The sequence below is a fragment of the Mangifera indica genome, chromosome 15, assembly GCF_011075055.1.
Source record: "Mangifera indica cultivar Alphonso chromosome 15, CATAS_Mindica_2.1, whole genome shotgun sequence".
NCBI lineage: Eukaryota > Viridiplantae > Streptophyta > Magnoliopsida > Sapindales > Anacardiaceae > Mangifera > Mangifera indica.
In genome coordinates, this window is record NC_058151.1 from 10,562,056 (window position 1) to 10,706,234 (window position 144,179).

General features: G+C 32.7%; 9 protein-coding genes and 1 pseudogene across 21 annotated transcripts; 3 read left to right on the plus strand and 7 right to left on the minus strand.

Moving 5' to 3' along the window:
• Nucleotides 1–5,142: 5,142 nt before the first annotated feature.
• On the plus strand, nucleotides 5,143–6,840 carry LOC123197568 (HMG-Y-related protein A-like). 3 transcript variants are annotated; one of them, XR_006497884.1, is made up of 3 exons: nucleotides 5,143–5,359; nucleotides 6,144–6,711; nucleotides 6,765–6,840. XR_006497884.1 is itself a non-coding variant. In XM_044611887.1 (2 exons), exons 1-2 carry the CDS (start codon nucleotides 5,309–5,311, stop codon nucleotides 6,630–6,632), a joined length of 540 nt encoding a protein of 179 aa, XP_044467822.1. In that variant the 5' UTR covers nucleotides 5,143–5,308; the 3' UTR covers nucleotides 6,633–6,840. The 3 variants fall into 3 exon arrangements, 2 of the variants coding, with proteins under 2 accessions (XP_044467822.1, XP_044467823.1); XM_044611887.1 differs by having other exon boundaries at nucleotides 6,144–6,840; XM_044611888.1 differs by lacking the exon at nucleotides 5,143–5,359 and adding an exon at nucleotides 5,466–5,816 and having other exon boundaries at nucleotides 6,144–6,840.
• A 10,996-nt stretch (nucleotides 6,841–17,836) lies between these two features.
• On the minus strand, nucleotides 17,837–19,367 carry LOC123197624 (annotated as a pseudogene).
• A 285-nt stretch (nucleotides 19,368–19,652) lies between these two features.
• Nucleotides 19,653–20,147, minus strand: LOC123197625. The gene has a single exon (XM_044611950.1). It carries the CDS (start codon nucleotides 20,145–20,147, stop codon nucleotides 19,653–19,655), a length of 495 nt encoding a protein of 164 aa, XP_044467885.1.
• A 1,604-nt stretch (nucleotides 20,148–21,751) lies between these two features.
• On the minus strand, nucleotides 21,752–28,164 carry LOC123198121 (senescence-associated protein AAF, chlorolplastic). Of its 5 annotated transcripts, none has more exons than XM_044612739.1 (14): nucleotides 27,988–28,161; nucleotides 27,164–27,283; nucleotides 26,568–26,955; nucleotides 26,104–26,253; nucleotides 25,606–25,679; nucleotides 25,084–25,160; nucleotides 24,907–24,978; nucleotides 23,881–23,949; nucleotides 23,614–23,660; nucleotides 23,372–23,501; nucleotides 23,215–23,283; nucleotides 23,033–23,136; nucleotides 22,396–22,471; nucleotides 21,752–22,298 (listed from the first exon to the last, which is right to left on the minus strand). In XM_044612739.1, exons 3-14 carry the CDS (start codon nucleotides 26,903–26,905, stop codon nucleotides 22,125–22,127), a joined length of 1,380 nt encoding a protein of 459 aa, XP_044468674.1. In that variant the 5' UTR covers nucleotides 26,906–26,955; nucleotides 27,164–27,283; nucleotides 27,988–28,161; the 3' UTR covers nucleotides 21,752–22,124. The 5 variants fall into 5 exon arrangements, with proteins under 5 accessions (XP_044468674.1, XP_044468672.1, XP_044468670.1 ...); XM_044612737.1 differs by lacking the exon at nucleotides 27,164–27,283 and adding an exon at nucleotides 27,846–27,874; XM_044612735.1 differs by lacking the exon at nucleotides 27,164–27,283 and having other exon boundaries at nucleotides 27,988–28,158.
• A 14,446-nt stretch (nucleotides 28,165–42,610) lies between these two features.
• LOC123197752 (protein RSI-1-like) lies at nucleotides 42,611–43,420 on the minus strand. The gene is made up of 3 exons (XM_044612125.1): nucleotides 43,262–43,420; nucleotides 43,138–43,177; nucleotides 42,611–43,041 (listed from the first exon to the last, which is right to left on the minus strand). The coding sequence occupies exons 1-3, from the start codon at nucleotides 43,334–43,336 to the stop codon at nucleotides 42,860–42,862; spliced, it is 297 nt and encodes a 98-aa protein (XP_044468060.1). The 5' UTR covers nucleotides 43,337–43,420; the 3' UTR covers nucleotides 42,611–42,859.
• Nucleotides 43,421–46,049: 2,629 nt separating this feature from the next.
• On the minus strand, nucleotides 46,050–54,714 carry LOC123197751 (transmembrane protein 214-like). 2 transcript variants are annotated; one of them, XM_044612124.1, is made up of 11 exons: nucleotides 54,162–54,714; nucleotides 53,905–54,042; nucleotides 53,351–53,539; nucleotides 48,109–48,246; nucleotides 47,895–48,016; nucleotides 47,623–47,755; nucleotides 47,407–47,536; nucleotides 47,215–47,294; nucleotides 46,962–47,096; nucleotides 46,295–46,534; nucleotides 46,050–46,174 (listed from the first exon to the last, which is right to left on the minus strand). In XM_044612124.1, exons 1-10 carry the CDS (start codon nucleotides 54,603–54,605, stop codon nucleotides 46,307–46,309), a joined length of 1,737 nt encoding a protein of 578 aa, XP_044468059.1. In that variant the 5' UTR covers nucleotides 54,606–54,714; the 3' UTR covers nucleotides 46,050–46,174; nucleotides 46,295–46,306. The 2 variants fall into 2 exon arrangements, with proteins under 2 accessions (XP_044468059.1, XP_044468058.1); XM_044612123.1 differs by having other exon boundaries at nucleotides 46,050–46,534.
• Nucleotides 54,715–65,452: 10,738 nt separating this feature from the next.
• Nucleotides 65,453–67,695, plus strand: LOC123197610 (pentatricopeptide repeat-containing protein At1g66345, mitochondrial). Its single transcript, XM_044611936.1, has one exon. The coding sequence runs from the start codon at nucleotides 65,556–65,558 to the stop codon at nucleotides 67,194–67,196; it is 1,641 nt and encodes a 546-aa protein (XP_044467871.1). The 5' UTR covers nucleotides 65,453–65,555; the 3' UTR covers nucleotides 67,197–67,695.
• A 1,074-nt stretch (nucleotides 67,696–68,769) lies between these two features.
• On the minus strand, nucleotides 68,770–80,366 carry LOC123197901 (glutathione S-transferase DHAR3, chloroplastic). Of its 2 annotated transcripts, XM_044612407.1 has the most exons (6): nucleotides 80,081–80,363; nucleotides 78,758–78,848; nucleotides 78,414–78,557; nucleotides 77,786–77,903; nucleotides 70,991–71,131; nucleotides 68,770–69,097 (listed from the first exon to the last, which is right to left on the minus strand). In XM_044612407.1, exons 1-6 carry the CDS (start codon nucleotides 80,280–80,282, stop codon nucleotides 69,011–69,013), a joined length of 783 nt encoding a protein of 260 aa, XP_044468342.1. In that variant the 5' UTR covers nucleotides 80,283–80,363; the 3' UTR covers nucleotides 68,770–69,010. The 2 variants fall into 2 exon arrangements, with proteins under 2 accessions (XP_044468342.1, XP_044468343.1); XM_044612408.1 differs by lacking the exon at nucleotides 70,991–71,131 and having other exon boundaries at nucleotides 80,081–80,366.
• A 3,690-nt stretch (nucleotides 80,367–84,056) lies between these two features.
• LOC123197995 (probable calcium-binding protein CML23) lies at nucleotides 84,057–92,682 on the plus strand. 5 transcript variants are annotated; one of them, XM_044612561.1, is made up of 2 exons: nucleotides 84,057–84,607; nucleotides 92,392–92,682. In XM_044612561.1, exon 1 carries the CDS (start codon nucleotides 84,136–84,138, stop codon nucleotides 84,595–84,597), a length of 462 nt encoding a protein of 153 aa, XP_044468496.1. In that variant the 5' UTR covers nucleotides 84,057–84,135; the 3' UTR covers nucleotides 84,598–84,607; nucleotides 92,392–92,682. The 5 variants fall into 5 exon arrangements, with proteins under 5 accessions (XP_044468496.1, XP_044468494.1, XP_044468492.1 ...); XM_044612559.1 differs by lacking the exon at nucleotides 92,392–92,682 and adding an exon at nucleotides 90,851–91,309; XM_044612557.1 differs by lacking the exon at nucleotides 92,392–92,682 and adding an exon at nucleotides 85,584–85,722.
• On the minus strand, nucleotides 90,376–92,542 carry LOC123197996 (GDP-L-galactose phosphorylase 2-like). The gene is made up of 5 exons (XM_044612562.1): nucleotides 92,425–92,542; nucleotides 91,631–92,055; nucleotides 91,339–91,524; nucleotides 91,005–91,256; nucleotides 90,376–90,914 (listed from the first exon to the last, which is right to left on the minus strand). Exons 1-5 carry the CDS (start codon nucleotides 92,540–92,542, stop codon nucleotides 90,588–90,590), a joined length of 1,308 nt encoding a protein of 435 aa, XP_044468497.1. The 3' UTR covers nucleotides 90,376–90,587.
• Nucleotides 92,683–144,179: the final 51,497 nt, after the last annotated feature.

The window sequence follows — 144,179 nt, forward strand, 5'->3', positions numbered from 1 at the left end:
AGTAACAATAAAAACTATTTATACATATTTTTAAATATATAATTATATACACAAATAATATGTCATTATATAATTAAAAGATTTTTAAATTAAAAATAAAATAATATTTAAATATATAATAAAATATTATTTATATATATATATCATTATTCAAAATAATAATAATAACAATAATAACTACAGAAAATTGACAAGTAAACATGGATTTATCAGCTATTAACACCTGTGATGAAAGCACAAAAGCAAAAAGATGTTGACTAGGTGTTACTGCAAAAATGATAAAATTCAGCAGGAGTTGATCCTGTCCACGTCTACATAATGATTCTGCTGTCTTTGGTGATGGATCAAGACAAATTCTATGCTAGCATCATGTTAGGACAAAGACAAGAATAAAACAAAGGCATCATCTTTGCTGATTCAATACACAAACTAATCGTTTGAATTGGTCAATCATCGTCACACCCTAATAAAATTATGTGCAAATCTTTCGTAAACAGTAATTTTGTATATATATATATATTATTTATATAATTAGATATAATAATAATATATTATATAATTGAATATAAATTTATTTTTTAATTTAAAATTATTTAATCATATGACAACATGTTATTTATGTATCCTATCATGTATATAAATATAAATATAAATATATAAATATGTATATAGTTTTATTGCTTACCTATATCATACTATTCATGATACCTTCGCCATTTTATTTCTATACTTTTTGAAACATATATTCAGGATTATGCATTCATGGAAAGCTGAAGCTTGGTCCTTAATTTGGAGCTTCTGATAATCTTATGTTACCCCACAGATTCTACTTATCAAGAACAAGTAGTAAATAAATTTACGGAAAGCAAATAATAATAACAATTAGAGAATGAAGATCACTAATATGAGTATTGAGAGAATCACACCTTAAAAGTTCTCTTGAGATTGAAAAACCTAAGATTATATAAACTTCATACTAAAAGTTCATGCTTTCTAATATGAGATTTAAGTTACATACCTTAAATTTGAGACCTTAATGTACCACCACACTTTGTAGTCTTGACGTCCATATGGATTGGTTGTGTGTTAACTCTATGCTAGTCTCGAACGAATCCTATAATGCCAACGTCACCACCCATATTGTATGATTACAACTAAGAGACATGATGATGACTCTAATACCAAATGATATGAATCTTAAAGGAACTACACCTCAAAAACTAGTTATTGAGAATAAAGAGTTAAAAACTATATAAATCCTACGCTAAAAACACATGTTTTTTAATATGTGATCAAAGTTTTATGTGTTATATTTGGAATCCTAACAATCACTTTTTTAATTCTTTTAAGTAATTTCCTTTTTCCTTATGAGAGAAGGAAGAAATCAATCCTCTGGAATTCCAAAGATTAATCAAAATAAAAAGAATGATAAGAAAAACAAAGTGTTCAAAAAAGTAGCATAAAAGCAACTCAAAGCATTTTGCTTCAAGTTCACTAGAAGAATAAGAACATAAATTTTGATCAACAAAACAAAACAAAAAAAAAAAACTGAATTTGAAGGGAATCCACAATTGTACTTGGCAAGAATTGTAGTAAGTGAATAACGGTGGCGTGGCGTCATAATTGTTGAGTTGGGGTGATCTGTTTTGAGCTGCTGGCTCGTACATGGCCTCTGTAATATTCTCTTCTCTTGGATTAAGTAGAGTATAAGCTGAGAGCATGAACATGTTTTGGATAGGGTATGGATTTTTAAGATCTCCTTTTAAGTCGGATGCATAACAGCAAAGAGCAGTTACGTATTTTTTAATATATAAATAATATATTATTATATAATTTGATATTATTTTATTTTTGAATCAAAACTCTTCAATCAATTGATGATACGTATCAAATACATACTTAAAGAAGATAATTTTGATCTAAATTTAGGGTCTTCGATCCTCTTCAACTTTAATAGAGACCAAATTCTCCAATAGAAACAAATGAGAGGAAGACGAAAAATATCCTCGTAATTGGAGATAGGGATACATGTGTCTCGTCCGTGCCCCTGTCCTTGTCCCCGTCTCTATTCCCGCCCTTTGATATTAATGTTTTTGCTTAAAATAATAATATATCCTTATAGTTTTAGATTATATATATTTTTTCAAATTTATTTATATTTTTATTATACATAGAAGTGCCGGTGGGTTGGGTCAAGCTGGTTCTAGCACGATTGGGTCAAGCTTAAGGCCCGCACAATAACAAGCCTTTGGACTAGTCGATCTATAAAATTTATAAGATCTACAGTCTGGTTTAATATGTATAAGGTTAGACATAGGTTGACTCATTAATTTTAATAAAAAAATAAAATTTTATATTATAATTATTAATTAAAATTTTAATTTTTTTATTAATTATATAAAAAGTAATGAGTCACCCCACGAGTCTTATGTGTAGGCCAAAGGCTAGCCTTGGAAGTCCCATGAGCTAGATTTGACACCTATAGTACCAAATCAAACCTTATTGTGTTAGACTTCGGGTTGACCCTTCAACACTTGTAGTTATGTATATTAAAGTTATTATGTATGATATTTATGACATTTGAAATAATAGATTGATTTTAATTTTAGTTAATTTTGTTATTTAATATCTTTATATTGTGTTTAAAGGATAAATAAATGAGATTTTTTCTCATGGAAATGGGGACGAAGACGGAGACAGGATGGAGAGAGGATTTTTTTTTGTGAGAAGAGAATGAAGAATTTTTTTATTTCCATAATAGGGATGGATAAGAAATAGAGATTAAGATTCTCTCCTTGCCCTTCCTTATACATACTTATTTATATATTTAAAATAATTAATGAATAACAATATGTATCTAATCTTCCCAATTTCATGGGATTCATTACAAGTTCCTGCGAAAAAAAAAAAAAAAAATTAGCTTTTGATTTCTTACTTTACGTATAATCAACCTGTCAATCATCTATATAAAAGATTATAACATGAAGTCTAATCTATATTGTATTATTAAAACCCCTCTAAATCTTGATATTATTATTATTATTATTTAAAAATCTTAGGAAAGGTTGAGGAGTTCCCTCAAATTAAAAAAAAAAAAAAAGATTAAAGTTATTACCCTCAATTGAAAAAAAAAAAAATATTATTCTCATTTTCCCAAATTTTTAATTCACTACTCACCTCCAAAATTTTAATCCTGCTTGGTATAGCCTATTTTCAAAGTTGAAGTGTTGAACTCCTACTACTACTTTATTGTTTTATTTCACAAACATTATTTTCATTATAAAATTTATATAATAAATTCATAAATTGATGAGTAATTTATATCGTTTTAATGTCCTTATTCATTATTATTATTATTTAATTAAATGTAATACATATATGAATATATTGTTTATCCGGGATTTGCTTGCAATTGTGTCTCATCATCATTTATCATTTTTATTTATCTTTTCAAATTACCCAAGTTATATTCAAAATCATTTTTTCATGTGATAAAAAACACATGGGATTTGATTGTGAAACTTTTTAATAAGTTTGAGTTGTAACTTAATGACCATGTGAGACAGAATATATTAATTTTTGGATTAACTATTTGTGAAAATGTTTATGTGAATTAAAATATTTTGAAAGATAAATAATGTTTAAGGTAATTGTTGCCTTTTTGAGCTCAAGCGATGAGAATTTTTGTTATAAAAAATTAATAAATAAGAATAAAATAGTAATAAAATTAATATTATTTTTGTAATATTTAAATACTTAATACGAAAGTAATAATCATATTATTTTTTATATTACTTGTGATATCACTATTGATAAAAAAAAATACCAAAACATTTTTATTAACTAACAAAACAAACAAAAAATATTAATAATAAAAGATATATTACTAAAATAATTTTTATATATTCTAATTAAAATAATTTTAGAGTTGACATGTTTAGATGGATCTTCCATCAAGCATTACTAGTTACTCACTACATAATGTTTAGACTTTTTTTTAATATTAATTTTGTGTATTTTTCTAAGGAAAAGTCTAAATGCATAACACATTCAAAACTTATAAATTAAATTAAGTTTTAAATGTGACACATAAAATAGTTGTGTGTAATTGAATGATAAAGATTATTTGTAGTAGGTGAGATCCATAATTTGTAACGATAAAATTATGTGTATGTACTTTTGATCACAATATTAGATACTCATATGTGTATTACTATATGATTAGATAATTTTAAATTAAAGATAAAGTAATACCTAATTATATAATGACATATTATTTATATATCAAATTGTGTATTTAAAAAAATATATATATCAATAAAACTATGTGTATTTATTTTGGGTATATTTTTCATGTATCATCATGTGATTAATTGAGTTTGAATTAAATATAAAGTAATACCTAATCATGTGACGACACACATAAGTGTGTATGTATTTAAGTATCTAAAATAGATACATATAGTATTGCTCATATATATATATATATATATGAATAATGTTATGTATACTCATTTTTCGTACATAATTCTTATACACAAATGATGTGTTATTGTGTGATTGAGTATTGTTTTATTTTTAATTTATAATCATTCAATTAGATGATGATATATCATCTGTATATATAAATTGTATAGTAAAAATAGATCCACCTAATTTTATTGTGTATATATATATTCACCATGATAATGGATTAATTATTGTAAATAATTAAACCCATAACTCATCAATTAAATAGGATTCCTTTCATGTTGCCATAACCCTGTAAAAAGAAAAAGACCTCTCAGCAGCACATCTTTATTTAACTTCAAGATTCTCAAATTGGGGACCATTTTTTCACCTTTATATTTCTTAATTCCATTTTAATTTTTGTCACAATGAGGGGGACCATAGCAGATATACGTAGCACAAAATGTCAATTATTGAAAGTATTCCTCAAACGATGGATAATCTTGTAATTTTAAAAAATTTAAAAACTAATAAGCTAGCCACGTCATCAGTCCGTGTGAACTCACCATCAGAACCCCTATACCGTTGGATCATCATCCACTGAACCATTCCCAGCCGTCCATGTCTTTCAATGAAATTAAACATGTTTTTTATAAGTCCATCTCTCAAATCTTTCCCTTTTCTATTCAAAAGAAAGTCCACAGTTTTATTTTCAAGTTTTGTTTTCTGCGAATTTTTTTCAAATTTCGTTGAAGTTCTTCTGGACTCACTGAGTCAATGGGTCACTGAGTGAGTGAGGTTTTTTTTTTTTCCTTCTATTTATTTTTCATTTTTTTCTCTGTTCAAGTTTGAAGAATTAATGGCAACTGAAGAGGTCAATATGCCTCCAACACTACCTCCTTATCCTCAGGTACAGTAAAATCCTTCCTTTTTAAGGGAAAAAAATAACCCTTACAAATTTTTTCAACTTCAATTGATCTGTATTGTTTTCGTCTTTGATTCCTTTTCTTTCTTTCTTTCTTTTTTAATTGTCTTGGAAACCAAACGAGTTCCTGGGAAATTTAGCATGAATGTCTTATGTTGATTTGTTTGCACACTTCTTGATGCTTTTCACTCGCAATTTTTTTTTTTGTCTTGCAAAAATTGAGCTTTAATTCATTTAATTCTCTGGCCTTTTCTAATTATGTTCAATGTTCGATGTAAAGATTTGCTTTTTTTAAATTTGTTTTCCTCGTAAAAATTTGCGCTTGAATGCTTAACTTTCACTCTTTTTTATATTTAGTTTTTGTTTAATTCAACAGATTCGTAATTACTTGACGAAACGACAAAAAAGGGAAAAAAAAAAGAAGAAAAGCCTGCCAATCGATGTAAATTTTCAATGTACTACTGAAGCTCTTACTTCATAGATGTTTTGAGTGCTTCTGATAAAAGGATTTGTGTCAGCCATTTGAAGCATTGTTAAATTTTCCTTCATCTACTTATGATTTTTATCAATAATGGATACTTCAGAACAAATGGGGTTTCTTTGGCATATAAGAGCTAGTAGTCTTCATTTGACTGAATTTGCTATTGTTTTCCATGTTTTAGCTGTGTGTAATTATAGTATTGTTTTGCAGATTGTAGTGTTTACATTTGCTAATTACATTTCCTTTACTTTCGTTTTCTAATTCTATTACAAATTTGGTGTTTCATAGATGATTTTATCAGCCATTGAAGCTTTGAACGAGGCAAATGGCTCAAACAAGACATCAATATCCAAACACATTGAATCGAAATACGGACAGTTACCAGCAGAGCACACGACTCTGCTGTCTCACCACCTGAACAGAATGAAGGAAACGGGAGAGCTAGTTTTGTGGAAAAATAATTACATGAAACTTGACCCAAATGCACCTCCAAGGCGTGGTCGTGGTAGACCCCCAAAGCCAAAGAACCCACTGGCACAACTCCCAGTCCTGGCTCCGGCTAGGCCTAGGGGCCGCCCACCTAAGGATCCCAATGCTCCAAAGCGGGTGAAGCCTAAGGTAGCAACTGAAAGTGGGAAGCCTAGGGGACGACCACGGAAGATGGCTAGGCCTTCAGGTGGGATAAGTGGAAGCACTACAGCAACAGTGACAGGAAGAGGTAGAGGTCGGCCCCCAAAGGTGAAACCTCCATTGACTGAAGTGAGTGTTGAACAATAGTCCCATCCCCTTACTGTTACTGGTGCTTGTTGCTTACTGGTCTTTTAGTTTTTTCTGTCTGTAGAATTGGTGTTAGTCTGTTCATTGTGTTGTAAGTGCAAAGTAGAATTGGATGGTGTAGTTGTTGTCGAGGCTTTAACAGTCAGTTCCTTGTAGAGGATGATGATGCTAATGATGATTTGGGTTAAAATCTTCTTATTGTTTCAAATGTTTTGCACAAGTTTGCTCACGTTTTTTATTGGATGGCCGCAAAATCGTACAAGAAAGTTTCAGATTTTCATTTACCAAATCAATCATGTTGTGTGTATGAAACACATTGTGGCATCTTGAAAATGAAAATTTGAACCTATGGTCCAAGTTGAGAGCCTTAAATGCCAATTTTACATATTGGCTTGTATTTAAATTTGTGTCTATCAAAAGGTAAACTTGGGGCGAAAAAAGGCTATAGCTATTGCTTAATCCATTGGTTTATGATTGCTGATTTCAACCAAAATGGTAGTTTGAAAGATGGAAGTGTAGTTAAATAAAATGAGTGGAGTTATTAGGGATGGCCACGGGGAGGGGTGGGGTAGAGCCGAATACCCTATTCTCTCTTCTTGTCTTTGTCCTCGTAAAAGATATCAATGTTCGTTTCTAACCCGTCTTCATTATGAGAATGATAATAATTCTCCGTCTTTTACTTGTAAAATAAATCTCTTTCCCGTTCTCTCTTCACGAGAAAAAATTTCTTTCCAATCCTCATACTTATAGGGAAAAATTTATTTTTTATATTTTTTAAACACAATATAAATATATTAACAATAAAATTAACTAAAACTAAAATTAACCTATTATTTTAAATACTACAAATAATAATATGCACTACAAAAAACATAAATAAATTTGAAAAAAAATAAATAATTTAAAATTATAAGGATGTATTAGTATTTTAAGTAAAAATATTAATATAAAAAGAAGATGAAGGGACGGGGCGGGGAGAGGACACATATCTTCCTCTTCAATCCGTCCATGATTTTGGAGATATTTTGTGTCTTTATCCTCATTCCCTTTTCCCATTTTTATTGAAGAATTTTCTTTTTGTTAGGGTCAAAGATCTCAAATTTGAATTGAAATTGCTATTTTTAAGAGTTATGGACAAAAATGGGAACCTTGTACTGGTTTTGACTACACCAATTATCATGATAGATTGATAGTTGTGTCAATGAAATGTATGATTGACAATGATTTAGCTAAAGTGGGGCACACCCCTCAATCATTCAGTAAAAAGTCTATGATTGGATTTCATGTCTCCATCCTACTTAGATCTATTCATCCAATATTATATTCAATCCATGTGATTATATAAGTTAATATAATTAGATGATTTAAATATTTTTTAACCAAATTCACAAACTCATGAAATAACACTTAAAAGGTGACAAGTCATTATAATGTGACAAGTCACCTTGGAACCCAGGATTGAGGTGAGAATCAATATAAAAACCTATCTCAAGATTTTGAAGTTCACAAGAATGTAATGAAACACCCATATAAGGAAAGTTATTATGGTGATTAACATCATCAGCATACCAAAAGAGATACATAATAAGAGCAAATAAGATAACAAACAAACATGATCCACTTGTCAAAAGATATACCGAGGATTGAGGTGAGAATCAATATAGAAACCTATCTCAAGATTTTGAAGTTCACAAGAATGTGATGAAACACCCATATAAGGAAAGTTATTATGGTGATTAATATCATCAGCATACCAAGAGAGATACATAATAAGAGCAAATAAGATAACAAACAAACATGATCCACTTGTCAAAAGATATACCGAGGATTGAGGTGAGAATCAATATAAAAACCTAACTCAAGATTTTGAAGTTCACAAGAATGTGATGAAACACCCATATAAGGAAAGTTATTATGGTGATTAATATCATCAGCATACCAAGAGAGATACATAATAAGAGCAAATAAGATAACAAACAAACATGATCCACTTGTCAAAAGATATGAAAAATCATTATAAAGACCATTTTCTACATCTCTTTCTTCCATAGAAGCTTCAAACTCCAAAATTCCTTCTTCATTAAACTTAAAGGAAAATAGCTAAAGACAACTGATGAAACATTCAAAGGAGGAGAGAAAAACCTTATGGAAAATATGCACTCTAAGTTCATTCTCTTTGTAGTTAAAAAGAATTTGTCATTACCATTAAAAAAACTCATAGACACGTATTGACCATCCTATGATGCAAATAGTGTACGTTCAATCGTATCCCACAAAAAGATGAAACAATAAAATGGATACATTGATCAAACATACAAAAACATGATATTGCTAGTTTGAGTAATCTAATAAAATACTATGAGATTTTCACATGGTAGAAGATTCTCAAAGTTCTTAGAATCTTCTACGCACTCTAAGAACTAATTGTGCGATCAAATTGATTACTTCAATGTCAACTCTTAAAATGAAATTAGATGTGACAACCAGTAGACAACTACTAAATAACTATCCAACTTTAAACCCACAATGGATCCAAGACCCAAACATCATGATTGATAGTAGCGACTAATCGAAACCAAATCTACAATTCACGAATACAATTACAATTTTATCAATGGAAAGACTCGTCTAGATTCTATAACACAATACTTTTACAATGATCATCCAACAAGATATAAATTCCTCCATAAACAAAGATGTTGTTGATATAAAAATAGCTCTCTCTCATTTACATTCAAATTATGGATTAAGGTCCTAAATTAATTTTAAATTTACTTTTCCCTCAAAATAACTTGTATATAAGTGATAGGATGGGGAAGAGAAGAAAAGAGAGAGAGACAAAAGATAACATAATATCTTATATTATTCTTGTATAACACTTAGACTAAGTGAGAATATCATGGATATAGATATTCAAATCATCAAACTGAACGATGTAAAATATCCTATATCACATCTATTTATTTTACTTGTCTCAATGTATTATCTCACACATCTGTTATAAACTTAACTAAGTCTTTTAGATTCTAATTGTTGCATTATAGCTTATCTTGCATAAGATTTTAAATTATATACATCAATTAGTGATGGAAAATAACATCAATACAATGCTTTTCTTTTAATTGTTATATTTACAAGCTACTTCAAGAAAAACATGAAGGACAAATAAAAAAGACCTTAGAATAAACCTGTAACCAAGGTTTTCAAAACCGGACCGGGATAAAAACCGTTTTAAGTACCGGTTTTGGTCAGACCAGTTGAACCGTTTGGACCAGTCGATTGGACCGTTTGGACCGGTTTTATGTAAAAACCTAAAAAATTATATTTTATTACTAATTACATATGCTTTACACAATAAATTTTATATTGTGCATACTTTTCAATTTTCACAATTAACAAAATATATGCATTATTGAATATAAATATAATAAGTAATAACAATTAACTTTGCATCAAAACAAAACATATACATAAAACAAATCCAATTCTACAAACACGTGCACTATTAATTATTGAACACTAAAACAAATCAGAAATCTAATATATGTATTAAATAAAATATAAAATCAACCAATCAACATAACCATTATTAAACAAATAATATTCAATTCAACATTTAACAAAACATATCAAAAATATAATTTGTTTAACATAAAATTTAATAAATGAATAATTAGTCATTCTTCATTATCACTAATGATAAAAGATCCTGTCATCGCTTTTGTTGCACCCTCTATCAATTGTTCATCTTCTACACCATCTTCTTCAATAGTATTATCTGCAAAATATTAATTGCACATTTTATTTTCTTTCACTCTAAAAAATCAATTATTTATATAAATGTGTAAATATTTGTGTAAGTACTAAAAAAATGTTTTTACCTAGGAAATTATGTGACAAATCATAATTTGTTGAATCATTATTGATATGAATAGATCCCTCTCTATAAAGCATTTGATCCAATTTATCTGCATTAAGTTCACCAAACTCCTCTTCCTCGTCTACTATCCAGAAGTCTGTTTTATTGATACTTTCATAATCAATTGGATCAAAATTTGACTTCTTGTAACATAACCTAAATAGCCAAAATCATAAAAAGTAAAGATTAAAGAGCATTAAGTAAGTTACATGTAAAGTTGGAAATAATCATTAAAAATGATAAAATAGTTTAAATAAAAATATTTATAAACGTAATGATGAATAATTGATAATTGTGTTTACCTATTTTGCAACCGTAAGTTATAATGAATAAAAACAAGATCATTTACACGTTGATGCTCCAATCTATTTCTCTTCTTAGTATGTATGCGTTCAAAAACACTCCAATTACGCTCACAGCCTGAAGATGTTGAAGTTTGACTAAGAATTTTAATTACAAACTTCTGTAAATTGGGAGTACTATATCCATATGTTCTCCACCATTCATCTAATACAAAATAACATATAAATAATAATGTAATAGAATTTTATAAATTAGAAAAAGAATCGAGACATAAGAAACATATAAATTAAATTCATACCAGGTCGTGTGGTTTTGCATGTTTCAATAGCAAGCTGACGTGAAAAACTCCCCTCACAATTACGAAACATTCTACTCTCTTCTACTAGCTTCGCCTTACTAACATTACACATACATGTTTTACTCTCAACAACATCCAGAAAACCTTGTAATACCTCTGGTTTTGTGCAAAAAGATTCACGATCATATTAAAATGCAGGATTCAAGTAATATGCAGCTGCATGAATACCTCGACGCAATGTCCTATCCTACCTCAACTTGATTATTTGAGTATAAGGCTTGTAGAATTTCTTTTTATTCTTAAACAACTTCTTTATCCCCAACCTAGCTCTATATATTCCATCATAGACATATCCCAATGAAGGTCTTTCATCTGAATCTACAATACGAAACAAACGCATCAATGGTCCCACAACTTTTACAATTATACCTATTTCGTTCCAAAAAGCATTATTCAGAATTATGATCACAACCTCTTTGCCTTGATTACTCTTTGCATATCTAGAATCAATAAAAAACCTGTCAATAACCATTGCTTGTAAGTCATGCTTATGCTAAAAAAGACTTTGCAATGCGATAAAAGTCGTAGCAAATCGGGTTGCACCAGACCGTATAATTTCTCTCCATCCTTCTCTCTTCCTCAACCAAGCTATCAATAATGTATTATTATAAATGAACTTTGTCACAAGAGATGCACATTTGGAAATTCTAATAATGTGATCCATTTCACCAATATCTTTCAAAATTAAATTGATACTGTGTGCTGCATAAGGTGACCAAGTAATATTTTTATATTTTTTAGACAATAATCCTCCAGCTGCTTTATAATTAGCTCCATTATTAGTCACAAAATGGACAATACTCTTAGGCCCAACCCATAATACTATTTCCTTAAACAACCCAAATAATGTGTCCGCCCCCTTTATAACACCAGATACATCCACTGATTTGATAAAACAAATCCCTTTTGGACAATATACTAAAAAATTAATCAATGATCTACTAGAAATGTCTGTCCAACCATCAGCCATAAGTGTACAACAAACTTTTTCCCAATTTTTTCTGTAACTATCAATAAGTAATTGCACTTCCTTCTTTGAATCGTTCAACAAATTCACTTGTGCTTCATAATATGTTGGTTGCTTATATCCAGGCCCAATTGCAGTAATGGCATCTAACATAGGTTGTAAATAAATAGAATTTAATGCATTAAGAGGGATGCAAGCATCATATAAGAACCTCACAACAGCCATGTCAGCTCTCCATTTGGCTTTTTTTCCAGCCAAAACACTTTTTATTGAAGGTTGAGCCCCACTAGTAGTCCTTGGAGCAAAAAAATCCCCAACCCCAATCGGTCTTTTTCTTTTTGAATCATTTGTGAGTCTAATTTGTTTTTTAGAAGACCCAATACCAGTATTACCTTCAGTCATGTTCATAGGATGAGACAACCTTTCAAATTCTTCAACTGCAATATTACTCTCAAATGGAGGTATAATAGCACCAAAAGGAGTTGTATGCCTACGAAATTCTTGTTTTTCTTTATTTTTTGCTACAATCTCTTCTAATGCATTCGTCATTTGAAATCTAACATCATGAGGAACTTTAGTGCATGGACCAACATCCCCTTTTTTTCCAGTCAAATGTTGCTTCATTCTATATATATCACCTCCTCTAGTTGTCTTACCACAATATAAACACTTCAACATCTTCCTTCCATTATCATCTATACTCTCAGAAACATGTGCCCAAGTAATATCGTCTTTCACTCGACATGGTGTTGAAGAAACCTCAGATCCAGATGAAGACATACTTCCACTTTATTTATCTATTGCATATAAGAATAACAATAAAATCAGAATACCAATTAATTGTGGAAATTCAACATGCACAACTTCATACATTCATTATAAATAACAATATTCGTAATTTGGGCACAATACATAACTTCATACATTCATAATCCGAATTTCAATATTCGTTATAAATTGTCATATATTGAGTTATTATATGTAAATAGGGTATCACAAAAGATTGATATTCAACTTTCAAATTCTTAGAAACTAACCACGTTACGAATGAAATACATTCAATCCAAACATTCAATATAGATACATAATAAAATTACAAATTCGTAACATAAAATTACAAATTAATAATAAATCAATTAATATTTACTAATTTATATATTTTCAAATTAAGAATTGTTATTTTCCAGGCATTCCAAAACTTTCCAGGCATTCAAAAAATAGCAACGGCAAAAGCATAAGGACACTTTAATCAAGGCAGTCACACTAGCTTAATTTCAATATTAGTTTTTTCCAGGCATTCCAAACTTTCAATATATATTGTTTCAATCAAGCATGGTTTATATATGTAAATACTGTTTCAAAGCATTGGAAGGAAACACACCAGCTTCCTGTCGTTGTCTGAGAAGTCACCGGTCACAACAGCAACGAAACTCGTCGTCGTCGGTCGCCGTCTGAGACTGAGAAGTCGCCGTGAAAGGTTGCAATATAGCCGTGAAGCTGTTGCTGTCTTGTGAGCCTGCAAACCAACAGCCTTCGGCAGCTTCGTCGTCGTCGACAGGCGTCTTTAAACGGTCGTCGGCAACAGATGAATCGATGACCGTTTCAACTTGTGACGTCGGAGCAAGTCGTCGGCTGCAGCAAATCCCTTTGCGTCTGCGTGCACTGCCAGTAACAGGAGGAAACCTTGATATAAACTGTTTCTCATATGCAGCATTTGAACCAGTGGATCGCCTTGATCGGGTTGGACCGTGGTTCAAATGCGAACCGGCGGTTCGACTGTGGTCCAACCCGATTTTAATCCAAAAATGGTTCTGAGCTTAATAACAGCCGGCTACAGTGCCGGTTCACGGTCCGATCGGTCCAACCGTCCAGTCCGGTCTGGTTTTTAAATCCATGCCTGTAACTATAAACTTAGAGCAAAGCTACATGTACCCAAGCTTGGTGCACAAAATAATATCCACTGATGTGGCAGCCAACATGGCAGATGACATCTCATTTGCCACATTGGCAACTTGCCACGTCAGAGGACACATTTTCTTCAAAAAATTTAATGGATTGTGTCATATCTTTCTAAAACAAACCCACTTTCTTAAACAACAATCACGTAAACAACAACCAACCACCATCAACCCAAACTCGTGTTTAACCATTATCCACTACCATTCATTGGGGCCAACATCGACCATTGCTTTTTGGAACCACCATCGATCATCGTTCTTTGAAACCATCGTTGGACTTCATTTGCCAAAGATGTCAGAGGATTTAACTTCTTCTCCAAAGTTTGATTTGTTACAAAGTGAGACTTTACCAAAGCTTTCTTAAGAGCAATTAAGGGTAGGTGTTTTTTTTTCTTTTTTATAATTAGAGAAAGTTATCTTTGCTTCATTAATTAATTGAAAAGAGAAAGCTGTCTAGCAATGGGTATTATGAAGAGATAGAGTAGCTACCTGAAACAGAGAAAATTGTGAATGTCAAATCATTAAATGACTATTTGGAGTAAGACATTGGATTGGATTAATTTTTTAGTATAAGGTTAGATTTGTTTTTTTTTTCAGTTCAAGAATATAATGGATCGAATAGAATTGAATTGTTAAATTTAATATAAAATTTTCCTTTTACAGTTAATTACCTTTAGAATTTTCTTTTCTTAAGAAATTACCTTCAGGAAATTATCTTTGTTTAACCTTTAATTGAAAAGAGAAAGTTGAAGAAGGCAACACTTTGATGGGTGTAAACTCAGCTGATCTAATGTTGTGACTTTATGCTTTGATTTTTCAAGGCACTACATGTATCCAATTTAGGTTTTTTAAGTTAATTGGATGTGGGTTTCTACAAACCAAAACCAAACCTTTCAATGCAGTGCATGTATCCAATTTAGGCGGTGTGGGTTCCTTTTTTTTTGTCATCAAATTATTATTTTTTTGTTATTCTTTATATTCTTAAGTGGTTGATTGTTGACTATCATTGATGTTATTGTACTATAGTAAACTTGTCGACTGTCCCAAACACAGAGAAAATATTAAAGGTTATTTTAGCTAAAGAGAATTGGCAATGGATGTTGATTCAAAAGATGGATACTTTTGTAGTGATATAAAAGTTATTAATTAAGATTACCAGAAATGCTATGTATACCCAGACTTGGTACACAAAATGGGATGTGGGTTACTAGTATTTTATGTGGTGTTTCCAGGATGAGAATTTTTTAAATTAATTGAATGTGAGTGTTTTCAAACCAAAACTAAACTTTCCATTTCCTTGTATTGATATTGAGAAATATATTTTTTTGGGGGATTTTTTTTTAATTTTTGGCCCAATCTCTTACCATATAAAGATTCAATTTGGTACTTCAAAGTTGGGTCAAGGTAAGTTTTCCATTTTCGTTTAAGCTTCCTGAAGGCCTTTTAATTGTATATGGATTAGTCAGAATTTTTTTTAGTGATATATCACTAACAAAGTATTCATCTTCTTAATCAACATTCGTGGCCAATTCTCTTTAGCTAAAATAACTTTTAATATTTTCTCTGTGTTTGGGGCATTCGACAAGCTTATCATAATACAATAACATCAATGATAGTCAACAATCAACCACTTAAGAATATAAAGAACAACAAAAAAATAATATTTTGATGACCAAAAGAAAAAAACCCACACCGCCTAAATTGGATACATGCACGGCATTGAAAGGTTTGGTTTTGGTTTGAAGAAACCCACATCGAATTAACTTAAAAATCCTAAATTGGATACATGCACTGCCTTGAAAAATCAAAGCCTAAAGTCATAGCATTAGATTAGCTGATTTTACACCCAACAAAGTGCTGCCTTCTTCAACTTTCTCTTTTCAATTAAGGGTTAAACAGAGATAATTTCTTGAAGGTAATTTCTCAAGAAAAGAAATTTTAAAGGCAATTAACTGTAAAGGGAAAATTATATAATAAATCTAACAATCCAATTTAGTTCCATTCAGCCTATTCTTAAACTTAAAAAAAAAGAGTCTAATCTTGTGCTAAAAAATTAATCCAATCCAAGTCTTACTCCAAACGGCCATTTAATGGTTTGACATTCACAATTTTCTTTGTTTCAGATAGCTACTATATCTCTTCACAATACCCATTGCTAGACAATTTTTTCTTTTCAATTAATTAATCAATCAGAGATAACTTTCTCTAATTATAAAAAAGAAAAACAAAAAAACCCAACCTTAGTTGCTCTGATGAAAGCTCAAGTGAAGTCACACTTTGTAACAAATCCAATTTTTGGAGAAACAGTTTTCGAAGAACGATAATCGAGGTGGTTCCAACAAGCGACGACCAACGGTGGTCCCAACAAATGACAGTGGATTATGATTAAACTTGAGTTTGGTTTGATGGTGGTTGGTTGCTATTTGTGTGGTGGTTGGCTACTATTTGCGTAATTGTTGTTTAAGAAAGTGGGTTTGTTTTAGAAAGATAAGACATTCCATTAATTTTTGTTAAGAATATTTTTCCATTGACGTGGTAAATTGTCAACGTGGCAAAAGAAATGGCATCTGCCATATTGGCTGTCACATCAGTGGGTATCATTTTGTGTATTGATTTTGGGTACGTATAGAATTATGCATTAATTTAACAGCCAACCCAACAAGGCCCATGCTTTAGCATACGAGCGATCTAAAAATTATTCCTGAAGATCAAAATTCAATCCCAAGAGGTGAATTCATGCCTGTTTTGCTTGACTGTGGGGAAAAACAATCGGGCTTCAAACACACGGTCCAGGTAAAAGAGCCCTCTAGCTGTAGGGTGTTGAGCTTGTGGAAAGAAGCGACTGGAATGCAATTTTAAACTGTGAATTTTGTTGGAAAAGGTGATTTTGATTGGGAAAAACATTCAAAAATATGTTGTTTGGTTTTATTCATTTGTCCATTTTGTATTCTATTGCTTTTGCTGAAGTTAAATCAAGTGATAAGATTGTACAGTGACTATAGATTAGGGAATGATGCCATGAGGCATACTTCTGAATTGTCTGTTTTTAGTTGCTTTTATTTCATGGAAAAAAGATCAACTTTGAACTGAGTATTGTTTCATTGCAGTCATGTAGACCTATATATAATCAGACAATGAGACTTAGAAAACCAATGTGGTTTTCAAAAGAAACATAATTTGGTTCTTATCTTCTGTTTCAGTGAAAAGCTAGTTGCGCTGCATCTGGCAGTTTGGATCTTAATCATTTGATCAGTTGGACTGGCAACGTTAACATTGTATTAGGACTACATCATCTTTTGTCTTTTAACTTTGTAATGAGTGTTCAACTTTTCGATACACTATTTATATGACACTCCTAAATAAATCTCATATTAATAATACATGAGATAGATGTTGAATTTGTATGAGTATTCACGTTTTAAGATCAAAATGGACAATAAATTAAAATGCTCCACAACGCCACCTAAATTGAACAGACAGTTGAAATGCTACTAGACGCAATTCATTTGGCCTGTCCTTGGATTGATCTAGCCCAATGGCTAATATCCTTTCAAACTTGATCCGAACCAAGCCAGTCATCGATCTCCATTGAACTGGGCATCCGGGTTTTACAACATGGTGAAAACAGTTCAATGACACATATCCATGATGAATGAAGACACAAACTTACAGATGTTTAAGAATGAATTTTCCCCCAGATACTGGAAAGTGGAAACTCATGGTATTTAACAGGTCCAAGCCTAGGGGAAGAAAGAATAATCACTTCTTCCTCTTCCCTTTCAACCCTTCCCTCTCTGTTTACTCAAATGAGATACATATAAATATGTTTTCAGTCCCAATTCAAATAATGTAAACATACTCATAATCATCATTCACCTTTTCCAGGAAAAAAAGGAGCAGTGAGGAGGAGAAATTGCAAAATTTAGGCTTCACATGATTGAGTAGAAGCCAAAAAGACAACCTGGAGGTAAGGGCAAACCTTCGATTTGTGTATTCTGCGCAAAACTCTTTTACTCTGAGCATTTTAGCGATCGAACTTGATCATTGCGAACTCCACGTACTGTTTACGTGAGCAATGTTATCTATCTCACCAGAATCTTTGCTTGTTCTTCATATATCAACCCTTCTGTTTCGTCATCAGTTGCCTCCAGAAGAGGAAGCAGGCTCTTTGCCATGGAAGCCATGGTTTTTCTCTCAGGATAAAGCCTATCTTTACAAAAATCATTTGATTGCCCAATTTCTGCTGGACTGCTAAAATCAGGGTTCTCATCAAACTGATTGACACCGTAGTTTGAGAATTGGTTTATTGATTTCAAATCCTCGATGAATTCATCGTCACCTACTGTAAGTAGCTTCTCTTCAAGTAGCTTAAGCTGATCTAGAATGGACAACCTCTCTTCCTCAAATTCTGTCAATGATTCATCAAGAGCTGTCATATGCTCCACACAATCTAGCGCTATTTCCTCTAAATTTATAGCTTCATCTGGGTTGTTGTCGCTATTGCTTTCCTGACGGCCGGAGAAGCTGCTGTTCTTCATCCCTGGCTGCACGATTAAGGTCAATCGACAGCTCATCAATATCCTCTGAACTGCTGCAAGAAGTAGAAGATTTTTTGCTTCTTATACTTCCATCAATACTTCTCCTCATTATTCTGATCTTCTCTTTTGCCTCATAATTGACAACCTTCTGGCGATATATTTCCATTTCTTTCTCAAGTTCTTGCTTCTCCTTTTCTCTCTTGACCATGAGCTCATTCAGAGGTTGTAAGGCTTCCTGGTCATACTCAGACTGCTCCTCTGGTATTGCAATGCTTCCATTTGCATTGCTGCATTCTCCTCTTGAAGCCTGGTTATCATAGCCATTGTTTGGTTTGCAGCAATTGCGGAGGCACTTCTTTCTTCTTCAAGTTCTGCATACAAGGCATTCAGGGCTTTTCTTTCTGTTTTCAGAGCTAATATCAACCGCTCAGATCAATACGACAGGATCACTATTTTCCATCTCACTTAGCACACTTCCATCTAAAGACTCTTCTGTTCCTGATTCTTTTTTCTCCAACAGTAATAGTTTCTTTTGCAAGTAGTGAAATTTTTCAGCAAAAGTTAAGTGTGCCCGGAAATTTCTCTTCATATGCTTCATTAGACGTAGAACGAATGGACAAATTTAAGTTTATCCCTTCTTGATTCTTACAAACCAGACTTGCCTTCCCTCCATTGTCATTCATTCCAATTAATTGTTTCTCTACCAAGCCATTGGCTTGTGATTCACTCAGTAATGCAGAATGAAAAGTTTCATCTTCATCAACTTTTGTTCTTAGCACTCCCTTGTTTACATTGCAGGATACTTGATTAGCAGTAGTTGATGAATCAATCAACTCAATGGGAATTACACGATTGAAGCAAAATTCAGTAGTTTTCTCAGAACCCAGGTTGATAATTTCAAGTAAATCATCTTCACCAGAGCAGAATTGAATGATATTGTCGTCATCACGGGAAGAATGAACAGACGCCTTACCTGATTACTCTCCTTCATAACCTTCCTTTTCTTCATATTGCAGACTTGATTCAGACCTTGAGTAATTTTCTTCTGCAACTTCTGTGGGGCCAAAACTATCAATATCTGAAATAACATGAAACTCATCCACAGCTTCTTTACCATTATGACATTCTTCTCCATGGTTTCTCTCAAACTCCTTGTCATTTTCATCCAGACTTGCTTGGCTGTTGGCCTTCTTTTTTACTTCAAACTGAACTCCATTTTTTTCATCATCCATTGCTTCTGTAATGAACCCACTTGTCTGTGTATAATCCAAAGCACCCCAAGAAAACTTGAAAAGCAAGTAAGGAGGGTAAAGCTTGCTGCTTGAGCTCTCACTCCAGCAAGAACATCTGTCAACCTGATCACCATTTTCAAGTTTGTGTGGACTCACCAAAGAAATGAAAGCGATCCTCCATGCCATTCCAGTGGATTGATCTCTGTGTTGTGGACGAGAAACCAAGCATTCTATGCACATATTTTCTTTTCAGCCAATCTTTGATGACTTGAACAATAACTAAACATGGAAATCCCACCAGCATGAGGCTCACACACAAGATCTCTGCAGGAAATTGTGTTATTTTCACGCTGCAACGTATGATCGACTCTAGAACACTATAAGCAGGGTCGTTTAAGGCCGCAGTAGTCTGCAAACTTTGTGATCAAATAAGTGAACAGAGAGTTGAGGAGAAGGAGAATGATCAAGACCCATTCAAGGACTGCATTCACTAGAATCACAGTGATCTTGTGGGCGTTCTTGTGCAACATGGTTACTAATTTGTTTCCAGCCACGCATGTTTGCTAATGCTTTCTGTTTTATTTCCCACAGACAAACACAATAACAAGAAAATGCTTTCTGAAGTGCTGGGAAATAAGGAACAAGAGACAGAATGAAAATAGAAAACTTTATGAATGTTGTTGCAGGAGAAGCTGAGACACTTCTCTGAATGTTGTATTTTACCAGGCTCTTTAACAGTATTTTTGAAATTTCATAACTGCAATTTGGTCACTCTAATGATGCCATAATGCTGATTTTTTTATATAATACTAGAAGTTTCTAATACTTTGTAAACAAAGTATTTGAGTGTAATACTAAACGATCTCATTATTAAAGTTGATTAAGAAAAATTCTGCATTGGGGACAGTTAAAGGATTCTGGTGTTCATTATTTGAGCTTCATAATGATGATTATAATTTCCTGGCTTAAAATTCTTCAATATAATTTCCTGGTGTTCATTATTTGGAATTCTATTTTAACCAGAGTGAAAGGCAGGAATGATGAAACTAAGATGCCAAAAGTGATGGGCATTATGACGAGTCTTAGAAGAAAGAAAAAGTATAGTTGAAAAAGAGAGGGGAATGGATCAAATTAGGGAAATATGAAGGTGACATTAAACCTTTGCCTGAATAAATATTGAATTAATGTGCTGGGATCATGGTCCATCTCTCTGCTTTCGCTTTTAGTGGTCCTCACCCTAAGCTTTCTTTAGCTTTGGAAAGTCCATTCCTGGATTGAACAATCACTAAACAGATTTAATCCAGTATTCAACAGAAGGGTACTTGTTAAAAAAAAAAAATGATTTGAATGTGGCCTCCCTTCAAGTGGGTCCATTTCCATATGATCAAATTTTGACATAACTGTGAGCCAAAATGAGGGTTTTGTAAGCAGCTGGCATGTGGGGTATTTTAGTTAACATATTGATGCTTGAAAATTGGAATTTGGAGGTTCAGCATTCCAATTGGGAAAAGTTCAGGTTCATGAACAGCATTTCCATCCCATGGTCGACTTCATTCATTGGGTGGTCAGGTGCATTTTGAATTAGTATAATTTCATAATTTTTGCCTTTTTCTTACAATCAACTTTATCACAGCATGATTAATCTATTAAACATTCAAAATAGGTGTCAATTTTACTTTACTTTTTCGTTATTTAGAATTCAGCAACTCAAAAGGACCCACTCTTGGAGAAGAAGCAATAAATTAGGCAGGAATAGGATCTTTGTAAAGTCGATCTTTCATGTCCAGGCATCATAGTGTATTCTATAATACACAACAGCAGAAAAATTCTTGGAGAGCCTTTCATTACAGAAGGGGGTTTGCTTAGATTGCTGACAAGAATGAAATGTACATATAAAAACTGTCACTGTAATTTATATAAGATCTAAGGATGCTAAGACACACATCATGTTCTGATTTTGTCTATAATCTTCATTAATGTTGCAGCAAATGAATGATCCATTTGAACCCTTTCAGCCAAGGACGAAGAAGATAAATTTACAAAAATACTAAATTGGGAAAATATGGGGAGCCTTTTTTTAGATTATCGATTAATGCTGCTGACGATAAGTGGTTCATTTGCCAGTACTTTCCCAGCTCAAGGGAAGCCACTATTGTTTTTAGGGAATGAAGTGAGGCTACATATAGATCTTTACGGTATAACTCTTTTGATAGCTTCTCAGTTTGTATCTGCATCACTGCTGGATTCTTCACCATCTGCTTCCTCTGCAGGGCTTAGATTCATCATAAATCTCCAGCTATCACCTTCTTCTATTTCCCACTGTTTCTTCAGTTCATTGATTGCTTTGGATGCTGCAGCTGCGACTGTGGGGTTGCTGTCTTCTGCCAGTCTCTGCAAGGAGAACCAGAAAAGTAAATTGAGACCATTCAGGAAAGAATATAAAAGTATCATCATTCGTAGAACCATCATGTTAAGAGAGTGCAGGTACCTGTAATGCCCCCATTCCTGCATTCCCAAGCGTCCACATGGATGGAGCAGCTGCTAATGCATTTGCCAGCGCTTGTCTATAATTTAGTCAGACAAAGCACAAGTGAATGATTTGGGGAAGGGAACGATGGTTAGAAACATATGAAGAGATAAGCTGTTCCATGCAGGTTTCTTTTGTCATATTAGCAATGTTCACTGGGTATATACATTTCTGACTTTGACTTCTCTATGCATAGGGTTGTCATAAATTATTGACCAAAACCGAGGTACAAACAAAAGGCCCACATGCAACAAAGATGTCCATAGAAGAATATGCAATTTCAAGGCTCTGAAATATCATAAGAAATAATGCAGATAAATCTGACATTTCAATAGCTTGCAGTATACAAAATATGTCATAGTGATTCATTTATGGACCCTCAAACAAATTAACAGTCATTATACTCTCTGGAAAAATTAGGGAAATTTTTAAGCATCAAGGAACAAAATTGTTAGAAGAAAAATTGCAGTGATCTTACTTTCTCAGAAATGACTAGAGGCCAAAAAGTTATTGAGGGAATATAAACAGGACCTACATGGAAGTGAACAATTAAAAAATTTGCAATAGAGGATTAAATTTAAAAGCAAAAATAGCATACCTAGTGCTGACATCGGGAGAACTTGAACACTCGGCTAGTAGTGATACACTACTTTTACCATCCATTGCATCAAGACCAATAAGAGTCGTGATCAACAACTCAAGCTGTTCCAAAGTAGAGAGAGCAGTTAACTAACCAAACAAGGTAAATTCCTGACATATAAGAAAGCTTGAAATCTTAACCTCTTCAGGATCAGTATAGTCGATTCCATCAGCTTCAGAAAGTGCAGATGCCATACTCCAATACACTTCCTGGACATTGTAAATGAAAAGGTATAAAGTTTACTCTTCATGATGCAACTAAAGAAGGAAATAGCAATAAGATTGGCATAAACAAGACCTGAATAGCAGTAATGCGATCAGTCGACAATTCCCCAGGGAAGAATTCTAGGGTTTTCCCATTTTTCTCAAGTGTTATACATTCCATCATATCACTACCTGACAGAGAATTTTTATCGCAACACAAGGGGCTGAATTTAAAAAAAACATCAGAATTTCAGAGTTCCAACACTGCATAATTTACAACATTTCAGAAAAGAAGAAGAAACAGAAGGGAAACAGAATATCACCAAAGAAACTTACAATTTGTACATCTTGCTCACCATCATGTCAAGGATATTTTTGACAAACTGGGTAGCCACAAGGTGAAAAGAACATTAAATGGTGAACCATTGAAATAAAATAAAATTTACATATTTTTCTTCTTCTAAAGTCGGTAAACATATAAAAGTACAATGACAAATAGATTTAGGTCAGTTTCTAGACAAGCGTGACTACAATGATGAGATGACCACTTAAAACGATGATGTTGTGTGTAGATCCTGTTAAATAAATTGCATATTGGCTCACCTCCAAAGCCATTAGGGCATCTTCCATTGCACGTTGCTTGGCACGGAAGTCAGCAAGGCGCAGATCAGCCTAAAACATAGAAAATGGTTGCATCAGGATGTATTACAGCGGATCATGCTCTTTACAACAGTTACATTTACCAATTAATTTCAAGGGCATATAAGTTTCATATTTATGCATTTGTCAAATTTAAATTTAGTAGGATTTTATACAGAAAAATAGAAGTAACATAAACAAATATGTCTTTCTCACTATTAACTTCTAGTTTGGATATAGCCAATCTGGAGTTTTTTTCCTTTTATCTTTTCAACTTTTTAGTCCATCTCTATGGTCATTTTCTTTGATGCAAACTGAACCTTTCTCTCAATATAGGCAACTTGTTATCTTGTTCATCAAATAACTTCCGGTACTTCTATATATTCTAACTTGAAAACAATTATCCAACATTATTTACTCATTTGCTAGGTGATTATGTTTGATCCATCGATTAAATGAAGTTAACCAAACTAAGTGCTCATGTGGTGCATGCACTAACAAAGACACGCTTTATGTTACAATGTGATACTCTAGAAAGTTCTTTCAATCAATTTCAATTGACAACTTAAGATTCACAATAGAACAACGAAAACTGAAATTGTTAATACATCAATGCGTGTGAACATGAAAATATAGGGAAGGTGATAAGCTCACTCCAAAAAAATTCTTTTACTCTCAATAGTGAATGAACAGCCATATCTCAACTTAACATATCATTAACTGTCAAGATAAATAAACAGCAATAATATGAGGGCTTAAGAAATTTTGATCAATCCGGACACAAAAAAGTGAAAAAAGCACTCCTGGGAAGGCCTGTTTTAGAATGGATAAAGAAGTATTCAAATGTAGTGGACACCAACTGCACAAGAATATACATAACAGACAAACAAGTTCCAGATCTGAAGCTGAAATTACAGAATTTTTCATGATAGCACACACATTAAGTGAAGTTATAGGTGAAAAAATTGAAAACGAATGGCTAAATGGTACCTCTAAGGCTCCGTCACTCCAATGCTTATCAGCAGCTCTTTTCAATCTAGATTGTGCTTTATCTTTTAAGATCTGTCAGAAGATGAAAAATTGATTAAAACATTTAATCACATAGAGATCCGGCATGAACATCTTAATCTCCAGGAAAATCAAAGTTGAGTATCCAGATTGACATACAGTAGCTATATGATGGAGTCGTTCAGCTTTTTTCTTCACATTACGGTCAATTTTCTCTGTATCCTTTCTAGCCCGAGCTTCCAGCAGAATATCAACAACAAAGGGAAACTATCAGTTTTACATGTATCAAATCAACAAGATTAAAGCATATTAACACCACATTTGAAGAAAGAAAATAATACAAATGAAAAAGCAAAAAAAATGCAGTCCATTATGCTTTCCATCACATTTAACACCAGTATCTTATCCCCACTCCCCCAAAGTATCAGTAACAACTAAAAATAATTTGAATCCGTTACCAGTTTGAAATAAAATTATGCACTCTCTCAAAATTCCAAGTATGATTCTATGTATGCAAGAGAATAGGTTTATCTAAAAAAGTAAAAATTCGCACAAATTCCGCATGCCTTGAAAAAAAATTAATTGCAGTTTACAGATTCTCATGGAAACAGATGCACAGCATTAGGGGAGTCACATCTGAACAGCTAGAAAAATATTTAACCTTATGGTCAAAGAGTTTACCATCAAGCTTAAGAAATTCTGAACCAAGAATAGCAACATCTTGACGTGCACGGGCATCCAACCTCATTATGCTTCTGAAGAAAGTTAGAAAACAATTGGCAAAGATCTCCATGTATATGAAATTTGAAGGTGGAATGAGTTTAAGTGTTTAAAAAAAAAATTCATTAAACTTCCAATAACTAATTCTTTAAATCAAGAAAAACCTGTGTGAAAAACTTCTTTGATATTCCTATTAAAAGTGGAATTTACAAATAGATTTCCAAATCGAGCTTATAATGAATTCATCTGTTATGACTATATGATTTGCACATAATTTTCAGAGGTTGCAGATTTTGTAAGTAACTCATAAATTGTTCACAAAACTTCTCAACCTTTAAAGAAGATTCATATTCTTTTTTATGAACAAACACACTGGATACTAAAACTAAGGATTGATTACCACTACAGCAACCCCATTAGACCAAAATCAGAAGGAATGGATAGGATTTTGAATATTACCGAGAAAGCAAGACAATGTCACTACGGACCCTTTGATTTACGAACTTTGCGTCATTGTACACAAATTTACAAGCTTCAGCTAAGCCCTGACTTGAGTGAATAATTCTAGGTACAACTCGATGCTTGTCTTCCTCTTCTTCATTTTGGGCACTGATAATCAACAGTATAGTCTACATATAATATGCAAGTATAGGATAGACTAAACTTCACATAAATTATGTGCCAACATCCAGGGGAAAAATAATAAAACATCAGGCAAAGAAGTATTAGTGCCAGTTTAGGAAATAACCTAGGTGGTTACTAAAAGAAAATTTCATTATTTATGACGATCCAAGGTACACCATACAGGCAAGCTGATGGCAAAACAGAAAGGGTTTCTTCTTAAAAATATAATATTGCCTTTTTATACAAAGTGGCAAAGTAAATCTAAGAATTAGATAGAAAGAGTCGCTAAACTTCATTACCTACATACATTAGAGCAATCACTATGAGGTCTAATGCATTCTTTTGCTTCACCATTGCGTGTTCCCATTGACCAGCATAAAATGGAAGTTCTCCGAGGGACAATGAAACCAATTGGCTTTCCACATATGTTTGACAAACCCTCATCAAAGAAGCCTAATTTCGCTGCCAAAAAATGACCATTGCTTGCTTGCTGAAGTTCAACTCCTTGATTTGCAGGAAGTGATTTGTTGTACAGTGTTGACTTGCCAAAAAAATATACAGTTTGAAGTGATCTAGAGGAAGTTAACCCCTTTGGTACAACTGGATGACTAGAAATCTTGCTTGCGGTAAATGCCATGGGAAGGATCAAGATGAAAATGCAAAAATCCCAACCAGCATTTCCCTTAACTGCAGTAAAAAACAACAATCGGATAAGGATCCCAATATCTAGCTAAAGATCAACCAAAAAATGAATACTACATTACTAAAAGTTGTTCTGAAGGGATATTAAATGAATAAGAAAAAGCCAAGCTTCAAAAAGACATTATCCTATTGTATTTAAATGAATCAGAAGAAAATGAATTTGAAGCATTGGTGTAGAGTTGTAACATCACACCTAATGATCTTAAGTCATAAATTCATAAACAATTCGTATCCATCAAGCAACCAGATCTTGGTGCCAAATGACATGTGATTCTCATAGACAGGTCAGCAAATAGGAACTTGATTGCAGCACCTACACTAAATTTAACTCTTGGTATTAAAGTTTTATGAAATTTCAGGTGCCTAACAATATCTTAAAGTTTAAAAAATTTAAGATTTAAACTCATCTAATGGGATTTCTACGGCATTTCATAACATTTCAAATGACAACTTTTTTGTTAGAACTTTAAAAGGCAAGAATTGAAATAATAAAATTACTCAAAACCAGATGGATCAAACAATCCATATATTCAAACCAATGCATAAGAAGGTAGACTCTGAAGCATAAATCAAGAAATAATTCATTTAAATTTGTAGGGAAACAATGATAAAATTATATTAATCTGCATCATCGAAGGCAACTAATCTACTAGAAAAATACTTGAATTAAGTAATGTTAACAAGTTCAACCCCACAGAGTCGCTCAAAGCAATATGGAGATAGTTCAGCTGCCAATGGAGTAGCTTTTGAAGAGTTAGCAAAATCCCATCAGGAGATTTACGAAAAATTCAAGTTAAATTATAATCCTACAAAAGAAAGCTTGCCAACAAGTATCGGTACCATGCCACAAAAAGAAATATAAGAGAGAAACAAACCTTCACAGCTAAAGAGAAGAGTGATCACTCTAATAATCCAACGAAAGAGGAAAACAAAAGAAACCCAGTTGGGATATAAGCAAGAAGCAGTTAAAGATTGCGTCAATAAAACAAAATCCGAAGAAAGTTTAATTAAACTAACCTGCTGCAAAGCTCAAAGGCTTAATGGCCTACCAGACACAGAAGGAAATAGTTAAGCTTAGAAAGAAAGGAAAATAGTCCAACAAAACTGGCAAGAGAAACGTCAACCACAATCTATCCCTGTGGCCCAGTGAACGCCACAACATACCAAACTACTACTAGAATTTCATTTGTGGGAATTCACACCTATGCATGTCAATTGTCTACTGTCATTTGTCAAGTGCATTCTGTAAGTTTTAATCACAAATACATATCTGGTAATTGAGAAGCAATTAAATTGCATATCAATCAAACGAAAATAATGATGTTAGTAAAATGAATACTTTAGGGAAATTAATGAATTACCCAAAAGTTGTGGGTGGAAGGAAATTTGCCCAAACTTTCAAACTCTGAACGAGAATGCCCAATTATTCTCTAAAGATGAAATTACCCTTTTAGAAAGGCCTAAGGACTATGTCCCACCCAAGGTATGATGCATTCCTTAGTTTCCCTCTTTAACTTTGATAATCTCAAATACCCACTTATGAGCAGTTAAAATTAATAGAACTCTAACCTGTTGAAATTTTATCTTTTTTTGTCCCTCTAAACGTTAAAAACTAAAAGTTTCCCCTAGCATAAGTTTTAAAAAATGATATTTTCACCCTAGGGTTTCGTTTTGAAATATCTGACGTCATCTTCGGCTCCATTGTCGGTGACCTCTCCCTCCTGAAGTATCCTCTCCCTCCGACGATCTCTCTCCTCTCATTTGGACGCTCGATCTACATCGGAGAAGTGGTGGAAGACGAAGAGTTTCGTCGGGGAAGACGATCGTCTTCCCAGACAAAGACGACAACTTCATCTTCATTTAGGAGGGCGAACAACTTCGTCTTCTCCGACGAAGTTCTTCGTCTTGCACCACTCCTCTGATGCAGATCGAGAGTCCAAATGAGAGTAGAAAGACCGTCGAAGGGAGAGAATGCTTCGGGAGGGAGAGGTCACCGGCAATAGCGCTGAAGATGACGTCGGAGATTTCAAAACAAAACCCTAGGTGAAATTGTCATTTTTTAAAACTTAGACTGGGGAAAACTTTTAGTGTTTAAAGTTTAGAAGGCAACAAAAGATTATATTTTTGTTTATTTTTAATATTATAGAAAAAATAACGATTTTACCTTTACTACCGTTAATTTTAACTACTCATGGGTGAGTATTTGGGATTATCAAAGTTAAAGGGGGGAAACTTGAGAATGCAACGTACATTGGGTGGGAAATAATCCTTTGGCCTTTTGGAAGAAACAGGGAACACAATATTTTCCTTTCCTCAGCCACACAAATTGCATGTTCCTAGTCCACAAAATTGTAGATGCACCAGCTGACTTCCTCTAACAAATTTCGTGACTTTTTCTACAACCAAAATCTACAAAAAGGTTAGTAAAACAAACTTTATCATGTTTTTGTACATTTCAATCATTGATTTATGTGATTGGATGTGGTATTTGGGTGTTTAGACTTAGGATTTCGATTTGAAAGATTTAATAAAATTGTGTGATTTGTTGGCGATTTGGATAAATTTTTTTAGGGTTTTATGTTATATTATGTGTTGAGTTGATTATTGTTGAAATGAGATTTGAAAAATGAAGTTTGGAAAATCAAATCTCACCACGCGAATTTTTTTCTTGTATAATGATCTTCCTAGGACCGATGCCAAAAACTAGTGGGTATATCTGATTATGACCATCCAATGCAATAACGATAAATAATTGATTAGATATATATCCTTTAAAAAGGCAACTTTAATATAAATAACTAGACAAATATATTATTGGAATGCACAGATACTACAATCCAATATCATGTAAAAGTATTTAAATCATTTCTGCTAATTCGTTAGTGTATATGTCATAGTTCTCGAATTTTAATAAACTAAATTGTAATAATACTCTGACAACAATATAAATGACTCTTTTGATATACCCCTCAATGATTAAAGTGTCTAATTTCTTGTTCGCCATGTTTGTGTATATGATATATCAATTTTATACTGGTCGACGATGTCCACAATGATCTCCTTAGGTCGATACACATGATTAACCAATATAAATCTCGTCATCAAAATTTGCCCTAAAGCTTGGACCCTGTTTGTCTATGATGACATAATATCTGATCTCTAGGACATGTGTGTTGGCTATTTATATGACGTAGTTCGAAACTATTACTTTCTCCCACCCTGTTTATCATGCACGCTATTTACATTGCTAATTACGACATTTAACTAACCATTTGAGTGTGTCTGACTTGTACACTTTAAACTGATATCCCTTCTTAAGAGCATCTCGAGTTATTGCATCAATGATATATTATTTACTTGGAAATTATGTATCAATTTTTAGAAAATCACCATCTTTTTACACTCAGCTTTTGGATGTAGATGGCTGGTCATAAAAATTAGGTAACCAATGAAATGTATCAATATGAATATTCCCACCATCAAGATTTGTTTGCAGGAAAGTACTTATACCTCTAATATCTTCATTAATATATGTCTTTTCTTTGAATTTCAATTTCTTGATGGAAATATCATATATAATCTTCCCTTCAAATTCACTCAAATCTAGAAATTTTTCTTCATTACCACGAACGAATTCTTCTACACTATACAATGCATCAATATGAACATCATTTAAGTATGCAAAGTCTTGCTCCAAAAATTTTTGTTTCGGATTGATTTTGATATTTTGAGTATCTTTTAAATCAATCGCATGATCTTGTAAATAACTATTCGTCTCACCACTTTATAAACCTCCATCTGGTTGTTGAATTTCATAACCATTATCATTAAGTGTAGTTGTTACAAAAATGAAATACATTCTTTAAAGAGATCAGACAGACCATTAAGAACCTCAACATTTTCATTATTTGAAATTTTAACAAGGATGCTATCATTAAGATGCTTTGATTTCATATTTATTTGAATGTTAAATATCTTTTGATCTATGTTACATTTTTTGCTCACCGTTTAGATTAATCTTTCGAATGTCGTGTGTTCTAAAATTTTAATCAATTTCATGCTACCTCCAACATATTTTATTACGTTGTTATCCCTTTCTATTCGTTTTTCTCTGTATCTAATTGAAATATATCTCGCTATTTAGAGTAATCCTATAATGAAATATATAATCAACATAAATAACATAACTAAAAATATTATTTACAAGCATTATTTTATTATTAAGTTTAAATTTTGTGATTTTATTTTTATTTTACAATTACACTTATTCCATAAATTAATATATTTTGATTAACTTGATACTAATTATTGAAAATATCACTCTACCCTTATATTGTAAAATATTATTTTACTCACAAATATTATTTAATATCTCTAAAACTCTTTATTGTAAAATATCATTTCACCTTTTACTATACTAATTAAAAAATATCCTCTATAATTTTTACCAATTAATTTATACACACAACTCTAATTTATTATATAAAATACTACATATAATTACACTATCAATAAAATAATAACAAGTAAAGTTATAGTACGTATAAATATCTCGATATTACGAATTTTTTCCTTCTAACTCGAAAACCTAATCATGAACATTTTTCTCTTTTCAGAAACTTTTCTAAGATAATAGTAAAATTGTATATGCTAATAAATAAAAGAAGAGATATGATTTATATAGAATAAAGAAATAATAGTTTTAGTATTTTATAGGATATTTAGGATATTTTCGTTTAAACCGTAAAATTATAGATAATTTTTTATTACTCATAAAAAATAGATAATTTAATTAATTTCCCATTACTTTATGTAATATTTAACCACTATTTTCAAGTTAGAAGTTCTAAGAAATTGAGAAAGTAATAGTTATTCTTCTTCTTCTTAGTTTATGCTATACTTTTTTCTTTTTTTCTGTAATTCATTTCTATCAAACCAAATATTACGAAGTTTCTTGTATTTTAATTTTTATTATAAAAAATGGCCAAAGGACTTATTTCTACAAAAAAAAAAAATTAATTTTTTCTCAAGTTCTTATCCATTAACTTTAAAACCTAAACATTCATCAATTTATTAATTTTTTCAATTATTGTTGGACGTAAAATAATTATTTAGTAAAAATATTAAAAAAAACTAAAAAGTTATTACATTTTCCTTTTAGGTTTAAAAATCTAATAATTTCACCCTTAAAATTTGAAAAATGACCATTTCCCTGTAAGATTTTCTAGTCACCATTGTTAGTGACGACGATGTTCTTTATCCCTTCTGGCTTCTCTCTCCATTTTGGTAGACAATTTATCTTCGTTTCCAACCAAGAATTGAGCCAAAGTGAAGAAGACGAAGAATCGAAAAGTGTCGATATATCTCCATCGAACTTTAGCTTTGGTTCTCCTTCTCCGTTTGCAATCATCGTGGTTGTTGTGAGAAGAGTGTCGAACTTCAACAATGGTCTAAGTTCGACGCTCCGGTTCTTCATCTTCTTCACTTTGCTTCTACTTATTGAAAATGATAATGGTTGGGGACAACAGTAGATGGCCAAGAGAGAGAGAAAAGCTGATTGGAAGAGAGAATGCCGATGGTTGAAAAGTTGTTGTTCATTAAAGAGGAGGAAATCAAAACTTTAAGAAGAAATTTGTTACTTTTCAAATTTTTAGTGAAATAGAGAAAAATTGTTAAATTTTTAAATTGAAGAAAAAATATGATAAATTTTTTATTTTTAAAAATATTTTTACTAAATAGTCATTTTATTTCTGATTGTAACTAAAAAAATTAATAAATAAATAGATATTTAAATTTTTTAAAATTAATAAATAAAAACTTGAAAAAAAAGGCTACACTAAGTTTAAATAGATGTAAAAGGATAACATAACATGCACATGCACATGCTAGACTGCCAGATATGGGCCACGAGGTAGATAACGTCACATTAGCCAGTAGTTGTGGATATGACTGCCATGTCATGCCAAGATATTGTTTTTATATGCTGCTGAAAAACTCGTCCCAAACTTTGACGAAAGTACTTTATATATCCTTTAAATTTGAAATATCCATTTTTCAGCGGTTATTTGTTGGGGCCACAAGTAAGAAATTTAATTGTACCGGTAAATTAAATCAATCAATTACAAAAAAAAAAATATAAATTACGAGTAAAAATAAAACAAAGTAATCACAAACAAAAATATAGGATTTATGAGTTCAAATCCTAAAATTGTCCTTTCTTAATTTTTTTTACTTATAAAAAAAAATACAAGATTTGCATAGAAAATCTTCCAATATAAAAGAAAAAAATCATAGGCTAAATTTTGAATTATACCCATTATTAAAAAAAATCAAGTATAATCATTTTCAGGTTAATTATAAATTTGAGATTAATGACAAGATATATTTCAAATTATTTTCCTAACTAAAATCTAATAATACTCTTTGATTATAAATTAATACAAGAGAAATAACATTTTAAATAATTCTTAAAATAAATATTGATGATCTTGATAATAATTAATGATGAATCATAAACCAAGGAAAAATATGAACTTTTCTATTTTTGATATGCATAGGCAAACAAAAAAAATCTTTGATGTGCAATTCTTGTTTAATCTGATATATTTATATTTCTTTATAATAAAAGCGTCAATCTAAAAAAATTTTATATATCTAATTTTTAATTATTATTTAATAATGTATGTGGGCCTCCGAAAGCCATTAGTTTAACATTATCCAATTCAATTATTGTTATTTGGAGTAGAGATGTTATTTTATCTAAAATCCCTTTAATTATTAAGTGGCAATAATAAAAAAAAAAAAGGTTGAAAGACTTATTTCCACCTAAGGTTTGCTGAAATGGCAAAGTTTTATAAGTTAAGTTTACAAAGCTTAAATACTCATCTTTTTGTTAAAATTCACTGTTAAAATTAAAGGTAAAAATATCATTTAGCTAAAAATATTTAAAAAAACTAAAATCTTATCACATTTCTCTTTTTAATTTAAAATTTTAATAATTTTTTCTCACCCAAGGTTTGAGAAGTGACCATTCTCTTAGGGTTTTAAAACAATCGCCATTTTTTACGATAGTCATTGTCTTCGACCGCATTCTCTCTCCCTCCTAACTTCTCTCTCTCGATCTCTCTCCCTCCATCATTGGTTGACTTCACCGAAGATAAAGACCAAACATCTATGTTTGAGATAAAGACAATTTCATTTTCATCTCCTATAAAAACAATTTTGGAGGGAGGGAGAAAGATCAGTAAGTTTGTATGAGAAGGAGAGAGAGAGGTCAGGGACAAAGATGGTAAAGTTTGTCGTCTCTGGTGACAATTTCAAAAACTTAAAGGAGAAATAATTATTTTTTAAATTTTGAGTGACGAAAATTATTTGATTTTTAAATTAAGGGAGATAGGAGAAATGTGATAAGTTTTTAGTTTTTTTAATATTTTTAAAACAATGATTTTTTTACTCTTAATCTTAATAGTAAATTTTAACCAAAAAATAGATATTTAAGTTTTTTAAACTAATAAGTGAAACTTTGTCATTTAAACAAACCTTTGGTCAGAATAAGTCTTTTGGCAAAAAAAAAAAAAAAAAACACAGATACCGAAGAAGAGTAATGCTAGGGCTAGTGTGAAAGAGAAGGAGATGCGCCTTTATTGATTGGCACTATTACCAACATTGCAACTCATACAGGATGAAAATTTATCATGGTAACAGTATAAGTTGATAGTATAAATTTAATTAAAACTTTTGAAGATCTCATACAAATTATTTAATACTTAAAAAAAAGAAATTTAGGGTAAAAAGTTTGGAAAAAACATAATTTTATTTTAGCTTACAAATCGAATATAATTTAAATAAAATATTTATCTATCAATCAATGTATATAGATAAATTGTTAAAATGATTTAATACGGATCAAATTTATCCTTTGAATACCTCTATGGGTGTTTAACCTTTTGATTTTTTGAATATCTCAGTGATTATTAAGTCTCTTGATCCAAAAAAGAATCTATTTCGTCTTAAAAAAGATTAAAAATACTCGATATTGAAGTACTATATCTTAATATCATTGATCCATTATTATGTTTGGTCTAATGTATTAGACTAGATACATCCCTCGTAATGAATTTATTTGTCCGATTTAACTCTACACTAACTCGTTGACACTGAAATAAAATCAAACACATATTTTGTTACTTATCGTAATTTGGTTGAATATGTAGTTACTGATTATCTTTCTGACTTTCATAAAATCCACTTATAAACGAGATATATTTTTATTTATAATGATACAATAATATCATGACATTCTATTAAATAAACTTTGGTTATAATATTTTTAAATTATTGAGAGATTTTAGCTTTTTATGAAATAAGTTGAAAATATATATGATTATGATATGTTATCTATCACATTCAAAAGATATACCATCTTTATTCTACCATGAACACTTATTTTATATTATATGAAAATAATATTGTATGTATTATCTAACTTAAGGAGGGTACATTAATTTTAAATAGGAGTTCTCCACCATCTCTCCACCGATACAAAACAATTCCTTCACCCGAGGTTACTAAATGCACAACCCACGTTAAATGACTTACTTCGTTGGGTAGCTAAACGTCTTCATTAGTCAGGTAGACTTCTCTTCACAAGTGTGAAAATCTAAAGAGAAATGTTACATATTTGATTAACATTAAATGCTTGGGAGCACATGGGAATAGAAAATATGTGAGCCTTTAATGTTTGTGCAGCCATTTAAGATTTTAGAGAAAAAAACATTGACTGCTTGTGTGACTTATCCCTGTTGATGTTGGCCAATTGCAACAGGGTTATTAGAGCAGTGGGTTGAATATATGGGGCTTTGTGTCATTTGGAAGGGTATCTGTTGACATCAACATTACATCTATTCGAGGTATCTAAATCCTAGGGAAATATGCTTCTACTTTCTAATTTGTGAATAGATACTCTTATATATGTCTAATAGCTAAACATAGGTTTGGTGTTGTGAATATACACTAACAGACTTACTAAAAGTTAGGCCAAAAGAACTATTTCCACCCAAAGTATGGTGTAATTTTAAATTCTCATATGTCAGTTTTCAAAAATTTAAATACTTACTCATAAGTTAAAATTTTTTAAAATTTTTGGTTAGGATTAAAGATAAAATCGTTATTTAATAATAATATTTAAAAAAATAAAAATTTATATCATTTTATCTCATTATTTGAAAAACTAACAATTTTTCTTTAAAATTAAGTTTTGAAAAATGACATTTTTCCCTACTTAGGGTTTCAAATTTTGCCAGCGAATTTTTTATGAATGATGGTTGATCTCTCTCTCTCTTGGTGACGTCTATTTCTCTGGTGCTTTCCCTCTTATCGATAATATTTGGATTCGACAAAATCTAGATGAAGAGTTGAAACTTTTTGTCTAGACCTTTGTCATCCGAACGAATCGACTTTTTTTAAATGACGACGACGATTCAGATGAAGAGTCGTCCTCTTTTGGAGGAGATAACTCCTCAACTGGACCGTCATCATCATTTAGACAAAACCGACTTTATCTGGATGACAAAGATCTAGATGAAGAGTTTAGACTCTTCGTCTAGATTTCGTCTAGATTCTGTTGAATCTAAACGTCGTCGATCAGAGGAAAAGTGTCAGAGGGAGAGACGTCATCGAGAGGAACAAAGATCGATTGTTGTTCACCGACAAAATTTGAAACCCTAGATAGGGGGAAAATGTCACTTTGTAAAACTTAATTTTAGAGAAAAATTATTAGTTTTTCAAATTAAGGGGGTAATATGATATAAATTTTTATTTTTTAAATATTATTGTTAAATAAAAATTTTATTTTTAATTATAACTAAAAATTTTAACAAATTTTAACCCATAAATAAGTATTTAGATTTTTAAAAATTAAAAAATAAGAGTTTGAGATTTGACTGTACCTTGAGAGGGAAAAAGTCTTTTGCCCTAAAAATTATTATCAGAATGTGTTCACTCTTTGCTCTTTCTATCTATATCTATTGTCCTAAAAGTTATTATCAGAATGTGTTCACTCTTTGTATTTAGAATACTCACTCTTACAACAATTTCAGTTTTTCACTCTTACAACAAATAGTAAATACGAACTTATGCAAATAAATTAATTGTGTAGCCCTTTTAAGTTAGAATTATTTAATCATATAATAATATGTTAATTTGTTTGAATCAAATAATACTCGATAGTTTGTATATTAAGTAATATTGATATACAAATCTTCTCAAGCAAGATTATATATACATATTTTTTATACAATAAAATATAAATATGATATGTCATTATTTAATTTAAAAATATTTATTCAATCATATAATATCATATGATAGAGACGTCAATGGGCCGTGCCGGGCCGGGCCGGGCCGACTCCAGCACGGCCCGTTGGGCTAATGGGCCGGGCCGGGCTTGAGGCCCAAACAGTAATGGGCCTTCGGGCCGGGCCGGCCCTTTGAAATATAAAGGCCCAAAGCCCGGCCCATGTACTAACGGGCTTTAAACGGGCCGGGCCGGGCCTCAATAAACGGGCCGGGCCGGGCCTCAGTAAACGGGCCGGGCCGGGCCTTATTAAATATTTTTAAAAAAAGTTTTAATTAAAATTTTTAAACACAAATTATTTTTCAATTATTAAAATCGAGGACAGTACCCCGAATATTTTATTTATAATCCCTCACTTATGGCGGAGGAATACCGTGGTTACATGATAAAAAATATTATAAATTGTTAATAAAATACAAATAAATTAATTTACATATTGTATAAATTACAAAACATAAATAAAATTTATCTACTATATAATATTTATCTATTCATCTTCTACATCCAAATCTTTGAATTCTTCAAAGACATCTTCTGTCACACGATTCTGTAATTTAAAATCAGCTTTGATCCAATCTTTCATGCACATTATCGCTTCGACCATATTTGGATGTAAATTGAATCGTCTATCATCCAGCACACATCCCCCTGCACTAAAAGCGGATTCCGATGCTACAGTTGACACCGGAGGTGTTAGTAGATCTCGAGCCATGGCTGCAAGCACAGGAAAGGTTTCTGCCTTGTCTTTCCACCATGCCAAAACATCTAGTTTTTCAGCATTATATCTTTGAATAATTTCAGGATAATGGTCAATATTTATATAATTGTAAAATTGACTATAATTTGTACTTTGACTAACAGTTTGTTTACCTTTGCGCAATAAAGACCATATGCGTGACTTTTTTTTACCTGAACTACCAGAGCTTACCTCTGGTGCAGAACTTTGTCCAGTTTTTTCATATTTTTGTTCATAAATACTATACATATCAAATAAAAATTCTTGAACATATTCAACAGAATTTACATTGCTGTTAATTGACAAATTTTCATTAATAACATCAAATAAATTTTGTAATCCATTAGTTTTTGCCCTAGGATCTAAAATAGTAGCTGCAGAATAAAGTAAAGGAATTTCACTCCAATATTTTTTAAATTTTTGTTCCATTTGCATACATATATTTTGAAAAGCATTATGAGAGTGACGATACCTATGTTCTTTAAATATATCACTTATTTCTACCATATTATATATTATAGAACAAGTTGTCGGATAATACACACCTGAGCAATGATCTGTGGCTGTTTTCAATGGCTCTAACAAGTTCATTAAAGCCATAGCTATTTCCCAATCTTGATCTGTCAAAAAAATAGGATATTGCGAATCCATTGGTTGGGTATTGAAGTATCGTGTTATAGGAACTTCATACCCTTCGCATGCTTTCAACATGAGATATGTTGAATTCCACCTAGTGCTAATATCTATTTTTAATTTTTTCCTTCTTAACCCCATTGATTTACATAATTGATGATATGCTTGTACCCGTGATGGGGATGATGAAATATATGCAATGGCATGTCTAATTACTTCTAAATGTTTTTTTGCCAAACTCAAGCCATCTTGAGCGATTAAATTAATAATATGACATGCACACCTAACATGAAATAATTTTCCATTAAATGGAGGAGATAAATGATTATGCATATATTCAATAACTTTATTATTATTTTTAGCATTATCTAAAGTAATTGAAAAAATAGAATTATTAATTTTATATTCATCAAAAATATTTGCTAATGAACGATAAATTGCAAGACCATTATGTGGATATTCTAAATTTCTAAATGCAATAACTTTTTTGCATAATTGCCAATCAGAATTAATATAATGAGCAGTTGCACAAAGATACCCTATACGTTGATTTGTAGCAGTCCATAAATCAGAAGTTATTGAAATAACACCATTAAAATTACTTAATTCTCCAATAATTTTTATTTTCATTAGTTCATAATTTCTCAATATATCTGACCTAAGAGTTGACCTAGGAATTCTTCTAAATGCTGGTTGAATACTATTTTGCATCATCCATTCTAAAATTTCATCTTCTGCATAACTAAAAGGTTGATCAGAAGCAACGACATACCTGGCCATGTAATCTCGAACCTTCATTTGATCGTACGTAAAAGTTGACATTTCTCCCATATGTCCAGAACCGCTCGGACCTCCTGCTGAAGTGGCACCTGGACCAACAGATCGGGATCTGGTGAATGCAATTTGTTTTTGTCCTCTAAGTTCATGTGAAATTTTTTTACAGTAATCAGTAACATGTCGGCGAAGATGTCCCGTCCCACTTGTACTTGCACATGTTAAACAAGAACCGCAATGTTTGCATACTGCTCGACGAATTAATTTCCCCTCTATTGTTTCCTCTATTCTATCAAAGTGTTCCCATACCATTGACATTTGTTTTCTTTTTCTCTCTGTCGAACAATGCGAACCTGTACCCGTACCACTTTCACCTGTTGGTGCTCTACCTATCCCACCTTGTGCATCATCAATAATATCATCAGCGCCAGCATGATAATATTCAAATGGATTGAATTCATTTGACATTGGATCCATTTGTAATATATTGTAATGATAAAATTAAAATAAAATGAAATTAAAAATATAATAAATAGTTGAGATTGAGAGTTTGAGAGATTGGGAGTTTGAGAGATTGAGAGTTTGAGAAATTTGTAATTGTAATTGAAAATGAAAATGAAAAATTGAATAGGTTTTTATAGGAAAAAATCAATTAATTAAAAAAAAATTAAAACAAAGTTTGGCAACGGCTACTGGCGCCAGTAGCCGTTGCCATTTGGCAGAAGCAGCTTCTGCCACCAGGCAGAATTAGCTTCTGCCACCAGGCAGAAGCAGCTTCTGCCATTTGGCAGAAGAAAAAATTAAAAAAAATTATATATATATATGTGAACAGTGCCGGGCTGGGCCGGGCCAGCCCATGGGTTTAATATTAAGGCCCAAGGCCCGGCCCGATAAGCCCATGGGCCCGGCCCGGCACGCTACAGTACCGGGCCGGGCTTTGTCGTGCCCAGACTTTTTTTCGTGCTTCGGGCCGGGCCTCCATTCGACCCGGCCCAATTGACGTGTCTATCATATGATATGTATATTTAATTATATTTTAAAATATATATATATAATTTTATTATTATTAAAATCTTTTTTGGTCATGGCTCTCATCAAGGGCAGAACCAGACCCCCTTGAGGGTGGGCCTAGGCCTCCCTTTAAATTTTTCAAAAATTTTTGAAATTTTTTTATCATACCCACTCTTATTATAGGTTGAATAATTGTTATAATCTTGCTAGACCCACCATTGTTATAGGGTTAACAGTTGTTTTAGGTCTATTAGGTCTACTCTGATAATATACTTGAAAAATTTTTTTTTTCGGTAAGCAAGCATAAATAAAAACAAAAAGGACCTAGCCAGGGTTAGGGAAGCAACTTAAGCTCAAACTTCCTACACTCCAAAAGGCAACAAGCTAGTGCGAAACTATAGACTTGAATGCCTATGTGTATGTTTATTAGATACCAATAATATGCTTACTGAAATGCCTATATGTAACACATTTCTTCATTTTAATAGATTGACTCATAAACTAGAGACAAAATTTATTATTATTTGATTTCAGGGTATGAGTTTAATATATATTTTAGCATGGAGAGATAAAAGATTATAGTTTTGAAAAAAAAATTGAAATAATTTATATAACATTTCAGTACCAACAAAAAGATAATACTTAATGTTAATTTGCGTTCAAATATAAATTAATGTTTTATGTTAATTTTCAAGTGGCCAAAGGACTATTTCCGACCCAAAATATGCTGATTTCTCAAGTTTTTCTTTATTAATTTTGAAATTTTCACTTACCTACCTATTGACGGTTAAAATTAACGGTATTAATGGTAAAATCATTATTTTATCTGTAATATTATAAATAAACTTAAATTTGATTTTATTTTTCTTGCTAAACTCTAAAAATTAACAATTTTCCCTAACTCAAGTTTTCAAAAACAATATTTCCCCCCTAGGGTTTTCGAACTCTCAGATTGAATTTTTAGACGATGATTGACGATCTCCAGGCAGTGTCTCGTCCTTCTGGCTGTGCTCCTTCCCATTCTCCTCGGTGTTGTCATCGATGAAAACGTCGTCTGGAGATTGTCAGTCATCATCGAAAAATTCAATCTGAAAGTTTGGAAACCCTAGGGGGGAAATGTTGTTTTTGAAAACTTGGGTTGGGGGGAAATTGTTAGTTTTTAGGGTTTAAGGAGGGAAAATGATATAATTAACAGACTCAGTTAATTTTAACCGCCCATGAGTTGGTAAATAAGATTTTCAAAGTTAACGAGAGAAAACTTGAGAAATCAGCATACTTTGGGGGGAATAAGTCCTTTGGCCTTTTCAAGTATTATATAATAGTTCCAATTAGTTTTTTTTTTTTTAAGTTTATATAATATATATAATCATCTTCCATGTAATTTGTAATGTTACAAAGTTTATAATAAAATTAATTATTTATCAATACTGGGTGTTCATGGGAAAAGAAAATGTTGTAAACTCAAAAAAATTTATGAATAATTTTGTGGATGAAGTATGTCTTAGATGTATTTTAATATTTTAATTTTTATGATTTAAATCTTGACTAGAATTAAGAATTATAAATTTACAAATATATATTAGAAGTTAACTAGATTTGTTTAATGGTGTTTTGTGTTGTAATTATGGTTTGATTCAAGTCAATTTGAGTTTGGGTTCATTGAGCTCTCCTTAAAGTTGTTTGAACTTGGTTTTATACTGTAGTTGAGAAAAAAAAAACTAAAATAACACTATTTTTATACGTATTGGTTAAAACAGTGTTATTTTAATCTATATTTATTAATTTTTTTCATTGGCGAGTCGAACATGCCTCAACCTCAAATTCAAACATATTTGATTCTTAAACTTAAGTTCAAGCTTTGAGTTTGCTTGAGCTGAGCTTATTTTTCAATCGAACAAACTCGATTCAAATATAAACCTAATTGTAATTAGAAAATCATCATTTGTAGTATAAAATTTAGTATTTGATTAAGTGTTATGTTGATTGATGAATAATGATAGGGGGACAGAGACCCCTCCTTAGCAAAAATCTTGGTTCCGCCAGAGCTCTCATGATACTTCAAACAAATTTATAACTTAACTGAGTGATTAAGATCTAAGCTTTCACAAAGATTCAAAATGAAATAATGAATGTAATCGGAAAATACTTCAAGATTACTAGATTCAAGAAGATGGCCCTTCTCAAAGCAACTACGTTACATGAAAATGTAACCTGATGATTGTGGCTTAAGATCGATGGATCAACTCTAATTGATGCAAGCACTAGAGCCACAGATTCTCTGCACTAATTGCTGCCAATAATATAAATAATGGGGTTGGCTTATAATTTAATATCAAGACTTTGACAAATAATTAATTAATTAATTAAAGAGCTAACTAGCTTCAAGGGCATTTGGGTCCTCCTTCCTTGGTCTTCCAGTTGTTGTAGCAAGGGCAAACTTGCTTGTTGCCGTAAGTACCAGGAGGCACACACAGGCATTTCTTGCAGCACTTTTGGCAGAAGTACATGCATGGCTTCTTGTGCGATGTTGCTGAGCATCTATAGTTACACTTTGGGTTGCAATCTGAAAATAAATGTTTATCATAAACTTATTCATCAACCTTCTTCTAAATTAATAAACTTCATGTCAAAAAGAGAAGAAATAATTAACATTAATTACCTGACGGTTTAAGGTTATTATATTTACCACTACCATAAACCTGTTGATAGAAAAGATCCATTAGAAAACAATAATCAAAACTTAAAAGCTGGCTATAATGAAGTGCATATCTATAGTCAAGTACCTCAGCCACATTGGAGAGTGTAAGCAAGAGAACAAGGGACACCAGCAGCAAGAAGGAAGAGCGACAATGGGCCATTTTTTGTCACCGACAGGTGGGACTGTATTAGTTTGAAGAAAAGAGGAGAAATTGAGAGGATATAAATAGGGAGAAGGGGGAAATGGTAAAGCAATAATTGAAGCCAAAATGAAGGCGTGAATATAGGGTTAGGGAAAATTCATATGGAGAAAAGTGACCGATAAAAGCGGCGTGTTGGGTGTAATTTTGTTAAACGCTTTTGTCAACTTTAGCATGTTAGTTAGTGTCTTCATGAACACTGGTTATAATCATAAACATGTTTTTTTCTTTTAATCGGAATCTCGTCCAAATTGGTTGGACAGATAAATTTAGGATATAATAATCAGATCTATAACTACTATATCCGATAACTTAAAATTTTACAAATGTAACGAAGATTTTTTAAATCCAAACTTTTTTTCTAAAAATTTTAATATTTTATTAATTTATTTAAAAGTTTCTAAAAATTTAAATCCAAAATTTGTTTAACTACATTGAAATTAACTAATATTTATAAATGTGAGTGGAATTAAATTGAAGGAAAACATGTATTGACATTTTACAACCTTAAGCTAAAAATGCTCAAAAGTTAGAAAATCCAGTTTATAATGCATCAAACTATAAATCTTAATAAATTTATGAATTAGATTGAAATTAAGTGGTGAGGCCATTGATAAAAGATATTTATTCTTCCCCTTTAAGAAAATTTTCATAGGTTTTCTTCATTTAAAAACTCTTTATAAAAGATGAGATCCCACCAAAGTATTACATCAAATACTATATGAATGAAATTAGGTCAGATCTGGAATAATGTGAAAGATTTTATTTTTATATTTTTCTTCTCGACTGTGATCACAGATCACAGATCACGGATGATATAGTGGTGTCCTGGAACAGTACGATGGCACATGTGAAACAACTAAGGTGGCATTAATGATTGTTTTGTGGGAAAAATAACTATTTTTCACTCAAATTTTAGCCAATCTCAAAACCATACTCATGGGATATGAAAAACTCAAACTTTTATCTATAATCAAACTTCTGTTAATTTTTTCTGTTAAAAAAGGGGGTAAAATATTTATTTTACTGTTTATATTAAAAGTTATAAAGTTTATTACTCCCCCCTGCCCCCCAGGTTTTAGAAACTAATATTTCACTTTTACCTAAAGTTTTTAAACTTTGAAAAGTAACAGTTTTACCCCCAAACCTAGGGTTTCTATATTTTTCAAAACTTAGCTGCCTCCCACCTTCAAAAACAGCAGTTTCACCCACACTCTTCAACTTTATCCTCCGGCATCATCTCTGGCCTTCTCCTTCTCCTTCTCCTTCTCCTGGTGTGACGACAGTGGTGTGATGAAGAGAAGGAGACCTCCTCGTCGCACGGTGCAATGAAGAGACGAAGATCTCCTCGTTGCACGGTGCAATGAAGAGACGGAGATCTCTCTTCGTTACACAACTTAGATGACGAAGGATGACACTTCGTCGTCCTTTGTCACTTGTCGCATTGTCCTTCATTTGTTTTTCTAGATCTGGATGACGTTTCATCGTCCAGATCTGGATAACGAAGGTTCATCCTTCTTCGTCTTTTGTAGCCTGAGAAGGGAGATTGGTGAAAAACATCGGTCATTGGTAATGGCCAGAGAAGGGAACAAACCCTAAGGGTAAAATCTAAACTTTTCAAACTTTGAGAATGGGTTGAAGTGTTAGTTTTTAAAACCTGGAGGAGGAAATGAAATATTTTGAAATTTTAAAGTTTATAGATAAAATGATGATTTTACCCTTGTCTCTAACTAAAAATTTGGATAGTAATTTGGTCATGGGTAGAAGTTTGAGTTTTTCATCTCTCATGGGTATGACTTAAGATTAGCCAAAATTTGGGTGGGAAATAGTCCTTTTCCCTTGTTTTGTGATTAAACTTGTTTGGACTAGTCACCCCACTTGTATTGTATTCTCATTCTCTATACCTTTTTTATTAACAAGAATCCTGCCCATATTTAAAGCATAATGATTATATTCATAATTATTATATTAAATAAATTAAGATTTTATAAATGTGATAAAGATTCGAATTTAAGATTTTACCTTAAAAGTTTTAACATTTCACTAATTTTACTAATCTTTAAAGTCTTTTTTTCTCTAGACTTATTCGCCATTATTTCATTTTGGGTAAAATGATTGTCACCTCAAATTATATTTCATTTACATTTAATTCAACAATTCCATATAAATGAATTATAATGCCAATTTTCAGCACTAGATAACTCACATCATGTTGATAAAACTCTAAGTTCAATAATTAACCCCATAACCACTACACCCTCTGAAATAGGTAATCTATTATTACAGACTAATTATGGTGCTATTTCACATAATTTATTCTTATTTTTTATTTCTTTGATCGCGTTATAACCACAACAGTAAACTTAAATAATGCATTCAAGGCAATTTCAGTCTTTCTAATGTACCAATATTGCCTCATTGAATGTGTTCCAGAAAATTGAAAGCGACCAAATCTAATGGCTAACGGCTATCATCACTTATTCAAAGAATTACTTGATGTTGAAACATACCAGACCCTTTTACTGAAAACTGTAATTGCTGCTGATAACCAGCCAATAACACCACTTAAAATTGAGTTTAATAATTACATTATTATTATTTTGCTATCCTATTATTGTCATAAATATTATTATTATTATTATTATTATTATTATTATTAAATATGATCCCATTATTGATCCAAATTAGTGTCATTATGAAATGATAAGAAGTCACTAAACTTACACCAAACTCGAACGCTCAACACTCTTGTAATGACAGCCCACAAAGCTGGTACCTGGGATTCTATTTTGATTTCTCCTGAACATACAATTCAACAAACAAAATCAGCCTCTCCCATTTTTTAAAGGGTTACCTTGTGTAAGAAAATAGTTTATCCTATAGGTGTGATACTAGCCGCTGAACTTTCATTGATAGTACCTCATAGAGTTTTTAAGTTGGACTAAGCATTTCCAACAGTTTCTTCATGTCCCAGTTTTCCATATTTTGGGAGGATATTACAACTGCAATTGCAGCCAGTGCAACAGAGACAAAAACTAAGCCCTTGAGACATCCTTGGCCTTGCGACAATTGTCCCAAAATCACCTTGCAATACTTGTCTGCCTCCTTCAATGATGCAATGCGAGCATTATCGTTTGTCTCTGTTAAGGCTTTTTCATTCTGTATAAACACCAACCAGATCTTATAAGGAACCAAATATTGATTCCACTAATGGATTCTCACCATAATCAGCCATTTAGGCTGGAACTAAAAGTCATCAAATACTCTTATAAAGAGGGTAATTAGGAGGGTTTCAATTGTTTAAAATGTATCCACTTTCTCAAAATCAAGAGCAGTTGGAATTTTGTATCAATCAAAGAAATTATTAGAATGACACTTTCTTAAAAAGATTTTAGTATAAATTATAGAAATCATAACTGATTTTAAAAATTTAAATTAATAAGAAAAAAAAACAAAAAACCAGGTTGAAAATACTTATACATATTCCTATCCATAAAGTTTTGCAGTAAAACAAAGAAAATGTGTTCTTCATGAGTTTTAATGCCTTTAAATCAAATATCTATCCAGAATGTGTGAAATATATTACCTTCTGCCTGAAACTCTTCAGGGTTTCCCTCAAAGGCTCATAAGTAGGACATTTAACAGAGTGCTCCTTCCATTCATCAGACAGCTTTCTAAGAACAGCAACACTTGCTTCAAGATTATCTAGATAAGCCATATCCTGCAAACATTTTCCAAATACATTTAGAAGCATCGAAATTTTGATGGTGTGAACAAAGGGGAAAAAAATGTCAAATGAACATCAAAAAATAATTAAACAAGAAACAGAGAACGCTCACCCATTGCTTATAACATTCAGGGTTTTGAGTCAAACACCAGATAATAATGTTACTTGCTTCACTTGACAGGTCGGGAACACCTGAAAACGCCATCACACATCAACTTAGACCAAATCTATAAACCAAGTCTATTTCTACTTTCAGTAAAATGAGCAAGGGAAATCTCTCTGAAAAGAAGTCCGATATCACTACCTTCACCAGCAGCTTTGACTGCTAACTGCATTATCTGCTGTGCAACTTGTTTCATGGCTTTGCTACCAGGGGCACCAGCTAGGGAAACCTCTTTCAGGGTTGGATAAACAGCCTCAAACCTTTCAGTTGCCTAAGTAAAACATAAAAAATTGCACTAAATCCAAATTTCTACACATCTAATCACATATACGGTAACTACTCCACAGCAGAACCAACCTTAACACGAGCTGATGGTGCTGGAAAGGTGACTCTCATCAAGATCTCAAGAGCTGAGGGTGGCACTAGGCGCTCCCCTTTTCTGACAGCACTATTTAATAAAATAGGGCGGGCTTTGGGAGAGGATAATATTCTGAATTCACCCATGAGATTAAGAAGTTAGAGAAAACAGAATAAAGTTTAGAGTGCAATAAAAACAAAAGTCTTAGAAACAATACACAAGAGAATAAAACATAGCAAAAAATTTATGTTGCATCTCATTGGTGACCAACCTCTCCACCAGCTGTAAAATCAGGTCTCTAGACTGTGGATTACTACTTGGCTTGCCACTCAGCACAGGCAAGAGAGCTTGTGCCCATATGTACAGTCCTACAGCCAAATCTCCTTGGGTGACCTAGACAAACAGAAATCCCAATTTCCAGTTAAAAGCTCATATTTCAAAAAAAATGAAAGGAAATTCAAAATCTCAAATATTGCTGTAGTCACCTGCGCAATCATCCAGATGGTGATTGGAAGCTTATCTAGTCCTTGGAATTTAGGATTTCCCCTCATTTTAGGCAATAAATTAATCAAAACATCAGGTTTCCGTCGCAGTACCATGGCCAAAACTACAAATATGGCTACCTGCAGCTCCAACATAGCAACAATCGTACATTAGTTAATCAATTGACTAGCACATATATATTATAAGTGGCCAGGCAATATCTGTTACTGCAATCAATACAGTTTACTAGCTCTAAGGCATAGAGCTTTGAAAGTATGTCATGTCAATAAACAACAATTGTATGAAAAGGGGTGAGACACCATTGATTTAGAACTTCTATCCTAACTCTTGCTTCTAAAAACATCCCCGATTTTCAAATGTCAAACAAGTTCTGTGCCTCCAAAACAGCATGGCATTTAGATTTAATTTCCCTTGGATTTCTTCCAATAAGAAGGAAAAAAGGTAAAAGCGACAAATCCCTTAGAAGGGGGCAAGAGAAACAACAAGAACAAAATTTTCTTCTATGAGTTGTCTAGTGGGAGTAGGTTTATATATAGCTCAAAATACTTGCTCAACTAGAAGTTAAAAACATAACAATCGTTCAAATGCATGACCAGTTTTCTTCCCATTCAATATTCTCAAATCGCCAGCATTTTGTCTGCACACATGCTCCATTATTTGATAACTATTTTAACTCAGTACAGTTGAATACCTTGTGAATTAAAAAAAAAAAAAAATCAAGGCACATGGCAAAATAAAGAAATTTAAAAATAAAACTGACAGATCAGATAGACAAAGAAGTCCACAATGCATCATGTATCATGCTAGATAGAGAAAAGAAAATGAATAATCGCAATTGAGAATATTCATGTAAGCTGTGTCTTCCATTGAGTATCATATCCTTGCAATTATGGGTTCTTAGAAAACGATGATAACACACATGGGTAATACAGGGATATAATCAACTGTCATCACTATCCAGCCAACAATGATATGATGCCATAAAATAAAAAATGCCAAATTACAATCAAAGTTCATCAAAAGTCTTCCAAAGAAGTCAGTGATTCATTTGGGTGGTGACATTCAAATGTCTTAAACTTTCTGGAAATCCAAAATGCAAAAGTAATATAAATTCTACAGTACCCCACATTGGTCCATATAACTATCAAATGATGACAGTAAGACATGTATACATAATTATCAGAAAGCTATTAAGTTAAAGTCCAGCCTCAGAATTTCATGTCTATTCCATTAACTTATTTGCTTGAATTGTTTGCCTTTTGCAATGACTTTTCCATCAATTAGCTTCTTAAATGATTTCATTGTGGTTTCAGCCAAAGATTTTAATACTTAACAAAATATATTTGTCCTTCCTCTTGGAGGCAAAACTTAAAAAACACAGTATTCAATCCACAATGAAAAAACATAGCAAGTATATTTTGTCAAAGGACAAGAAAAAAGTAGATAAATCTTTTGTCAAAGAAAGAAAACAGAGATATTACAAAAAAAACTTAAAAATTCAGTCTGCATTAATCATCATCACTCTTAGGCCACTTACAGATGTCAAAGGAGGGCCATCTTTGTGTGTGTGTATGTTGATGTAGAAACAATGACGAAAGATGAATGAACAATCACAAGAAATGTTGACACGATAAACCACCACTAAATTGTACCAAGATTCAGATATTGAATAATTGCAATAACCAAAAGGTGAACTTTGTTGCAAATAACAATTTCAATAATCAATAACCAAAAGCTTTTTAGTCTTTTATTTTGAAGCTAAACAACCTTTTAAATAGTCTTGAAAAACCTTCGGAACCAAAATAAACAAAGAGAAAAGAAACAACTAAAATAAAATTCGAAAACTAAAAAGTTTCGTGAAATCTAAAAACTCTGTAGACTTGATGGAATGACCATTCGTTCGAAGGAAAGCCATTTTGAGCTTGGGCGCATTACTGTTGACTTGTGTCCCATAGCTGATTGGTCCACATGGGTTAAAAAGATGACTCAATAAGTGAATCAGCCCTTATACACAATTTGTGACCAAGCCACTGCAAATAGAGAGGCATAACAAATCTGCAAGGACAACAAATTCTAATCAATTGGCTACACTAAAGGCTTGAAGCTACAGGGATATTTTGGTATGGATAATCTTAGTTGGATGATTTTTGGCTTTGCTCAGGAGAGAATTTGGATGATGTGTGGTTCTTGGTTTTGTACAGGTCATCGAGCATTGTTAAGAGGGTGTATGTTGCGCGCTTCTAGGTATGTAATTTTGTGGGAAGGAGATGTTGTAAAGAAAAAGGGGAAAAACAATTTCTTCTTCGTAGGCATTTTGCCAATTTTCTAAGAAAATATACCATTTTCTCATATTACCAACAAAGGACGTAGATTATTATATTGACAACTAAACCTCTTTAAATTTGGTATTTTAATTTCTCAATCTCTATAATTAGTTTATTATTGTTGTTTTCTTGATTTAATCTCACTGCAGGTTCAACAAAAATGGTAACAGAGTTTGGTTGGATTTAAGATTAAATTCGGGTCTTTTTTTTTTTGTGAGCATTTCTACTGGGCATTTACAGTTGTTAAGTGTTTCTCTTGCTATTGTTGTTCAACAAATAGGTTTGGGCTCTAAGTATGAGATTAAAAAGTTCACAGGCACGAATGATTTAGGCTTGTGAAACGTCGAGATGAATGCAATCTTGGTAAGAGATGGTTTGGCAATTGCGTTGGACGGTGTGGAAAACCTACCTGCAAGAACTTCTAGATAAGAAAGAACTTCTAAATAAGACATACAGCGCTTTGCTATTAGGTCTTAGTGACAAGGTTGTAACACCCACATGTATGTTTTGAGGGTAACATGGTCTTTTTGCTTGAGTTTGATTGATGTGTAAATAATTTAATGTTAAAGTATGAAATTTAAGGGACACACAGTCATGTACAGGAAGGCCACACCTATTTGTTGATGTCCCGTTAGTCAAATAAGGTGATCTCTACATAAAATTTGAATTTTGCGATACACAACCATCTATGGCAGGGTACATACCCATGCATGACATTATGCAATTTTAGATTAAAAAAACACATTTGCTACATTTTAGGGATTCCAATCCCTATCCAAAAACACACGATTGTCAAGAGAGAGAGAAGCACTAAAGCTTGTTGACCAGGCTATTTTGTGGTAGCTTCGACGTTCATTTTTCAACGACGTGGCGAGAAAAAGGTTAGAGAGAAAAGGGCTTGTTGATCAACCCTTGTTCCTCACGGCAGAACTTTCAAGAGGTAATTAAGGTGTGCGATTTTATGGCTTTGGTTGAGACTATTTTGTTGTTTGCATATGGTCAAATGATGATGTTTGATATTAAAATAATCATATTGATTATATATGTGTGTTGATCATGGTTGTGTATGTGTATTGATAGTGATTTTTACATGATGATGGTGTCGAGTTAGACAAAGGAAAAGACAGATAATCTAATTCGATTATTGTTATATGTACATACAAGCATATAATCATACCAGAAGAGGACTAACTTGAGAAATAATTGTGTATGTATGTGAAGTAATTATTGTAGTTTGGCGATATTAGTTTTTGTTTGATGAGGATTACTATCTCAAGTAGATAGTTGAATGATTGATGATTATTAGTCCACTCATAGTACATGTTGGATGCATTTTGATCATCATTTTGACTATAGATTGTTTGGGAAAGAATTAGGGTAGGTAGAGACATGCAGAGATTAGATTAGGGTGCAAAATTATGTGTGTTTTTTGCATTCTAGACTCGACACAGGCTTGTGTGGTATGGGACACATACTCGTATGCACGAAACCCATAATTCAGCTTACGTTTTCTAGTGTGTCGACGATCGTTGGACTTCGTTGACTGTTGAGTGGTCAACTAAGACAAGTGGTTCACCCATGTATAACTAGTACATGACCGTGTGTGGGGTGAAACGATTAGAATATTCTTGAGAAGTAGTACAGTTGAAATGAGTATAAAAATGGAAAGTGTATTAATTTTATCAAAAAGGCACATGCCCGTGTTAGTAAGACACACCCCCGTGTATGTAGAAAATATTACACAGGAAGAGGCCACGAGGAAGAAGTTTGTGTATGCTATAAGGGGAATACACCCCGTGTATCTTAAGGCACAAGCCCGTGTAAGAAGGCTAAAAGTTAAAGGGTTGTCTCGAGAGATAACATAAAGATCTCGAGTATGCAGTAGTACCCTACATATCTAAGAGATGAAATTTTAGTAAGGCACAAGACAAGCATTAGGTGAAAGTGAGAATGAGCCTAAATTGAGTTGAAGCTCGAGATGCATACATGCTAGATGTCACAGGATCGTTACAAGAGGGCACTATAAATATACATTCCTTACATCATCTGTAGTAGAGATGTCCGCAGTAGGGTACTTGCTTGTAGTAGAGCTAATTGAGACTATGTTTGAGTGTAATGGAACAGAGAGAAAGCGCACACAGCTAAAGTGTCAAATTCTTGTATTCGATCCAGCCCATTCAGCCTAGTATACAGCTACAGATATTGTTTTCAAATGATGATGTTTTCACTGAGAAATGTTGTGGTCATACCAGACAGGAATTTGGAAAGTGGTTTCTTAGTAATTCAGTGGGACATAGTTCGATCCGAAGGTTAAGAAATGTAGCCTAGACCTTCTTTAACGTTTAGTATGAGCACAGAGATGACATCTAGGACCCACCATCATCCTAATGGGAGTTAATGCTAACTTCGGATGACACAGATAATATGAGTCGAGTCAAAGGTATTTTGGAGATTATGCACAAGTTAATAATAGAGTTTTTTACTTACTGAGTGTTATATCACTCACTCCTCTACCTTCAGGTGTGTAGGTATAAACGATCGTGATGGTTGTGGGATGAGCAGCAATCAACGAACATAGAGCTGCAAGGGCATTTCCATCATTTTATCTTTTATCAGTTTTTATATTTTTGTTGGTTTTCATGTATTTGGCCATACGTACTATGTCTTTTCAACTTATAGTTGATGTTGGGACATTTTTTGCATGCTTCTGACATATTATTTTAAAAAGGGTATTTTCATAATTTTTAAAGATGAATAAATGGGGTTTTATTTAAAGATGAAAAGGTTTTCCCATGACACACATAACCACATCTACAAATATCCTCTAATTACCTCTTTAAGGCTAAACCAAGAATAATTATGCATAAAAAATATCAAACATGACATGATGAAAAGATACCTGAGAATTGGAAGATGCTTGTTGAACAACCTTTTTAGAACCCTTAAGAACTCCTTGATGAATTGCAAGGTCAGCGAGAATGCTGTCCAATGACCATAAGACAAAGGACCCAAGTGCGTCAAAAGGTCGTTGGTTAAGCCAGTCAGCTGATATCTTATAAACATCTTCAGGGATATGAGAAAGAGGGATCTGTTCACAAGTAATATTGGGAATAAAACTATGCCAATCCAATAAATAATATCTTACAACCAAAACACGAACATGGCATGATTAGACATCCTAGATGTTAGAATATTGGAATAACAAGAAATTTGAGCTCAACCAACAATAATTGATGCTGAAAATACTGATCGTTTTAGTAATCTTAATATCAGTTACTTGTAACCAGAAAATTGCTTGCTGCACCTCGTAAATTGAAATGAAAACTGATGCAACTGCATCCATTTTAACTTGTAGATCATTTGCATGCAGCAAAAAAAATATGAAACATCCGAAATCAAATGTTCATGAAAGCTCAATAACATTCAAACATTAATGATCCAAATCTCACTCACATCAACTATCTTGGCAACAGTGGACTCTCTGAACGTCTTCAACCAAGGGAACTGAGACGAACTCACAGACGCAAACACACGACCAAAGTAATCCGCGAATCGCATCAGCTGTATATCTTGCTGTTTCTCATACGAAGCCTATTTAATATTCATTTCAACAACAATTAAAATCACTGTTTTCACAAGCCATGCAAAAACATAGAATTCGTAAAACGACAATATATTCAAATTATTTAAAAAAAAAAATCATCACTCACAGTTATGTCAGCGAGAAAAGCACCTAGATCGCCGGCGTCGATTCTCGCAGATGCCTCCGCCACCGTAATTTTAGGCTTCTTTGGCCTTTTCTGTTTAACTTCCTTTAGCTCCGCATCGGCAACGGGAGGTTCAACATCACCATCATCTTCTTCATCGGAATGCCTCTTAGATCCGTCAAAGACGACGTCTACCTTCGGCTGAGCCTCAACCATTCGGCGTCGAAGTTCCTCCGAATGTTGTTCGATAGACCGAAAGACTTCAGAAGTAGTGGCGCCGCCTTTAGGATGGCCAGTGATTGAATTCTCTGTTTGCGACGGTTTTGAGTATTTCTTCCGATACGACACCGTCTGCCAGGCGTCATCACTTTGGTTAGAGTAGTATGTGCTGTTATCCAGCTCGTCTTCCCTAAGAATTTGCTCGATAATAGCTGAATTCTCATCCATGGTGAGAAGATGAGTTACTCTCCCTCTTTAAAACGACAATTTCCTCAGCCGAAACGACAGTTTCTCTACTTAAAAGAAACTGTGCTTACGTCGAACAAGATCACGATGAGAAAACACATAGGGAGGGGGGTCGGGTTTGGAAGGAGACGACAAAATGAAGAACTGTGTTAAAAGACACGTGGAATTTTTGTATTTGCTTAAGTTTTTAATTGACCTCATCCATTGGATAAATAACGTAAATGCCATTATCCAGAAATTTTGACGGATGCTGACATAAATATGATTAAGATTAGGGAAAATTGATTAAATATTAAATAAAAAGCCCAAAGACTATTTTTCTTCTGAGTTTTAATTTAATCTTAAAAAAGACACTTATAATAATTAAAAAATCTAAACACTCATTTATGAATTAATTTTTATAAAATTTTTTTATTAGAATCAAAAATAAAATTATTATTTTACCTCTAAATAATAATATTTTAAAAATTTATATTATTTTTTTATAATTTTAAAAATTAATAATTTATCTTAAAATTATGTTTCAAAAAGTGATATTTCCCATCTCTCTTAATTTTCGATATATGATAACTGCTTTCTTTCCCTGAATGATGACTCCCCTTTCAATATTTTTTTTAATTTAAAATCTTTTTCTTTAAACTGATATTATCTAAATTCAAATAATCCAAATAAAATTCTTCATCTGGACAATGACTACGTGTCCAGACTAAAGTTTCGTCATCCTGAGCATCTATCTTTGGTTTGGACGTAGCCATGGGCATCTATAAAACATATCATTTTCAGAAGAAAATACCAAAGCCTGCCCTTTAAGCTCACTCGGCCACCCTGTAGATTGGAAATTTTGTCAGAACAAATAGTAGAATAAATTTTTTTTCAAAAATTAATTACCATGAAAACACGTGTTGTTATAAATCCGGAAAAGAATATTAATTAAAGTAGGTACTAAATTTTGTGTGTAAATTTTTTTAGGGAAATTTATAATAATTTTATTTTTTTAAATAAATTTTATTTTATTTTTAATAATATCTCTCTTAACTAATTATATCACATTCTCAGTTAATTATATCAAACTTAATATAGTTTTTTTGATACCCTTTAAGTATATTATGTTGATAAGTTATGATTCAAAAAATAAAAAACTTATTTAGGAAATAATTAATTTTTGTTCTAGTGTAGATCAAAATGAAAAGATGAATATAAGTGTAAATAATGCTATAAGTGCACGCGCATGTGTGTTGATGCTCGTGGGTGCTTGCAGATATGTGCGAAAGCATGTAGGTGCGAAGAACTTCGCACTTTTGTTATATGTGTGTGTGTGTACACGAGCATAGATGTGTGTACTTCTTCTCACTCGCGAGCACCTGCGTGTACTTGTGAACATCGGTACACACCCTTGTGTACCTGCATGTACCCTTGTGCACCTGTATGTACCCTTGCGCACCCACATCCGCATGCATTCGCTTGCGCTTGCACTTGCATTTGCACCATTCTTTACACTTATATTCATCTTTTCGTTTCGATCTATATTAGAACAAAAATTGATTAGTTTCTGAATAAGTTTTTGATTCTTCAAATTATAACTTACCAAATATAGTATGCTCAAAGATTATCGAAAAAAATATATCGAATCTGACATAATTAACCGAAAGGATGACGTAATTAACAGAAATAAATATTATTGAAAACAAAATTAAATTTACATAGAAAAGTAAAATCACTACAAATTTGCTTAAAAAAATTTACGCAAAAAAATTATTGTCTATTTTAATTAATGTCCCATTAGAAAATGAGTGCAAATTATCCTTTTTTAAAATAATTTTTCAATATTAAGAAAGTATGTTTAATAATTTTAAAACGTCGTGGTTAAGTAAAGGGTAATCAATTATTGTCACCGCCAAATTAGAATTTAGAAATAACCATAAAATGTTGTCAACCAGTGTTTAAATTAATAATCCACTTCAACTATATAATATATGATATTTTTAGTTACAACTCATGATGACTGTATACTAAAGCGGTGCAATGACTTTATCTTATTATTACCGTACAAGGTTAATGCTCCACTAAAACCTTATATTATTTTTAATTTCACCTTCTCATAAATTTCCATCCACCACTAGTTTCTTTCTAGGTTATACTAATTTTTAGTCAATCTCACCCAACTTTGTTATCATTTAAATATATCTTGACACGTGTTATTATTAAATAAAATACATTATAATAAAATAGGTATATACTTGATCCTTTATTTAAAAAAAATGTTTAAAACTTATGCTAATATAGCAACCATATATTTTTAATTTTATATAATTTATTGAATATATTATTTTATTTTCACATTTATCAGTAGCCAGCCATTGACGATCAATATTTTAATCTGACGGTTTTATTTAGGCACTTTGCAATTTGGAAATGAAATGAAGGGCATAATGGGAATATGATATTTTACGATGTAAACGAGGGCTTAAAAGTGGGGCCGCCGGGTACTATTTTAGGTTGGCTCTACGTTGACTCTTCTTTTCCCAATCCACTCTCGTTGTGTCACTATCACCACTTGGCCCCACGGAAATTGACTACCGGTAGTTATACCGTCAGATCTACAAATCATGACGTCATCAATTCCCTTCGTGGTTAAATATCAGTAATTAATTCTTATTATTACCATAAGGAAGAGGTAATATTTTGTTCTCTCATAAAGGAAATTAGGGGACAGGTGGCGGGCATTGGCGAAATGACTAATTCCGCACGTAAGGTTTGCTGAATAAAACTCTAACTCCAAGTTTAAAAAATCTATTTTTCACCCGTCATTCCTTTTGATTAGTAAATTGTTTTCGATTTTACTACAAATTAACCTTTTATCCTTTACTACTATACCGGTAAAAATGCCCTAACTATTTAATAAAAATTTCAATTATTAATATGTTTTTAATATTTTAAAATGGAAACTTAATTTATTAATTTATCCTTTAATAATATTTAATTTATCATTTTATCTTCAAATAATTATAATTATAATTTGTTAGTTTTTTTTTAAATTCTTATGTTTTTTTAATTATTTTTTCTCTCTTCATTTTCACCAGAAACATCACTATCGGCTATCCTTCTTCTCCTAACATCTTTACTATCGCTTTTTCATTTTTCAAATTTCTAGAAAAATCTTTCAATAACCTTTAATTTAATTTACTTAAATAATGACATGATAGTGATCTTTGTCAGGTCATTTTGTATTAAATTCAGTGTGACTAATTATATCCACAGGTCATGTCATATCATGTTATAATCGTCAATTGGTTGACCTTGCAATGGCAAAGTTCGGGCCATAACCTAAGACCCCTTTGGTGTGGATCCTTAATTGTATCAAGAATAAGTTTTGTGGTGAAATAATAACAACAACATCAAAGTTGCTTTTAATTGGACCTAAAACCTTTTTCTTGATCACCGCAAACTTGTCCTTGTTCTTGTTCACCACACGATAGCCAAGGATTGGGAGATGCTAACATGGTATCAAAGCCATTTTCATGAGAGAACCAAGTTTCCCAACATAATGAGTTGGTATCAAAAACAAGATTTATGGTGAACCAGTGAAAACAATATCCAGGTTGCTTTTAATCAGACTTGAATCCTTATTCTTGTTTATCGCAAGCCTGAACCCCAAACCACAAACATTACTTTTTGTGGTGAGCATGCATGATATTGAGCCCTAATACTTCACAAGATATTAATTCACAATTGCCAAATAAAAAACATTATCAAAGATTCCTTGAATGAATATAAAAGTCACTATATAATTATAAAAATTGACAACTTTCTTTTAATCCCTAGAAAAAAGAGTCTTGCCGTTTATTCTAATAATATTAAAAACATAGAACAAAAATGAAGAACAATTCATTGTATGAAATGTGAAAAGATGAAAAACAAAGTGTAGAAAATTTTGACAAATTTTTTTCCCTTGATCTCCTTTTGATTCTTGAGTTTAATCTATAAATCTTGATCTTCAATCTTGTTCCTTGTGTTTGATCTTGCTCTCAATGTGTCTTAGGCGACTAGAACAAAATCATATCGGTGATAACAATTACAATTGTCTTTGTTAAAAACAAAATGGAAGTTGTAACTATATGATTTTTGGGTTTGGTTTTCTTATGACTGTAAGGGCTCTTGTTTTGCGGACTGGGGCTCCATTTTTTCTTTTTTGTAAACTTTTTGTGACTTGTAGAAGAAGGGAGGAAATTGGCTAGTTCAGCTTTACCATTTCATGTAAAATGCTCTATAACGAAGAGGCAATTAATTACGGAAAATTATAAAAAATGGCCAAAATACCCCTCCATTAAGCAAAAATGTCCAAATTCACTATTTTTAAGCAAAAATACCCAAATTCACTATTCTTAAGCAAAAATACCCATAGCTTTTTTTAAAATACCAAAATTACCTCTCTTCTCATCTATATAAACCCTCCTCACTCACTCTTATTATACACACTTCTCATATCATTCAAACACTCACTCTCACTCTCATTTTTATTCAAGATCAATTAGTAGGGGTTCATTCGAAAGAAAGAAGTTCGTATTTCTAAATTCGATTCGAAAAAAGACTATTCATGAAAAAAAGGTATATATACCAATCTTAGCCTAAAAACTTAATTTTATTTGTTAAATCTAGTTTATATGTCATAATATAGGGGTTAAAATAATTTTAGATAAATATGGAGGGTTAAATAAATGTTAGATAAATATGGGGGGGTTAAATGCAATGTTAGATAAATATGGGGGGTTAAATGCAATGTTAGATAAATATGGGAGGTATTTTGATAGTATACAATATATCAAGGATTTAAATAACATGTTAAGAATAGATATGTATACTTTAATATAAAACAAAATACAAGGGTGTTAAATAAATAAAGAGATAATTATGAGGGGTCAAAAAAATGTTATTAAAATATGGGGGCATTTTGATATTAAACATTGTAAGAGCATTATAAATGAAATTTTAGGAATAGATAGATGTATTTTGATATGAGACAACATAAAAGGGTGATAAATGCAATGTTAGGTAATTGTAGGGGGTAAAAAAATATTTAAAAAATATAGGGGGTATTTTGAAATTACATAATATATGAAGCAAATAAATAATAGGTTAAGAGTGGATAGATGTTTTTTGATACAAGAGAACATAAAATGGTGTTGAATGAAAGTTTAGATAATTATAGGGGGTTATATAAAATATTAAGAAAAATATTGGCGTATTTTGATAATTCATAATGACATGAAGGATTTAAAAACCTGTTAAGAATGAATAGATGTATTTTGATAATAGAAAATATACGAGGGTATTAAATAAAATATTAGATAAGTATGGGGGGCTAAAAAATATTAAAAAATATATGGGGTATTTTGATACTAAACAATGTAAGAACGCTTTAAATAAAATGTTAAGAATAGATAGATATATTTTGATACAAGGTTAAACAATTTGTTAGATAAATATAAGGAGTTAAATAAAATATTAGAAAAATATAGGGTTTTTTTTATATTAAACATTGTAAGAACGTTTTTAATGAAATATTAAAAATAGATAGATACGTTTTGATACAAGATATTATACAAAGATGTTTAATAAAATATTAGATAAGTATAGAGGGTTAAATTAAATTTTTTAAAAAATATAGGGGGTATTTTGATATTAAACATTATAAAAACGTTTTAAATGGAACGTTAAGAACAGATAAATGTATTTTGATACAAGATAATATACGAGAGTGTTATATAAATTGTTAAATAATTATAGAGGGTTAAAAAATATTTAAAAAATATGAAGGGTTTTTTTATATTAATAATTATAAGACTGTTTTATATAGTTATTACAGATTTTTTTGTTATAAATAAATAATTATTTTCAAAAACTTATCATTGCAAGATTGATAATTAAAATGGATGGTTATGCATCAGTTCGTTACTAAGGAGAATAGATTCAAGGTGGCAACAACACAATGAAATATGTTGGAGGATCCAAACAGTTGATTAAAATTCCTTATGGAACAACATTCGAGAGATTTATTGAGCTTTTGAAGGAGTTTTGCGGTATTGATCCAATGAAAAACTACTTTCAACTATCAATGAAGCCAAGAAAAATTGAGCTTGACTACCCTGTATAGATCCAAAATGATGAAGATGTACAAGGTCTTATTTATATGTCTCAGTACTTACAGGAATGTATTCCTGTTTTTGTTACATGTACCCTAATTGAAGGGTAAGAGGAAGAAGATGAAGATAAAGATGAAGATGAAGAGGAAAAAGATGAAGATGAAGATAAAGAAGAAGAAGAAGAAGAAATTAGTGGGGTCAAAAAAGAATACGATTTGAAAAACTTGATTGATTTCAGTAATGACCCATTGTACATTACAAACTCATGGGCTCATGGAGAAAAAGATAGAGTTTCGGACTCGAATGACTTTGATGGAAATGATATGTCAGATATTCCTTCTGAAGATGTAGAGCTTGAGTATATAACATCAGTTACTGAGGGTATGGATAGTTTGCAACTTGAAGATCCTATTTCAGGTGATGAAAATTATTCTGGGCCATTTTTTGACAATGTCCCCACTAATTCGTTTAGGTGGCTTCCTAATTTTCCTCCATAGCTATCAATATCATCAGGTGGTTTCAGATCGATCCGAGAGGAGAATGGTGTAAAGGTTGGTGATACTTTTCATAATAAAGTTCAATTGAAAGACGTTGTGAAGTAATTCGCCTTACTTAAAAGATTTCAATTCATGGTAAAAAAGTTTGACAAGAAACAATGGGAAATTAAGTACAAGACTGAAAATTGTGAGTGGTATATACATGCAACCAAGTCCACAGTCGGTGAAGTGTTTCAAATCAACTTTATGAATCCTACCCATACATGTTCAATTGATCAACTCATGCCACATTATAGACAAGCTAGGGCTCGAGCTTTAGGTCAATTAATAAGGTCAAAGTTTGTGATGATTGATCGAATTTATCGGCCTAAGAAAATAATTGTGGACATCGCCGACCGATGTAAAATTGATATTTCATATTCACAGGCTTGACGGGCAAGAAACTGGGCTATAAATTCATTGAGGGGCTCACCGAAGGAATCATTTATGTTTTAACTAGATTATTGTTACAATTTACAGCGTACTAATCCGGGCACCATTACTGCTATTGAAATGGATGATGACCATCGATTTAAGAATTTTTTTCATGGCATTAGAATGTTCCATTCATGCATTCAGAGAATATCTTCGCTCTGTTATTTGCATTGACACTGCTTTTCTTAAAGGTTGATATCTGGGGCATTTATTTATTGCGATGACTCTTGATGGTAATAACCAGATATATCCCATTGGTTTCGGTGTCGACAAAAAAGAAGATCACGACACGTGATGTTGGTTTCTCAGGAAGATTAAAGAATGTATCCATGACCTCTCTGAGCTGACAATACTCTGAGATCGACATCATGCTATATACTCGGCAATGGTTGAAGTCTTTTCAGATGTCCACCATGGATGTTGTTGTCATCATCTTCTGTGTAACATGCGAGCAAAGTATAAACGAGACTCAAAGGTATAATGTTTAAACAAGTAATTAAATTTGTAATAGTTTATCCTTTTTATACATTTTGATTATAATCAGTTTTCATATTTTTTTCCACCTTATAGGTTGCGGGTGCATATTGGAAAGCCGCAAAATCATACACAGAATCAAAATTTGGGGTGATGATGCAATCTCTTGACTCAATGAACCCTCAAGCTGGAGCTTATCTACGTGATGTTAGATTTGAGCGTTGGAGTAGAGCGTATTTTTCGGGACATCGATACAACATCATGACCACTAACATTGCTAAGTCATTTAATGCCCTTGTCAGACATGCACGGGGCCTACCTATCACAATGCTCTTGGAGTTCATTCGTGGTACTATGCAGCGATGGTTTTACGAGAGGAGAAACCATACAAGTAAGTATCAAAAAATCATTATTAATTAAAAGTTTTTTCTTATGTACTTTTTTCCCTTTGTTTTGGTTATTACCAAATGTGTTGTTAATATTTTTTCAAAATTACAGATGAATGTCCTAACTTTATCACCCTTGGGCGGAGAAGAAGATCAGCAATAGTCTACCAAAGTCTACACGTCTGGAGGTTCGACCGATTACACCTATTCGGTATCAGGTTGTCGGTTTTGATGGATTCATGGGTATTGTGGACTTCGGTGAAATGTCCTGAACACGTAGAAAGTTTCAACTTTCACGTATTCCATGCAAGCATGTCATTGCCATTGCACAACATATGAGGCTCACAAATGTCAATGCATAGATTCATCCATTCTTCCAGATCGATATCTACCGTGTAATATATCAAGAACCTGTCAATCCTTTTGGAAATGTGATTGGTTATACTCACCAAAAAGAATGGTTATTCTTCCCTCCGTCCTCGATAGTCGTCTCTGGATCGTCCCTCTAACAGAAATCGATGACCTTCACAGGGAGAAAATGTGACACCAAGGATTTGTAGTCGTTGCCATGAACCAGGACACGTATGAACCCAATATAAAAGCCCAGTACCCGTGCCGAGCTCCGTCCTGCAGCGTTCATCTAAAAAAGGTAAAGGGACAAGATCTTGACATGCGGTGGAATCAGTTTTGTTAGTTATATGATTCATTATTGTTGTACTTCAGTTATATGTAACCGATGTATTTTTATTATTGTTTCAAATGTGTAATTGTATTAATATGTGATGTAATAACTTTAGTGCAAATAATTTCTTCATTTTATATTTGTTAGAATGAGTTGTTTGAGTATTTCTTTATTTCATCTAACGCTTGATAGTAACATCACTCAAATCAGAAATAATTATTTCCATGACAAGTTATTTAAAAAATAAAATCAAATACATATCTATACATAATGACAGATAAAATACATCGTACACATATGCACATAGAAAGATGAAAAACAGAAAACAATAAAAAAGGAAATGACAAAAGGTAAAAAATAAGATTTCGGTATCTTAAAATGGTGAAAATAAAAAAACGGAACTGAAATTCAAATTCTATACTTTGAAATACCTTAAAATGTCAATAATCAAAAAATTCTTCAGAAATCTGGAAAATACGAGTCGATATATCCTAAAACGGTGAAATTTGAAAAAACAGAATTGAAATTTGAATTTTAAACGTTGAAATACCCTAGAATGACAACAATAAAAAAAATTCTTTGGAAATATGGAAAATATGAGTTGATATATCATAAAACAGTAAAACTCGAAAAAACGAAACTAAAAATCGAATTCTAAACGTTGAAATATCCTAGAATGACAACAATCGAAAAATTCTTCGAAAATATAAAAAATACAAGTCGATATATCCTAAAATGGTGAAACTTGAAAAAAAACGTAACTGAAATTCGAATTCTAAATGTTGAAATATCCTAGAATGGCAATAATTTAAAAATTCTTCGAAAATCTGGAAAATACAAGTCGATATATCTTAAAACGGTAAAACTCGAAAAAATGGAACTGAAATTCGAATTCTAAACGTTGAAATATCCTAGAATGGCAACAATAAAAAAATTCTTCAAAAATCTGGAAAATACGAATCGATATATCTTAAAATGGTAAAACTCGAAAAAACGGAACTGAAATTCAAATTCTAAACGTTGAAATACCCTAGAATGACAACAATCGAAAAATTTTTTGGAAATCTGAAAAATACGAATCGATATATCATAAAAAACAAAATTCAGAAAAACAAAACTGAAATTCAAAAGTACGAATTAATATATCCTATAAACAAAAAAATTGAAATATTGAGTTGAAATTATGTTATTACATCGTAAAATATGCCAAAAAAACACAACATTCGAAAAACCGAATCTCAAACTCGAAAACTATACGTGGAAAAACCCTTAAACAGAAAAAACGGATATAAAATTCAATGTCTACACGTTGAGAAACACTAGATAAGAAAATTTTTCATTTACCCCCTAAATAAATTCCAATCACAAACAGGTCCAATATTTATCCCTGACCCCTCAGTAATTTTCTAATCTCTTAGCGCTCTTATAGTTTCAAAAAAGCAAATTTCCGCCTAACCCACGGTATACATGGCAACAACCAACTATCACGTGGCAAATTTTAGAAAAGCCCGCCATGGACTGAGGACTCCCACCCAGCTCCCTAATGTTTTGAAAACGCTATTAACCCCCCTATCCCACGGTCAATCCCTCCTGATCGTGGGAGAAATCGTTTGACTGTAGGAAACATTGTTCCCATGATTGGACTGTCGATCACTTCGGAAGGATTTTTCGGCCAAAAATTCGTCGTTTTGGCCTCCAATTTCAACACAAATAAAATCTATATAGCCTATAACACAAAACCCCTCAACCAATTCAACGAAAACAACCAAGAATTAAAACATTTCAAGCATTGTTCAAAATCAAAACCCTAAAGTTTCAAACTACAAAATCTCACTCAAATCTCAATAATATGAATAATAACTTGATTCAAAGATGAAATCGGAAGATATGCTAATGTTCTTTGCCATTTGCGATTGTCGGAAAGCACGAAAATCACTAGAAATCTGGGCGATCGTGGGACAGGGGAAAATTTCAGATTTTCCACTGTTTTTGAACATTGAAATGCCCAAAGATTACCATGGGAACGGGGAAATTTGCTGTGTTTATATATGGGGGCAGTTTCGACATTTCACAAAAGTTGGGCATTTTTGCTTTAATCTAAATGTTTTGGACAATCTCATTTAAACCCCCTTAATTTTGGCTATTTATTAATTTCCCCTGAACGTAATGGTTACTGCCATTTCTGTTCATCAGGGGAACCGATTTTTTTTTTTAAAGTGATATAAATTTCTGGAGTGATTAAAGTTTGTCTCAGTAAGCGGATCCACGGTATCAAAGTCATGAAGATACTTCGTCAAAGAATTCAATGCTTAATCTCCTCATCTCTCAACACCTCCAAATTTATTCACGTCTCCACAGAAACAAAGTGCAACACAGTTGTCACTGCCATGTGTGATTCTTTAAGACGAGGCTTGAATTGGGACACGCTTTCCAAGCAGTTCAGTTCTGTTGAGTTAAACGATTCTATTGTTGAGAAAGTCTTGCTGAAACTAAAGGACCCGATTGATGCTAAATGCGCTCTGGGTTTCTTTCACTGGTCAGCCCAAAGGAAGCACTATCAACACAACCTTTGGTCTTATTGTGCCACAATTCATGTTTTGGTTAGAGCCCAGATGCTCATTGATGCTCGTGGGTTAATTGAATCAGTTTTGAAGAAACATGTAGTTGATAATTCAAGATTCATGGTTGATTCATTGCTCAGTAGTTATGAAGTTATGGAGTCAAGTCCACTTGTGTTTGATTTGTTAGTCCAGGCTTATGCTAAAATGAGAATGTTTGAGGTTTCTTTTGATGTCTGTTGCTACTTGGAAGAGCATGGGTTTTCTTTAAGTTTAATAAGTTTCAATACTTTGATTCATTTTGTTACAAAATCTGATAAAGTTTGTCTAGTGTGGAGTATCTATGAGTACATGTTGCAAAACAGAAGATATCCAAATGAAATGACAATCAGAAGTTTGATTAGTGCATTGTGCAAAGAAGGGAAATTGCAAACTTATGTGGACATGTTGGATAGGATACATGGAAAGAGATGTTCTCCTTCAGTGATCGTTAATACCAGTCTAATTTTTAGGATTATAGAAGATGGAAGAATTGAGGGTGGTGTGGTACTCTTGAAGAGAATGCTACAAAAGAACACGATTCTTGATACAATTGCGTACTCATTAATTGTCTATGCTAAGATAAAACTTGGGAATTTGGAGTCAGCACTGGAAGTGTATGAAGAAATGCTTAAGAGAGGATTTAGTGCAAATTCTTTTGTGCATACTACATTTATAGGAGCCTATTGTAAGGAAGGGAAAATTGAAAAAGCAAATTTCTTAATGCAAGAAATGGAAAACATGGGCTTGAACCTGTATGATGAAACCTTTAATCTTATAATTGAGGGTTGTGCAAAGGTAAATAGAGTGGAAGAAAGTATTAGCAAGTTTGAGAAAATGATGGGAAGAGGACTTCTTCCCAGCTGTTCAGCGTTCAATGAGATGATAGGAAAGTTATGTGAAACCGGGAATACAGAACAGGCCAATGCAATGTTAACTCCTTTGTTAGATAAAGGGTTTTCTCCTAATGAGATTACATACTCTCATCTTATAGCTGGCTATGCCAAAACATGCAGAATTCAAGAAATGTTGAAGCTTTTCTATGAGATGGAGTCAAGGTCACTTTCTCCAACATTGCAGGTTTACACATTGTTAATTAGGTGCTTTTGTCAATGTGCGAAACTAGAGGAAGCAGATAAGTATTTAAGAGAAATGAAAAATCGGTCACTAGTCCCTGGTGTTGAAATCTATGAAGCAATTATTGATAGCCTCTTTGAAAGGGGAGATAAAGCAAGGGCTCTTCACTTCCATAATGAGATGATTTCTAAAGGATTGAAGCCCAGTTGTTCATACTTCTATGGTACTACCTCAGAGAGAGGCTAGCTTATATGAAGAAAATGTCTTTAGACTTACTTTTTAGTGGATGTAGTATTCACTCAAGAAAGGTTCCCCTAACTTATACTAACTACAGATAAAGTTGAGAATGTAAAACATGCTAAAGATGAATTATACAAAGTTCCAGAGCATCCTAAGCCAAAAGAAATGGAACTCAGAGGAAGGCTCTACTCGGTGAACCACTGGGATAGCTGAGTTTCAAGTTCCCATTGAATAAAAGTTGAAGAATATCAAGGAAACTGAGGCTGCCAAGAAGCTTCTACAAGGAAGAGGCTCATGGGCAGGACAAAATAAGAATTTGGCATTCCTTCAGTTACTGTGCAGATTATTTCCAACGTGATTTAGATGTCACATTGTACTCATGCTGGAGTCCATGTAATGCTTTGTTACTTTCAATGCGTCTGTATAATGATATCTATATCTGTGCATGTGCATTGTTTTTAGCATCATTTGGTAAAATCAATGATTTAGCAACTTTGACAGGGAAGGCGATCTTTTGGTCTGCTTATGTAAAATTCTTTTTGACACGGTAGCACTAGGATGCAGGGAATTCTCTCTACAAAGTCATTTATTAATTGTTTGCAATATGTGAATGAATTTATGAATTTCTTGACTATGGAATTAGGAGGTGAGGAGTTCTCTCAAGAAGGGTATTTTGCTTAATCCTTTTAATATTTGAATGAGTCCATGAATTTTCTGGCTATGCAAGATAATAACCGCTCTTCAAGATAACTGTTGGGGCAGAGACATTTCTCATGTCTCTGTTTGGCCACACAGTGAGGCTGTTGTTTTTTAAAACAGTGTGTAGCTGGTGCATCAATTTAAACCTCTGATAATCTTCAGTGAAAACACTTGTCTCTTCTTTTGGGTGGCTAGAATGTCATGGGTGCTGTTCCATTTTCATATGTTTATCTTCTTTTCTGTTCTGGCTATCTGTGATATAACTATCCAAATGCTGACAATTGCTATCAGTCCAAACCTACCTTTTGTCTAATGTCTTGTTCAGTATGAAAAATTGGTTGCTGAAGCCAGAGAAGAGCTTTCGTATGCTGAGCCCCGGAAGTACACCAGAGCAGACGGTTGCTGAAGCTGAAGAAGAGTTTTCGCATTTTGATTCAAAATTGGTTGCCCATTTGTATCATATTGCTAACTTCATTGTTTCTTGAAGCCATCAGATTACTTTCTTTACTTTTCTGTTTGTTATTTAAAGTGGAATGATGATAAAAGTGCAAAGAGCTATTAGGTATCTAAGCAGAATAAAATGGTTGACCTATACAGATTACAAGCTTAAAGATAGAAGTTAAATTATTTAGCGTCGGTGACCTATGTTGGTATCTTATGGACATAAGTTAAAGCATCGGCAATAGTATGTGTATCTAGTTTTGAGTATTCAATTACATATTCAAATAATATGTCATTATACGATTGAATATTTATTTATTTTTAATTCAAAATCATACAATCAAATAATGATATATTATCTAAATACTTAATTGAATATTCAAAATTGAGTATACATAGTTTTATCGTTTAAAGATTTGGTCTACTTTAAAACAATGACTGGTGAAACTCCGGCGAAACTTGAGTCATTGACAAGGATTAATGGTTGCCATGCACCTCAAACTATGATAAAAACAATTTACAAGATTATTCTCAAGTAATAATTAAAGATTTGATTTCAACTAAAATACAGAAGGTTGGTCTTAGTCATAGGATTACAACATACAACATCCTCAGCTGAAGATCACAGGGAGATACCTGATGGTTCATTTGCAAATGTGTTAAGCAACAGCTTAAACATATTAACCAAGAACTTTGGGACGCCAACCAGCAATGACATCTTCTGGAAGTGCTCGTGTTTTAATAAATGAGTCCTTCGAGAAAATGTTCTGAAATATCACAAAATTATAGCAGCATTAGAAACATAGTGTGTATAATAGACATGATTTATGATTAGCAGATATTAGTGCCCAAGCCCAAGTTGATACATTACTACTGTAGTTTACAATTGATAATTACTTTTGACAAATCACTATTAACAAGATTCAGCAATAAACGTCAGAGGAACTAACTATTCAGTCATGTGCGTAGCCCAGCAACAGCTCAATTTAACTGCAAAATTTTGGGAAGTTTTGACACTTGCTTGTTTAGACATCACAAATCTGAGTCCCCTTCATGCCCACCAATAGTTGTTAGCATGAAAGAATCACAGAAAGTGAGTGAAACTGACAAATGAAAATACAACTCCAGAACCACAAAGTATAAATTGATATCGAATCACATAAATTTTCTAGAACTTAGGAGCATGCCAACACACATGAATTGACCACTAAAATGAGAACTAAAAAGAAGAAATAACAATTTACTAGGGTACCAATTTATTTAAAGAGGAAGCAAAAGACACAACTCACATGCAATGAATTAATCACCCAATTATCAAATTAACTGAGAGATGAAGTCAAGGTTAAGGATTCTTAATCAAGACCATAACAGAGATACAAAGGGCTTGAAATTCATAACGGCTAAGATATACAGGCTTTCCAAGAATGGAGATGGCTGAGATGATGTAATATGACTAGGAATCTAGATCTTTTTTCACCAACGAGGGCTTCTATTACTTAATTAAACATGGTGATATGCATCCTATATAAAATCTAGCTGTTAAACCAATGAGTCATTTGTCAAAAGAACTTGCTAGACAAAAGTTCAGAAAGATTGCAGAGGATGCATGTTAGTTTCAGTTAAAGGACGATTGACTGAAATAGCTAAAACATTCTTACATAACAGAGCTATGTTTTCTATATCATGATGTTAAGTGAAAGAACATTCACAATTACACTATAAAAACCACATCTCCAAAAATCCAAGCCATGACAAGATAAAATGAACAAAACAACAATAATTTATTGAACAGAAACATAGAGAAAGAAAGAATAATCACAGAGGATATGTTTAATAGCTAATTCCATCTCCTTTTTTTGACTCAACACATCCTTTAGACAAGAGAATCGCCTCTCCACTAACTTCCAAATGTCCATGTCTCCCTCAAGACATTACCAAATTTCAAAAAAGCAACCATATCCTACTAAAAACAATTCACTCTTACTAAGCATTCAATGGATTTGGCTTCAAAATTTTGTTTAAAAGACAAAACGGTAGACATTTTGCAGTGAACTGAACAAGGATAAAACCTCTTAATAGAGGAACAGAATAATTTTATTTACAATATGAAATTTTATTAAAAGTATTTTTGGTGAATAACTTGAAAGGTTCTTGACTGGTTCACAAGTACAATCTGCGTTCAGTCTCCAATGGCAAGAATATAAACTTAGACACAATGCTACCCTGAACATATTATTTCTTCCAAAGTACTGTTCCAAAAGAATGAAAAGATGGCAAGGATTACTCATCTCTAAAATAACAAAGCCACCAACCATAAGGGCAACTAATCTAGAAACAGAATCCCAAATCGGAGGCCTGAAGGAAAACTACCTAGTATTTATTTTAAAACCCATTCACGTATGGGGCTGGATGGGTAAAGAAAGAAGACAGAGTTAATTTATCAAATTCCATTAAAGTTTTTATTGGAGTCCTATAAAGCATGAGATAAAGTTTTCTTCGAAGAAACAATTCACCAAATAGAAATTTATGTTTCCCTGAAACATTACTCTCTCAGAAGTAAAGCCCACATTTCTTATTGGCAAAATTAGTGACTCTCATTCATAAGCTTAGAAATATGTAGCCTATAAATACAACAAAAGAAGTACCCTATTCAAGCATACCTGCATGTAAGACTTCACAAACTGAAGTGAATCTGGAACTGACCATTTCTTATAATGCCCCAGTGCAATTTCTAGATGGTATAGCTTGGGGCCCAATGACAAATCCGCAGCAGAAATCTTCTCCCCATTGATAAAAGGGCCCTTCAAGAAGGGAAAATAGTTAGCGAGGGCTGCAGGTCCTACATACCCTGGGATAAGAAAATGTCGTTGAACTTTGGAGTTTATAATTCAAAGTCATCAGTGCTGCATGATTTCTATGCAAAATGTGTTAGAGTTAAAATATATGTGAGAAGGAAGAAAAGCAGGAAAGGACCTCATGAGGAGACAACTGGCAGCATGCTGAAAGGGACAGATGGAAGAAGGCAAGAAAAAGAGGAGACAACAGAATATCATTCGCCCAGAAAAGGTATAATGCAGAAACGGTTAACAGAGGGGACCAACAACACACTAGGAGCTGAGATGGCAGTGCAAGATTGGAGAAGCATTTATGAAGAAAAGATATAAGGGAGAAAGGAAGGAGGAAACGAGGGAGAAGTGTAAGAAGAATCAGAGGGAGGGCCAGCTCCAGAGGGCTGGAAAGTTATTTGTTTTTTTATCTGTGGTTTTGTGATCCCGATTGTATCGTCTTTTGCAATTTCTTACTTTCGTTGTATTAACTTTGCGATGGAACATCAATAGAAGACTGAATGTTATTTTATAATCAATTCCAGAAAAAAACAATACAATATTTACTTTCTTTATTTGTTTCTTTACATCACATGCAATTTCACATTACATTAGTGCTACAACTTGTTTGCTGAGGGTTCTGGCTAAGACTGGAACCGTCTGTAGGCGAAATACCGCAACCGTCCAGGCAAGATTGATCGGAGAGGAAGTCCACGTGGATTAGCGCCTCTGAGATCACCAGGTACGTAACAACTTGGTATCAGAGCAGGACATGACGAGAATGGATAGTCGGGTTGAAACGTTAGAAACAGAGGTGACCACCATGAAAGAAGGGATGGATGAGATGAGGGCGCAGATGGGGGAGTTGAACTCCAGAATGGGCCACCTAGGCTCAGATATGGAGGCGATTAAGGGATACTTGAGAGATTTAAGAGAGGCCACGTTGGGCAAAGAGGGAGGGGACAAAGGCAAGGCTCCAATGCAACAGGAACCTTCACCGTCATACTCACCGCCAGGGAGAGAACCATCCATACCACCACCTGAGAGAACTGAAGAGGTGGAGGAAGGGGGAAGGGGAGCACACAGAGAATCAAGGGATGAGAGAATAGGGGAGAGCCGAAGAGATTTACAGTACCGTCGACTAGACTTGCCGCTGTTCGAGGGAGAGGGGGCATTGGATTGGTTGGCGAGGGTGGAACGGTATTTTCAGGTCAATCACTTAACAGAAAGAGAAAGGCTAACGGCAGCGGGAGTTTGTATGGAAGGGGACGCACTCCACTGGTTACAATGGAGGGAGAAACGACAGTTATTTGAAGGGTGGGAAGAGTTTAAGAGCGAGGTGCTACGTCGTTTCCCACCACCTGACGATCGAACACCAGAGGAGGAGCTCTTCTCTCTGCGACAGATACATTCAGTGAAGGAGTATCGCTGCCGATTCGAGTTGCTTTCAGCGGCTGTCGATGGGCTATCAGAAGAAAAACAGCAGGTGATTTTTATGAACGGATTGACCGAAGAGATTCGATCGGAGATAAAACTATTTCATCCGCGCTCACTGGAAGACATGATGGAACGTGCACAACAAGTTGAGAAGAAGAATGTCATTATCGACGAGAAGTATGTCATCCGACAAGGGAGAACCCACCCGAGAAATCAGAACCAACCCAACCCAACCAGATACTTTTCACACCACCAAACCAGCCCAATATCTTTCGTGTCCAGCCCATCTGGATCCCACCCAAACACTAGACCCAGCTCCTCCATAACATCCAACTCAGTGAACAACCCAAACCTAACACACACCCGAACATTACATTACCCAGCTGGAAACCCACCTGGCCCATATTCTCACACAAATAATTCCCATGTGCCATCCACCAGCAGAACACCTCACACTCCCCTGCAAACTACAGTAAACCCATCCCACAGAGCTCCAGCGACTTCGGGGGCTTCGACGACATTTCCAAGAAGAGAGGGAAATTTTCGACGACTCACAGATGAAGAATTTCGTGCAAAGGTGGAAAAGGGGCTATGCTTTCGATGTGATGAACGATACGTGCCTGGGCATAGATGTCGATTTCGACAGCTTCGAATAATGCTCGCCGATGAGGATGAAACGGAGGAAGAAGCAAGAGGAGAAGAGGAAGATACTGTGGTCGAAGAGCAAGAGATGGAGACCAATTTGAACGTGAGTTCAATGGTGGGTTTGGATTTGCCCAAAACGATGAAGATGATGGGGGAATTAGAAGGCAGAAAGGTGGTAGTTTTAATTGACAGCGGAGCAACTCATAACTTTGTGGCAAAAAGAATCGTGGAGGAATTGAAACTTCCTGTAAAAGCAACTAAGTTTGCTGTGGTGTTGGGAGACAGTCGAAGAGTGAAAGGATTAGGAAGATGTGATGGGCTGACTTTATTAATACAAGGGCACTCTACTCAACAAGATTTCCTTCCGTTCCACCTTGGAGGGGTTGATGTAATTTTGGGAGTAGATTGGCTAAGTCGACTAGGGGAAGTAAAGGCCAACTGGAAGCAACAAACTATGAAGTTTACATGGGAAGGGAAAAGGGTTGAATTGAAGGGAGACTGGTCGTTGAAATGTTTGGAGGTTTCATTTCGATCACTCACTAAAGCCATTGATGAAGAAAAAGAAGGCTACTTAGTGGAGCTGAAGCCATCTGAGGAAAATTTATATGGACAGGGGACAGAGCACCCTGAAATTGGTGAACTGCTAATGGAATTCAGGGACATTTTTGGGGAACCTCGAGGACTGCCGCCAAAGAGAAATTGTGACCATGCCATCCGACTAGTTAGTGGGGCACAGCCGCCTAATTTAAGACCTTATAGGTACCCTTATTACCAGAAGAATGAGATTGAGAAGATTGTGCAGGAAATGCTCTCTACAGGGGTGATCCGACCAAGCACTAGCCCTTTCGCAAGCCCCATCATTTTGGTTCGAAAAAAAGACGGTGGGTGGAGATTTTGTGTCGACTATAGGGCATTAAACAAAGTTACTATCCCTGATAAATTTCCGATGCCTACTATCGACGAACTTCTAGACGAATTAACAGGCGCTGTAACGTTCAGTAAAATTGATCTCAAATCGGGATACCATCAGGTTCGTGTAAGGGAGGAGGACATCGAAAAGACCGCATTTCGAACACATGACGGACACTATGAGTTTCTAGTTATGCCCTTCGGATTAACGAATGCACCCGCCACTTTTCAAGGAATAATGAATGAGATTTTCAGGCCGTATTTGAGAAGGTTTGTCCTCGTATTTTTTGATGACATTTTGGTATACAGTAAGGGAGTCGAAGACCATCTGCAACATCTTCGGGTGGTATTAAGTTTGCTCAGAGACCATCAATTACTGGTTAATAAGAAAAAGTGCAGTTTCGGACAAGATAGAGTGGAGTATTTGGGTCATATAGTATCGCAGAAAGGAGTGGAGGCAGATCCAAAAAAAATTAGGGACATGGAAAGATGGCCGCAACCACGAGACATTAGAGATCTTCGAGGGTTTTTGGGGTTGACAGGGTACTACCGTCGATTCGTTAAGGACTATGGTAAAATTGCTGAACCATTGACAAATCTTTTGAAGAAAAATTCTTTCTGTTGGAATGCAGAGGCACAAAAAGCCTTTGAGACTCTCAAAACAGCAATGGTTACAGTACCTGTATTGGCTATGCCAGACTTCACTAAAGAATTCATCGTAGAGACGGACGCATCAGGCACCGGGGTTGGAGCAGTCTTGATGCAAGGGGGGCGACCAATTGCGTTCCTTAGTAAAGCTTTGTCAATCAGAAATCGGGGCAGATCGGTGTACGAAAGAGAATTAATGGCTATAGTCCTAGCCTTCCAAAAGTGGCGCCACTACCTTTTAGGAAGGCATTTTAAAGTCCGAACAGATCAAAAAAGTTTAAAATTCCTCACCGAGCAACGACTTACAGGACATGATCAACAAAAATGGTTGGTTAAAATGTTAGGATTTGATTTCGAAATCGTATATCGACCGGGGTGTGAGAATAAGGCAGCGGATGCATTATCAAGAAATCCCAGATTTGTTGAGGAAATTCGGTCGATCTCTGTGCCAAAAATCATAGAGGAAGAAAGCCTACAGAAGGAGATCGAACATAGTAAAAAATTACAGGAGTTAATACAGGAAGTAATATGTAATCCCACTGGGCATCAACATTATTCTTTGCAAAGAGGAAGATTACTATACAAGGGAAGGCTGGTAATTCCCCGAGAATCCTCATTCATCCCATTGTTTCTTAAAGAATTTCACTCAACTCCACAAGGTGGCCATTCAGGGTTCATCAGAACTTATAAAAGAATAGCAGCCATTTTTCATTGGGAGGGAATGCTCAAGGATATTAAAAAATTCGTGGCTGAATGCGAAGTGTGCCAACGAATGAAATATGAAGCCATGTCACCTGCAGGACTTCTTCAACCCCTGCCAATTCCAACTCAAATATGGGAAGAATTATCTATGGATTTCATCACGGGGTTGCCAAAGGTGAAAGGGGTCGACACCATCCTAGTGATTATTGATAGACTTTCCAAATTTGGGCATTTCTTAATGTTACGACGTCCTTTTACGGCCAAAGAAGTTGCTGAAGTTTTTATTAAAGAAATAGTCCGCCTTCATGGGTTTCCAAATTCTATTGTAACGGATCGGGATAGCATTTTTATGAGTAACTTCTGGAAAGAAATCTTCAAAGCTGCAGGTACGTATCTCAAATGGGGGTCAGCATACCACCCCCAAACGGATGGACAAACGGAGGTCGTCAATCGAAGTCTAGAAACGTACCTTCGTTGTTTTTGCAGCGGACAACCGAAGAAGTGGCCGGAATGGATGGCTTGGGCAGAATATTGGTACAACACTTCCTTCCACAGCGCAACAGGCATGACACCTTTCAAAGCGGTTTATGGACGTGACCCACCACCACTCCTTCGATGGGTCGATGAAGGTTCCAAAGTGGAGGGGGTGAACCAAATGATTAGAGAACGCAACATAATTTTAGATGACTTAAAGATCAACTTGCAAAAAGCACAGGAGCGGATGAAGCAGCAGGCCAACAGACATCGAAGAGAGGTTTCATTCGAAATTGGTGATGAAGTTTTCCTCAAGCTTCAACCATATCGCCGTCGCTCATTGGCATCACGCCCAAATGAGAAGTTGAGCCCCAGATTCTACGGCCCATATAAAGTGATTGATAAAGTTGGACAGGTGGCATATAAGTTGCAACTCCCAGAGACAGCCAAGATCCATCCTGTTTTTCATGTGTCCCAACTTAAGAGGCAATTAGGGACATCTTTGAAGAGCCAACCATTACCAGCTTGTTTAAGTGAGGAAGGTGAACTGATAGCACAACCAGAGAAGGTATTGCAATACCGTTATTCAGCTCAGGGTGAGCTGGAATTGCTGGTTAAGTGGAAAGAATTACCTGAATTTGAATGCACTTGGGAACTATATTCAAATCTCCAACGAATTTTTCCGCAATTACACCTTGAGGACAAGGTGCCTCTGGATGGGCGGGGCAATGTTAGAGTTAAAATATATGTGAGAAGGAAGAAAAGCAGGAAAGGACCTCATGAGGAGACAACTGGCAGCATGCTGAAAGGGACAGATGGAAGAAGGCAAGAAAAAGAGGAGACAACAGAATATCATTCGCCCAGAAAAGGTATAATGCAGAAACGGTTAACAGAGGGGACCAACAACACACTAGGAGCTGAGATGGCAGTGCAAGATTGGAGAAGCATTTATGAAGAAAAGATATAAGGGAGAAAGGAAGGAGGAAACGAGGGAGAAGTGTAAGAAGAATCAGAGGGAGGGCCAGCTCCAGAGGGCTGGAAAGTTATTTGTTTTTTTATCTGTGGTTTTGTGATCCCGATTGTATCGTCTTTTGCAATTTCTTACTTTCGTTGTATTAACTTTGCGATGGAACATCAATAGAAGACTGAATGTTATTTTATAATCAATTCCAGAAAAAAACAATACAATATTTACTTTCTTTATTTGTTTCTTTACATCACATGCAATTTCACATTACATTAGTGCTACAACTTGTTTGCTGAGGGTTCTGGCTAAGACTGGAACCGTCTGTAGGCGAAATACCGCAACCGTCCAGGCAAGATTGATCGGAGAGGAAGTCCACGTGGATTAGCGCCTCTGAGATCACCAGGTACGTAACAAAATGATGCAAAAGCTAACATTCAAATAACAAGAACAAGAACACATAATATTGTCTAAAGCACATCAAAGTAACCTTGAAAGCACATGTCAAGTGTTTGTCAACTTTACGAAAAATTAAATGCAAACAAATTTTTTGAAAACAATTTGTATGCACATTGCTAATTTCTTCAATCTAATAGAATTTTCTTGACATGCTTTATAATTTTTTAAACTGATGGAAGATAAGTGTACATGTGCAAGAATTGAACAACATTTTAAACACATCATTTCAAACCTACCCTTCATTCAGCATACAATAAATGATAAAGAAAATTCAAATTGTGGAAGCTTAGATAAATTTAATCCAACAATCATTATAAGAGAAGGTAAGCAATAACATTTCATCATAGAAAGAATCATGATGCAGAAAGGAAAGATTAAGATAGAAGCCTCACATTTTCTTTGATATAATTATCAAATGAACTCAGTTCATTAATTAATGCCTGCTCAGTTCCATCAGTGGCATCTTTGCTTTTTAGAAAACCAATGAATGAGGAGAAGATCTTTGATCCACTGCATAAATATTCAATAAGCTAACCTTAGTTCCAGAATTTATAAATTAATTCTAAAGGAATTCAGAACTGTAATATTAAAAAAAGAATTTTAAAAAACCAAAAAATAAAGATATATATGCCATGTTCTTAGTTATTCCAATATTTAGTAAAATTTTGAAAGGAGAGTTATAACATCTCAACACTCAACTCAACACAGCCAATCCTTAATCCCAAACAATGCACTAGCTCCTATATCATATAATAATTACAACTAGGAAAAAAATAGAGAAGTTCAGGTTCTTTCAAAATCTTTTGGCCACACGTCTCTTGTGGTTGTTGTAACATCATAAGAAGGATAGAACCATCATTCAGTTTGCAGATTCCATAGTCATGTTCAACAGCACTGCCATCAAGTAAACTTTAAAAGCTTGGATGCAGCAAAAACACCATAGAACCAAATGGAACTTGAAACGAGCAAAGATACACGATCAATGATTGCAATGTACATCTACTGTAGATAAAAACATACACTGAAGCCTTCTCAGGTGGGGTTAACAAGGGTGGATCAGGGAACTTTTCTTCCAATGACTGTGTAATAACATCTGAATCTGGAAGCCACTTTTCATCAAGTTTAATAACAGGAACCTTACCTTCTGGACTGACCTTTAAGAACCTAGATGTCATAAAACATATTTGTAAGTTAATAAATATGCATTAAGAAAACCTGATAAAAATAAAAAAGCTGTCTTTTAAAGTAGCCTTAAGAAAAAAATTTTGCTAAGGTGTGATCAATTTAAATTCTGCACACTGAAAGTTTCAATTTTTGTATACAATTTGAGAAACTTGCCCAGAGTATGAAACAAATATAGTTACCATTCTGGCTTGTTACTCAAATCTACCAACTTCATGTCATAAGGTAGATGCTTTTCCTCCATAGTAAGCAATACCCTTTGGCAAAATGGACCTGGAGGATAGTAGATTAATACCTTATGCACCACGACTCAAAACTGCAGCATTGAGTTGTAAGCAGCCTATGATACAGTTGTGCAATCAACTAATGTATTATTATAAGTAATTGAGAAAATATAACCATATAAATAGCATTCTTTTATACTTTGTGTTGGAAGAATATTGTTGTTCAAGTCTAAGAATACCATAGTAATATTTGCATTATTAATTAATCATACATGTAGATAGAATGAAATAAGAGCAAAGACAACTATACATTCTCTTGGCCGGGGGGCCTCTGCTCTTTTCTCTTTTCAACTGTTTCTTTTCTATTGACCAAACCTAGAAAATTGAAACTATGAATGCACTAGTCTGATCAAAATTGTGTCATCACTAAGGATTTTGTCTGAACTTGAGTTCGGGAAAGCACAAAACTCATTCCAACTTAACTACAAAAAAATAATAAATAAAATAATGTTTGGATCCATATCTGTGTTTTGTGCATTTAATTCTTGCAACAAATCTGTTAATTAGATAGTGAGTCAATGCCATCTTTGATCATATCCTATCTGTTCAAGTTTCAGAATTGATGGTCGCTCAACATACTACATTTTCTTCAATTCAGATTAAAGAAAAAATTCTAAAACTTGACACTCTGCTCAGTTCCTAGAGCATTCGGGATCCTCATCCAGATAGAAGCTGTACTAAATTTAGGATTTCCAATCTTTAGTTAATTTTTTTTTCGAATACTATGTTCCCCAATTTGAATTGCGTGAGATAATATGATAAATTTGATGACAATTAATTAGTGTTATATCAGTTGAAGCAAAAAAAAAAAAAAAAAAAAATTGAGTTAAAAACTTGGGAAGCATAGCATTTTTTAATAACAATTCACACCAACAGCAAGCATTAGCAATTTTGCCTTTTTTTTAAACACAAATTATGAGTGAGATTGATACATTTTGAATATCTTGCATTCAAAAAGTTTTATCCCCAATGTGTATAATTTTTTGCATACTAGATGTAATTTTAACACTTAAAAGTGCCTTAAGTTTTCAAACAAAAAACAGTTTGCATTATGTTTGGCAGCCGAGAATTAGTACACAAATTTAAAGAAAACAGATGGCAGAACTTTTTATAAGTAAGACGCGTAAATTAAACGGTCACTTTAATATTATACAATCCAAAAAAAAAAATGTATCACACATTGTTTATGAAGTAATTATGGACAAGAGAAGAAAATCTTACAATCGCCGAGTTTGTTAGGAGTGGTGACGGAAGCTTTGACACAAATTTCCAGAGGATCAATAGAGGCCGCCATAATTGTGAAGTTTCGAGGTCGCCTGAAAACAGCGCAGTTGCTGTGAGGAAAGCGGCGATTGAAGCCTAAGTGCTTAATCGTTGAAGAGATAGCGCATGTTGTGGTAGGCTGAAATCTGAAAGTAGACATTTTGTTACTTTGGATTTCAGGTTGGTGTTGATGCTGAGAAACAGAATGCGGTTTGCTAGAGATGAGGTTATTATGGCTATGTTGCCATCTCCAGGAGAAATTCTTGATGACGTCATCTAGAGCAAAGCTTCGACTCGTGGCCTCACGAGAAGTGTTGATATAGGGTAATTTCCGGGGCCTCCCTGAGGTTTCATTGAATTACCCTTTAATCTCATTTGACTTTTGAGTATTGTTTTAGGCCTATCAATAGCCTTTTGGTGACTCTGAGAAAAACCCATGCAAGGTGGGCAAGATTAAGTACAAATAAATTAGCTAAAATAAACAATTAAATTATCTAACTATAATATGACAATCTATTGTTTGTTTGTATTCGTTAGTAAGAAAATGTTTGTATATGTAGTATAACTTTTCTAATTTATTTAGAGTTAACAGGTTCTCTGCAAAAAGTTTGGCTTGAAAACTATTTTCACCCTTTAAATATATAAATTATACTTTCTCACCCTAAAACCAAACTCTTAGAGGGCTTTTGTTTCAATGTATAAAAAAAAATTTTGGTAATATATCTTTTATTATTAATATTATTTTGTTTGGTTGTAAAATGATAAAAAAATTTTAGTAATGTTTTATTATTAATAATGATGTAACAGGTAATATAAGATGTAATTTGATTACTACCTCTATCTTAAGTATTAAAAGATTATCAAGATAATCTTGAATTTATTATAATTATATTCTTATTTATTAATTTTTTAGTACAAAAATGATCTCATTTTTAATTAATATATCAAGTTATATAAAAAATATTTTAAAAAAATTATACCCAAGGGTTTTGAAGTAAAATAATATATTAGTATTTTTTTATTAGTTCTAACAAAACATAATAATTATTTATATCAACCGAATTTTCTCAAACATAGTAATAATTTATATTCAATAATTTTTTAGGTAATCTATTTTAAAAATAATATTTCAATTTTGGTAATAAGATATTACCTAAACCAAATGAAGCCTTAATAAAATATGTATAATAAAGGAGTAAAATCATGATTTTTCATTTTCTAAAATTTAAAAAAAAAATATTGGTTTTCCTACCTAGGATCGAACCAAACCCAAATGTTAAATTTTAATTTTTAAAATTTTAGTAGTTATAGGTAAGGGAAAGGAGAAGCCTAGTGATTAAGGAACATGGTGAAAGGTGTAGTGGTTGTGGTGAAGGTGAGGGATAAGAGAACATCGATGATTGTGGGAAATGGCGTAGGAGTGATGGTTGTGGGTGAAGGAGGGGCAAAGGGTCAATGATTGAGAAAAGTGGAGGGGGAGTGATAGTTGTTGATGAGGGAGGGGAGAAGGTCGACGATTGTGAAAAATGGAGAGGGAGTGAAGATAGTGCGAAGGGGAGGAGAGTTGGAGGGATCTAGTAATCCTTGAAAACGAATTTGACAACAAAATTAAGGGCAAACTAACATAAAGTATGAGATCTCCCAATTCAGTATCAAAGGCATGAATAAAAGATATAAAACATACAAGGTTAGGACTTTCAATTTGTTTGGAGGCTCCACCACTTTGATAATGATAAGTATTCTTACAAACCCTCACAAAGTAGTAGGGTTTTTACTCGTTTATGCAAAGGTGCTAATAAACCGCAAATGATGGTAAAGTTTGTTAAGGACTCTCACAGGTGCTAGCAAGAGATTAAGTAAATGAAAAAGTGAAGAAAAATTGAGAGAAAAAATTCCTTCTCAAAGTGGTCCGTTAGGCTGGAGAAAATAATGAGAAAATTTTAAAATTATATGAAACTTTTCATTGTAATCAACCCTAGGTCACACATTACAAATTTTATTTTAATCCCTCAACTTTTAGGTTATTTTTTGGTCTTTGATTATTTGTTTTCTTTCACTTAGATCGAAAAATGAGTTTGGAATCAATCACGAAAGGATTGTACCCAAATCACCATTAATAGAGATTGAGATCACAATATATTCAAGTGTGATTCACTTTATAAACATCAAATGCAAATTTGTTAATCTTGGCAAACAACTCCTTATTATGTGTGACTATATAAGTTCCCTATTATGTTGACAATAAAATCATAATTAATCTAAAATTAATTTTTTATTCATTCATAGACTACAAAACATTATGACTATCCAAAAGATAAAAAATCAATAGAAGATTAATTTTTACCTTTCAATAATACAGTTACTATGCAATCAAATTCTTTTATAAACTATTATCTCATCAATGTTGAGACACAAAAATAATATCTATCTTATATCATTCTTTATTATTATGCTATTTTTGTTGAGTAACCATCGAACTAATCTTGGATTGAGTTAGTACCGTTCTTACTAATCACATTATATGATGAGGTATCTTCTTCTGTATCTGAAAGTGATGCATCATGTATCAGTTTTTCATAGCCTTGATACATTTCTAGACATAGCCAACGATTATCGTATTGATAGTCTTAGAAAAATGATACATTAGACTAATGCCAAACTAGGTCTATTGGTGCACATGGTGTTTCGATAATTTCAAATCAAAAGATCACATGCACCATTGTTTATTAGAGGATTTGGTCCATAGACAGTGGGATAAACATTTATATAGAATCCTCTTATAAGTTGGTCCAATGAATATGTAGACAATATATATCCATGTGTTAACAATGAAGGGTAAAAGAATAACACCCCTCCTCAAAGGTCCTTCCTGAAAAATCAATTTCCTTTATCCAAATATTATCTAGGTTTGGTGGTGAACAACTAGGCTGGTGGTTTTGCTTGTAGATTTGGATTTCTTGATATTTTCATTTGTAATTTTATTGTATTTTCTTTCCTTTTGCTTGACTGAATTTTCTCCTAAGGAGATTATGTGTTGAAAGCCACTCTAATTTGATTGGAAACACATTAGAAATTTATTTAACTTTAATAAATATACAAATGAAGAAAGAAAAAAAAATCTTTTTGAAATTTTAATGATGAGGAAATGTTGGTCAGCGAAAAATAAATAATTAAAAAGCCAAAAGACTTATTCTCACCTGTGGTTTGTTGCATCTCTAAACTGGTATTTAAAATTTAAGTTTGAAAGAAAATTATTAATTTTTTAAAATTAGAAGAAAAACAGATAATATTTTAAAGTTAAATAATAATTTTAACCTTAGAAATAACTAATTTTTATTAGTTTAACTGTCGATAAATTTTCAATATTGATCATGTATCAATTTAACAAACCTTGGGTTGGAAAAAGTTTTTTGACCTAATAAAATATTGTACTCTCTAACTCCGGTTCTTTTCCGTCTTGTTTTAGAATGTGTAATGGTTACGCACTTTGTTTTTTTGTATAACAGTTAAGTACACGCCACAAACTTTATGTTTTAATATCTGATAAAATTTAAAAGATTTATCGTGATCTTCAAATTTTTTTATAAGCTTTCTTTCTAAATTTAAATCAAGATTACGGGTTATCAGGTGAATATCACAATCATTAGCGGCCAATTCTTGTTGGATCTGAAACCTTCCTTCTAAGGCCAGCACTGGCACGAGTATCATCCTCACAAAGCAAAATATCTGCACCAAAAACTACGTGTCATAATTTCATCACCTCTCAACTTTAAGCCACCGAACCATGTGACAAAACCGTAGCTATCCACCGTAACAAATGTACCCGCCCACAATCTATTCTCGCCCCTCCAAAAAGTAAAGTCTTGGTCTTTGTGTAGGAGTTCACGTTTTTTTGCGCGTTCAAACCGCGTGAACGTTACTATATATAAACGACCTTAAACTCTACCAATCCGAAAACGAAAAACAATAAACTTTGCAAGTTTTAAAACTAAATTTTCTCTTCCGTTTGAGAAATGGCGAGAAGTAAAGATGCGACTTCTTTCGGTTCTTTGGAAGAAGCTCGCAAAGTGTTCAACAAATTCGACAAGAACGGCGACGGAAAGATATCCGCCGATGAACTAAAGGACATCATCAGCGCGCTCAGCTCCAAGACTTCGCCAGAGGAGGTGGAACGTGTAATGCAAGAGATTGATAAAGATGGTGATGGCTACATTGACTTTGACGAGTTCGTTGAGTTTCATATGGGCGGCGCATCGTCCAGCGGTGACGGTTCGAAGGAGTTGAAGGACGCTTTTGATCTATTTGATGTTGACAAGAACGGATTGATATCAGTACAGGAGTTACATTCGGTGTTGAGGAAACTTGGAGAGAAGTGTTCGCTGAATGATTGCAATAAGATGATCAAACAGGTCGATGCCGACGGTGATGGCCATGTCAACTTTGAGGAGTTTAAGAAGATGATGACTCGCGCCTAATAGCCAAAAGGTTAGATCGACCGTTCATTAATGCCTTTTAATATTGCACTGACTATAGCTAGCTAGTTATTATTATAGGCTCTGTGTGAATACCTACAGATGCTGCTAGGGTTTTATTATTTGTTTGGTTAGATAACTTGGAATTAATCGTTAACAAACTGTAAATCAAATTTGCTTTTAATCATGGCCTTGATTTCTGAATCTCTTTTGCTTGAAGTATATTGATATCTTTCTTTTTAAAGATTATGAAAACGTACGCCATAAGTCTCAGAAAATTTGGAGTCTTAGGAGGAGCCTTCATTAGAATCATGTGAAATAGTTATATCCCTATTAGGTTTTGGTGTTGGTCCAAATTTGAGTTGGGTGGAGAAAACTTGTGGAAGTGGAAAGCATGAAAAAACGCTGTGGAATTAAGACTAGAATTAATAATTGGTCAAACTTTGAGTTTGATATTTATTGAATTTTTACTTGTTAGGAAATGTGGACATAAATGCAAACGATGATGTCAACGCGGTATTTGTTTGCTTGGCTCTAATAATTTCTAATCTTGACCTTGAATCTCATCTCTTTATTATTCCTAATTTAAAATATTAAATAATTCAATTAGTTAAATTGCTTCTTGAGCAGTGTTATCTCTTTTGGTATATAAATTTTTACATATATAGGTGCATTTTCATGTTATTAAATTTTATTTTATTATTAATTTAAAATCATCTAATCATCTTATGATATATTCATGTGTATATATATTTATATATAAAAAATATATACACATAATTTGTTATTGATTCTTTAATGCAAACATCTCCTATTGGAGCAGTTAGAAATAAATTTTAATATTTAACTTTAATTTGCATTGCTTGGTTCTCTGTCATCTTTCCTGGTCTTCTATGGTGCACAATTCTTAATTGATGGAGAAGATTTCTTGAGCTTCTAGATACAAGCTAAGTTGTCAACAACAATCTCAAATGTTCTAATTGTTTCAGTGGTTGGAATTGATGTCGTATCATCCCCCTCCAAAACGTTTTCCGAAGTATCCATTTGTTGAATTTTCTTATACAATAAAATTATACATATAATTTTATGTATAATTTTATATATGAATAATAATTTATTATTATATGATATTATGTTATTATTTATGCATAAAATTATATATAAAAATTTTATATATAACACTACTCCTTTGATAATAAGGTAAAAATTCTTTTTTTAAAAAAAATTAATGGGTTAGCTAGTTTGTATGAAGGATATATATATAGTGTTATTAACATTTCCTCATGTCTGAATAGACAGAAAAAAAGAAAAGAAAAGAGAATATTAATAAATAAATATATCAATGGTCGTTCCATGACAACCATATTTGAAATTTAAAATAGATTAGCAAGAACTAATCTTTTTTTTTTTTTTTTTGAATTTTGCGAAAGAAATAATCCAATCCAACCCCATTGGCTTCATACATAAAATATAAGTTGATACTAATGTAAACCTAGTGTGTGGTAACTTTTGAATTATTTGATCGGATTTAATCGATACTAAGACTAAATAAAATGTGTCACAAACATTTACAAAGCCACACAACATTAAATTCAAAATTTTTTAATGTTTACTTTCATAATATTGAGTTTTTTTCTTAAAAAATATAATTTGTTAATGCAATAAAATTATGTATACTTATTTTGAGTATACAAATGATATATATTTGATATATATCATTATGCGATTTGATGATTTTAAAATAATAATAAAATAATACTGAATCACGTGATGATACATATAAATATATATTTATTTGTATACTAAAAATGGGTATATATAGTATTAGTTTATGTTAATGCTAAATTGAATAGACAATATAATTATAATAAAAAATTGGTTGGAATTAATAGTGTTTTTATATTATATTTTTGTTATAATAAAATTTTAAATATTATATAAATTATGAATTACATTTTATCATTAATTTGAGATCTTTATATATATTTTTAATTTGCTTAAAACATGTAAAAATATAAAATTAATTTCATAAGGACATATGTGTCAAAACACAAGTTGTAACACACCTCTCTAGATATATACTCCTATATAGATTATAATTCGAAAAGATATGCACAACCTAAACTCAACTGAATTATAGTGTTATCTAATTACAACATGATATTAAACACTTACAATCATTGTGTGCAAAATGTATAATTCAAACTCAATTGAATTAGACCATCTGATTACTTAAAACAACATCCACACAATCTAGTGTTTGAAATCCAAATCAAATAAACATAAGTTCATAAATATCAATTGTCTCATTTTGAAAAGTAAATACATTGTTTGAACATTTAAACACAAATAACTATAATGCCTTTTGTCCTCATGCAACAACTCGAGTTGGACTGTTTGCTCCCCGCATGTCTCGATACTCACATCTACCTATAAAACGACAAAAAAAGGAGTACATAAATGAAAATAGTCAGTTAGTAGGTGACTTCTCAATACCTTGCACACAACATCTTACAAACTAATATTCCATTACTATCACATAATGTGGTTACTATTAGATGTTTTTTGACGTCTTCCTATGCCTATTTGTCTTATCTCGACACTCTCATGCTCTAACTACGTAGGCAATGTCATCTCTGATGACTAACTCCTAAGCAAAACTCGACATAATTGATATCCTCGTGAAAGCAACCAATATCCTCGATATCTACTATTTATGTGCCTTGTGCACAATGTTAGTCAAACTTCGGGCTAACTATGATACCCTGGTCACATAAGGAATTTATTGTTGTCTCTCTTATCACATACCCATAGCTACGAGATTGCTAATTAAATTATCATCCTAGGATGGTCTCTACCTAAGCAAAACTCGACATAACTGATATCCTCGTGAAAGCAACCAATATCCTTGATGTCTACTATTTATGTGCCTTGTGCACAATATTAGTCAAACTTCGGGCTAACTATGATACCTTGGTCACAAAAGGAATTTATTGTTGTCTCTCTTATCACGTACACATAGCTACGAGATTGCTAATTAAATTATCATCCTATTATGGTCTCTACCACGAGCGCATACATGATGTATCTTGCTGACCACATGAGAAAACTGCTGATGCCATTGTCATTTACCTTGCATACCCAATTAAACTAAAATAAGTGATCGATACATATTGATGTTAAATGCATGATGCATTTCATGAGTATTTATCTTTTGTATAACTCTATTACTTTCGCATATAATGTCACTTTTGTACATAATTGATGGCTATTTCAATGTAAATTACTTTTCTTAACATTCTCTATTTTCGATCTAAATTTGACTTGATCGGGGTTTGTGTCATCTTTTACATAGTCAAACATCCTTAGTATAGCTAGCTAACTTAATTTCACCTTCAATAAGCCTTTCTAACTCTATCCCCACTCTAACACTATTATTTTATTTTTGTGTAAACTGGAGTTGCTAGCCCTAACTCTTCATGCTCTCCATATAAACTATGCATAAGCATATGTTCTTATTAAGGGTGACTGTCCCTCTAAACTATGACTAACAAACAACCAATGCTAAAATTTGTCATTGTAAACCCCTCAAACTATCATTCACGATCGTCCATCTCTCTATTTAATTGTTCCTCCTAAAGTGCCATGAATGAACATCGGTCCCATTCCAAACAGCTGTTCATGCCTTAAGCATAGAACGAATGTGCATTTGACATGCATGAACTTATCGTTTTCCTTAAAGTTGAACAAGCGTCCTTGTTGTAGAGGGACGACTATTCATCAGTGTATATAACTACTTGATCTATTTGTTCTACATAGTCTAACTTAAACAACATAACACAATCGATTCCAAGCATGGCAAACCATATAAATTTGCTACTAAACATCTTTCTCACTAATGAAAATCAATAAACATGTTGTAATTTTCCATATCACCAAACTATTCTCAATGTTCAATCACAAAACCATCATAAGCATCCAAGTATAATAACAACATACTAATCAATGTGCTTTGTAAGAATATCATCATTAAATCCTTTTAAGGGAAATATTTACATATCACAAAATCATTTGATTATATATACAGTCCCAATACTACAACAAGTTGAATCAAACTAGAGGGTGAAGGTTAGAAAAAGAAAAAAACTAGAAGGTGATAGTCACCAAAATCTTTGCATGGCCTAGGCTTTCCAGTGACCAAACTCATCTTCAAGTGCACCTTTGGACACACAAGTCTTTGCTCTCTTGGCTGTTTGGCTTTGGAACTATATATGCGTAAAAATAAAACGCATTAGGCCTTGTGTTTTTTTTTTTTATTTTGCCAAACAAACACTATAAACAATTGTGCAGATCCTATGCACGATCGTCCTTTTCATTATCTATCTTAAACACGTCCTAAAATCACCGAAAAACTAATCTTATATGATTTCAAATTCGATGAATGGATGAACGAGCATTTTCTTGATCATGCATAGTCATTGGTCCTTACACTTAGGTTATTTTCACACGTTTAATATGAAATAACTATTTTACCCTTATCAAGGCACGAACGGGTGTCCATCATTGTTATGAACGACTATTCATACATTTCAACAACATATAATTAATTAAGTTCACATAAATTAAGAAGAAAAAACTAAAATGCCCTTAATCATACCTATGGGCATTACACAAGTTTTACTACATTTATAATATATAAAAAGCCAAAAGACTTATTCCCACCCAAGGTTTAGTCCATTGCCAAACTCCTATTCGCTAAGTTTTAAAAATTTAAATACCCACTCATTAGGTATTAAAGTTAACAAAATATGTTATTATTAAGGGTATAATTGTCATTCAAATAATAATATTAAAAAAATAAAATTATATTTCATTTCCTCTTCTGAGTTTTGAAAAATGATAATTTCCCCAAACTTAGTTTTAAAAATTTACTTTTTCCAACCTAGAATTTCATTTCTTTCCTCTTTTTTTGGGTAATCTCTCTTTGGCTGACAACAAATCTTCTTTCACTATTGGTGCTCCCTCTCGCCTCCTGAAGATAGACAAATTGGTAGAATCGATCGAAGACAAATCAACATGTGTTCTTTGTTGTGTGCTTCATCAAATTGACTTTAGACGAAGATAAACAAATCGACTCTTCATTGTGAGCTTTTCGTCTTCGGGCATTCTTCAAATGTCCTACATCTTTGTCTTTGTCTTCGTGAAGCGCTCTAAACGAAGGTGAGCAGAAGACATTTCACGAAGAAGAGCAGAGTATCTTTGAATGAGAGAGAGCAATTTTGTCAAGCTATCTTTGAACACATGCTGATTTGTCTTGACTGATTCCATTGATTCGTCTATTTTTGAGAGGTGGAGGGAGTGCTAACAGAGAAAGAAGATAAGTTGTTGGTCGGAGAAAGGTCGTCAGAGAAGGGAGGAAAGAAATGAAAACCTAGTGGGGAAATAGTAAGTTTTCAAAATTAAGTTAAGGAAAAATTATCAATTTTAAAAAATAAGGTGGGGAAAATGGGATAAATTTTTTTTGATATTACTGATTCAATGATAATTATATTTTTGAGACTAACAAATTGTGTTAACTTTAATAGTTGATGGGTAGGTATCTTGATTTTCGAAACTTAGCTTATGAGAATTTGTTAATAGTTCACTGAAAAAACAAGTTGGTATCCCTTGAATGTATAACTATAAATCAGTCGAAAGAGTATAATGGTAATTGATCCATTTGGAGCTATGTTGTTTATTTTTATATTTATCCTGAAACGTAAATGAAATATAGAATATTTCTGAAGCCAACGATAATCTGGCTTTTTCACTCACAGTTTTTATATTACTCATTCCAAGTAACAAAGTTCAGATACAGTACCAGTAAATGTCAGTGAATCAACAACAATCTGGCCAGTGTAATTTAAAATACTATGGCCAAATATAACATCTCTTATAGTTTTTTCTACTTGTACTCTATTTTTCAATCTGTCAAAATGGTAAATCCTTCAATGCTAAACAATACAGTCTTGAGGTAAATTTGAAGCACGAGCAGCAGGTAGATTTTCAAGAGAATCGTCATCTTGATTTATGTTGTTTTCCTCCTTGTTGGCCTCTTGCAGCTCTGATGCTTCCAAGACATAAGCCTTCACTTCCTCGAATCTTTCTTCTGTCAGAGAAACTTCGGCAAGAAGTCTCAAAGCATATTCTTCAGTTGCTCCCTCAAAATCTATTTTTCTCTTCAATACTATATGCCCACTAATCTCCCAAACTGCAGGATTCACTTGGGTGTCTAGAAGCTCCTGGCTAACTTCTCCAAGTGCTTGTTTCTCAGCGTAACACTGCCCATGCAAACGAGAAGATGCATCAAGAGAGCTCCACTATAGACCGAATCAAAGCTTGTATTAATAATTAGAAGGGAGAAAAATTACCTGAAGGAACAAAAAGATTCTTGTACCACAACTAGATATCAACACATTGAAAGGGATGTTGTTGTTCTGAAGGAAAATGCAAGAGCCAGCAACTGCATTAGATAGATCCTTCACCGATTTTCCTCCTTCAAAGACAAGGCCTCGCACAGGATAATTCAATAACTCAGAAACCACAACTCCTCTATCTTTCACTGTAACTATTCTTGAAGTTTGAGCTTTCTCAACTGGGAAAGGCAAAGGCAAGTAATATGCCTACGATTAAGTCAAAAAAATCAATTAGCACTGATCAACAAGCAATTTGGCCATCTCTATAAAAAGCAAATGATGCACCAACCTGAAAGTGTAGGTGATTAATAGTAGCAAAAGCACCCAAGCTGTTGTAACCCAATCTGAAGAATGGATCAGCGGCTTCTTTAGCCATATAAAGAGCTAACAAGAAGCTCTCATGATCAATTCGTTGTGGTAAGCGGTCAAGAACACGGGGTATCAAGAGAACATGTCCATACTCAATCGGACTCACCTAATTATAACAGAGAAAACCCATTAGCCAAAACATTTCAATAAACACACATTTAAATTTTTTTTCTCAAAAACAATAAAAAGAAAGAGATATCAAATTTGCATACATTGATGGCGACAACACTAAGAGAGTTTAAATCAGCTGGGGCACTGGGGAAGTACTGGCTGTTGAAGTCATTACTTTGTTGAATCCTGAAGAGCACTTCTTCTTGGCCAATTTTAGTGAAATTGAACTTGTTATCGTCAAAAGGCTGAAGAACTTGATCAACACGAAACTCAGTAGGGCGTTTCTTAAGGTGACGGCCCTCATTTAGCTGTGCTATAAAACCATAGTCACCAGGAATAACTTTTGTCTTGCATGTGGTCACATCGTAGCGAAAAAGCCCTCGGTTCATTCGATCTTCCCATTCTCCCAGCAGCAAATTATGAAGGAAACATGTCCGCTGTGGCTCTTCCGTTAGTGAATTCTCCGAATCATCTCCGGTTGAACCATCTTTTTCATTCTTGATTGCATAAAGAGGTAGCTTTGATACTGAAAACAAAAATGCATTAAGTTTCAGGTAGGCCTAATTTGACTCGACTGCAATCTTGAAATATTAACCGTATAAAAAAAAATCATACATATCCCTTTCATTAAGAATTTATTTTTCTCTGGTTTCATTATTGGATTAATGTAAATTCAAATAAATCCAAAAGAATTTTGGTTCTTTGAGCATCTAAATTGATCCTGAAACAAAACCTTAACAATTTCTAACTATTATAACTTTGAAATAAAAAAAAATTAGAAAATTCTTTTCCCACTTCATGTTGTGTAATTCTGAAGAAACCCTTCGCAAAACATGAAAACTTTGAAAGCTTATGAATGCAGAAAAGTATGATGAAAGTAGAGTTGAAGAAATACCAGGTAAACAACAGTTTCCAACGCAATCCCGGCCGCAGCCAACTTCTACAGTTTCAGAACAACATTCTTGGTAATTGGAAACGACCGTCGCAACCCTCTTGATCGTCAACAAGCCCATTAACGAAGAATCGGGGGACAATCTTCCTATTTTTTGCTTTGTTGGCTTGTATTTGGTTTTGACAATTATATATGTTAATTTGTGTTGTCCTAAGCTTTCTGAATGATAATAAAAGCAAAAACGTAACTGGTTTCCAACGAGATCACAAATTCTGGTATAAAAAGGAGTATTAATTTAGAAGGGTTTCTCGCTAGTTTCGGTTGGTTCCAAAGCCTGCGGTGCTGTTAACCGTCTTCAAATTCAATTATATATATAAAAGATTATTTGTACAGCTTATTTGAATGAACATGAATAAGCATATATCATCCACAATAAAAATAAAAATATTTTTAAGAATATAATATTATTATAAACTCAATAAATTATCATAATTACATTGCAATAATACTATTCTAACTTTTTGGATAGTTTCATTATTTTTACTCGCTAATATGTATCTCTCAATATATGTTGTTAAACAATCATTCAATAATCCTTCTCTCGTTTGATTGCATATTACTTTTGATAATATTCATTGCTGAAGAAACTTTTATCAAGTTTTAATTAATTAATTAAAATATGGATATAAGCCATTTTTCTTGAGGTCCTTGGGTGAGCAATTGAGATACACAAATACCATTGCTGTGAAATTGAACCACCTGGAATACTCCGCATTCAGAGGACATTCAAATGGTTTCTACTGCAAATTCAACAATTGCGATGGCAGAAGGTTAGTTGTTAATTTTCCACATATCATGTACATTCTTGATTTGATGCTTAGGTAGAAACATATTTTTAAATCCAACATTTGGTGTTAGAGCATTTTTTGCCTTTGCCTTGCTTTGGATGTTGAATTTGTGTAAAAAATTCTTGTTTTTCTTGAGTTTGATTTTCTTGAATCAACATAGCTAGCGAAATCTGAATCAAAATAACTAACTACCTCCAAATTATCAACTCATTTATACATAAACATGTACTCTTTGGATCCTTGAAGTTACTACATCAATTATTTGTAGCTCTCTATTAGTCTATACTTGAGTTCCTCTGATAATATATATAATATTCCTTATTTAAATGGTTATAACTATAAGATTTGGAAGGAGAAAACTCTTTTTTAATTAGGGTGTATGGACATTGATTATGCCAACCGAAAGGATGAACCACATGCACTTATAGAAACTAACGTTCAGGCTGAAGTTGCCCTGTATGAATGATGAGAGTAATCTAATCACTTAAGCATGATGTTCATTAAGACACGCATATATGCTAGTATTTATGGTTCAATTTTTTAGTGTAATAATGTCAGACAATTATTGAAGCTTATTGATGAATAGTTTGAGTCTTCAGATAAAGCTATTGTCAGCACTTTTAGGACAAAGTTATCATCGATGAAGCTTACCATGTTAGAGGTGTTTGTGAGCATATAATGCAAATAAGGGATATAGTGGTCAACTTAAGACTCTTGAGATTGAGATATTTGAATCTTTTGTAGTGCATTTCATAATGAATTTGCTTTCAAAATCGCATATAACACATAAGGAAAAATGGTCAATGAATGAACTTGTGACCATGTGTGTACAAAAGGAAGAAAGACAACTGATGGAAATGGGTGAAAGTGCACATATGGTTACCCAAGGAAAGAAGAAGAAACAAGCTAAACATAAGGAAAAAGATAAAATATTTGTTCAAACTAAATTCAAGAAGGAGTTTAAATGTTTTTTCTATAAAAAGAAAGGACATGTAAAGAAGGACCGCTATAAATTTAAAGGTTGACTTGAAAAGAAAGGTAATTCAATCTCATTTATATGTTATGAATCTAATATGGTTGATGTATATCATAAAGCTTGAAAAGAAAGGTAATTCAATCTCACTTGTATATTATGAATATAATATGATTGATGTATATCATAACACTTGGTGAATTGATTCTGGTTTTACAATCCATATTTCAAATACCTTGCAGAACTTTCCAAACTAACGGAAGCCAATGGCTAGTGAGCAATGCATCTATTTAAGAAACAATATGCATTCACATGTGAAAGTGGTCGGAACGTGCATATTAGTTTTAAATGCTAGTTTTGTATTAGATTTAGAATGAACCTTTTATATTCCAAGTTTTTTGTGAAACTTAATTTTAGTTTCAAGACTTGTACCATTTGGATAGTCTTTTATATTTTGTGAAATTGAATTTAGCTTAACTTATAAATCTACAGTTGTAAGGAATGGTACATTGTCTAATGGTTTGTTCTAAATTCATTTACAAAACAATGTTTTATTTAATTTAATGCATATTCAAAATAATGCTAGTATTAAAAGAAGTGTTATGAATGAAAATTCCTTTATATAGTATTATCAAAGATTGAGACATATGTCTATAGAAAGATTTAAAAGATTTGTGAGTGATGGAGTACTAGATGTTTTAGATTTTACTGACTTTGATATTTGTGTGGATTGTATAAAGGGAAAGCAAACCAACCAGTCAAAGAAAAGGTGCCAAGAGGAGTTCAAATATATTAGAAATCATACATACAAATATTTGTTATCTGGATATAGACGTTTATGGTCAAAAATATTTTATTTCATTTATTTATGATTATTGATGATACATATATCTCTACGTGCTTCATAACAATAATGAAACATTGATGCTTTTAAAGTTTTCAAGGTAGAAGTAGAGAAATAATGTGGAAAACAAATTAAAATCATGAGATCAAATAAAGGTAGAGAATATTATAGTAGATACACTCAGGGTAGACAAACACCTCGTCTATTTGCAAGGTTTCTTGAAGATTATGAGATTGTTGCCCAATACACTATATTTGGTTCTCTGAACCAACATGGTGTAGTAGAAATAAGAAACTAAACTTTATTAGACATGATACAAAGTATGCTTAGTAGCTCAAACTTCCTAAATTGTTATCGATTGAAGCTTTTAAAATGATAGTGTAACACCTCTCTCCTAATACATACCCTTACCCAGAATGAATACCCGAAAAGATGTGTTATCTTAAAACATCTCATAATATATGCAACAATAGAATAAATGCATGATATTTTAGAAAAGTTAATACCTACAATCCCATAAAATGTATTCAATAAAAATGTCATCATCATAAATAATATTTAAATCTAGAGTTTAGAAAGTCTATCATATTAAAAAAAAAACAAGTGCATAATTAAAACCAGTGCAAATACATGAAATAAAATAGTCCACATAGGTAAATAACCAAAACATCCTCCACTTTTGTAATGTCCTAAACTAACTTGCTCGCTCTGTTGCTATCCTATTGCTCCATGATCTTACTTACAAAATCACAAAAGGAATACGGTGAGTGAAACATACTTAGTAAGTTGGTGCCCTCTCAATCTCATGCACACAATAGTAAAACAGTACTATAAATCAAGGTTTTCCATGTCCTATCTTTTTGTGGTATTCTAGATGTTACACTGATGTCCTAGATGCCTATCCAAATATCTTAATACTCTTTGCCTAAACTCGTATGTTTGTGTTATCCCTAGTGACTAATACCAAACGATGTCTATCGATGTCTTAAACATTTAGTAAAAACATGTGCATCCCAAATGTCATTCATATGGTTCACCATGTACACATGACGGTCGGGCTTTGAGCTAAGGTCACATATATGGTCACACAGGCTAGCCCTAATGCTTTTACAACCATATTTCATATTACTCGATGGCATAATTACACTACACATAGCTTAGTGATGAGTCATGCTGCACATAGCTTGGTGACAAGTTATTCTACATATAGCTTGGTGATAAGTCACACCGCATGTAACTCAGTGACAAGTCTACGTTGCGTAAAGCTTGGTGGAATAACCATACTATACACAACTTGGTAGTGAGAATGAGTTAATACATCATTTCAGTTTTTGACTCAAAATTGCTCTAATTTGGATATATGTTGTCGTCCATATAGTTGGGCAACCCCAAAATTTCTTTTGTGCTATCGCACATATAGTCAGGCACACTCATGATAAATCCATCATATATTGTCTTTGTTAGAGCCTTATCCATTATTTTTTTCTCTTGTTCATCCCTCATAAGGGGTAAAATAGTCATTACTATGGTCATATGCAAGTATTACCAATTTTACCAACATTATTTTCCAATTTCCCCAATTATACAAGAGAGTTTATCTTCCATACACGCGGGTGTATCTTCAACACACCCATGCTATTCATTGGTACGGGCATGCAATTCAGGATGGCATACACGATTGTGTGTCTTATACCATAGAGTGTGTATCCATCCCAAATTAACACGTTCATGGCTTAAAACTAACACAAAAACTATTTGCCTAATTATACACAGTCGTGTATGCAGTCATACACAAGGCATGCAACGTGCTTTCCACATATTACAAATTCATCTGTGATCATATTTTTCGGTTACCTAATCTAAACTTTAGGCATCCAAACCACTTTCAAACAATCATATATTAGTCTAAACACAAATGCCCCTATTTTACATATCATCTTTCATAATGCACAACATATTATTCATAAGTTCCTCAAATTATAAAAAGCTATATGCTTCTTTCATATCTTAAAGTAATCAGCCATAATTCTTATACACAAACACAACACAACACATATCATGTAATTCTTAAAATCAATTCTGGCACATACCTGTTCAATAAATACTTTGAATAATGAAGCCATATCAACTACACCACTAATGCTACAACAACATACATATACTAATATTCTTGTAATAACATGTTTAAAACATCCATCCCATAATATCAACTGCACAAATAGGCTATATATCAAGCAAACTATTGATCAAGCATTGCATACTTAACATCCATTCCATGGATCACATAGAATCAATAACATTTGACAAAACATCCAAAATCCATGAGGGGAAAAAAGACACCATACTTGTAATACCCTTAGGTACATTCCAAAGGCATTTATGTCTTTTAGCCTTGCTTTGAGGATACATCTGTAGTAAAACATAGACCCACAGTAGGGTTCGCTCGTAGTAGAGTATGCTTGTAGTAGAGCTTAATTTAGATTTAGAAATGGTGTAGTGAGAGAAAGGAAGAGAGCTCAAGCTTAGAAAAGTGTCAAATCCCTATATTCAACTCTCGAAAAGTATCAAATAGACACCAGATGGGACAAAGTATAACCCAAATAGTAAAGAATGACCTAGATTATCCCTTCAATTCCTTATGGACGTTATGATGTGAGATTGAGCCCCGAGAGTGAGTTAGAATAGGAAAGGAGATAGTTTACTTAATTTTTTTCTTTTACTAAATGTTCTTATCTCTCACTTCCTTTTCTTTCATGATTACAGGTACAAGTGATCGTGGTAGCTGCGAGGCAAGGTCAAGTCAGTGAAGATAGATCCAACTGGAGCAGGTTATCTCTAGTTTATGTTAATGCATACAGTCACATGTCTTGTTGACTTTTGACCTTCTTGAGATGGTTGCACAGTTGTATATGATTACTCCATATCTTCAGATACTTTTAGATGAGTTTTCATATGAGGTGTATACATGTTTTGTTCGTTTCTAGATTTTCAGTTTTCTTAGAATAATTTCTAAACACTTTTAGTAATAAGTTTGGTTTAAAGTATTTTTTTCCAAAAAAAAAAAAGATGTTTCGGATATTAATTCGTAAAAATAATTCTGGGAAGGGATGTTACAATACTTCCCTCTTTTCCAATATCCTTAGCAAATCCTCATCTGGCAAAGAATGGTCCCTTTGGCTTGAAGTCTTACAAAGCCTTCTCTATTTTCTCAAACCTATCTAATGCCTTTGGAAAAATATGTAAAAAAGTGAGCCCAAATGCGTTTGTTATCCTTTCTATTTTAACAGAAAAACATGATACACGATTGTGTACCCTTTATACACTGGCATTTATATTGTTACCTAATAATGACGGTTTTTAAAATTGTCAAAAAACTGATCCTTATGCAATATTTAAACGTGTTGAGCATACACAGGTGAATACTCCTATATACATGGGTTTGTATATTCCCCAAATTTAGCTAATTTGCATGTATCACAACGGAAAAAGAATATTTTGCCCTTGTAATCACACACATTGTTGTGCAACCCTAAAATTAGACATATATGAGGCAAAAGATGTAAATACCCTTAGGATACTTATTGGTGCTACTGGCAATGTATATATTAAACCAAGTTCCAACCAAAACTGTTTCCAAAACACCATTTGAGTTACTTAAAGGTTGAAAACAGAGTTTGTGAAATATATACATTTATGGATACCCGTCTAAAGTAAGAGTGCATAATCCACAAGAAAAGAAATTGACCTAAGGACTACAAGTGGTTATTCCATCAAATATGTCAAAAAGTCTAAGTTTACATATTTTATTGTCCATCACACAACATTAGAATTATGAAATCTTAAAATACAAAATTTCTTGAAAATGAGTTGATCAGTAGGAACGATCAATCTCGATACTTAGTTTTTGAAAAATATCATTCAGATACTAAACCATTTGCTTCAAGTAATAAATTGATTGTTATCCATAACACCACCAAGTTCAAATGGATTTTGAATAACTAATTAATGAAGTTTCACAAGCTGCTGATAATAGTTTAGTAAATCAAGTTGTTCAATAGTATTTAGATACTATTGAACAACTAGTTGTATAATCCACTCCACATGTAGATGTATCAACATTAAGACAATGAACTAGGATAAGGAAATCAACTATTTCTAGTGATTAGATAATATATCTACAGAAAGTCGACTATAATTTAGAAGCAGAAGATGATCTTGTAACATTTTCAAGAGCAATGGACTTCAGTAAATCTACTTTATGGTACGATACCATGAAAGATGAGATGAAATCTATGAAGAGTAATAAAGTCTAGGACTTATAGAGTTTCCTAATAGGGAAAAAGGCATTAGGTATTAATGCATCCTTAAAACAAAGTAAGACTTCTAGGTAACATTAAAAGATATAAGACAAGACTCGTTACTAAGAGTTTCACTTAAAAAGAAGGAATAAATTACATGATGACTTTTTCTCCTATATCTAAGAAAGTTCTTTCTGTATAATTATGACATCAGTTACTAATTTTGACTTAGAATCACATTAAATGAATGTGAAAATGACATTCCTCAATAGGGGATATAGAGAAAGATGTTTATATGAAACAACTTGAAGGATTCTTTTCTAGTGATGGTAAGCATTTGATGTGTAAGCTTAAGAAATCCATACATAGATTGAAACAAGCCTTCTGTAAATGGTATTTAAAATTTCTTAAGGTCATCTCCTTATTTAGGTTTTTAGAGAACATCTTGGATCAATATATATACTAGAAGGTTAGTGAGAGTAAAATTTGTTTCCTTGTTTTATATGTGGATAATATTCTACTTGCAACTAATGATAAGGGGTTACTTTGTGAGGTGAATCTATTCCTCTCTAAAAATTTTGATATGAAGGATATGGGTGATACATCTTATGTCATTGCCATTAAGATCCTTTGGAACAAACATCAAAGTATTCTAAGTTTGTTTCAAGAAACCTATATTAATAAAGTTTTAGAGAGATTTCGGATGAAGGATTGTTCACTGAGTATAACACCTATTGTGAAGAGTGATAAGTTTTATTTGAACCAATGCCCAAAAAATAAACTTGAAAAGGAACAAATGCCAAACATTCCCTATGCTCAAGTCTGTATAAGACCTGACATTGCATTTGTTGTAGGGATGATAGGAAGATATCAGAGTAACCTAAATATAGACCATTAGAAAGCTGCAATAAAAGTGATACGGTACCTTCAAGGAATTAAAGAGTACATGCTTATGAATAAATGGACTGATATTTTGAAGGTAGTTGGTTACTCCGATTCGTATTTCACTAGCTATGTTGATTCAAAAAAATCAACCTCTGAATATATTTTTATGTTTGCTGGCAGAGCCATATCTTGAAGGAGTGTCAAGTAGTCATTGATTGTTATATCTACCATGTAGGCTGAGTTTATTTTTTGTTTTGAGGCTATATCAGATCGTGTATGGTTAAAGAGTTTCACATTTGGGCTTAGGATTGTTGATTTTATTTCCAAGCTAGTAAAAATTTATTGTGACAATTCAACTATTGTTTTATTGGCTAAAAATAATAAAAACAGTATTTAAAGTAAACATATCGACATTAAATATTTAGCCACGAAGAAATGTGTAAAAGAGAATAAAGTGATCATTGAACATATCAGAATTGAATTGATGATTTTTTATCCTTTGACAAAAGACATGTCACTAAAAAGTTTTAAGGATCATGTATAGCAAATAAGAGTTGATCCCATATTGTAACTGTGATGAGAGTTGGTTCTATCTTGTGATTTGATGTATATACATCTTTCTATAATGATATTCTTAAATTTTCAATTGATTTGTTTTTCTCATTTTTGGTATATATATTTTTGTTGAGAATAACAATTATTTTGGACCTAGAATAAACATAAGATTTATTCATTAAGTTTTAAAGAAATAGATACATCGTGATATATGAAAAATAATACTTGTTCGTAGAATATTTATGATCATGATTTGTGTATTTTATTTCTTTTCTTTAGTATATGGATTCATGGATTACGAACGAAATGGGAGAATGTCGATTTCATCTTCTAGTATATGGATTCCTTTAGTAACTGGTTTTAGTAGTTAATTAACATATTAAGTTGTCCATAACTGCTCCTTGAATCCTTTAGTTTCCATCTTTAATGGGAGATGGATATAAGCCATTTTTCTTAAGGTCCTTGGATGAGCATTTGAGATTCATACGCACCATTGTTGTAAAATTGAATCACCTGGAAGACTTTGTATTCAAAGAACATTCACGTGGTTTGTGCTGCGAATATAACAATTGCAATGGCGGGAGGTTAGTGTTAATTTTTTGTATATATATAATTTAGTTTTAATCATGTATATTCTAGATTTGGTGCATAGGTAGAGACACAATTTTTAAGTACAACAATAATAACATATATATAATTATGCAATTCTGCTGGACAGTTTTTAGACAGCTAACGAATTACGAATTTCCAAAAAGTGAAATTTGTTTGGAAACTTTGTATAGCAATACTGTATATATCCAATTTATGTATACACTTTTGACATATATAAGTTTTGTGTATGTTATCATATGATTAAATATTATTTTATTATAAATTCAAAATCATCTAATCACATAATGATGATAAAATATTATTTTTGTTGGTAAATGTTATTTTTATACACACTTGCCTAGAGTATTTTGACATCTGTTATTGACAATAATTCCACGTATCCATATAATTCTTCTGTAAAGCTATGCAACATTTGATTCATGGTCAGTAATGTGTCAAAATAAAACCATAAGAAGCACTCATCAACGAAACGAACAACAAATATATAAATAAAAGAAAAAAATACAATAAGTAGGCCAAAGGACTATTTTCCATCCAAAGTATATTGTTATTTCAAGTTTTTATCCTTTAATTTAGAAAGTCTCATTTACCTATTCATGGATTGTTAAAATTAATAGTTTAAAAGGTAAAATCGTCATTTTATCTATAATATTAGAAATAAATTAAAATTTTACCTCTTTTTCCCCTCAACCCTTAAAAATTAACTATTTCCTTCAAGGCCAAGTTTAAAAAAATAGCATTCCCGTCTTAGAGTTTAGTTTTCAATCCTTGGTGCCAAATCCAGTGTCATCGCCAACGATGAAGCTTTCTAGAGGCATCACCATGCTCTGACAATCTCTTTTCCCTCTTTTGGAATGTCAATCTGTCGAGATCTGAGCTGGAAAGTTGAAAAGTTTTGTTGAAAAACTTAGGATAACAACATACCTTGGGTGGGAAATAGTCCTTTGGCCTCCTAAGTATATTAAACCCTAAACTCTAAATTTTACTCACAAAACTAAATCTAAAGTTAAAATAGAAAATTAAAATTAAAATTAGAAAAGATAATCCAAAATTGTTATTTGAGATCAGAAGCTAAACTTGTCATAAATGATTATAATTTTGGATGAAACAAAGAAAAGATACGTGATATCACTTGACACAAAAAAATTTAGAAGAGGTATTTGAATAGGAGATGATACTGTAAATTGAAATGAATTTTTTAGTGTTTGAGTTTAAGAGTGATTAAAATTCGTCTAGCGAAAAATTTTAAGAAAACTTAGGACACCAAAACAGTGAAGACTGGTCGAGACCCAAACAATAAACTTAAAATTCGAGGGTTTCATGAATAAATTTAATCTAGGGCCTCAGTGCACCCTTAGCCCACATATTGATCGGTCCCTCGTACTTGTCAAATAAATAATAATATTTATTACTTTAACGTTTAAGCTCTTGTTATTTTGTTTTATATAACTAAAATTTAATTAGTCATTCATTAATTTTTCAAATACATCAAATCAATTACAAAATTATTAGTTATTTTATTTATAAAAAAAATGGGAATTCTAGTTTTAGAAACTCCTTATTCTATTGTAATCAGTTTATTTTGTATATTTGTAATATTACTCTAAACAAAATTAGTTTCCAAATTCCTGTTTGTGAATTGTGACTTAAACTGTTGTTAGGGTATTGTTGTAATATTAATAATAAGTGAAGGCCTTACTGTCTTTTGCAATTAGAGGGGCATACGCATTGCCCTTCTAATCTGCTGGTATTCTTCGATTTAATGTTCGAATCTTCAAGTCGGTATATTATGTATTCACTAAAGCTCGATTTCTTAATGTATAGCGGTTTGTAATTTTATATAGTTAAATTGAAGTTTGTTGTATTATAAATTGTATCTTTTTTATTAATAGTGAACTTAACTAAACGTTTCTTCTATCTTTGGTGTAAGGTTTCGATTTTGAGCCTGAATCGGGTAAATATCTTTGTTATTTGTTGATTGCATGTTTCTTTAATTATTATGATATAATCTTGTGAAATCTTAACTCAGTCTTGAGCTAATATTCGATTGCTAATTGTATAAAGATAACAACATTTTTTTCTTATCTAACCAATTTTTATTAACAAAAACATAGCTTTTCATTTAGAATAAAATTCATCTGGTACGTAAAAAAATGAATGGAATTTAATATTAGATATAAAACTGTTAAATTATATTTTCCTAGATTGCATGAATCAAGATGAAGCAACCTATAAACAGAAGAAAAAAAGATTTTACTTGTTCATATTAAATTGAAGAAATTTTAAAAGAGCTACATGCAATCAAATTCACTAAGCTTAAACTTTGGGCAGAGGAGATAGAAAGTAAAAAAAAAAAATGTTATTAATTAAACTAACTTCTTTTTTAAAGGTCTCATGGGCGGTTAAATTTTTATTAGCAAAATGTATGAAAGTTGTACCAAAGAAGTGAATAACTATGCATACGATATGCAATAATTAGACATGTTATAGACATGCAAATTGACTTGAAGTGCATGCATAATTGATTCTACCCAAAAACACCAAGACGAGAGGATCTTGGTTATTTCAATTGCTCTCACGATCTCCTCAACATGTTGTTTGCATTTGATTTCATCACGAGATCACATTTCATCCCTATTAGCTACTTTTACTATATTGCAAAAATTATTTCTTACTCTAACGGGATAACATGATGGTCAAACTTTCCTAAATGTCTAATTATGTAATTATAAAATTCTCTCTTCCTTTTATCCTATGAATACAAGATTGTACAAAGGTAAAATGAATGACAAATTGTAATTCTATATTATCACTCTACAAAATTTTCACAAGAGAATATAAAAAATATAACAATGCAAGTAGGCCAAAACACTTTAAAAATATATCCTATTCTCAATTGTTTGGATAGAATTGACCCTTAATTTTGTGTAAATCTTGTTGGTGAAATTTTTGCCATCAACAATTTAGCATTCTAATGAGGGCCTTAAGAAGCTCTTTATTTTTCCAACAAAAACTCAATTTTCCCTTCAATCTTTGATGAAACACTTTTTCCATGTCTCCTTATGGATGAAGGTCAAAGAATAACCTAACTGATTAGCGTACCAAAGTCAATTAGAATGTCTTTCCTGAGGAACAACATGACATTGCTATAACACCTACCCCCAATATCCTATCCTTCGGGTAAAATGTTACTAAAATCTCTATATGCATGATTTCACCTAAATTTAAAATCAATGTTTTCAATTCCAATATGCATAATATCTCATTTAATTTGAATAATTCCTCAAATCTTTATGAATAAGATAACAAAACCAATATCACAAAATAATCCCCAAGCATATAACATAAAATCTCATAAATCCATGTATTAGAAATTATATTGAATTTATAATCTTATTAACATTAGATTTCATCTATCAGACTATGTGTATGAGTCAATCTCTTACATCTCACTTCATCACTGAGTTACCACCTCGTTGCTGTTGTTACCTCTAATCTATTACCTACAAAATGCAAAAGAAGAAAATGAATATAAAAATCAGTCAGTAGGAATGATCTATCACACCATCTTAATCTCAGTCTATTTCCCATTTCTTTACTAACCTGAGCTATCTTGATCTCGATCTTAGTTTGTCAGTATCTAACCTGAATCTTAGGGAATTAATTTACCCACTCTAGTAACCAAAGTTGAGACAATCTCTCTCTAGTCTATGTTGTCCAATCACTCATTGTCGTTCAATAAACTTACGGTCCTTGCTAAATCAATCGCTAGACCCCATATCAATAAACTTTCTATGTTTGGTAAATCTTGGACCCTAAAATCAGTGAATTATCTACATCTTGGGAAGTCTTAGTCACTCGACAGACCCGCATTCTTGGTAATAATGTATCTTTCAATCTAAGGACACCAATCGTTAGACTTTACTCTATCTTGTAAGTGTGCCTAGGTCATTAGTACACCTCTGCCAACCTAAAATCTCAATCTCTATATCTCATAGGTATTGAATAATCTCAAAGTTTAGTGAAATATTAGGTCCCACCCAATCTTTTGGAACACTCTCAGATTTATCTCAAGTTCAATCTATTCTTTACCTGAGATTTTCACTCTTTGATCATATATATTCTCTTCCCTTGGGTATATTTCTCATAGTCAAATCAAATTGCTCTCTTAGGTATATAGCCTTTTGGGCATATCTCATATCAATTTTATTCCTTCCCTTGGGTAACTTACCTCTTAAGGATCTATCTCATGTTTGTATCAAACCTTTTTCTTAAGTATCTAGCTCCTTAAGTATCTCTAGTATTCGTATTGAATTATTCCTTTGGGTACATAACCCCTTGAAAATCTTTTGGCACTCAACAGGCCTTCTATCTTAATCACATATCACAATTCTAATAATTTTTAAGTCACGTTTAGTCTACACTTAATCAATTTATGTCTATAATTTTTTCTTCAAAGTACAACATATCTTTAATTACATTCAGATGTATGAATTGATTATTTGATATACGATTCATCCTTGTCAGAATTTAGGTGTATATCACCAAAATTGATTTTAGCATATTTTTCCTTTTTGCACATGAAACTTTATTTCAAAACCTATTTGTAGTGGTGGCAAAAGAATTTCTTAAAAATTAAAAGTGGTGACCACAATAAGGAATTATAGGTTGATTCTTGGGGTGACTTGTGGTCTACTTTTTATCCTGAATTCCAGTCTAGACTTGTAACCTAAACACATCATGTTCAAGAGCATGTGTGGTACTTTCACAAGAAACCTCATTAAAGCTTATTGGTATCCCTGAAAGGTAGAGTTTTTGACCAAAATATAGTCTATTGTCCAAACAACATCATTACATAATATGCTAATTTCTTTTTATAGATTGATTCTTGGGTGACTTATGGCTTAACTTTTTGGCTAGATATCTAATCCAAACTCGCCACCCGAATGCATCACATTTAAGAGTGTGTGCGATAATCCTACGGGGTACCTTTCAAGAGCTTGTCAACATCTCTGGTAGCCAAATTTTTTGACCCAAACATGACCTGTCGTCAAGTTTGCATCAGCAAATAGTAAACTAATTCTTCTTTAGAGGCTTATTCTTGAGGTGACTTATATCCTAATTTTCAGCCCAAAGACCCATATGGACTTGCAATTCAAACACATCACATTCAACAGCATGTACAAATGTCCTACAGGGAACCTCGAAGGCATATTTTTTTGCCACAACATGGCTTGCCAACTAGCCTGAAATTTCCATAATTAAATTCACACGATGCAGTAAGCCTTTGGGTGAACTTTTATCACTCTTTTTTTTCCTTCATGACATGTAACGAATAATTCAACATATGCAAGTTCATCAATCTATAAGGTCCAAGCAATAAAATGCAAGACGAAGGCAACATAAGGAACCAATACTATAACAACCAAAACTTATGCAAGGACCACATACATGACAAGATTTTTCAAGAAAAAAGAAACAAATCTTGAATGTTGCACTAGACTCTCAAGAATCCAGCAAGGCAAAGCCTCTACAAAAGTCACAAATGCATCAAGGATTCAAACAACAATCACAACATTCCAAGCTTAAAAAATCCAACCAAGTTCTATTAGTATATGTCTTAGGAACCATTCATGTTATTGATTTCAAGGGTTTTTCATCTTGAATATATATTTATGATTTAATAAATAAAAGAAAGTGTTCTTTTGTTCGTATACATAAACTGCTTCTTTTATTGGTTTAAATATAAAGTTTGTGTATAAACTATCTAGATAATTCATTTAATTAGTAAAATAGGATTATCAAAATTATTCCTACAAACATGATATCAACTAGGCGATACTATCATATAGTGGGTATATTTAATACCTTTTTTGAATATTATGAGATGATATTAATGTGGGGGATAATGATAGTCATGTCATTAGGGAATTAGTATAGATTAACAGTTAATGAACTGTTTTTTGAATATGACAAATTACGATAAATTACATGGACATTGTAGTATAGTCAATAACTTATCATATGATTAAACTAGTATAGGAAGTAATCTTTTAACCTGAGATATCATAGTCGAATTTGATATGAATGCATATGGTTCATACGATGTATAAATATGGAACTAGTTGTGTCCCGTATGATAAAGCTAAGTTAGTCATACATTGTTTGTATGTAGAGATGAAAGATGATTAAGAGGGGATTCGCTAACTCAGAGTTATTAGATTTATAGTATATGTTGACTTAGTAATTATTCGATTCTGAGTTCCTACACAAACATAGATAAATATTAAAAATAAAATTTCTGACCAAAATCTAATGTAAGTCATATGAAGGATGTTCATGATAAAATATTTTGAATATATTAATCAATGATTTAGTAGAATATCAAGATTAGGGTTTTGATGAACTATGAGCCTGTACTTGATCAGGATTTGATAATGGAAAGATTTCATTTATACAAAATGAATAATAAAAAAATATGTTTGATGAAGTGTGTCTTAATCGTGGTTTAGAGACTATGATACATTACTGGACATTTATCATAGTCGTTGAGTCTCCAGACATGTCTTTTGATTCATCTAAAAAAGACCCATAACTACACTGTGATAAGGCTAGACGGTCACACCAATAAACCAAGTATTTTAAAGAGATAAAGAATTAATTATTCGGGAATGTTTAGCACCTACCAAGGATAATAAATGTAACATTATATGAAGTGTTATATGGATGCAAAAGTGACATTTTAAGGGTTAAGGTGTCCATGAGATAAAGTTAGGGTGGCTAATGTATATATATATATGATATACCTACATGACTATTGTGTAAATTAATATATTTACAAGGTGCCATGAAAATTATGAATTTTCAAATTAGTCCATCCTTATAAAAGGCAAAAGTTAGTTCATTGTAAATATATGAACTCATTTTGATCAAAACACATTATCTCACTTCTTCTTCTCTTTCACAATCAGCTAAGGCTTTTTTTCAAGCTTGGTTGGTCAAAGTTTGGAGGCTTCACAAGTGAGTTGCTCCACTCCATCATCTACTTCAAAAGATTAGCTTGGAGAAGGTAAAATTTCAACCTATCTTTCATCCTATTTTTGAATGTGATTTTATTCTCCTTCACTATACATCTCCTTGCATGTTTGCGTGGCCATATCCATTGTCATTTCATCCTATATATTACAAATGGTATGAGAGCCATTTTGATCTCTTTGCATGTTTAATTTTGAGCCAAAATTGTGTTTTTTAATGCATAATAGTATGTGTGGTTAAAATGGGTGTACATGCATGTGCCTTATTTGCTTTAAAAATCATGGTTTTCAAGCTTGTTCAAGGGTGCGTGTCTCTTAACGAAGCATGTATGGTTGGAGATTTTTGTTTGTTTATGTGTTCTAATGATATGGAGTTTAAGAACACAATATTTAAAGTATGTATTGATGTTTTAAAGGCATGTATATATGAATAGTTCATATAATGCATGATTATATCCTCGAATGTCATATGCATGTATTTGTTTGGCTTGAAAATTGAATTTTCAAAATGAATTGAATCATGGATGTATATGATGATATATGTTGCTATTTTGGTGATGTTTTAATGTAAAGTACATGAAACGTGTTTTTGATATATGCATGTAAGATACGTATGGTTATTTTCAAGTATGTGTGGAATGTTGATTAACATGCATGTGATCTTGTTATGTTGAATAACATGCATGTGATATTTTTATGTTGAAATTGATTTAAAAGGTTTAAGTTAAACATGCCAAATGTATAGGCTTTAATGTTGATTAAAATGAATTTGGATGAAACATACAAAATATGCAACTAATGTAATTACATTTGCATGGAACACAGTTGTGTGGTGAAATGGATTTTAGGTCATATGATGAATGGTATGAGATGCATATTTGTCATGAAAAATAATGCATGATTTAGTTTAATGGTGATTAAATAATTAAATTATGCATACATGTCAACACGCATTTATTGTTGATTAAGTGTCAGAATTAATTTAAAGTTGACATGAAACTAAATGTATTGATATAATATGAATAATGGATGTAACATGTTGCATATACCCCTTCTCAATCATGAACTGAATATAGGTAATTGTTGCCTAAGGTAAATATTATGAATATTTACACCATATGCATTATGCCATTTATTCTTAAGTCCTTGAATCGAGATAGCTTATATTGGTTTTTGATTAATTATTTAAATTGCATGCTTAATATTTATTTATATTGTGAATGAGTTCATGATAGTTAATAAATATTTTTTGGTTGACGGATGAACGATTATTAGGGGATAATCATGGGTGTAATTTGTGATTTTTCAAAGCTAAAGTAATTACAATGTAATATTGTTTTATTAAGTGGCATGTAATAATTATTTTTCATTAACTTTATTTTATCATATTTGCATGTCTAAGATTCGAATGTAATTGCATTGGCTAGACGAAGACCCGAGCGACATTCGGATGGTGATCCATTTGAAGATATAAACCTAGGTGAATAGTTTGCCATTGGGATGTATTTTCGAAAACCCTATGATCATCCCACCATGTTTACTTTTATGCATATATGTGATGTGTGTATATTGTATTGTAAATCAACCTTAATTAACTTAAGTTAAATTTAAATTTCTCTAAATAAAATTATTAAGTCCCATGTCTACCATAATGAGATAACAGGTTGACGACATGAATCCCTAACTTGACTTGAAATAGAATCATGTCAAAAAATTTCAACCCTAAACTAACACTAAATATTTTTGAATTGACCTAACCTGACCCAAATCAACCCAAACTATGTAATAGACAAAGTCATGTCAAAACACAAAAAAAAAATACACTTTGTAATATGTCATACAATAACACGATTCTTACAAAAAAACACAAAAAAAAAAAAATTGACACAATGACATTTCGTTAAAACAAAATTGCTTTATTTAAAGTTAATTTAATAGTTTGCTTATTGTCTCTTTATATAATTAGCTGTACGAATTCAAAAAAAAATCATAATCAAGATTCTAAATAAGTCTACAACTTTAACTTTAAAATAATATTATAGATAATCAATGAGATTAACAATTACTTGTCAAATATTTAAAAAAATTAATTTTCAATTTATATGATGAATGTTATGAATGTTACTATCATAAATACAAAAACTAATATCAAACATAATAAATTCAAATTAGTAATACTTTGAACACATTAATGAAAAAACAAATAAATGATAAATAGTTTTTTACAAGTCTGTCAAAACGAGTTATTATCTCAAAACGAAAGTCTTTAGTAGAAAATGATGAATTTTCTGTCAAAAAGAGTAAGACTAGCTCTTTCAAGTAGACATCTAGCTAACCTGTATAATGTTTCAAGAAGTAAAACCATTTAAGGGTTAATTTAAAGTAATTATCATAATTGAGCTAGCGAAAGAATTAAAATTAAGTTTTAACTAGAAAAATCCTAATACAATGGAGTGTTAGCGCATTGTCTTTATTGAATATCTTCTTTGCTTGTATTGGTATCAGTAATATCATTTGTAAGCTCATTTAAATTAAAGTCATTATCTTCTGAATCAATACAAAGAGGAAATGGTGAAAATAAATATGTAAATCATTTATGAAACTATAATAATAATAACAATTCACTTGTCGAATTACCAATTTGACCAAACAACTAAATTCTAGTGCAAACAAGTGTTTCAACTGGATTGGGTTAGCCTTGGGTACTAATTTTTAGTAGTATTGTTACCAACAACAATAATAATTTAGTAGTAGTATTACCAATTTTCAAGTTAGTTAGGGTCATTTCAGTTGGCTTCATGTCAATTTGAACATAACCTAATTTTTTGGGTATAATTCGAACCTGACCCAAACTATTTTTTTTGTTAAAAATTATAACCCTAACCTAATTTTTTCGTATTATATTGTGTTGAGTTAACATGTCATGTCAAATTTTGTCAGATGTACTTAAAGGAAGGAATAAGATTAATATGAGATACACCCAGGGGGTTAGATACCCAAGAAAATGATTTGATACAAACACGAGACAGATACCCGAGGGGAGAGAATAAATATGATCAAAGAGAGAAAATCCTAGTTAGGGAATAGAATGGACTAAATATAAGTTTGATAATGTTCCAAGAGATTTTGTATCGATAATGACCAAATATCCTATGGAGATTTAAGATTGTTCAATACCTATGGGATATAGAAATTGAGATTTTAGGCTGGTAGAGGAGTATCTGTAACCTAGGAATACCTATAGATAAGGTAAAGTTAGACAATTGGTGTCCATCATTGTCAAGACTGTGGGTCTATCAAGTGGCTATGACTTCTTATAACGTAGATAATCTATTGATTTGGGAGTCCAGACCTTACCAAGACATAAAAAATCTATTGATTGGGTGTCTATTAATTGATTTAGCTAGGGTCGTGAGTTTGTTGAATGACGATAAATGATTGGACAACTAGAATTAAAGAGAGATTGCCTATAGAATAGTCACTAAAGTGGGTATATTGATTTCTTAAGATTCGGGTTAGATCTCGATAGCCTAAGATTGAGATTAAGATAGTCTGGTTTAGTAAAGGAAAGGAAAATATACTAAGGTTAAGATGGTAAGATAGATCATTCTTGCTTACTAAATTTTATTCCCTTCCTTTGCATTTTGCAGGTGATAGGATTAAATGTGACAATAACAGCGAGACAGTAACTCAATGATGGAACAATATGTAAGGGATGGACTCATAAGCGTATATAGCCTAATTAATGAGCCCTAATGTTAATATGATTATAAATTCGATGTGATTTCTAGTACATGGATTTATGAGATTTTATGTTATATTCTTAGGAATTATTCCGTGATATTGGTTTTATTATTTTATTAATAAAGACTTAAGGAATTATTTATGTTAGATGAGATATTATGCATGTTGGAATTGAAAACATTGATTTTAAATTTAGGTGACATTCATACATATAGAGATTTTAATAACACTTTACTCGAGTGATAAGATACTTGAGGTAGGGTGTTACAGTTAGTTTCAGAGCTTGGATTACGGGAACCCAAGTATAAAGAATAGATTAAGTGTACAAGAAAATGAGTCCCACATGCCATGTTGATTGCTCGCACCCGTCTATCATTGTAAGTAAGATTTAAATTCTTGAAATTTAATTTGATCATATCTATATAGAATATGGGTTTTGATAGACCAGAAATAAGTAGAACACGTGCAATTGCTAGAAACCCTTATAGGGATAACCCACCTAAGGAAAAAATTTGAGGATTGCTTCTTTCTCATTGAATGATTTAGGGACATCTAAAATATAGCCCTAGAAGTGTTGAGAGAGCATCATAATACTTTAAAAGACTAAAGTGAGTTAGTATAAATGCCACAATCACATGGTGAGATTGAGGAACCACTAGATATAAAGATGAGAGGCATGTACACTAGGTGAAATGAGAAAAAACCCTAGATGAGATGATTGATAGGCTTAAGGTAAAGACTTAGAAAACATATCCTTGAGATGTGAGAGATCACTAAATGAATAAAACTATGGTTCAAAGTGATTATGTGACAATAGGAAACTAAGATCCTGTGAAACACATGTAAGGCCCAAATACACTAAAAGTGCATGTGAAGAAGAGAAATGCCTCATAGGATAAGAAATGAGATGACACCCACGAAACATGAAAAGAATAAGATATGTTAAAGAAATGGTTGTTATGAAAAAACATGAGTGATGTAGGTTGATACTCGTAGATTGGATGATGAGATAGCCTTAGAGATGAGTCAGTTACCTTGGGGATGAAATCCCTATATTAGCCTAGTTCAGTCAATATAGAATGATAAGACAAAAGATTGATAAAGAGAAATATTTTACCAAGTGTTAGATAATGTGTACATGCTGACATTCCATGTTATCGAAATTAAGAGAAAGACAAACCCTAAATGACGAGAGAAAGTAATCATGAAATGCAAGTGATGATATAAGAATAGGGATAGAGTTCCTTATGAGATATGAAGTTGAGACCGATTGTATAAGAAAGATGAGTATTTAAGGATGTGTATAGATACTGAAAGCTCGATAAAGTGACAATAAGAATAAGTTTCCACTACCCAAGACCAATAATTCATTTGAACAATTAAAGTGAGAAACTTTTTGGGATTGGCTGGATACTAAGAAAAATTTGTTAAAAGGTTTACAAGATTAGCTAAACCACTCACAAATAAGGAGACCTAATTTCAATAAACAGAAACTTCCAAGAATTGAAGAGACGATTGACTTAAGCTCCTATTCTTATATGATCAGAAGATGGCATACAATTGATGTCTCTATAAGACACTTGACCCAATCGTATGGAAGCAGTTTTGATGCAACAAGGTCAAGTGATAGAATATGTCCCAAGACAATTGAATGAATATAAGTAAGTACCCTATAAATGACCTAGAGTTGGCAATCATGGTGTAGTACGTTATAGGAGATCTTAGGCCAATTGACTAAGTTAGAGCATTTCTTACTAGTCAAAGATATTACCTTTACCAATCAATTGGGATAAATTTATGTCTAAGAGGTAGATTATATGGAATCCCTTGTATGATAACCTCTAACAGTTATACTTGATTCGTATCTATATTCAAAAGGGGTTTACAATAATCATTGGGCATGAGTCTGACCTTTAATATTGTATATCATTCTTAGACAAATGGATAAACGGAAATGATGAACTAAATTATAAGAGATATACTACAAGCCTGTTGTATGCATAAAAAGGTACCATTGATGAAATTCGTCTATAACAATAGCTATCAAACAACAACAAAGATGACACCCTATAAGGCTCTACATGAAAGAAAATGCAAGTCACATTTCTATTGGGATGACTCAGGTGAGATAGATACCTTATAATAGTCACTTAAGCTTAAGATGACAGAAAAAATGATAAAAGATGTTTAAATCATCATACAGAGAATGAAGAAAGTCTAAGATCATTAGAAAGACTATACAAACAAGAGATAAAAGGACCTAGAATTTGCCATAAGAGATCAAGTCATCATAAGAGTGGTTCCTTACCAACATGTGATGAGGTTGAAAGAAAAGGGAAACTTTTCTTTAGATTTATCAGTTCGTTTGAGATTTTAGAAAAGGATCAGTAAAGTAGCTTATAAACTTGCCTTACCAGTGAGTGTAAATTGCATCCATAATGTATTCTATGTCTCTTTGTTGCACAAGTACGTGGGACACCTGAGTTATATGTTAAAGAGTTAAAGTTGACTAAGAGCCTTGAGTACGAGTGTCTGGTGGAAAAGAAAAAGTGCTCTGAAACAAATGGATTCTCTTAGTCAAAGTTCTCTAGAGAAATCAAAAAGTCAAGAAGACTACTTAAGAGGTCGAGTAAAATGTTAGAGATCACCATCTAGAGTTATTCAAGTCAAATTTTAGAGATAAAATTTTGAATAAAAATGGGAGAAATGTAACACTCTTAAGTATGCTTTACGGGCATTAGTGTCCTTTATCCAAAATTTTAATTTTAGGGTTAAGTTAGATTCAGATCGAATTTAAGTCAAAATTAAAAATAGAATTTTGATTGGGCCAAAAATAAAAATAAGGCCCAAATATTAATTTAAAAAAAAAGGTTAAATCCTAAATAAAATGGGAATGCTTTGCGCATTTAAGGCAACTACCACTATGCTTCTCTTATTAAATAGCAAATGAGAAAATAGCTTTCCAATGACTGGAGAGAAGAAATATGACTCTTGGATATCCTTTTTCGACAACCAGAAATCTTAAAGAAACTAGGAAGAAAGTTAGCCTATCCTAACTCTTTTGTTGCTAGAATACTAGAAAGAAATAGAAGAAAATAAAGGGAGAAAAAACAACCATCGACAACCAAGAAAAAGGCACTAATGGTAACACAAGTAGAGGAAAAACAATAGCTTACTGCTACCTCTTCTTGCTAGAAAATCAAAGGTAAGTAAAATGATAGCCTTCCCAGTTTCGCATAATTTCCATGAAACTGTAAAATATAAGATGAAATGGTGATGGATATAGCCATACATATTCATAAACATGCAAAAGATGTATAATAAAGGAGAAAATCATGGAATTCAAAAATAACATGAAAGGTAGGTTGGAATTTTATATTCTCCAAGATAATCTTTTGAAGTAGATGATGAAGTGGAGCAATTCACATGTGAAGCCTTCAAACTTTGCACCAACCAAGCTTGAAAAACATCTTTAGTTTAATGTGAGAGAGAGAAAGAAGTGAGATAATGTCTTTTGATAAAAATGAGTTCATATATTTAAAATGAACTAACTTTTTCCCTTTTATAAGGGTAGACTAATTTACAAATTCATAATTTTGAATGGCACCTTGTAAATATCTTAATTTAGATAATAGTCATGCATATACATTAGTCACCCTAACTTTATCTCATAGACCCCTTAACCTTTAAAATGTCACTTTCATATCCATATAACAATTTAGATAATGTTACCTTTATTATCCCCAGTAAGTGCTAGCCATCTTTAGATAATTAATTCTCTATCTCTTTAAAATACTTGGTTTATTGGTTTGACCGTCTAGATTCACTGTGACACAGTTGTGAGTTCTTTTCAAATAAACTGAAAGACATGTCTAAGACTTAACGACTATGATAAACATTTAACAATGTGTCATAGTGTCTAAACTATAATGAAGATATACTTCATCAAACCTATTTTTCGATTATATGTTTCATATAAGTAAGATTCTTCTGTTGTCAAATCTTGATTAAGTATAAGTTCATGGTTTGTCAAAACCTTAATCTTAATATTCTACCAAATCATTGATTGATATATTCAAAATATTTCATCACAAATATCCTTTGTATAACTAACATTAGACTTTGGTTAGAGACTTTGTTTCCGACATTTTTTTACATTTATGTAGGAAGTAGAAACTGAATAATTACTAAGTCAATCAATACTCTAAATCCAATAACTTTAAGTCAATAGATCCTTTATTGATCATCATTTGTCTTCGTATACAAACAAAATATGACTAGTTTGGCTTTATTATATAGGACATTACTGATTTTATATTTATACACCGTGTGAACCATATGTATCTTTATTAGATTTAACCATGATATCTCATATAAAAAGATTACTCTGTACCCTAATATAATTGTACGATCAATCATTTTTTACATTACAATGTCCATGTGATTTATTGTAACTTGTCATGTTTGAATAAAAATTCACTAACTAGCAATCCATCCTAATGCCATAATGACATGACCGTTATCGTCACCCATATTAATATCATCTCATGATATTCAACAGAGGTATTAAGCATGCCTTGTAACACCCCATTCCAAAAGTACAGCTCTTCGAAGAACGATGTCACTAAATTGTCTATTTTGAGCATATATTCAATTCAAACTAGTAATAAATTTGTTGAACAGTTGAATAAAACCTCATTTATTAAAAACTAGTAAAATTATTGAAATACTTTTTCAAAACTAAATCGGAAGCATTCAAAAGATGTCAAAACATGAAAACATCAATTAAAAACATAGTATGTGTAAACTGATACAATTTATAAAAATTTGAATAAAATAAAATTTGAAAAAATAGAAATGCCCTTGCTGTTTTACTCCCATGAACCACTACTCGTCCCGCAGCTATCACGATCATCTGTACCTGTGCACATGAAATAAAGGGAATGAATGATAAAAACACTTAGTAAGTAGAAGACTATACTAATAACTTTTACTAAAATCTCCAAAATGTTCTCAAACTCGACCCATACTAATTTTGTCATCCGGAGTTGACATTAAACTCTTCTATGGATGGTGAGGACTCCTATGTGTTATCTCTTTGCTCATATTGAACTCCTAAGACTATTTAGGTTATATATCATAACTCTTGAATTGAATTATGTCCCTCTTGATCACTAAAGAATCACTCTCCTAGATTTCTATCTAGTGTGACCTTATTAACTTGGTAGAAACATCTAAATTTGAAAGTTTTAATTGTAGCTATATACTAGGTTGATTGGTCTAGATCAAATATAGAGATTTGATACATTAGTCAAGTAAGCTCTCTTTATGTTTCACTACATCAATTGTATCTTAACTGGGCTCTACTGTAAGTATGTACCCTACTGCGAGTCTAATGTCTTATTATAGATAGTGTAGTGATTGTATACTTATGATGCCTCCTTGTAATGATCCTAAAATGTCTAGCATACATGCATCTCGAGCATTTACTTAACTTAGCTCACTCTTACTTTCACCAAACAGTATATATCGTGTCACACTATAACTTAACTCTTAGGCATGTGGGGTACTACTGTATACCTAAACTCTCTGTATTGTTTTTAGGATGATTCTTAAATTTCATGCCTAATTCTCTTACTCTTTTCTTGCTTTTGCTCAATATACATAAGTGTGCATATTTCAACACACGGTGGTTTGTCTCCTTACTTTACTAACACAAGGCCACTTTCTCATGGTTTCTACCTATGTTTCACTATTTATAAGTATACAGGCATGTGTTCTATTTAACACTAACACGTATCCTTTTAGGTATTTATTTAATTTCCTTTTTTGTTCTTATCTCGATTGCTCTACTTCTTAGGGCTGTTATGATCATTTCACCCCACACATGGTTGTTCTAATGTTATAAACATGAAGTTCACGTATCTTAGTTGATTACTAATCTAGTTAACAACGTCTAGTAATCATTAAAGCATTGAAAAACTTGATTAGATTCATGGGTGTTGCACACATAAGCTTATGTCCTATACCATATGACTGTGTGGTGAACCCAAAAATGAAGTTCAGTTTCTCACCTTAATCTGATTTCTATGCATTTCTAAGTAACCCTAGTTTGACCTTTTCCTCTTTAACAAGATTTTAACCATCATATCACTACCAAGAACTATAGAAATCTTATAAAACTAACTTGAAACCACATCACAAACATGAACACATAACATATTAAACCATTATCCATGGTGCTCAACAAAAACCTAACCCATGGATCAATTTCATGGCAACCTCATACATAAGATGCCACGTTTTACTCTTGATCAAGTTATAATCATAAGCATTTCATTAAATAACAACATCTAATCATGCTACTTCAATTTTAACCCATATTATAATCAATTCATGGATGATCTTATTATTTTATTATACCAAGATGGAAATCACACATCAAGCCAAACCTTATATCATCTAAATCCTTTACAAGAATCCATCCATAACAATCAACACTAAAGAAACTTAAGAATCATTTAGTTATCAAATTAGACAAAGGCTAACAATCTTACTTATCTCAACTAATAGAAAATCAATCACCCAAAAAGGCTTCATTTTTTTTTTATTACCACATCGCTAGAATTGGGCTATCAAAGACATTACACAAAAGTCTCATAGTCAAACTTCATTTTCTCCAACTTGATGAGGGATTTCATGCTTTTAAGGATTGGGATCACAATCCCTAAAACACAGCAATGTCCCTTATATAAAAACTGACTTTGCATTCCATACACATGTGGGTGTGTTACGACACACAAGCATGTCTCACTTAAATTTGAATTTTTACGCAAATTCCTCTTATCCGACTGATGTGGCATAACATATAGGCATGACTTTTTCATACAAGACTGTGTGTCTTAAAAATTCATACTTTGGTTCTCAAATCACATTGAGTCAAGCATGAACTCACACAAAAAGATTATTTTGCCTTCGAGACATACATGTTGGTGTTATATGCCCACTGTATGGTATTATCACCCAGTTAATATCATATCTATAGGAAACAATTTTGATAATCCTATTTTTTTGATTAAATGAATTATCTAAATAGTTCATATACATATTTAATATTATTTAAACTAATAAAAGAAACATTTTACGTATATAAACAAAAGAACACTTTCTTTTATTTATTAAACCATATATATATATATATATGCAAGATGAAAAACTCTTGAAACTGATAACACGAATGGTTTTACGAGCATACACCAACAAAACTCCCACTTACACTAGAGTCATTTATTATTGTATCTCATACCCATTTTCTCAAGATGATAGTCCAACTACTTTAGTATGATCACTTTAGTTAGTAGGTCAACAATATTCTTTTGTAAATGTGTCTTTTGTATTAATATTTCCCCAATTCCAACTAATTATCTCAAAATGTGATATTTTTGCTAAATATGTTTTGATTTCTTATGTGAGTTTGGTTCTTTCTCCTATGCAATAGCACAAATTTGCACAGAATATGGTTATCAAATAAGCCATGTTTGGAATAACATTAAGTTTGGATACGAACTTGTGCATCTATACAACCTCTTCAAGTACTTATAAAACAACAATATATTTAACTTTTGTAGTAGAGTCAGTTGTGGTTAACTATTTAGAACTTTTCCAACTAATCGTACTTTCATTACATATGAAAATGAATCCTAACATAGACTTTCTATTGTCAACATTTGACTGAAAATCAAAGTCTGAGTATCATTGAATGTTTAACTCTGAACATCCATAACTCAAACTTACATGCTTAGTTCTTCTCAAATATTTAAGGATGGATTTGATAATCGATTAATGTTTTTCCTTTAGATTGGCTTGATATTTGGTCGTAACACTTACAACATAGGCTATATCAAGTCTTATACATAACAATGTGTATATTAGTTTACCTATAGTAGAAACATAAAGCACATTATGCATCTGGTGTTGTTTTTCATCAGTTTTTGGAGCGATATCTTTAGAAGGCTAAAAACCATGAATTAAGGGCAAAAGACCTTTTTTATAGTTTTTCATGTTGAAACTCTCCAGTAACTTTCTATGTACAGTCTTTGGGATAAACCAATTAACCCCTTCATTATATCTCTATAGATACGAATTCCAAGGTCATATGTCGTATCTCCCAAGTCTTTCATTGAGAAAGTTTTAAATAACCAAATTTCAATCTCATTCATCATACCAACATCATTACCCATTAATAGTATGTCGTCTATATATAATATGAGAAATGAGCATCCAAACTTTATTATAGGAACTATTCCTTTCCATCTTTGCCAATCTTTCTCTTGAAGACCTATTTACAGCTTATAAGAACTATTCCTTCTAGTGGATTATTGAGTATCCAAACTTGATTAGCATGCATAGATTCGATTTCAAAATTTATAACCTCTAGCCATTTACTTGAATTAGTATCTGATAACATCGTTAATTATTATTATTTTGATTTCTAATTCTCGTATGTTGTGTAGAAATTTAATTCAATCTAATAGAATTATTTATCTTTTTGCATTTAGGAAACTTTGAATATTTTTGGAGTAAGTTGGGCCAAAAAGTCTTAAACTGAAGCAAATTTACTAATCAACAAAAATCTGTGATGTTGACAAGGCATAGGCATGTGAAATGACGAAAGCAGAATTCGAAAATTAAATATGGACGTCCAGATTAGCTGAAAAAGTCCTCAAAAGTCAAGATTTCCTTCCTAGAAAGGGATAATTATTAGCTAAAAAAGGAGATTAATTGAGATAGATAAGGAAGAATATTTTTGGAGAAAAGATATACATTAAAATATATATCTTTTCCTTTCTTTTTGGGAAGATATGTATCACCTTTGCTTGGCTAGATTAGGAGATGATGATTGACCTTTATTTCCAGATCTGAGTAAGGAGAAAATCTATATGCTTTTATTTTTATTTTGCTGGGATTATTCATCATTGTAATTTAGAGGATTAGAGAGCCAAATATGGTTTAGAGTGGCTGAATATTTTCTCTTGGTTGAAGGGATCTAAAACCATGGAACTACAATGATTGTGAGATTAAGTTTTGTTCTTTAATGTGTCTTTTAATTATTCAAGTATTGATTATCTTTCCGAATTATTTTTTATGATTGTGTTGGTTGATTGTTAAGACGTGCGATTAGTTTATCAATTAATATAATTTATTGCTAGTTTAGATGCTGAATCCGTAATTGTTCAATCCATCTAATCGAAGTGGCAACTGGGATTTATCATTTGCTGCGTCAAGAACTGTAAATCTTAGGAAAATAATCAATTGGATTAAATGCAACATCATACGCTTGTGTTGTCTTGCTTCGTTGGTCTTTTTAATTTGTAATGCTATTGCTTAATTAAATTCGAGATCGTATCTGAATTATTAATCAATAAGGGTTAATTATAATACATGTTTTTGGTTAACTAATCATAAGAAAAGACAGGTAATTATTACCACAACGTGTATTTGAATAATTAATTTGATATATTTGGTATCGATGATCAATCGTAGTTCAATGGTAGATATGATGGTAAACCAAAGTTTGTCTAATTGATTATTTGTTTTAAATTATTTTTCTAAATTTTTATTATTGTTTTTTTATTATAATTTGCATTCAATTCAAAACCCCTTATATTTCCTTGTTTTGATTGATTCGAGATGATGTACTAATTAGAACTCTTCGAGGGAACGATCTCTACTTTCCTTTACTGCATTTTTGTTGTCAAAATTTAGGATTTTAATTTGGGTGTCGACGACAGCACTTGCCAAATTTTGGCACTGTTGTCGGGGAGTTTTTACTTTGTATGTTCATCACGCGATCTTCAAAACAAACTAATTTACAATTTGATCTAGAGATTGAAAAGACTATAAAAGGGCTGAGAAAAGAAACAAAAAAGAGATTGCATGCACATAGATCTGCTCACGAAATAGAGGAAAATATGGCTAAAAATCAGACTTTAAGAGAGCTTGCTGCTCCAGATTTGAATCAATAACCATATTGTATTACTTTTCCTAATTTAGATGTCAATACTATATTTGAATTAAAATTTGGATTAATCCATCTTTTACCTATTTTTTGTGGCTCCGTAGGTGAAAATCCTCATAAACATTTAAAGGAATTTCTTGTGGTGTACACAGGTATGAAACCGAATAAAGTAACTGAAGAACAAATCAAGATGAGAGCTTTCCCATTTTCTTTGAAAGATGATGCACAAGATTAGCTTTATTATCTCCCTGCTAGAAGTATCACCACTTGGCATGAGATGAAAAGGCTATTTTTGGAGAAATTCTTTCTAGCATCAAGAGCTGCCAGCATAAGGAAGGAAATTTGTGGCATTAGGCAGCATAATGGAGAGTCTTTATATGAATACTAAGAGCGTTTTAAAAAGCTTTATGCAAGTTGTCCATATCACCAAATTAGTGACCAACTTCTTATTCAATATCTCTATAAAGGACTTCTATTAAATGATAGGAACATGATTGATGCAGCGAGTGGTAGAGCATTGGCTGACAAAACACCTGAAGCAGCCCCAAATTTAACTACGAACATGGTGTTGAATTCACAACAATTTGGGAATAGATTGGACCATTCATCTCGGCATGTTAATGAGGTAAATGTCTTTTTTATTGAAAAACAACTTGATGATCTAACTTCTCTTATACATCAAATGGCTATAGGAAAAATTAAGCCAACAAAAGTTCACGGAATTTGTTCAGTGAGGGGGAATCCAACTGATATGTCTCCAACACTTCAAGAAGACCACTCTGAACAAGCTAATACAGTAAATGGATTTCTAGGACAATAACAGTGAAATCATAATTATAATCCTTATTCGAATACTTACAACTCAGGTTGGAAGGATGATACTAATATTCATTATGGAAATACACATGTGAATCAACCTTCGAATAACTTTCAACCATACCAATAGCCTTACATTCCTAGACAACAATAACTAACTCAAAATTCTAACTCAAGTAGATCTTTTAAAGATATTGTTAAAACTTTGGCTACTAACACTAAGAAATTTCAGCAGAAAAGCATAACCAACATTCAAAATCTGGAAAATCAAATGAGTCAGATGGCTACTGCAATTAGTAGGCTGGAAGCACAAAATTTAAGCAAATTGCCATCACAAACTATGGTGAACCCAACAGATAATGCTAGTGCAATAGTGTTGAGGAGTGTAAAAGAGTTGGAGATGTCGATTAAAACACCATGTAATACCCTCAGATATATTCCAGGGGTAATTACGTCTTTTAACCCTGTCTTGAGATACTTCCCATTGTTTTCATTTATATATATATGTTATGTATGGGTGTGTTTATATAAATATATATATGAATTAAAAAAAAAAAAAGAAAGAAAGAAAAGTCAATATATATGTTTGGTGGAAAGAAAAGTCAAGAAAAGAAATAAAAAGAAAACTTTACCTTTTGGCTTTCTCCATCATTTTCCTGTTTCTTCCAGAGGAGGCAGCTTCTTCCTTCTTTGCTGTGTTTTTGAAAGAAAGTAAGCAATTTAAAAGGCTTTTGGAAGATAAATAAGGAAAGAAAAAAAAAAGGAAGCACTTGGAAGCTTTGGTAACCAAAGATCTCCTTCTTTTCCCTTTTATCTATGTTTATATGCATGTTATGTGAATATGTTAGTGTGTTTTGGTATTGATTTAAAGTGGTCTTGGTGATAAAGAAAGCAAAACAAAGAGAAGGAAGCCAATTTGCAAAGATTTGGCTTGAAACAAGATAAGGGGAATCATTATTGATATGTTGCATATTTTAGGCTTTCGGTTCCTTAGATCTATGTTATAAATGATGATTTTGAAGTTGAGGAATGTTGTTTTGCCATCTGGGATGTCTATGTGTGTTATTTTCTTCAGAGCAGACAGTTGCATGATATTTACAGTTTTTGCCACTGAGTTCGTCCCATGTTTTGGCTGCCTTATCTGATGAATTATGAGTGCTATTATATCTTGTTGGAAAGCTATTTGAATCCTCTTTCCAATGATATATAGCTTGTATCAATTAGAAACCATTTGGGCTATTAAATTGTATGAAAAGAAGGCTTCCCTGCTAAATGTCAGTTCTATGAATAGTATTTCGTAATTTTATCACTGAGTTTAGCTCACGTTTTGACTGCCTTATCTATTGAATTATGAGTGCTATTACAGCTCGTTGGAAAGATCTTTGAATCCTCTTTTCAACGATATATAGCTTGTATGAATTAAAAACCGTTTGGGTTATTAAATTGTGTGAAAAAGAAGGCTGCCCTGCTAAATGACTGTTCTATGAACAGTGTTTCGTAATTCTGGGCAAGAAAGAAAGAAAGAAAAGGAAAAAGAAAGGAAAGAAAGGAAAGAAAAGAAGAAAATAAAAAGAAAGAAAAGCAAGAAAAAGAATTTGGGGTTCAAGATTTAGAGGTCGTCCCAAGAGTAATGTCTGGTGAGTTATGAATAAATTTAAATGTAAGCAAAATTAGTAAGATATACGACCCGTATACATGCTATAAACTATGGGAGGGCACTTCACACTACACCATCTGTAGTAGGACATAGACCTACAGTGGGGTTCGCTTGCAATAGAGCATGCTTGTAGTAGAGCACAATTAAGATCACAATTAGTGTAGTGAGAGAAAAGAAAAGAGCTCGAGCTTAGAAAAGTATCAAATCCCTATAGTTAGCTTCTAGAAAGTATCAAATAGACACCAGATGGGACAAAGTATGACCCAAATAGTAAAGAATGAACTATAATACTCCTTCAATCTCTTATAGAGGTTATGATGTGAGGTTGAGTCCCGAGAGTGAGACAGAATAGGAAAGGAGATAGTTTATTTGATTTTTTCCCCTTACTGAGTGTTCTTATCACTCACTTCCTTTACTTTCCTGATTGCAGGTACAGGTGATCGAGGTAGTTGCGAGGCAGGGTCAGGTCACGTAGGTAGATCCGACTGGAACAGGTTATCTCTGGTTTATATTACATGCATACAGTGGCATGTTCTTGTCGACTTTTGACTTTTGAGATTATGGTACAGTTGCATATGATTACTCCCTGATTTCAGATGCTTTCAGATGAGTTTTCATATGAGTATATACATCTTTTGTTTGCTTCTAGATTTTCAGTTTTCTTGGAATATTTCCTAAACACTTCTAATGATGCGTTTATTTTAAAGTATTTAAAAAAAAATAGACGCTATGAATATTAATTTGTAACATTTCTCCTTCGGTGGGTAGTACTTCTGGGGAGGGGTGTTACAAGTTGGTATCAGAGCATGATTTTGAGAACTCAAAAGATGTTTTCTAAAATAAAATGGAGTAATCCAAAATAACACAGAGATGGAATACCCTCCAGCCATGCTGACCACCCTCATAGCCGATCACTGTAAGCTAAGTTTTTATTTATATCTGTTGAGTTTTATGAAACTAATGTGTTTATTTTTAAGGACCGATGAGTCAAACACCAGTAGATGCCTCTTAAAGGAGCCAGAGTGAAGGAGTAGCTCCCCCGGTACCCTAGGGGGCACTCAATGCATATGATATGCCAGAGATTTTCAGAGAAATGATGAGAGAGCACAGAAGTGCTCTTACACAGGGAAGTGAGACGGCGCATACGCCACCAATCCAGGGACATGATATGAGGGAGGTTACTTCAACATCTACAATAGCCCCAGTGAGGACTCAATTGCATCCTATTTTCAACCTCCCTAGTATGCATCAACCTCAAAAATTTGATGGTGCAAAAGACCCAATAACAGCTAAAGAATGGTTGGAATCAGTAGAGAGTGCAATAGCCCTGTTTGACATGACCGACCAAGAGAGAGTGAGATATGCCATCTATCTTTTCAAATCAGGGGCAAAAATATGGTGGAACTTAGTCAGGGAGACAGTAAATGTCTCAGAAATGACATGGTCCGAGTTCAGACACCGATTTGAGGCAAAGTACAAGGGTGCCGATGTTACTTGTATCAGGGCCCAATAGTTCATTAATTTAGTGCAAGGGACAGATTTTGTTAAAGAATATTTCACAAAGTTTAATCAACTGTCCCAGTATGCCCCTAAGATAGCTAGCACAGAAATGGGGCATATGTAGAAATTTGTATACGGGCTAGATCCAGAGATAGCTCGAGATGTTATGATAGGGGTGCAACCACCTAGAACTTATGTAGAGACATTTGATAGAGCTTTGAGGGCAAAGGTTTTTGTCAGGAGGAGGTTTGGTCAGACTATCGGGCAAAAGGTTACACCTCTTACTACCATGCCAGCTCCCCTAGTGAGTAGTGGTTCAGCTTTAGCACAGAGAGACCTTCCTCCAGAGCGAGATAGAAAAGGTAAACGACCTCTTCAGTTCAGAGGCATGAAAAAGAACTAGAAGAGTGGAAAGAAATAAAGAGGACCTGAGATACCCGCTTGCTAGAAATAAGGGAAGCAACATAGAGAAGAGTGTTTGATAGGGTAGGCAGTTTGTTTCAGATGTCGTCAGCCTAGACATATTACTCGTTTTTGTACAGCTGCCCTAGTGAGAGTAGAGCAGCAAGAGCCTATTAGAGGGGTTACAGCCAGAGTTTATACGATCACCCAAGGCCCAGCAGAGGCTAACCCATCAACAGTTACGGGTCAAATTCTCTATCTTGATACTCCTATTTATGTTTTAGTTGATTGTGGAGCTACTCATTGTTTTGTAGCCAATAGTTTGCTTGAGAGGCTAAATGTACAACCAGTTAGAATAGCCCAGAGGATTATGATCGAGTTGCCTGATGGGGGGTCAATCATTAGTGAGATGATGTTATTATAACAGAGTATTATGATTCAGGGTCGACAGTTACTAGTGGACTTGATTGTGTTTGAAATGCTAGATTTTGACATGATTTTAGGGATGGACTTTTTGGGGAGATACAGAGCTGAGATTGATTGTAAAAAGAAGAAAGTGAGATTTAACCTAGACTCTAGAGATCAATTCGAGTTTGGTGAGGGTCATATTCGGAGTTTTGATAATTAGTATGTTAAAAGCTAATAAAATGTTGAAAAAGGGGTGTACAAGATATTTGGCTCATATAGTGAGCAAGGTTGAGTCAGGGCCAACTATTAATGAGACGCCAGTAGTATGTGAGTTTCTAGATGTGTTTTCAAGTGAGCTACTGAGATTAGCTCCCGAGCGAGAGGTTGAGTTTAGCATAGAGTTGGCACCTGACACAACACCTATTTCAAGAGCACTCTATCGAATGACCTCTGCTGAATTACAAGAATTGAAAAAGCAGCTTCAAGAGTTATTAGATCATGGTTTTATCAGACCGAGCCATTCCCCTTGGGGAGCTCTCATCTTATTTGTGAAAAAGAAAGATGGGTCCATGAGGATGTGCATTGATTACAGAGAGTTAAATAAAGTCACAGTTAAAAACAAGTACCTGTTACCCAGGATTGATGACTTATTTGATCAGTTGAAGGGATCCGTAGTCTTCTCCAAGATAGATTTGAGATCTGGTTATCACTAGGTGGGAGTGGCAGAGAAAGATATACCTAAGACAACTTTCCGAACAAGGTATGACCACTTTGAGTTTGTAGTGATACCGTTCAGATTGACAAATGCCCTTACGGTATTTATGGATTTGATGAACAAGGTATTCCACGACTGCATAGATAAAATTATTGTGGTATTCATTGATGATATCTTAGTATACTCTTACAGTCGAAAGGAGCATGAACAACACTTGAGGTTTACCCTCCAGAGATTGAGAGAGAAACAACTATATGCCAAATTCTCAAAATGTGAATTTTGGCTAGATAGAGTTACCTTTTTGGCACATGTGATTTCAGCAAAAGGTATATCTGTGGATCCCAGTAAGATTGAGGCAATAGTTGAATGGCAGAGACCAAAGACAGTTAAGGAGGTTCGTAGTTTCTTGGGTTTGGCAGGGTATTACAGGAGATTTGTTGAGGGATTTGCTAGATTAGCTAGACCTCTTACAACCCTCACAACAACACCATTCCAGTAGTCAGATGCTTGGAGGCAAGCTTCCAAGAATTAAAAAGAATATTGATTACTGCTTCAGTGTTAGCACTTCCAGAAGAGGGAGTTGAGTATGATTTATACACCGAAGCCTCACACGGTGGTTTAGGAGCAGTATTGATGTAACGAGGTAAGGTGATAGCATATGCCTCAAGATAGTTGAAAGAATTTGAAACTCGATACCCTACGCATGATTTGGAGTTAGCAACAGTGATTTTTGCTTTAAAAATCTGGAGACACTATTTGTATGGGGTAAGATGTAATATTTATACTGACTATAAGAGCCTCAAATATTTCTTCACTCAGAAAGAGTTAAATATGAGACAGAAGCGATAACTTGAGTTAGTAAAAGACTATGACTGTGTTATTAAGTACCATCTAGGCAAGGCTAATGTAGTTGCAGATGCCCTCAATAAAAATGTGATGATATCACAATTGACGGTCTAGAGAGAAATTCAAAGAGAGATGGATCGAGAGTAGATTGAGCTTGTGATTGGGGCCCTCGCTAGGTTAGAGATTCAAGAAGCTCAGACAAGAGATGAGTAGTGTCAACAGAAAATTCAGAAAGTGCAAGAGGGTCTCAAGACAAATTTTCAAGTATCGAATGGAATTCTCAAATTCAAAGATTGAGTATATGTTCCTCAGATGACTGAATTGAGACAGAGAATTCTTACAGAGGCTCATAGTTTTCTTTACACTGCTCATCTTAGAGGTGTAAAGATGTATCAGGATTTAAAAAGATATTTTTGGTGGTCAGACATAAAAAAGGATATAGGTGAGTTTGTTACCAGATGTCTCACCTATCAGCAAATTAAGACTGAACACCAGAGACCTACAGGGTTACTTCAACCTCTCTCTATTCTAGAATGGAAATGAGAGCATATCTCCATGGACTTTATCAGTGGACTCCCTAGAGTTCAGAATAGATGTAATGCTATCTAGGTGATTATTGATAGATTGACTAAGTCAGCTCATTTCCTACCCATCAAAGATACTACTACCATAGATCAGCTGAGACGATTATATGTTAGGGAGATTATTAGATTGTATGGGGTACCCAAGACCATAGTATCTGATCATGATACAAGATTTGTATAAGCTTTTTGGAAGAGTCTTCAAAGATCCTTGAGTACTAATTTAGCCTTTAGTACAGTCGATCATCCTCAGATGGATGGTCAGACAAAGAGGGTTAATCAGATTTTGGAAGACATGTTGAAAGCTTGTTGTCTTGATCATAAAACTACATGGGTAGAAATATTACCCTTAGTAAAGTTTGCTTATAATAATAGCTATCAGACGACTATTCAAATGACACCTTATGAGGCATTATATGGTAGGAGGTGTCGTTCTCCTCTTTATTGGGAGGAGATAGGAGAGAGAGATGTGTTATCCCGATCCCTTGGGCCTGAGTTGACCCAGAAAATGATTGATGATGTCCAGCTGATTAGGCAACGAATAAAACAGACCTAGGATCGACAGAAAAGCTACGCAAATCACTGACGTTGAGACTTGAAATTCAATGCAGGTGAATTTGTATTTGTAAAGGTTGCTCCATTCAAGCATTTGATGAGATTCGAAAAGAAAGGAAAGCTAGCTCCCAGATTTATTGGTCCATATGAGATATTTGAAAGAGTTGGTAAAGTGGCTTACAGATTAGCCTTACTAGCGAGTATGAACCGGATTCATGATGTATTTCATGTCTCATCGTTAAGAAAATATTTTGGTGATCATTCCCAGGTTATGAATACAGAAGATATTAAGTTATCAGAAGACCTTAGTTATGAAGAAAAACCGATTCAGATACTTGACAAGAGAATTAAACAACTTAGGAATCGGCAGATTCCTCTAGTAAAGGTCCTATGGAGAAACCAAAAGGTAGAAGAGGCCACCTGGGAAATGGAGCAACCCATGAAGGAGAAGTATCCAAAGTTGTTTTTGTGAATTTCGAGGACGAAATTCTTGTAAGGGGGGAAGAGTTGTAATACCCTCAGATATATTCTAAAGGTAATTACGTCTTTTAACCCTGTCTTGAGATACTTCCCATTGTTTTCATTTATATATATATGTTATGTATGGGTGTGTTTATATAAATATATATATGAATTAAAAAAAAAAGAAAGAAAAGTCAATATATATGTTTGGTGGAAAGAAAAGTAAAGAAAAGAAATAGAAAGAAAACTTTACCTTTTGGCTTTCTCCGTCATTTTCCTGTTTCTTCCAGAGGAGGCAGCTTCTTCCTTCTTTGCTGTGTTTTTGAAGGAAAGTAAGCAATTTAAAAGGCTTTTGGAAGATAAATAAGGAAAGAAAAAAAAAAGGAAGCACTTGGAAGCTTTGGTAACCAAAGATCTCCTTCTTTTCCCTTTTATCTATGTTTATATGCATGTTATGTGAATATGTTAATGTGTTTTGGTATTGATTTAAAGTGGTCTTGGTGATAAAGGAAGCAAAACAAAGAGAAGGAAGCCAATTTGCAAAGATTTGACTTGAAACAAGGTAAGGGGAATCATTATTGATATGTTGCATGTTTTAGGCTTTTGGTTCCTTGGATCTATGTTATAAATGATGATTTTGAAGTTGAGGAATATTGTTTGGCCATCTGGGATGTCTATGTGTGTTATTTTGTTCAGGGCAGAAAGTTGCATGATATTTATAGTTTTTGCCACTGAGTTCGTCCCATGTTTTGGCTGCCTTATCTGATGAATTATGAGTGCTATTATATCTTGTTGGAAAGCTGTTTGAATCCTCTTTCCAATGATATATAGCTTGTATCAATTAGAAACCGTTTGGGCTGTTAAATTGTATGAAAAGAAGGCTGCCCTGCTAAATGTCTGTTCTGTAAACAGTATTTCGTAATTTTATCACTGAGTTTAGCTCCCATTTTGACTGCCTTATCTATTGAATTATGAGTGCTATTATAGCTCGTTGGAAAGATCTTTGAATCCTCTTTTCAACGATATATAGCTTGTATGAATTAGAAACCGTTTGGGCTATTAAATTGTGTGAAAAAGAAGGCTGCCCTGCTAAATGACTGTTCTGTGAACAGTGTTTCGTAATTCTGGGCAAGAAAGAAAGAAAGAAAAGGAAGAAGAAAGGAAAGAAAGAAAAGGAAAGGAAAGAAAGGAAAGAAAAGAAGAAAAGAAAAAGAAAGAAAAACAAGAAAAAGAATTTGGGGCTCAAGATTTAGGGGTCGTCCCAAGAGTAATGTCTGGTGAGTTATGAATAAATTTAAATGTAAGCAAAATTAATAAGATATACGACCCGCATGCATGCTATAAACTATGAAGGGGCACTTTACACTACACTACCTGTAGTAGGGCACGTCCGTAGTAGGACATAGACCCACAGTAGGATCTGCTCGTAGTAGAGCACACTCATAGTAGAGTATAATTCAGATCACAATTGGTGTAGTGAGAGAAAGGAAAAGAGCTCGAGCTTAGAAAAGTATCAAATCCCTATAGTTAGCTTCTAGAAAGTATCAAATATACACCAGATGGGACAAAGTATGACCCAAATAGTAAAGAATGAACTATAATACCTCTTCAATCTCTTATAGAGGTTATGATGTGAGGTTGAGTCCTGAGAGTGAGACAAAACAGGAAAGGAGATAGTTTATTTGATTCTTTCCCCTTACTGAGTGTTCTTATCATTCACTTCCTTTACTTTCCTGATTGCAGGTACAGGTGATCGAGGTAGCTGTGAGGTAGGGTCAGGTCAGTATAGGCAGATCCGGTTGGAACAGGTTATCTCTGGTTTATATTACATGCATACAGTGACATGTTCTTGTCGACTTTTGACTTTTGAGATTATGGTACAGTTGCATATGATTACTCCCTGATTTCAGATGCTTTCAGATAAGTTTTCATATGAGTATATACATCTTTTGTTTGCTTCCAGATTTTTAATTTTCTTGGAATATTTCCTAAACATTTTTAATGATGCATTTATTTTAAAGTATTTAAAAAAAATAGACGTTACGAATATTAATTTGTAACATTTCTCCTTCAGTAGATAGTACTTCTGGGGAGGGGTGTTACACACCACCCGTACCAATGCAACAAGCAGAAAATAGAGAGGAATAGGCAGTAAAAAATAATTCTTCTGAAAATGTAGTGATATGTAAAAATCCTTCTTTCAGTGAATATAAACTTATTCCTCCTTTTCTTGAAGCTTTAAATCTAAAGTACGAACGCAATACAGATTTATATGAGACCTTTTGAAAGTGTGAAGTCAATATCTCACTTTTTGATGCAATCAAACAAGTGCCTCGCTATGCTAAATTTCTGAAAAAGTTGTATACATTGAAAAGAAAGCAAAAACTCAAAAGAAGTGAAAAAATAAGGGTAAGAGAAAATGTTTCAACCATAATTCAAAAAAGTCTTCTTGAAAAATGCAAAGACCTGGGTATATTGTACATACCTTGCATAATAGGTGGCACTAAAATTGAAAAAGCCATGTTGGATTTAGGAGCATCTATTAATGTAATGTCATATTCCATTTATTCTGCTTTTAATCTTGGACCTTTAAAAAAAACTAATGTAGTTATTCAATTGGTCGATAGATTGAATGCATATCCTAAGGGGTTGATTGAAGATGTTCTTATTCAGGTTAATAACAAGTTAATTTTTTCAGCTAATTTTTATGTTCTTGACATGGAAAATAATGACTAATCTGCACCTATTTTGTTAAGAAGACCTTTTCTAAAAACACCTAAAACAAAAATTGATGTTCATAAAGGCATACTGACCATGAAGTTTGATGGTGAAGCTGTCCAGTTTAATATTTATGATTGTTCAGTTAATTTAATTGATTCTCTAGCGTAAGATATTTTTGAACTTGATGGTGATGATGAGTTGGAAGTGGTTAACCATGAAAAGCTTTTGAAAGAAAGTAATAAATTTAAATTAAATTCTGATATGCAGGATACAGTGACAGAAATGAATGAGTTCAAGAAATTGAAAAAAAATACAGGTAATGTATCTTATATTGAGTTGTCAGTGCCTAATGAAAAACTGGTACTTTCTATTTTATAGGCACTTGAGCCGGAGTTGAAACTTTTTCTTGATCATCTCAAATATTTGTACCTTGGAGATGGGAAGACCTTACCAGTGATCATTTCTAGTAAATTAAATAAGCAATAAGAAGAAAAACTGGTGCAATTCTGAAGAAGCACAAAACAACCATAGGATGGACCATTGCTAATATTAAAGGAATCAACCCCTCTACTTGCATGCATCAAATTTTGCTTGAAGAGGTATCTAAACCAATTCATCAACCACTAAGGAGGTTGAACCCGCCGATGATGGAAGTGGTAAAGAAGGAAATTTTGAAGTTACTTTAAGTTGGAGTAATTTATCCAATTTCAAACAGTGAATGGGTCAGCCCGATTCAAGTTGTACTGAAGAAGACTGACACCACAGTGGTAAAAAATCAAAATAATGAATTAGTACCCACTCAAGTTCAAAATGGGTGGTGGGTTTATATCAGTTATAGAAAATTAAATGTTGTAACCCATAAAGATCATTTTTCATTATCGTTCATTGATCAAATGCTTGAAAGGCTAGCTGGCCGAGCTTATTATTATTTTTTAGATGACTTTTCAAGATACTTTCATATTGTAATTACTCTAGAAGATCAAGAGAAGATGACTTTCACATGCCCATTTAGAAACTTTGCATATTGATGAATGCCATTCGGAGCTTGTAATGCGCCAATCACTTTTCAAAGGTGTATGGTCAGTATATTTTCATATTACGTTGAGTATATTATAGAAATTTTTATGGATGATTTTACTGTTCATGGGGATTCATTTGATAATTGTTTGCACAATCTCACACTTGTTTTACAAAGATGCATTGAAACTAACCTTGTTTTAAATTTTAAAAAATGTTATTTTATGGTTGAGCAAGGTATAATTTTGAGGCATGTAGTTTCAGCTAGAGGTATAAAGGTAGATAAGGCTAAAATTGATATTATTCAATCTTTACCTTACCTTGCTAGCGTGTGGGAAGTTTGTTCTTTCCTTGGCCATGTAGGTTTTTACCAACATTTTATTAAAGATTTTTCATATATTGCATTGCCATTGTGCAAGTTGCTGCAAAAGGATGTGGCTTTAGAGTTTGATGAAGGATGTAAAAATTTATTTGACAAATTGAAACAGTTGTTGACTTCTACACCAATAATTCAGCCACCTGATTGGAATCTTCCATTTGAAATAATGTGCGATGCAAGTGATTACGCCATAGAAGCTATTTTGGGCTAGTGAGTTGGAAGGGTGCCATATGCTATATATTATGCCTCAATGACTTTGAATGATGCACAGAAAAATTATTCAATCACTAAAAAAGAATTTTTGGCTATTGTTTTTGCATTAGAAAAATTTCGTTCTTATTTATTCTGATCATGCAACCCTTAGGTATTTGATAACAAAAAAGGAGGCAAACCAAGGCTTATAAGGTGGATTCTTCTACTGAGTGAATTTGACCTAGAGATCAAGGCTAAAAATGGACAAGAGAATCGTGTTACTGACCATTTAAACTGTCTGATTCATATGAAAACAAAGTAGAATCTGCAGGAGCAATTTCCTGATGAGTAGTTATTTTTAGCAAACTACAAGCTGCCCTGGTACGCAAACATTATAAATTATTTGGTTACTAACATATTGCCAACTGATTTATCTAAGGTTCAAAAGGACAAACTAAAAAATGATGCAAAGCATTACTTATGGGATAATCCGTATTTATGGAAACATTGCATTGATCAAGTTATAAGATGGTGTGTATCTGAAAGTGAAATTGTTTCTATTATTACCTTCTACCATTCGTATGCTTGTGGAGGACATTTTGGAGCCAAAAGGATAACAAGAAAAATTATGGATTATAGATTTTTCTGGCCAACTTTATTTTGAGACATATACTCTTTTTGCAAATCTTGTGAACGTTGTTAGAAAACAGATAATATTTCACAGAAAAATGAAATGCCTCAAACTCCTATTTTAGTTTGTGAAATTTTTTATGTTTGGGGTATTGATTTCATGGGGCCTTTTTCATCTTTATTTAGTTACGTTTATATTTTATTAATGGTTGATTATGTCTCGAAGTGGGTAGAAGCAAAAGTTACCTAAACTGATGACTCTAAAGTTGACTCAGGTTTCCTTAAATCTAACATATTCAACAGGTTCGACATTTCGAAGGCTTTAATTAGCGATCAAGGGAAACATTTTTGTAACCAAACAGTGGAGGCACTACTAAAAAAATATGGTGTAACACACAAGATTGCTATATCGTACCATTCGTGAACCAATGGACAAGCTGAGGTTTCAAATCAAGAAATTAAATCCATTATTAAAAAAACCGTTGGTCCAACAAGAAAGGATTGGAGTTTGCGCTTGGAGGATGTACTATGAGCATATAAAACAACGTACAAAACACCAATTGGTATGTCGCTGTATAGGTTGGTATTCGATAAGGTCTGCCATCTTCCAGTTGAATTAGAGCATAAAGCATATTGGGCTGTCAAGCAAAGCAATATGAAGTTGGATGAGAATGGTGAACATAGGAAATTACAGTTGCAAGAATTAGAAGAAATTCATAATGACGCTTACGAGAGTTCTAAAATTTATAAAGAGAAAACAAAAGCATTTCATGACAAAATGATTTCTAGAAAAGAATTTTCAATTGGCCAAAAAGTTCTCCTTTATCATTCAAGACTTAAATTGTTTCTAGGTAAATTACGTTCTCGTTGGAATAGACCTTTTGTTGTTACTAACGTTTTTCCTTATGGTGCAGTAGAGATTCAGAGCTTAGCAACCTTAAAAGTGTTTAAAGTTAATGGCCACAGACTCCAACCTTTTTTACAAACGAGGGCAAATTGCAAATGTCGAAGAAGTGGAACTGAATGCTCTTGTCTACATTGATAAATAGAAGAAGACATTACGTTAAGCTGACGATTGTAAACAAAGGCGCTACTTGGGAGGCAACCCAAGCTTTCAATCTTATTTTAATTAATGCTTCAATTTTAATTTTTCTAGACATTTGTTTTTAATTTTGGTTTATGTGTTTCAATTTTAGTTTTAAATTTCAATTTTAGGATTTTTGGATGTTTAATTAACAATTATTTTATGATTTTCGATTAGGTTCATTTTAATTTATTTTTATGTTACTGTTCAATCATCTTTTTCCTTCTGCCAAGTTCCAGTTAGCCTTCTATAAATGTTCACAGGGAAGAAATTTGTATTTTGGTGTTTTGGAACTGTGTCATGCGTTTCTGTCAAAGTCCAACTCTTGCTTTGTTATTTTCTTAAATATAAGGGGCTTATATGATTAAATGTAATTATAAGGTTAGGTTATATGTTTCCAGGAATCATATTTGCCAAACCCATGCACCACACTTTCTCTCCCACTAAAAATCTAGCAGCCTCTTCACCTATTCTGCATCGCCATGGTTAGAACCCGCTCACAACATCAAAGACCAGCAAAATCTACCCTTGTAAGTATGTTCATACTCAAACTCTTGATCAATTGGGCATTCGTGATGAAATTGATGAACTTGTGAATAGGTTGGATTGGAAAAATTATGTATATGTGAATTGCCCTGCCTTTATTGAGCTAACCCATGAATTTTATACAACATTTCAATTTAATGATGATAAGGAGTTTGATTTGTTTACCAAGGGAATAGTTGAGTTTACGATAATGGGAAGAGAATGTTCATTTTCAATTTCTAAATTTAACATTACTTTGGGGTTTCTAAAAAAAGAGGATACAAATAGTGAGCGATATGTACATTCCTAATGTGATTACAATCCTAATTTTAATCCTACTGATTTGTGGCATGAATGGTCGGTTGATTCTACTCCGTACAACCCTAGTGCGTCCAAGAGCTCTTGTTTAAAAAGTCTTATGTTTAAATATTTATAACGATTCTTGGCTTTTAATTTTTTTGAAAGGAGGGATAATGCAGGTACTATTTCTAAGGTTGAGTTTTATTTTTTATGGTGTATAGAGCATAATATTCAAGTAAATTTAGGTTTTTGGTTACTCACTTAATTCCAGTCAGTGGTCCAAAAGAAAAATAAACCTTTAGTCCTTGGTTCTTATATCACTCAATTAGCCATTAATTTTGGTTTATTAGATATTTATAATCATAACATGCACATTGCTTGTAAGGTGGAACCATTGGATATGACTTGTTTAGACAGGATGGAATTGTGACAAAACAAGCAGATGGCAATTTCAGTTTTATGCAACCTGGACCAGCAGCAATGCCTCATTCTAGGCCAAATAGGCAATAGAGAACAATAGTAGAAGTAGATCCTAGTAGCACCCAACCATGAGTAGACATTTCATCATCTTCCTATGCTCATTCATTCTACAACATAGGGGCACAACTGCATAGATGTGAACAAAAATTAGACTGTATGGAGCGCAATCTGATGGTATTCTTCAATTCTTAAGGAGTCACACCACCTTATCCTTCATCTCTATAATTCAAACTGTTATTCCTTTTTCACAGACCTAAAGAAGTTTTCTTTCCCTTTTCTTTTAAATTTCAGTTTTCATTATTGTATGTTTTGTTTAAACATTGAGGACACTGTTTGGTTTAAGTGTAAGGGATGGTTTATCTGTTTTTCTGTTCTGTTTTTTTTTTTTTTATTCTGCTCTTTGTTCTGTTATGTTCTTTTGTCTGTTTTTCTTTGTGTTTTTTTTCTTCTTTTGATTATGCCTTATTTGTCATCTTGATCTATCTTTATTGTTGTTCTTTGCTGGTGAAATTTTGGTTTTTGTTTTTTGTTGATATGGTAGCTGATGTATCCTCCCCTGTTTTTAGTCAACCAAACAATTCCATTAATTTCATTTTGAATGGATTAAATTGTGTGCATGCCATGGGATTTAGTCGATTAAGTATGAGAGCAATGCATGCTGATTTGTTAGATTAACTAGGGGTATGCACTTAAACAAATTTTGATAATTAAATGATAGAGCTTTGTTTGAAGTTAAGGTGAATTGATTTAACCCGTGAGTTTTGAGCTGAAAAAGATTGAAACATACATATTAATCTATGTCTTCTTTGGTGAGTGATGTTCTCCTATGTGAATATGTCTCTAGAACCTGCTTTGAACCGTTTCGAGACCATATTGATATATACTTGCACGAAAATGATAAAGACATTCTTGTTTAAAACCTTTAGCTTAAAAAACCAACCTGTTTTAATTTCCCTAGTTAGCCCTTTGAGCCTTACAAAGCCTTGATTCTTTGAGGTAAAACCATATTACAAACCCAAGCCTTCAAGTAAATATCCTCACCCAACCATGAATGTTAGCAGGGCATTAAACTAAATTTTGTTGCTTGGTGAATTTGCTATCTTGAAAATTTTAAAGTGTGGGAGAAAATGGGACTTAAATGCATAGGATGAGATTATGAAAAGGAGTTGGTATGAAGAATTGTTATTGTTACTACCTTATGTTATTATTTTTACTATCAAATTCTCTTAGTTATACAAAAAAAAGCAAAAAAAAGAAGAAAAATGATGAAAAAAATGAAATGAAAGAAAAAAATAGAGAAAAAAGAAAGAAAAAAAAAATGCGGTGATTTATGCATGTATATGATCTAAGTGGTGAATGTGGTGTTTTTGGTTTTATATTTTGTTCCCTTTATGTGTTTAAATGCTTTGTTAATACTCATGGTTCTAACCTTTCGTATCTATTAATTCTTACCTTTACCCAAAGCCCTATTACAAGCTAAAATAAAGTCCTTTTGATTTATGTATGTATATGATCTAAGTGGTGGAGATTTGGTACATAAGCAAGCCTATGGTAGAATGTTTGCATTGGAAGAACTTGAGCGAAACACCAAACCATTAAACACATGAGTGGTATAAGTGATAACTATAAGGAGATTCACCAAAACTTTATACATGTTTTAGAATGTGATTGTCTTGATTTCTTTGTGCATATTTCCTTGTGAAGTTTGATGATAATATGTGTTGTTGCTTGAGTCTTGGTTGGTTTGAATCCTAAGGTATGCGCACTTTTTGGTATCATGAGAAAAGGGATTGATGGAACCTTTTTTTGTTTGTTTTACTTAAAGACGAGCAAAAGATAAGTGTGGGGGAATTGATAACGTCGTTAATTGTTATTATTTTGATTTCTAATTCTCGTATGTTGTGTGAAAATTTAATTCAATCTAATGGGATTATTTATCTTTTTGCATTTAGAAAGCTTTGAATATTTTTGGAGTAAGTTAGGCCAAAAAGTCTAAAATTGAAGCATATTTATGAATCAACAAAAATCCGTGATATTGATTAGGCATGGACATGTGAAATGACGAAAGCAGAATTCGAAAATTAAATCTGGACATCTAGATTAGTTGAAAAAGTCCACAAAAGTCAAGATTTGCTTCCTAGAAAAGGGATAATTTTTTAGCTGGAAAAGGGGATTAAGTGAGATAGACAAGGAAGAATATTTTTGGAGGAAAGATATAAATTAAAATATATGTCTTTTCCTTTCTTTTTGGGAAGATATGTATCACCTTTGCTTGGCTGGATTAGGAGATGATGATTGACCTTTATTTTCATATCTGAGTAGGGAGAAAATATATATGTTTTTATTTTTATTTTGTTGGGATTATTCATCATTGTAATTTGGAGGATTAAAGAGCTAAATATGGTTTACAGTGGCTAAATATTTTCTCTTGGTTGAAAGGATCCGAAACCATGGAACTACAATGATTGTGAGATTAAGTTTTGTTCTTTAATGCATCTTTTAATTATTCAAGTATTGATTATCTTTCCAAATTATTTTTCATGATTGTGTTGGTTGATTGCTAAGGCACGTGATTGGTTTATCAATTAATATAATCTATTGCTAGTTTAGGTGTTGAATCTGTAATTGTTCAATCCATCTAATCAAAGTGGCAACTGAAATTTATCGTTTACTAGTCAGGAACTGTAAATCCTAGGAAAATAATCAACTGGATCAAATGCAACATTGTACGCTTGTGTTGTCTTGTTTCTTTGGTCTTTCTAATTCGTAATGCTATTATTTAATTAAATTCGAGATCGTATCCGAATTATTAATTAATAAGGGTTAATTAGAATACATGTTTTTAGTTAACTAATCATAAGAAAGGACAAGTAATTAATATCGCAACAAAATTTGAAAAATTAATTTGATATTTTTGGTATTGATGATCAATCGTAGTTCAATGGTGAATGTAACTATAGACCAAAGTTTGTCTAATTGATTATTTGTTTTAAATTATTTTTCTGAATTTTTATTATTGTTTTTTTTATTATAATTTGCATTCAATTCAACCCCCCCCCCCCCCCCCCTTTTATTTCTTTGTTTTGATTGATTTGAGATGACATACTAATTGGAACTCTTCGAGGGAACGATCCCTACTTTCCTTTACTACATTTTTATTGTAGGAATTTAGAATTTTAATTTGGATGTCAACGACAGCACTTACCAGTATCTAGTATAGTTTCTTCATAACTTCTAGGATCATTACCATAATCTATTTCTCCCATTAAGAAGGATTCAAAATTTTACTCATGAAGAAATCTGTATCTATCTAGTAGTCTCGATACTCTAGAAGATCTTTGAACTTAAATAGGTATATCATATAAAGGGGTCTTCTAAGAAAATTCTTCTAGCTCAGTCTGTTTGATCTAAGGCTCTTCAAACTCTTCTTTGAGCTCTATTATTCTTTCTGCACCATCTTCTTGTAAGAACTCTTTCTTCAAGAAGTACTAGTTTTTACTACTCTTGCTCCAAGAAGTACTAGTTTTTACTTTGATCAACTGGAAGTAAAAGTAATATCCTAAATAGTCTTTAAGTTATCCTAAAAACTGACCTTTTTTGGACTTGGCATCTAACTTATAAGTCTTATTTATTTTCACATAAACTGGACATCCCTAAACTTTTATATAATTAAAATGGGAGGTTTGCCATGCCACATATCATAAGGTGTCTTTTAACGGATTTGGATGGTGCTCTATTTAGAATATACACAACAAAAATTAAGGTATATCCTTATAATGACATTGGCAAATCTGTAAAACTTACCATAAACTATACCATATCCAATAAAGTACGATTCCTCATTTTTGATACATTATTTTGTTGTGTTATGTACTAAAGAGTTTATTAGGATATGATTCCATTTTTTTTCAAATAATCTCAAAATTCCATACTGAAAAATTTGCCTTTACGATCTGATCATAAAGCATTGATATTTTTTCTGGATTGTTTCTCTACTTTATTCTTGAATTCTCTGAACTTTTTAAAGGATTCAGACTTACATTTCATTAAATACATGTACCTATATCTCGAATAATCATCGGTAAAGGTAATGAAGTATTGGAAACCTCCTCTTGCCATTTCATTAAATGGTTCACTTATATCTGAATATATTAATGGGAAATTAAAATAAATGCCCTTTTTAGTGGGGTAATAAAAAATTTACCCCAAATTTTAGGGTTAAAGCATAAATACCCTTAAATTAAAGTATTTAAACGAAAATGCCCCAAATATCCCCTTAAATACCAAAACTACCCTTCTAATTTAAATTACTATTTTATTTAAGGGTAATAAACAAATTTACCATAAATTTTGGGGTTAAAGCATAAATACCCTTAAATTAAAGTATTTAAACAAAAATGCCCCAAAATAATACCAAAACTACCCTTTCTCTATTTCTATATAAACCACATATCTTCTTTCATTTTTAACATATCTGAGAAAGATTTCTGAAGAGGGAAAATAAGTTCGTGTTCAAGATTTCAGGCGTGAAGAGAAAAGTTCGTCATTACGAGATATATGAAGCTTACAACCTGCCTTCAATGGGTGCATTCATACTATAACACAGTTTTTTATCGAACCGTTTATGCAGACGCAGTCAATCCATTGGGAGATCAGTCAGAGTGGCTTCATCCGGAGGAGGCAACTGTTATCCACCCACCATATGTGCATCGCCGTCATGCAGGACGTCCAGCAAATAAAAACAGACGGCCTTCTCAAGGAGAGGTTGTTGAACAACTTATCTGTAGCCAATCTCATCAACCTGGACATACAAGACAGAACTGCAGAAGCCATGTTCCAGTACCTAGCTCTGTACCATCAAGTTCAAGAAGAAAGAAGAAATATGGGAAATAAATGCAGTTGTTATTTGTACTTGTTCATGTTAATATAAATGTTGTTTTTGTACTTGTTTTTGTAACTCTAATGTTCGTAGAAGTTAATTTTAATATAAATGTTGTACTTGTACTTGTTTCTATAAACCTAATGTTTGTGATTGTTATATCGAATCACATGCATATTCAACCTTAATAAAGACTATATATTGAAAGTTGAAAACAAATTTAAATTGTATCCAATCTTGCATTCGTGTATATATATATATATATAAAATTTAAATATATAGATAATATATCATTATATAATTTTATTTTTTTTTATTATATGAAATTCTTAACTATCAAGTGATTTTTTTGAACTCTTCTCAAGTATTTAATTTTAACTATAGTCTTTTAATATTTGTTAATTCTTTGATGAAGTATTTTTAGCTATATATTTGTTATGAACATATAAATGAATCAATATACGGATAAATATATATACAAATGAATAAATAAACATATATACAAATACAAATAACATATACAATAACCGTCAATCAATATCCTGAAAATATAGCTGCATGCCTAAACGAGTGCGCAGGCGTAACGAGTCCTCCCCATCAAAGCATAATGAGCGGTGAAGTACTAAACACTCGATGTATCATAACATGAACACCCCACAGTTACCTGATAGGGGCGCCTACTGTAGTATATCCACCACCCTATGCAATGCAAATGGATCGTCTCGTGGACTTCGATACGAATCGGTCCAAAATGATATCGCAGCTAGTAAATGTGGTATCATCGACCTATATCCCAACATCTTTCGCCTAAATAGCTCCGGGTCAGCTGTGAAACTCTGTAAGGAGTCGTAAACCGTAATCTTCCACTCCTTCAAATCCAACACCCCTACTACCCAATGAGCATTCTCAAAGTTTATTGGGATAAAAACCTGCACATATTGATATAATTGTAATTAGATCTTAATCGATTATCCTTAAAAAATGTACTCGAGATTCGATTACTAACCTCATCGATCATACCCCAAGGTTGCAAATGCAACTCAGGTGGGTAATCTGCATCCACCATACGTGTAAAGAGAGAAGGGAACTGGTAGCTATCCGAATCTCTCGTTTAGGTCGCATACTCATGAGGGATGTATCCAACAAAACAACTCAAAACCGTCGTCCAATTCTGTCAAACATTCGTAGTATCATCATGCTGGCGACGACGTAATAACCCCAAAAACGAATCAATATGCTGAAAAAATAGAAGATATAACGTCATCAGACCATACAAGGATTATCTAACCAAAATACGAAATTCATTTGTTAAAGTGAACTCACCTCGTCAGATAACCATCCGAAGGTGTTCATGAGTGTACCCCAAAATGCTGCTTTGGTCCTCTGACCTATGTCATACACATGACGTTTCTCGAACAAGTTCGGCTCTGCATACCACTTCTTGAATACCTCTTCCCGTTCGATTCTCGATAACTACACAGATGGTCTCGTTCATTGGCCTCGTGGTTTCAAAGGATTCGTGTATGGACTACGAATCAGGAGTCCCTTCTTGATAATCCTACCACGAACTGTGCGAAAATACTACACCAAAACAAATGATATGTTAGGTCAAATGAATAATAAATAAATAAATTTAATAAAAATCAAAACTTTTTAATACCTTCTGCATCGCTGGAGTCATAGCTGGAGAATCTGCAAGTGAAGCTATATCGAATATATTTTCTTTTGAGACCGACTGTATTCAAATACATGAATTGACTAAATGCGATGATAAATTATTTCAATTGTAGTTATTAAA

What these genes read in the sequence shown, in the direction of transcription:
- LOC123197568 (XM_044611887.1), top strand. Translation starts at nt 5,309, where the DNA reads ATGGCAACTGAAGAGGTCAATATGCCTCCAACACTACCTCCTTATCCT. An exon ending in CACTACCTCCTTATCCTCAG is followed by an intron (nt 5,360 to 6,143) that starts GTACAGTAAAAT and finishes GGTGTTTCATAG; the next exon opens with ATGATTTTATCAGCCATTGA.
- LOC123197625 (XM_044611950.1), bottom strand. Translation starts at nt 20,147, where the DNA reads ATGTGCATAGAATGCTTGGTTTCTCGTCCACAACACAGAGATCAATCC.
- LOC123198121 (XM_044612739.1), bottom strand. Translation starts at nt 26,905, where the DNA reads ATGGCATTTACCGCAAGCAAGATTTCTAGTCATCCAGTTGTACCAAAG. An exon ending in ATGCCCTAATGGCTTTGGAG is followed by an intron (nt 23,661 to 23,880) that starts GTGAGCCAATAT and finishes GTGGCTACCCAG; the next exon opens with TTTGTCAAAAATATCCTTGA. An exon ending in CAGGAATGGGGGCATTACAG is followed by an intron (nt 22,299 to 22,395) that starts GTACCTGCACTC and finishes TTCTCCTTGCAG; the next exon opens with AGACTGGCAGAAGACAGCAA.
- LOC123197752 (XM_044612125.1), bottom strand. Translation starts at nt 43,336, where the DNA reads ATGGCCCATTGTCGCTCTTCCTTCTTGCTGCTGGTGTCCCTTGTTCTC. An exon ending in CACTCTCCAATGTGGCTGAG is followed by an intron (nt 43,178 to 43,261) that starts GTACTTGACTAT and finishes TTCTATCAACAG; the next exon opens with GTTTATGGTAGTGGTAAATA. An exon ending in TAATAACCTTAAACCGTCAG is followed by an intron (nt 43,042 to 43,137) that starts GTAATTAATGTT and finishes ATTTATTTTCAG; the next exon opens with ATTGCAACCCAAAGTGTAAC.
- LOC123197751 (XM_044612124.1), bottom strand. Translation starts at nt 54,605, where the DNA reads ATGGATGAGAATTCAGCTATTATCGAGCAAATTCTTAGGGAAGACGAG. An exon ending in AAGCATCTTCCAATTCTCAG is followed by an intron (nt 48,247 to 53,350) that starts GTATCTTTTCAT and finishes TTGGAGCTGCAG; the next exon opens with GTAGCCATATTTGTAGTTTT. An exon ending in ATTTTACAGCTGGTGGAGAG is followed by an intron (nt 47,756 to 47,894) that starts GTTGGTCACCAA and finishes GGGTGAATTCAG; the next exon opens with AATATTATCCTCTCCCAAAG.
- LOC123197610 (XM_044611936.1), top strand. Translation starts at nt 65,556, where the DNA reads ATGAAGATACTTCGTCAAAGAATTCAATGCTTAATCTCCTCATCTCTC.
- LOC123197901 (XM_044612407.1), bottom strand. Translation starts at nt 80,282, where the DNA reads ATGTCTACTTTCAGATTTCAGCCTACCACAACATGCGCTATCTCTTCA. An exon ending in CCACCTGAGAAGGCTTCAGT is followed by an intron (nt 77,904 to 78,413) that starts GTATGTTTTTAT and finishes ATATTTATGCAG; the next exon opens with TGGATCAAAGATCTTCTCCT. An exon ending in ATAATTATATCAAAGAAAAT is followed by an intron (nt 71,132 to 77,785) that starts GTGAGGCTTCTA and finishes CCCTTCTTGAAG; the next exon opens with GGCCCTTTTATCAATGGGGA.
- LOC123197995 (XM_044612561.1), top strand. Translation starts at nt 84,136, where the DNA reads ATGGCGAGAAGTAAAGATGCGACTTCTTTCGGTTCTTTGGAAGAAGCT.
- LOC123197996 (XM_044612562.1), bottom strand. Translation starts at nt 92,542, where the DNA reads ATGGGCTTGTTGACGATCAAGAGGGTTGCGACGGTCGTTTCCAATTAC. An exon ending in TTAATCACCTACACTTTCAG is followed by an intron (nt 91,257 to 91,338) that starts GTTGGTGCATCA and finishes ACTTAATCGTAG; the next exon opens with GCATATTACTTGCCTTTGCC. An exon ending in GAATCTTTTTGTTCCTTCAG is followed by an intron (nt 90,915 to 91,004) that starts GTAATTTTTCTC and finishes TTGCATGGGCAG; the next exon opens with TGTTACGCTGAGAAACAAGC.